Below are 144,179 nucleotides of genomic sequence, written 5' to 3'. Positions count from 1 at the left end.
TGCTCAGGACAGCTTGTCAACAGTTTGATGCAATTTCAATAGATCTTTCAGTACAGGTGTTTAAGGTAAGAATTGCGGAAACACTTGTACTCTCATGCAATCATCCCAGTAAAGGCACAAGTGCAGACCTGAGATATCAATGGATTACTGTGTTTTGGTGCCAGCAGTGAAATGTCATTGCATCAAGGGAACTTGAGGGGTGGGGTGGGGTGGGGTGGGGAGAGAATCAAGATCTGGAATGCATTTCTGTCTTTCAGATTCTATCCCTCTTATAAGAGGGATATCAGATTATCCAAAATTATGCCAGGTAAGAATTTATTCTCCAAAAAGTGACTATTCATACCTACAAAAGGGGGAAATTAAACAAGTTTTTAAAACAGAAGGATAGCTGATCCTAGCATTAGAGAGAAGTAAAACCTCTTCAGAATGCTACCTGTTTCTGGCTGCCTGCCAGTTTAAAACTTTCCAGTTACTCTTGAAAGAGAATTTAAGGCTAAAATTTGATTCTTACCGGTATATTATTTCAAAAGCTAAGATCAGTCCCAGAAGGTGGCTCAATAATTTCCACATTAAGTTTAGTTTAATGTTTTTAATTATCGTTTGCCTATGTACACAGTTTTCAACTGGTTAGAATGTTGTATGCTTACTTATTTTGACTGGATTCTTTATTGCATGTTAAAAAAGAAAATTAGTAGCAAGACTTAATTCAGGCCTTCAGATAAAAATATCATTTTGATTTTAAGCAAAATATTGTATGGCTAATAAAAGAAGTCAGAGATTCTTCAAAGCAATGAGGAGCCTGTGGCCTTCTTGTTGGACTTTAACTTCCATCAGACCCAGCCAACATGGCCAATAGTCAAGGAAGATGGGAGATAGTCCAGCAACACCTGGAGAGCAGGTCCTTCACATGCACAGCATCCACGACAAACTGCCCTCCATGATCAAAGGGAGCAAGCTAAGTCCCACAAAGGCAAAAGAGGTCTGGAAAAGAAGACGGAGCTCCTATCTAGCTGGCAGGTGTAGGAGCTGCTCCAGTTCCTCTTCACCATGCAGTGGCCACTTTTGAAAGAGCAGGGAGGCAGCAAAAGGATCCTATCACCAAACATATTCTTCTGGTAATGAAAATCCTTTGACATTTTGTGGTGGCAGATATTTTTAGCATAGGATGTGTGGAAATTGTTACAAGTCTAGATATCGGTCACAGTCCATATAATTTTATCTGGACTAAAATTAACAGGACAACATTAACTCCAATGGGTCTTAACCACAGTTAGATCCACAGAAAAACTCAATGGGTGTCCAAGTACCTTGCTGTGAAACTGTACTCTTTGCTAAATGATTAACTTACAGGAAGCAACTGTGTGGGGCATGTCTGATATGTGTGCAACCATACATGTGCACATCACGCAGAACCTGCAAGTGACCCAAAAACGTCACAAAAAGGCACGGGGGCAGAAGGGAGGGTGTTGTAGGCTTTTTCAATGGTGCTTCAAATATACACGATTTCACTTAAACACATAGTGCCTTGGAACATAACCCCCACATAAACTATATACAATTGATTTTTTCTTTAGTCAAAGAACATCCTGTTAGCTTTCAGGATTGAGATTACATTATACCCCCCCCCTTTCTTCTAGCTTGCTAGAGGATCACAAAGAACAACCACACAGCACTTTGTTACCTGTCTTCCCCTCTCCCTCCGATCATTGGGCCTTTGTGGGTAATTCATTGGTCCACCTGGGCGTTGGTACTGATTTTGTTGGTATGGTTGTCCTTGCGAATGAGGCATGCGGTTCCATGCAAGAAGAGGAGTGGCCCCTGAATTTCTGAAGAAAAAACATGTATATCATATGTACAAATTTTTCAGATACAAATGTATATCTGAAGAAGTGTGCATGCACACGAAAGCTCATACCAATGACAAACTTAGAACAATTTTGCTTCTTTCCTAGTAGTGGAACATTAAACAAAAACGAAACTAAAAACAAAACTTTCTGTTTGTCTTTTCACTCCCATATGCTCACTGGGAACAAACCTAAGGATTTAAAAACCTTTGTCAAATTCAGATTCAGGTTTAAAAGATGTCCTGAAAGAATATGGTCCATTTGGTATTGCTGCCTCCCCAACCTGCCTCTGTGCAGTGATTTGAAGTATAAAGAAAAAAAAATCACGTCAGCAAAATGTAACATTATCTCAAGAGTAAACAAGTGTCAGAGTGAGGCTTTATTTTCTGGACATCCAGGCTAATCTGGGAGTACATTCTTTCTAGTTAATTGCAGGTTGCAAATGAATTCTTACTGCAGAGTAGTTTGAATCCAGGGTAAGGACTTTAACCGTTATCTCCCCCCATCCATTATTCTACTCAATATGTCAGAAGGTCTGATCAGGAGGAAACCTTTTCAAGTTCTATTGATGCAGTTTTCAATTGACCACAGTGACCTAGCAACGTAAGCACTAATTGGCATGGACCAACCAACATTTGGCATACTGTTTATATGGGAACACAAATGCAATGTCTTATTATCACCAAGAATGCCATCCCAGATTACCAACAAGTACTGTTTTAACTGTAGCAGTATATAGCAAGAGGTCATATACACATTAATATATGCAGGAAAACGTAGTTTGTTTTAGTTATAGTTAAGACCAAAGCTCTATCACCCACAGGATTTCATCAGTCTTAACCAAAAATTCAAAATCCATTTGAAAACAGATACATTTGAGCAAAATGCTGTATCATTAGCAGGACCAAATAATATAAAGTAGCTAAAAGGTATAATCTGGCTAGTTACATGATCAATATCTTGGGGAAAGTACTGGAAATGCAAGTGTCTAGTGTTGTTGTATAAGCCAGAGTTAACATTTCTCAGGAGCTCCTAGTGGAACGCTACCTAAGCTACTAGGCTAGGATTCAAAGATGCCATGAAAAGCTTCAACTTCCAAAATTAACCTAGCAAGTAAATCAGAAGTTGAAAAGCTGAAATCCTATCTTACAGACAGATTTACTTTCATGTAAATCCATTCATGCAAATTAGATTGCCTGAAACAAAGAACCACCAATGTCTATTTATACCCCAACCTTTATTCCATCATGGAACTCAAGGCAGAATATATGAGATTCTCAGGCAGTCTCCCAGGCAGTTATTGGCCAGACTCAGACCTATTTAACTTCAGCAAGGTTGCTACAACATGTGCCTTCTGAACATGCTCTGGGTCACCTGATACCAACACAGAATTGTGTGAAATTGATAATACTAAGAAAAACCAAGCTTTTGCATTCTTAGTCTCAGACAGCATCTCAGCGGTGGGGGGCAGAAATGTATTTCATCATACAACCTCACAGGTAGTCAGGCCCTATAATAAAGTGAAATATCTGAAATGTGCCAGGCTGTTGTGACATTTGAGAATTATTTCCTCCTTCTAACAAGTGAAACAGTGGATGTATCTTCTACCCCATCTTGATTAAAATTTGATAGGTCTGCCACAGTGAGATAAAATTGTTTCAGGGAGCCAATCGAGTTCATGATATAGCAAGCAGGTGGTCCTTTGAGAATACCTCATTTACATAAATGGTTCTTAGAGGCAGGGGTGGAGGCTTCTCCAAAATGAATGATCTAGTCCTCCTTGACCTGCCATTGTGGTGAGCACATCTTAACTGAAAAGCAGACCAGAATACCGACATAGGTTGCAGACATTAACTGCCCACCGAGATTAACTGGGCAAGTGCCACGGGGTGGGAGAGAAGGCAGCACTCTAGCCTTTTTGTAAAATATTGCAGGAATCTTAAATGTGTAATCTCCTTTTAAAAAAATCTGACCTGCCTTCCCATTTAACTTGGAACAAGAATGACTACAACTAAGTAAACTGCTTGCTTTTGGCCTCAGTTAAATACAGGGGGGCTCAGAAAGGTTTATTTACTCTTGACAGGGGGGAGGGGTGTCATAATGAAAGCATAGCATGTTATGCTGCACTTATGATTTTAACTGATTTAATTTGATAGCAGGACAAAAATTGATGAAAGCACATTAATGAGTATCCTTCATTATAACAATAAAGAGACAAGTCACAATGTTCTTGAACTTTTTTTATAAAAAAATGGCCTACAAAAATAAGGAAAGTAAAGAACTTCAAGTTAAATGATTAATCAGAATTCCCCTCAAATCAGAATTCCCATATACTCTTGGAACTGTGATAGCAAAATTAGAAGGCGATTTACTCAATGTGGTAAAGATCAGAATCCATTACTGGAGAAATACAGTCCATTTTTTTGTTATTGGGTGTTCTCTTATAGCAAGGAACAATACATACAAAGAAAACATATGCTCAATTTGGCAACTGTTTTATCTGTATTATCTTATTTTGCTCTACAGATATAACAGAATTATTCACAGATACACTTTCCAAACCCCAGGATATCTGGTTTTAAGGGCATACAATCAGCTTCTCAATGAAGGGACACACATATAAAACATCCCTTATTATCAAACCATGTCACATTCTCTCTGTTCCATGGTACTTATTGGACTGCAGATTCCTTAATCCTCCTCAGAGTCCCTCCTGCATTTAATTCAGTTCAGTCTTAAGTAGTTAAAGAAACTGTTTTCAGTGGCAACTAATAACTACTGACCTACAGTGACACTGGCCTACAATAGACTTGTCAGGCCTGAAAAAGCTGTACCAAAGAAGCTGATTAGGACTTCAAGAGGTTTGTAGCAAGAATCAATAGCTGGTCTGTACTAATGCTGTGGTTCCTGCACAGTGATGATAAAAGTGGACCACCATTAGTTATGCCTCATTAAGCTCCACGACTCTCCTAAAAAGAAATTTGTTTAGCCTGTCCAAAACCTAATGCAGTTTTAAGCTGCCTGTGTTGAAATTCATAGTGCTTCAAAGAGAGAGAGGCCAAAGGACCAAGAATGCTACAGCAGAAGCATCAACAGCAAAGTTAATTTTGAAGTTTCTGATTATTAAAGGAAAGGTCTTACAGAAACCATCCAAAGATGGGTTTAGAGAGATATTTAGAGAGATAAATGAAGTTTCTTTATAACAAAAATAAGTTATAGAAATTCTAGGAGTTGGTTTCCATTATGATACTAACATATGTAATTAAAAGGAAATTTTTAACGAATACCTGTCAAATCTTTGTGGTGGGTGCTGAAAGAGAGGTGTAGGACCTTGCCATGAGTCTTGGGGACCAACATCTGTGAAATAAAAGCAAAATAAAATATAAACACAGTCGTAACATATTACAGTGAACCACAAATAGGTGTATTTTAAGACTTCTTTAACTCCAGTAATATTATTAAAACCTCAGGTGGCCTTCTGTGAAATGGAGAAATGTGAGATAACTTCCAACTGCAAAACAAAAACAGGCACTCATTCTTAGAAAGACCACTTTAATATATTATCTTTTTAAACCCCTCCCTCCCAAAGCCCAACAACTGCAGCCCCATCAATTAAAATTCGCCCCCATGAAAATAAACCAAATAATCAATTGATTGGCAATCTCATTCTTGTTTACTCAGAAGATACCAAGAAAGGCCAACTTCCAGGCATGTTTGTTACCCATCACCAAGCTTTCCAGATGAGGCGGCTATAAATCTGAAAAGCTAATACTTTTATTATAATCTGTATTAGAAAGCTACACACTAGATGAACTGTGGCTAAGGACACCAGGAATTGCAACCATCTGATGCTACTAAAAGACCACCCACTTACATATTTTCTTAGCTCAAAAGTACAACATACTACAAAGATGCACCAGCAACAACATCATTTAACAAGCCATGCAATTAAATGGCTTCTGTTCTTTTAAATAAATGGACCAGTATACAGAATGAAAGAAATATCTAATCAATAGATCCCTGGTGAGTTCAAAACACTTACATCATTTATCAATCAAAAGCTTCAGTTTCAGTGACATCTTTGATTATCCTCAATGATGTTTAAGTGCAACCTAATTATAACAGGTGGATTCAGAATTTGTCCAATGGATTTACTATGACAGGACAGTAATGTCCCTGTTAATGTGTTAATATGCAAGAACACCAGGGCTTAGCAATAATTTACTGGAATGCCTTTGTGAATGAGAGCGTTAAAAAGGGGATGGCTGGAAGGAAGCCTGAGCCCCTCTCTGTGCACATTCAGACTGGATGGCTTATACTTTAATGGTCTGACCTGAACAAAAACCTTTCATCGTAGCACTTGAATGAACTGTGTACAGTGCAGGCATATCGGATTGACACCAATGTAACTTTGCTGGTGGAGATCCAGCCTAATTTTCAACACTGGCAATTCCTGCTCTGGCTGCTATTTGAGCAGAGTAATTCATGCAGGCCAATGAACAAAGCTTTTTGCACTATGTTCCTAACTGGTCAGACTAAATTAGGGACATCCCTATAGCAACCTCAACATATAAATACATTTGTGGCCAGGATTTGAAGCCCTTAAGGTTTGAGGTTCCTTATGCACTAACTAGGTAAGATAGCACCATCATAAATTAATGAAACTAAGATAGTACAAATCTTGGATTTACTTTAGGAAGCAACTGCTATTGTAATGGTAGTTTAATCTTAAAAAATTCAAATATACAGTCCCTTCCCCATCCAAAAGCATTGTACGTATTAAATTCAAGTCCATGTCAAGACTTCTTAAATTATCTTAATACTGAACAGTCAGCCTGTTCTGAGAAACATACAACTTAAATGGTTTATAAAGGATCTGGCAACCTTTCCTATACAAAACTATTTCACATATCTTTATTACATTTCTGGAAAACTAGCAAAAAGCATACTACATGGGCAGGGGCCCAGCTCATTTCATCTCCTATTCCGATGGGCAGAGCTGGGATGATATTTTTGAAGGGTCAAGGGAGAAGCAGCATTCTAGCCCCTCTCCATTCCATTATCCTCCACTACTTCTGCCTCACCCACAAAATGAGGAAAAAACTCAGGATTTCAAAAAGAATAACATAGAAGTGAAGTGCTAAATGAGAGTAAATAATAATCTGGATGCATTCTGATATCTGCTTTCATAATTGTTAAGAGCAGTTAGCTCAAAATCTACTGGTTTGGACACGTTTCTAACAGTACTGGCTCTGTTATCCAAATATCTGTATAAACAGTAGAATTCCACACAAAGAGACAACATTGAAAATAGTTCTTCTGACGCAGCACACACCTAAATAACAGAAAGAGTTGCAATGCCAAGTTTCTACCTTTCGTCATGGCAATGTAAGAAAATAGGTAAGTGAGGAAACATAAAAACAAGAGATTGACATTTCAAAAAGGTACAGAAAATGAGAGGAGAAATGTCAGTTAATATTTCATTGGTCTTGAAAATGCAAGCAATTCCTAGAACCGATGCAACGATTTAAGCTGCTCTCTCCAGTAGCAACTGAAGTGATAACTTATGTAATCAGCATGGCAATCAAAGCCAAGACTTCATGTTTACTGATTGAAAAATGCTCCCCCTTTTTTTCTTTTTGATTAGTGGAAAGTCAGCTAATTGACAAGTTTATTGACTGAAATGAAAATAATAAAATCAGACACTCTGACAGCAAAATCCAAGCCTGTATTCGCATAGTGCTAGCAGACTCCACTTGACTCCTGCAAGCTATCAGCACACAATTATTCATCAGCTGAAAATTGGCACATCAATGTGAAATCAGGGAACACTACTAACCTCCACAGCTAGCTCTAAGAGAGCTTAGATTGGATTGACTGTATTACCCTGCTATACTCTAATTTTCATTTACAAAAAGATGTCCTGGAAAATAAAAAGCTTAGTATGCTAGGTTCACAAGTTAATGTTCTTAGAATATGGTGAGATTTAAGGAAACAAAAGTGAAGTGGATTTGAATAATTTTATCACACAGATGGAGTAAGATCTTGACGAATCAATATATTGACAAATATCTTCACCCTTATTTCTCAGACCAACACTCCTACCAAACGCAATGATACATGAACACATAAGGATACTTATACAATTGCTAACCAACCACATTGCTAGAAATCCTGAGTCCTGGCAGACCTACTAGTATGCAAAACTAGGGTTTCGTGGTGGTCAGGAGCAGGCCACAGAATTGAGTGATTTCTCCTCACCTCCCTTTAAGCAGGGCCTTTCTGAGGTATATCGGACTGTTGCTGACCATGGCTGTGGAAGGTCAGAAGCTCACATTCTGAAATCATCTTCAAAACTGGGCATAAATACAAGACCATAAGCACTGGACAAAATCTCCCCTTTCTTTTCCTCCACTACCAGTCAGATGGTTTTAGTCGTTTTCTATTTTTTACTGAGGTTTGATATCATTACAATATCATTCAAAAACATTTTTCCTGCAATGCAGAAGTGAATTTATATTTCTTAAATTTCCTACATAAATTAAGGGACCTGTCTTGATATTTTTAAAAACTACCTAAATAGAGCAACCAAACTCAAACCCCTAGACATTTTTTTGTATTATCCCAAGTTTTACATGAGTAAGAAAAGGCATTTATAATGCTTTAGACCAGGCATAGGCAACCTCGGCCCTCCAGATGTTTTGGAACTAGAATCATAGAGTTGGAAGAGACCACAAGGGCCATCCATTCCAACCCCCTGCCAAGCAGGAAACACCATCAAAGCATTCCTGACAGATGGCTGTCAAGCCTCTGCTTAAAGACCTCCAAAGAAGGAGACTCCACCACACTCCTTGGCAGCAAATTCCACTGTCAAACAGCTCTTACTGTCAGGAAGTCCTTCCTAATGTTTAGGTGGAATCTTCTTTCTTGTAGTTTGAATCCATTGCTCCGTGTCCGCTTCTCTGGAGCTGCAGAAAACAACCTTTCTCCCTCCTCTATATGGCATCCTTTAATATATTTGAACATGACTATCATATCACCCCTTAACCTTTTCTTCTCCAGGCTAAACATTCCCAGCTCCCTAAGCCGTTCCTCATAAGGCATCGTTTCCAGGCCTTTGACCATTTTGGTTGCCCTCTTCTGGACACGTTTCAGCTTGTCAGTATCCTTCTTGAACTGTGGTGCCCAGAACTGGACACAGTACACCAGGTGAGGTCTAATACAGTGGTACTATTACTTCCCTTGATCTAGATCAGGCATCCCCAAACTGCAGCCCTCCAGATGTTTTGGCCTACAACTCCCATGACAGGACTAGTGGTCAGGGATGGTGGGGATTGTAGTCCAAAACATCTGGAGGGCCGAAGTTTGGGGGTGCCTGATCTAGATGCTATACTCCTATTGATGCAGCCCAGAATTGCATTGGCTTTTTTAGCTGCTATATCACACTGTTGACTCATGTCAAGTTTGTGGTCTACCAAGACTCCTAGATCCTTTTCACATGTACTGCTCTCAAGCCAGGTGTCACCCATCCTGTATTTGTGCCTTTCATTTTTTTTTGCCCAAGTGTAGTACTTTACATTTCTCCCTGTTAAAATTCATCTTGTTTGCTTTGGCCCAGTTGTCTAATCTGTTAAGGCCATTTTGAAGTGTGATCCTGTCCTCTGGGGAATTAGCCACCCCTCCCAATTTGGTGTCATCTGCAAACTTGCTCAGGATGCCCTCAAGCCCATCATCCAAGTCATTGATAAAGATGTTGAATAAGACTGGGCCCAAGTCAGAACCCTGTGGCACCCCACTAGTCACTACTCTCCAGGATGAAGAGGAGCCATTGATGAGCACCCTTTGGGTTCGGTCAGTCAGCCAGTTACAAATCCACTGAATGGTAGCATTGTCTAGCCCACATTTTACCAGCTTCTTTACAAGAATATCATGGGGCACTACAACTCCCATCATCCCTAGCTAACAGGACCAGTGGTCAGGGATGATGGGAACTGTCGTCCCAAAACATCTGGAGGGTCGAGGTTGCCTATGCCTGCTTTAGACACCCTATAACAGCACTCTAAAGTAGGCTTGTATGGCTACCATCCTTGCTTTACAGAGGGGATGGCCTGAGTCAGGGAGAGAGAGTGGTTCCTAAGGCTGTAAGTGTGTTTGTTCTTCTTATAAAATCTGTACTGAGGAATTCCTGGATCATCCTCTTAGCCACTCACTACACCAGTTCTCAACTTGTACTGTGAGGACACATTCAAACAATGATAAAAAGATGTATGATTGTGAAGGCCCAGCAACAATCATGTAGGATTGTGAAGTTTCAGTAACAGAAAGGTTAACTTAAACATAAGTACTAGATGGCAATAGCAAACAAAGTATCATATGCTTCCAGTATCAACTGGTCAAATGATTAAATAGAACCTTGAGTTCCATGATGGAAGAAAGGTGGAAATAAATATACTAAAAAAAATAGAAAGGGGGAAAAAACTTACTTGAAAGCAATTTTGGAATCTGTTGTGGTCTTCCCAGCAGTGGTCTGTAAGTATTTCCCTGATTGTAAGCTCCTGGGGGAGCAATATTGCTGTAAACTCCACTTCCAGAATGTCCTCTGTTTCTTGACATTGCATGACTGTAATACGGAAGGGAAGAGGAATGAAGGTATCCATGGAAAGAAGTCATAGTTCAGTTACACACATGGCAACAGTGTTACATTTCACACCTGAACAAAGGTAAATTCCTTCAACTCTAGGCAAGGCGAGACATTAATAGGTTGGCAAATCTTCTATGATTGACGCTAGGCACATCCACCGCTGGAGAAAGCAAGAGTTGTGTGACCAGGGCATCTGTACATACACTGACTGATTTCTTCAATTTTTTCTTCTCCAGAAACAGTCGGAAAGAGCACTTAAGTTAGGTGCAGGTAAAAAAGGTAAAGGTAAAGGACCCCTGGACGGTTAAGTCCAGTCAAAGGTGACTATGGGGTGTGGCACTCATCTCACTTTCAGACCGAGGGAGCTGGCCTTTGTCCATAGACAGCTTTCTAGGTCATGTGGCCAGCAGGATTAAACCGCTTCTGGCGCAACAGGACACTGTGATGGAAGCCAGAGTGCATGGAAACGGCATTTACCTTCCTGCTGCACTTGCACTGGTGAGCTTTCCAACTGCTAGGTTGGCAGAAGCTGAGACAGAGCAATGGGAGCTCACCACTGTCAAGCAGAATGCACATAACAATAGCCCAGTAGCATTAACATCTGAAACAGTTCTCACTCTCTCTTCCGTTGGCCCAATTTATGGAAAAACAGAATTGTAACGTTTTAAAAAGTGGTGTCTCTTAGGTGATTTATTCAATTATGATCACAACTGGACAATTGAACCAGATTCCTCAGAAAGCTGGGGACTTTTCTCCCCTTGGCTTCTCATAACAGTGCAGATCAGGGATTGTTTTGGGCTGCTCAGACATCAGGCGCTGTGGTTCTAAAGTTTAGTAGGCATTAAAAAGTTCCCTAGTCACTTGACATGGAAGGACACAATTTGTTCCAAGCTAATACAAATATGAACAGTCTTTCAGAAGTTCACAGAACTTCCCCATCTGGAAACAAGACATTTAATTGCTGTTGTTAGCAATTCCCTTAATCTAATTAAAATAAGAAGAATGTTGCATTTAACCTTAATCTACTGAACACTTAATATATACCTGGTTCAGTTTATTATTGTTATTGTTTATGAAATTTGTATGTTGCCCTTCATCTGTAGATCTCAGAGCAGTTCACAACACAAAATACGAGGTAAAAAATACAAAATACATACAGGTAATAAAAACAAAAAGAACAAACCAATAACCCTCCCTTCCCTCCACCACAAACATGTTTAAAAGGGTATCAGATGTTAATCAGCCAAAGGCCTGATTGAAAAGGAATGTTTTCACCTGGTGTCTAAAAGTGTATAATGAAGGCGCCAGGCAAATTTCCCTGGGGAGAGCATTCTACAAAACAGGGAGCCCACTGCAGAAAAAGCTTGTTTCCACCCTCCAGGAGGAAGGCACAAAAAGAAGGGCCTCAGGTGATGATTTCAGAGTCTGGGTCACTTCATACGGAGAAAAGCGGTCCTTGAGGTACTGCGGTCCTGAGCTGTTTAAGGCTTTATAGGACAAAACTAGCACTTTGAATTGGGCCTGGAGACTGATTGATAACCAGTGCAGACAGGCCAGGGTCAGTGTAATATGCACAAAGCATCTTGCCCTGGTGAGCAGCTTGGCCACTAGCTGCACCATCTGAAGTTTCCAAACTGTCTTCAGAGGCAGCCCTACGTATAATGCCCTGCAGTAATCTAACTTAGAGGTTACCAGAGTACAGACAACAGTAGCTGGGCTATCCCTGTCCAGATAGGGGCGAAGCTGGGCCACCAGCCAAAGCTGATGGAAGGCATACTTCACCAGAGGCCACCTGAGCCTCAAGCAACAGCAAAGGATCCAGAGGAGTGTAACCCCATCAAGAGCAGGCCACCTGCCAGCCATCTGGTCTGAGGAACTGCCCACTCACAGGGCCTCAGTTGTATCTGCATTGAGCTTCAGTTTGTTGGCTCTCAGCCAGTTCACAACTGAAGCAAGACAGCAGTCTAGCTGTGTGTCATCAGCATAATGGTGAAAGCGTACTCCAAACCTCCAGATAACCCCACTCAGCAATTTCAAGTAATGTTAAATAGCATAGGGATAGTGATGTTAAATTCTCAAGAATCGTCTTTTGGAGAATATTCTCGATTAATGAAAATATTAGAGAATTTTCATTTAAAATAGGAGAATATTCATTTTAATGCATTGAAAATGATATAATTAGTTAATATACATGTTTATTCACAGGTAAACTTGTTCAGATGGCAACCAAAAACTGTACAGATACTTTTATTCAATGGGGTAATGCAGTGAATTCACATTCTTTGATTTGGTAAAGGGAACTGACAATCAGAGGACTGCAGAAAACCAGTTACTGGCACTAAATAAAAATACAGAAACGTCAACTGTTAAATCAAGGCCACCTCACATGCTGTTTCACATAATTGTATAGGCCTAGGTACTTTAAGTGTATAAAGCATTAAAGCTACTTTCTGGGGGGGGGAAATCACACTGTATGGCCAAGGGTATAGAATTGCTACGAATAAGGTCACACCAAAATAGAAAAAAAGGCTATTACATATAGTTTGAAACACATATGAATTCTAATGTTCATCAAATTAAATGAATAGCATTTTTAAAACAAAAAAAAATGTTTTCTGTAGTTCACATTTCAGAACTGCCAATGGTGAATGACACAATGCCCAGTAATGTAACTGGATTAAAAAAAAACATTATTCATTACAGTACTTAAACTGGCAATATCACAGCTTGCCTTATTATTTACTAGATTTTTTAAAATGTGGGTTGTAAAACTGGTTCTTACATTAGAATTTACAGTTTGTGGAGAATATTCTCCGGAGAATTTTCTAGAAGAGAATTTTCTCACCTCACATCACTAATAGGGGATAAAATTGAACCCTGCGGAACCCTACACTGAAGGCTTCAAGGGGCCAAAGAAACTACCATCCAAGTAGGATTGGAACCACACCAAAGTGGTGCCACCCACCCTTAACTCAGACAGCCACTCCAGAAGGATACCATGACCGATGGTACTGAAAGCTGTTGAGAGGTCGAGGAGAATTAACAGGGACACATTTCCCCTGTCTCTCATCTGACAGATGTCAGCATACAGAACAACCAAATCAGTTTCTGTGCCAAAACCAGGGAGGGTTTATTGGGTGGTTTCAGTTCCAGTTCCATGTCTCCCTTGCTTAAAATTGAGTGCATAAATCTATATGAACAAAGAACATTAGATGAACAATAGTTAAATCAGTTGCCTACCCCAAAGTTCTGAATGATGACTGGTCCAAGTGAACCTGCCTCCTGTCGCGGTTAAAGCCAAGCTGTGGCCTCCAAGGTCTGCCATCCTTGTTAGTTTTCTCCCAGTCACCTGGCTTCAGAACTGGTGGAGGCTTTCTAAATAATAAGACAAGGAAGTTTAATCTAATAGGCACTAGAGACACAGAATTGGAAGACTTGAAGGCCATCAAGTTCAATTCTCTGAAACGAAGACATAGGACCACCCACAAAATCGATCTCACCCATTCTACAGCGCTGCAAGTGGTTCAGAAGAACTGGTATGGGTAAACAGAAGAATTACTTACTTTGCTCCAGATAACACCTCTGCCTTAAAAATAAAGTCTTCTTGGAATTGTGGGTCTTTAAAGTTGATACTAAGAATGAAAATATTTGAAACAATTATGAAGAATTAACACATTGCATGTTATGTGACATCAAAGTTGGTAACTTATTTGCTCTCTTAAGAATACAGCAAGGATCAGTAGAGAGCAACTCAGGCCCAAGGATGAAAAGAGAGCTCACCAGGCCTCTTGATTTGATCTGTTTTGAAATGGCCACAGTCACTTGTCACTCACCTAGTATCACAGGATGTCATGGGCAGGGCAGGAAAAGCCACTTATGGGGCGCTCTGGATTGTTCCTTTGCAACCCAGAGTTGCATTCAGTCATTTACACCTGGCACTGAATACAAGATCCACAGCTTTAAGGCAGGATGGGTTCCACTTGAGAGCTCAGATTCTGCCCATCCGCTACATGACTTGCATTCAGTGCCAACTGTAAACTGGGGCTGTACAGGAGCAATTCTGTGTACACTCTAAGCCAGGCTCCCTGAACCTGGTACCCACCCCTCCTGATGCTTTGGATTACAATTCTCATCATCCCTGACCACTAGTCATACTGACTGGGGCTGATGAGAGTTGGAGTCCAACAACATTTGGTTGAGGAAGGCTTAAATTTGGTGCCAAATGCAACCAGCACATCTTGGGGGCAGGATCAGTTCCACATGACATCATAATGGCCTGTCAAATGTGGTCTGTGAAAAGCTGGTCACGGCGGTATTTGATAAGGCTAATCATGTGGTCCCCCAACACTTGTGTAGGCATAATTCTCTCTTTTTCATCCCTAATCAGGTGCATTTATTCATACACTGTGCGGATGACTCAGAAAAAGGAGTTTATTAAGACAGAGACCCTCACTATTGCTAAGATGACAGCTGGGAGGAGTCAGTAGATCCCTCTGCAATAAGGAAAGGGAAAACTGCAGTCATATTCATAATCTGAATACAGTTTAGAATAAAAAAATTGATCCATCATTCTAAGAAAGGGCTCGTATTTTCCAAGATTTAGCAGCTTAGTTGCCTTCAAGCCCATATAAGCAAGAGCCTAGGAAATGTCTAACTTCATTAGTTTAGTTTCCTCTCCCTTTCATATATTCCATTAGTCTCAAGAGGAACTGGTGAACACCTCAACTATTGAGGACTTCACACCATGACCTAGAAGAAGTCATTTGGGTAACTTCATCCATACGCATTTTACCTTATTGCAGAATTCTGTGTCAGGTCACGCAGCATGGGCACAGGAGAGTGCAATGTCCTAATGGATATGGAAAAATGGAACAACTATTCATTTAGAAGAAAAACTCTCTTGACTGTAGAGAAAAATGGAAAATGTATCTGATGTAAGCAGGCAATGGTCACTAAATGACTTTTAACTAACTGAAGGGATCATATTATTGACAAGAGAGCTGCACAAGTATTCTGGATGCTAAATATTTCTAAGACAAAAACCTCAAATAACAAGACTTGAAATGCAAGACTAAAAGAAGCTAAGGCAATTTGCTTTAATCCAGCTAATGGTAAAGAAATGGGAAGGGCAGCATATTAACATTTCAAAATGACCACACGTAATATGTCATCAAACAGTACAGAAAGCTGAATAATCAATACTGCACTAATAGAATACAATATAGCAGAATTTAATCAAAATTGATTGTCCATTTTCAAAACCAAACACATTTTAAGTTTTGCCATGCTTACATCAGATTTTGATCTTCATTGTGAAAGAGGTAAATAAACTACAAACTAATTTTATTCCGTCTGAAGAACAATGAACAAAGAAGGATTCTTAATCAGCAAATAAATCCTGCTGTAAGTTATACTTACTCATCAGGAAGAACTGGATTGTCATTCCTGGCTAATTCTCCTTGAATACCATGACACAGTTCAGGGGGCATGCCTACTGCCTATTGGGGAATAATAAAATCCTGATCAGATGAGCCAGACAAGAATGAATTAAATGTAATATCCATTAGAACAAATTTAACACACCTCTTTTTCACCACACTTGTACTGTTCGAGAATGAAGTCATGAAGTTGATGCTGTTTCCCAACAAAGAGAACATCACCACCAAGACTATTTCTTCTGACTGAAGAAAGAAGGGGGTGATAATTCTTCATTAAGAGCAACCTAATTAAAGAGTAATACTTACAAAACAGGCTCATGTTGCTTACTACCAGCACCACAAACTAAAAAAGTCCTCTCTAGATTTATCATTTATTTGACATTGCACAAGGATGTTTGTTTTGATGAGCATCCAAGTTTACTCTGAGGAATGGGGAAGAGGAGAGCATCCATTTGTCTTATACTAGTGCTTAATGTAACTGAACAACCTTCCATTGCTTTATCAGTGTACTAGTGTGGAACCACAATGAATGCAGGTTTTATATTAGGAAAAAGTAGCATTGCACAAAAGTACCACTGCCAAAAGCCTTGGTACTTAGAAAGATTATTTTATCCTGTAACTCTTACTTTCTTCAGGGGTGAGGTCAGGATACACCTCTGCTAGAGCAGCTCTCAGACGGCGTTCGTCAACAAAAGGCAGCAGTGCAACTCCTACAGAAAACAACTGATTAGCGTTCATATTTTCTTTTTAATAGTACAAATCGGAAGGGTACAAAATAGAACAAAAGGGTAGAAGAAACTTTGGCAAGATCAAGCCAAATTGTCCCAAATCATTAAAAAGGGGATTGAGGTTTTTTCTAACTTTTGAACTTCGTAGTTATTAAAATCTCTATCCACTCCCCTCACAAATAATAGAATATTTTCTATTAAGTGGACATTGTTGTAGTGTGACTAGAGAAGCACACATTTCCTTAACTAAGCATTTTCAGTTACGCAACCGGAAGCATACACTCTTGATCTACAAAGTTAACAATTATACTTAAAGTAATATTATAACTTGAAATATACTAGAACTATGGGATTATTTTTGAGTTTCAGTGCAAGTGTCTCTGTATATTTCCCTTTTAAAGTACATATTCCTTATGGGCACAGTCACATTTCCACTCTCTTTAGTCAACGGAAATAAAATTGCTGCAAAAGTATAAAGCACAACCTAGTCAATAAACACACTCTTTAAAATGAAGAATAGAAGATTTAAAATTGATTAACTTTGGTTAGACTGTACCAATGAACTGTGTCAAAGTATACATGAAAATATATAATTTTTCTTCAGTTCATCATGGTATTAGCTTTCAGTTTTTTGTTAGTTCAGAACAGTGAAGTTCTACATTCCAAGTTATAAAGGTTCTCAGAATCCTAATAAAATTACTGAAGAATGCAAGACCCCAAAATTTTCAAGTATTTCTATCTGGTTTTCTGTTATAAAAGTAACTCAACCCAGCTAAATAATTAAAATACCCCAAAACAAAACCTGCTACATGAATAATGAATGGTACTTTAGTTAATTTCAAGCCAAAATAATGTTATCTGATAACAGACACATAAATCATTTTGGCAAGTGGTTGCAAACATGACTAACAGAATAAATTATTTCTTGTTTTGTTCAAATGACTTCAAAGACATATTGATGAACAAGTATTAATTTCGTGATCTTAAATATTACCTTGCCAAGCATATTTCTTTCCATTCAAATCAATAGCAAAGTCTTCGGGGTAAAAATCAATTATACTCGATTCCTGTTTTAAACAAGATCATTACAGTGATTCAGAGATTTGTACAGTAACAGATGAAGAATCAGATTAATCTTGTACACTTGCTTAGAGATCCTATTTAGTTATTATTGCATTTACATTCCACCTTTTCTCCAAGGAGTGCAAGGTGCTACACACAGTCCATCCTTGTTTAATCCCAACAACCCTGTGAGATAAATTAGGTTGAGAGGCAGTTCTTAAACCAAAGCGTTCTTAAACCAAGGCACGCTTTCCCATAGAAAGTAATGGAAAATGGATTAACCCGTTCCAGACAATGAAAAGCAACCCCTAAAACAGCAATTTCACATGAATTTTATTATCTAACGAGGCCATTGATCCATAAAATGAAAGCAATAATCAATGTATTGTACTATAAAATAAATAAATAAAAATTCAAGCTCTGGTGCAATAACCACTTCTAAAGTTTGAAATTTCAAACTGCAAGTTCTGGACATTTTCTAAATGTTAACACTTCAGACAGTAACCTTAATCTCTTTTGCCAGTTGTAGTTCTCATTGCTTATCTTGGGTACATGCTCCACAATGTGGCTTGACCAGAATTGGGACCAGCTGGAGGGGCCATTTGAGATCATCCTATCTCCCAGCTGTTGTTGGACTACAACTCCCATCATCCCTAGCTGGCAGGACCAGTGGTTAGGGATGATGGGAGTTGTAGTACAACAGCTGGAGACCCCAGTTTGAGAAACACTGTCCTAGCTCTAACTGTTCCTCAGTTCATTACAGCTAGCAAAGAACAAATTGGGCTCCAACTGGAAGAGGTGTACCCTAACTTCAAGTCAGTATGGTTTTCCAAGTTTCTGTCTCCAGTAAACAGAGTTAAGCAGGCACATTATTCCAACAGATACTGAAGCTATTACCGTAACAGAATATCAAAACAAACATTTAAATTTTGAATAGATGAAAAGGTTAATAAACAAAAGCAAAATTCTTACTGGATCAGTCATAAGATTCCGCCAAGTTGGTGGGAGAAAGTTACCACTAGCTGCAGGAAAGACTCCCATAAGTTGTTCAAGAGGTCTGAACTGCCAAAACAGAAGTCAACAGCAATTACTACTTTGCTCACCCCATAACAATATTAGTGACTTCCAATTAATTATTATAAAGATGAACAGTAATCTTACCGGTTTGGTTCCTTTTTCAAAGTCTGAGGGCATATCTGCAATTCCTTCAAAATCTGAAGCAAATGGCGCATAATGGAATGGATAATACCATTTCCAGGAGGCACACCCCTAGTTTGCAAAATGTAAGAAGAAACCAAATCACAGCTAGAAGACCCAGTAACTCTTCTGTAGGGAGGCAGGCAAGACTGAAAGCCCTCTGGTGACTAATTCAGATTAATTTCTAAAGCAACATACATATTTGCCAACTTAAGATATGGGACCAATGGTATAAAAATTCAAAAAATGAAACAGTGACCCCAAATCTCTTTTCCAGTGGCAATGTTGTTTTACATTACTACTAACTCAGTTGCCATTGCTTCACATAGTGAAAACTTCTTCAATATACTGCAAAGATGGCATAGCAAACTTATTCACTGAAAAAGAAATCAAGTGATCGTAACATCTACAATACAATTCACCAACAGTCAGCAGCATTGGGCAGAACATTTTCCATAACAAAAACATTTCAGTTTCTATAAAAGCATTGCTTCTCAAAATTTGCTTTTAATAATGGGTACCATATCAATTAAACTCAACAGCTTCAAAATTCAAATTATCATTTTTCAGGAGTGTGTCAAGGAAGCACATGCCTATACAATTATGTCTACATGCCTAAAGCACAATTGTATCTTGTGTGGGGGTTATGTTCCAGAAATGACAAAACTACATATACCCAAAACACCCTTGTGCCAACACCCTTACCTTCCAAGCAATGCAGAGAGCCTTTATGTTCTCTGCCTTAGCCTCTGGAAAGCTCTCACAGGGCTGTCTGAGTTCCTGCAAGAGCCTCCCTGAGCCTGTAAGCAAGACAGAGAGCTTAAAAGCTATTTCTGCACCAGGAAAGCCTGTGCAAAAGCAGCTTTTAAACTCTTTGCTTTGTGTGCAATTAATTTGTGGGATTTCAACTAGCTTGCTTTCAACTGTGCATATGATGCAATCATTTTGTGTATGTACACACAGAGGTCTTTGCTGCCCAGTTGAGAAAACCAGATCCAGCATGTGGCCTGTCAAATGCCTTGGGCCAATGACATAGAATTGTAGAGTCTGAAGGGTCATGTAGTCCAACCGCCTGCAATGCAGGAATCTCAACTAAATTATCCATGATAGATGGTCACTCAACCTCTGCTTAAAAACCTTCAAGGAAGGAGAGTCCATCATCTCTCATGTGAGTCTGTTCCACTGTCAAACAGCTCTTACTATACAGGTTCTTCCTTATGTTTCGCCAGCCTCTCCTTTCTTGTAACATGAAGAAATTGATTTGAGTCCTAGCCTCTGAAGCAGGAGAAAACAAGTTTGTTTTCTGTAACAGCCCTCAATATATTTGAAGAAGGCTATTATATCTTCCCTCTATCTCTTTTCCAGGCTAAACATACCTAACTCCCCCAACCATTCCCCATAAGACTTGGTTTCTAGACTTCTGATCTTCTTGGTTGCCCTCCTCTGTGCACATTCTAGCTTGTCAATATCCTTCTTAACCTGTGGTGCCCAGAACTGGGCACAGTATTCCAGGTTTGGTCTGACCAGGGTTTAATTGAGCAGGACTCTGACTTCCTTTGATTGGGACACCAGACTTCTATTGATGAAGCCTAGATTAGCATTAGCTTTATTTGCTGCTGCATCACACTGCAGTCCAGGTTGTGGTTTTGAATAAGATCCTCCAGCTACAGGAATGGCATACAAAAGATGAACAAGTGAAATCTGTAATGATTGATTGGGTGAAAGATGTGGGACATAATATCATGATGGAGGATTGGGAAAGGTTGTGGAAGAAGAATATGAAGTTTACTGCATGTAATGTTTTAAGAGAAAATATGATGAAAATGTTGTATAGATGGTATCTAACACCAGTAAAACTAGCTAAGATATATCACAGACAAGATAATAAATGTTGGAAATGTAAGAAAGTAGAAGGAACCTTTTACCATATGTGGTGGACTTGCCCCCAAGGAAAGGACTTCTGGGATAAGATGTATAATGAAATGAAAAAAGTGTTGAAAAACACTTTTGTTAAAAAAAAACCAGAAGCCTTTTTACTTGTAGTAGTCAGAGGAAATTCCTAAAAAAGATACTACATTTTTTCTGTATGCCACAACAGCAGCAAGAATTTTATTAGCTAAAAATTGGAAGAGAGAAGATCTACCAACAGTGGATGAATGGCAAATGAAGATGATTGAATTTATGGAACTGGCCGAGCTGACCCGAGACTCCATGATCAGGGAGAAGAGTCGGTGGAAGAAGATTGGAAGAAATGTAAAGGTTATATAAGAAATAATTGCTATATTGGAAATGTTTAATATAGATTTGGAAGTATATAGAGGTTGTAGAGGAAAGATAGGTTAAGATATTATAGTATACTAGAATTTAGATATAAGTGTTAATTAAGAAATGAAATGATTGTTAATATAAAATAAGGCGATCGGAAATATATAGAAATTACTAAGGAGGAGATACAAGGAAACACAGTGGGGGGGGATATAAGGAAGTCAAAAGTGTTAAGACATAAGAATGATGAATATGAATTCTTTTTTTCTTTTTTTCCTTTTTCAATATTCTGTACCTTTGTGTGTTATGTTTTTGTATTATTTGTATTTTTGTGTTTTATGTTTTTGTAATGTTTATTTCTTCAGTTCTATAAAATGAATAATTTTTTTTTTAAAAAAAAAAGATCCTCCAGCTACAGTAAGGAGACTCTAGCAAAGATAGAAGAGGTAGAAGTCACCTAAAGAGCAAGAACAGCTGGATTATAGGTTCTAGATAAATCCAGGCTGAGTGCATTTCTGCTGAATCCTTCAGTCAGTAAACAGTTCAGACTTTTCAAGCTCACAGAATCCTGACTCATTGACTGTAGCACTTATAGCTGACAATAGTTTGCTTCCCAACAATCCTAATGCACTTTTGTTTTTTGCAGCTAGTTTGCCATAAGACTATTTTGTTGTCAGAGCCATTGTCGAGCAGAAGGCAAAAGCCAGACAGAAAACTAACAGAGGCAAAAAGGCTTTATTTATAGTGGAATAAAAAACACTACAGAAAGACAGCTGTGATAAGCCAAAAAAAGAAAAAGATGGGTAGGAACATTTTTTAAGAAGAGGAGATGCAGACCAAAAACAGAGGCCTGAGCTAAGAATGATGGGGAGAGGAACCCAACTTCTATGCTGGAAAGGGTAGAAATGAACTGAGGAGCCACCAGCAGGAGAAATGATAAAGAAAAAAAATCTAGACCACATCCTTGCTTTCTGGGTGGCTGGAAAAGGCACACCCACAGTGGATGCCTCCCACACCAAACAAGAGGCAAGGTTGTGCAGGGAAGCAGGAGCATATGAACCTCAGAAGAGGTTCAGCTCATTTATATTGTGTTAAACCATGGTTTAAAGGGATGTCCCCATGAAATCATAGAACACATTCATTTTATATTAAAGAAGTTTGAAGTTACAAAAAACAATGGCATCAGATGTGATTTGAGAAATCATACAGACAAAAGTAACACTAAGTGCTAATTCAAAGCAAACACCAAAAACGTCCAAATCACATGCCTGGATCTAAACCAAATCTACTACCCCAACATAACCCTATGGCAGAGAGAGAGAAGGCCATGGCGTGAGGGCATCTTATTTAAATGTGATTAATGTCTTTACAAGAACTACCCTTCGTTATCTATTGTTAAACATTTCTTCAGACTCCAATTGAATGAAACATTTCTGACCATTACACACACACAACAGCAGTGCATTATAATTGCCCCAAATCTCAATCTAAACTTTTCAATATGCTTCTGTAGAAAGATAACATAATTGCACTCCGGACTGATCACTCATAATATCAGGTTTTTACCAAAATAAAGTTGCTGTAAAACGTCATTGCAACATTACGATTTGCTTTATTAAGCTTTAAAGAGCTCAATATAACTAACAGAATTAAACATTATAATAGTTTTTTTAAAAAAACAACAACAGATGGCTACTAAAATCAATTTCATGAAGACAGCTTCAAGTAAGTAATGAAAATGTCACAGGTTCTCCTCTGTGTCTAAATATCCAGATTTACAATGAAAACCTACTCTGGTCTTTGCATACTCCTCTGTCAATTCTATACCTGCAATGCTATACCACAGGCTATTGTACCTCTTATTATGCCATTGCTGAGCCTTATTAAATTATTTGGGAGACAAGCAAACAAAGTTTTTTGAAATTTGTGGGAAAATATAAATTTTAATGAAGGATAATAAGTACCTGATAATAGTACCGGAGAACCCAGCAAAGCCCTTCTACATAAGACTGTACAACTTTCTGACGGAAATTTTTATCAGCGACATCAACATCAAATTTGTTCTTGTAGTAGCGCTGTTTCCAGCCAGCTTCCCATAACCTGTACAACAATTCAAGCTTTGTTTTTTGTTTTTTGTATAACACGACTTTAAATAATATACAATTCAATTTTAAAAATTGTTTTAATACAAGATTAAGTAGTATAACAGCATCACACACCTTTGTTGGCCTCAGAAAACTCTTTAAGAGGTAGGTAACATAGCTCCCTTTCTCATTCTTTCCTTCATTCCCTTCCTGTTAGCCAAACATATGAGTGCACATAGACTGGGATCTAAGGGCCTTCAAACAGAGGCTTTTCAGGCCCCTCTTCCTTCTGCAGCCCCCTTTACTAAGAAGCTTTTATAGAGGTTCACAGAGACCCTTCTGGCACATTGTAGAAGAAACAGATTCAGCTGGAAGGGAAACCCCTCCTTCCCCAGCGTGTGCCAAGAAGCTTCTTTGGATCTCACTCACCAGGCCTTGCTCCACCATGGCATTTGTGTGGCAGGTGGAGAGTTTGGGCAACTCATCATCTCTCAGCCTAAGCTACCACACAGTTTTGTTGTGAGCATGAAGTACAACTGTGTGCTATTTGAAGGAAACAGGAGCTCCAAATTTTGCTTGTGGAACTAATATCCTTTCTCTTGGAAGCAGCTAACCTAACAGTGAAGAATGTATATTAAAATACATTTTCTGAACCCAACCCCCTCACCCTGTGTACAAGCACAAAAGAGTACATCAGTCCTCCAAAAAAACTACAGGCTCCCCATTAAAAGCTATTATGGAGAATCCCCCAGCTTTTGGAAAGCATTTTAGAGGGGAGTTGCTGTAAGAGGTGCCCATATACCAGCAGTAGTGACTCTGTGCTACTTTGGATCCATGGCACAATTTCTGACATATTTAAGAGTACAGGGAAGAATATATGAACTCATGAGGCTGTCTTATACAGAATCAAACCACTGGTCAACAATAATTGGCTAATATTGTCTCCCCTGACAGTCAGAGGCTTCCAGCTTGAGGCTTTTTAAACTGGAGCTGCTAGGTTTTTAGACTGGAATTTTGAGCATAAAAAGTATATCCTTTAGCAATAATCCCATTCCCCAAAGGAGCTGAAGTAAAGCCTTAAGTAAAGAGATTTGGTTGTAGAACTTTAAGAGTTAAACAGTTTCATGTATGCTGTAAAACAATGACATTCTGCTCACAGTGGCTGAGCTGAATATTGAAACTCTAGCCAATCTGGTGCTGAGTCTCAAAGGGAGTAGTAGCTTTTTGGACGAAAACCTTCATGCATACTAATGGAGACACTTAAAATTTAACAGCTATAGCCTACACATCTCACTGGAATTTCTTGAGTATCCCAACCCTCCACATTAATTATTGGTGGATAAAAAGATCATGGAAAAGCATTAGAAGGTACTATAGATAAAGGGTAAACAGTAATAATGAGGCAACATCCCTTTTGACAATTCACTAACAAAGGACCAAATGTATCACCTGATATTATCTTCAGGCTCAGGTTCACTGTCACTGTCCTCTAGTTTCCGCTTAATTCCTCCTGCTGGAGATGGTGAACCATCAGAGGTGAAACTCGTATTAGGAGAAGCTGAAGGAGTCTGGGGGTGTAGTTGTCATGCAGACAGTTGGAAAAAGGTTTCATTACACTTACAAAATTAATGGCTTTGTCATAAAGAAATAAAAAGAGAACCATCTATTTTATTGAGGTGCAGAAGCTGGGATCCAAAAGAATCATGTACATTGTACAAGCTAGTTCCAGGCACCCAAGTGGCTTTGAGTAAGCAGCATTTCATTCCATGTAAAAAGCCATTGTGTGTGTGTGTGTTCAAAAGCAGATTGTGATATGGCAGGCAGGGAGAGTTGCTGTGTTTAAAAGGAGGAGGAAAACATGCCACTAGAGATCCTGCTCCCCCAACAAAACATAGCTGAAGACTGCTTTATTTGTTACAATTTTATTAGGCACATCTATCAGTTAAAACCATTAAAAGTGCATATATGTTGTTTTAACTTCAAGTAAACAGTGGAAATTTGTGCTGGAAGATACCAGTCTTGGCTCCACACATATGGAGCAAACTTCCTTGTACATGAAACTGGGGTGTGTATGTGTATGTCTCAAGAGTTCATTAATTTGACTGATTGACTGATTGATTAAATTTCTATCCAGTCCTTCCTCTCAAAGGAACCCAGGACAGCAAACATCAAAACAATTAAAAAAACAACGCATGTTAAACATTTTAAAACAAATGTTTGCATACAAACACATGCACAAACAGAGGCACATGGTAAGGAGACAAAGGCAATTCCTGGTCTCACCCTGGGTTTAACCTCTAGGAACAAGGGAGCAAAGGTAAAATTAGAAAATGGGGATTTTTGGATGAATGGTGGGAAAAGAGGAAATAAATGATATTTCATTGTGCCAAAAACAATAAATATTCACAGTAGAAAACTACAATAAACAGAAACCAAAAGTATTGTGTTCTCTTTGGAATTCTCAGGCACCTCACTTTCATACAATCATAAAATTGCAGTTGGAAGGGGCCACAAGGTTCATCTATTCTAACCCCCTGCAATCTCTTGAAAATGTTTTTGTGCTAACAGGCCTATTCAGCTGCTTACAATGTTCTGAGTAGTCAGCTATTTTAATAATTGTTCTGAGGTTTTGCAAGAGGGTTGAACATAAATATTTCAAATAAATAAATAGGGTGTGACAAGTATTGTGAAGTTCAAGAAGACAGTTGCTTACCTACAGTATAAGCAGCTATTTAAAAGAACTTTAAGTTCTACTTAAAAGAGATTCACTGCAGAAATGAAATTGAGCCACTAATAAGCCACAAGTCTATAAACTCACTTAGTCATTACTTCTATGCTTGTAACAAAATTCAGATCAATCACTTACAGTGCTCTGTCTGTCCTGCATTCTCATTTCAAAGGCTGCATGTCTTGGATTATTGATTGGTTGATGACTTCCTCTATTTCCCCTCCCCAAAGGTTGTGGGGTGAACTGGCCACCAGGCATAGAATGCTGTTCCCTCTAGATGAGCAGACACACATTAGCAGAAATGTTTATCATCATTTTCCAGGCATTATCTTGAATACTGAGACTCAGCAGAGGCTGCAATTCTGTACACAAAAACCTAGGGGTCCCACTGATAAAATAAGTACGTAGCAGTATACATTTTATCCAACGCTTCCACTTGTTTTAGTAGATTGGTTAAAGTGCTTCAGTTTTGTCACTATGTTATCTCCATTACTAGAACAGTTGTCGAGAACAGAACAAGTGTTACATCTATGAAATAAGCTTAGAACCAAAATCTAAAGATGTGCTAGCCATCTGTCACAGGGTGCATTTCCAAATCTAATCAGGAGAGTAACAGTACAATCCTAAGCATAAAAGGGCCTGCCCCCCCCTACTCACTTCCCTTGCCCATCTCGCCCACCTGCCACCCTCTTCCCAAGCTCCATTTACACTTCACCCCAACACCCCATTCCCCCCCAATAGGTTACCAACCTCCCTCAGACCTCCTTGCCACCGAGGGAAGCCTGAGGCTTCTTTCTCATGAGTGGCAGCAGTAGCGGGGTGGGAGGATGGGGGCAGATGAAGGGAGGAAACAGCAGGATGCAAGGGTGGAAACACACTCTCTCTCCTTCATTCTCTGCCTCCCTCCCGGCAGTGGCAAAAGTAGGGGAGTGGGAAATGAAGGGGCAAAAGACTTGGACTTTCCCTTTCACCAGTCCAGGGGCAAAGGAGATAGGCAGTCAGTAGTGTCACTGGAGTTTTGCCATGCCTTGGTTCATCATGCCACCTGTCAGCAGCCAACCAAACTTCAGCATGGCAACATTCTTATATTTTTATGTATATAAGAAGACATTTGAGTCATGAACATCAGTGTTTCTAGACAATTCTGACAAGCTTCACATCAAATATGAGACCTGGCCTTAGAATAAGCTGCTATTAATCCAAGTGGCATATTGTGAGGAAGGTGGTGGCGTTAAAGCAGGGATATGAGAGTGATGGGAAGACAAATCTACTGTAAAGACTACATGGTGTTTCGACTCTTATTTCCTAACTGAAAGTAGGTCCAGATGCAGTGTGTGAGATTTGCTACTAAGAGAAGAAAAGAAGTCAAAGATCTTAGGGGGGCAGATGAGTTCTTGGCCATGCACATAGTTGTTATTTGGAGTCTGGATCATTTGCTATTAGCTGAGATCTAAATAATTGTTCAGCTAGTTCCATGAGCCTAATGAAGCACTAGGCATGTTTCTCAAAGGCCCCCATGTTACGTGTCCAAGAAAAACTTCAAGAGTAGTTTGTGATTTGGGATAGAATGGGTATTGCAAAAAAAAAACTGCATTATTTATTTATTTTGAGCTTACATTTTAACTCAAAATGGTCAAGAAGTTGGCTTACATAAATAACTAACCATATTAGAGCTGTTTTTACCCTAACTGATATATTTGTCTTAAATCAGGATGTTGCACTGAAAAACAACAGGGCTAGAAACTCTATATTTACTTTCATCCTTTTTCTTTTTTCCTTCTGCCTTCTTCTGAAATTTTCCTAAAATGAAGAAATAAGATATTAGAACTGTGTGCCATACAAACTACATGGAAAAAACAACATCAAAAATATTTATTAGGGTTATTTATTGGAAAATAAAACGCTCAGACAATTATTCACACTTGCCATATGCAGAACTCCCTACTTCCTGCTACGAAAATGCTGCTGTTCTAAACAAAACAAAACTGGAATCCAACTAAAACACTCATAAAAATGTTTATGAGTACCCACTTGTTTATTTAAATCTACAGGTGCTTTCCTACCACATAACACACATAGACACTCCACACCCAACGTATCACCGTCAATCACAAAGCAACGTGCAAGCTTTCATATTTACTAGGTCTTTTACAGACTGGATGCTGAAGTTGAGGTCTGCTGTAAGACAGCTACCATTGCTTCTTTGTCCGAGAATGTCTTATTGCAGCACCCTGCCCAGCAACTATCTTTTTCTGTTTTTGCATTCCCCCCTCACATTCAAGTGAAACAAGTATTCTGTTCAACTCAAAGGTTTGCATACTTATTTATTATTTTTGTTGTTATTTTGCTGTCTCCCCCCCCCCCTCTCATATGGGCCAACATGGCTCCTGTTTCTTTTCCTTTCCTCACAGAACTGGTTTAAAAACATTAAACCCCAGATACAACACACATTCATCGACAGCTTACAGAGGCAAACTATCATCTAATGTTTCTGGTTAAAATATGATTTTTTACTAGAGTAACACCAAGGGACGCCACTGTGAGTTAAACCACAGAGCCTAGGGCTTGCCGATCAGAAGGTCGGTGGTTCGAATCCCTGCGATGGGGTGAGCTCCCGTTGCTCGGTCCCTGCTCCTGCCAATCTAGCAGTTCGAAAGCACGAAGTGCAAGTAGATAAATACAGCGGGAAGGTAAATGGCTCCCTTGGCCAATAACACAAGATAAGCGCCACAACCCCAGCGTCTGTCACGACTGGACCTAATGGTCAGGGGTCCCTTTACCTTAGAGTAACACCAACCGCACTCACTGTTTTCATTAATGTAATTAAATTAAATTAAACTATTCTCTATAAAACACAGATATACAATAAATATGTCACAGGAACTCTTTTACCTCATCATCTTTTCGCTTCTTAAAAATATTATCTTCAACTTCTCCAACAGATAACATGATCATTTGCACTCTTTGCAAGTTGACATAACCATTTTCTGTAAGGTATCCCTGTAAATATTAAAACAGAACTGTAACTATCTTTCCTTCTCCTAAAGTTCCACAAGATTAAATTGGGGCTGGGCTGGGTGAGATGGCTTACCCCAGTTTTGTGCACAACATTTTTATATATGTTCACTAGACGATCAATTGCTCCTTCCCTGTGAAACAAATATAAATGAATTCATTTAGACATTTTACAGGATGTTGTACACACACAGCCTGAACCAGCATTTAGTTACTAATCTGTGAACTAGTGCTGATCTCACAGAGTGCCTGCTGTCATTCCTTCCCATAATGAATATTACTGGTGACAAGGAAAACCCATGAATGATTTCCTTCAGTGACAGAGAGAATCCCACCCTTACTCTCCTGGGCAAGCAGCACAAGTTCACTAGAAAACAGGTTTTAATTGGGCAACAGCCTAACTCATTAGAGTTGTTATAATTATTTTATGGGAAACTAGAAAGGGCAGGGGTCTGGAAAACCCCTCTAAACTCAACTTTAGGAGAAAGCACTTCTGAATCACCTGTACTATAAAGGCAAAACACCAACAACCACCCGCACACGACAGGGCAAGCTTGCTACTGAACTGGGAGTGAATGAGCCCAGGCCCAGTTCATGGCACAGAGGAATCAGGCATTCAAGAAGGCTCAATGTAATGTGCAGGATAAATATAAACAATACAAAGTAATTACTTATATGAAGTTGTGCATTTTAAAAGCCTCACAAATCACACACACTTGATAACCAATTGTAGTTAATAAGTTTGGAACAGCTAAAGCCCTATTACAAAACCACAGAATTGTAAAGGTGGAAGTGACCCTCAGGGTCATCTAGTCCAACCCCCTGCAATGCAGGAATCTCAACTTTCCTGTGTCTAAAACCATTCTTGATCCGCTCCTATTGGCAGGGGATAACAACACCACCCTATGCAGCTTTTCTCAACCTCCAATCTCTAGACATTTCCAGACTACAACTCCCACCACCCTTGGCCAGCTGAGGGTGGTGGGAGTTGTAGTCCAACAACATCTGGGAACCCAAGGTTGAGAAGAGTTGTGTAAGGTTCCTAGAACAAGGCAACATTGTTACATGGCACATCTTGAAGACTTGGAATTGCTACATAACCACCAAGTTTTATTGTTACAAATCTTGGTATAACAGAGTATGGTCACATAGCATTGCCTGAGAAACTAGCATGCCAGGTGAGATCGGTAGAGGGCAAACACAATCCATATTCCTTTTATAATGTATGGCAAATGTTTATTGAATACATAAATTGTTAAGACTGGCAGGAATCTACCCACACTCACGGGAAAATGTGGCGTGAACTCTAGAGGAATCAAATGAAACTTTAACACATGGCATGATAAAAGTCTGTAATTTGTTGTTTACTGTTGTAACAATTGTTTCCTCAAAAAATTTCTTCTCTACCATGAAAATAAATAAAAACAGTTTTGTTTTGTTTTTAAGGAAAACAGAGACAGCACACACATTCAGCTTGTGGTAAGGGTTGCCTTAAATCTAAAAGCCAAATGTTGTACACCAAAGAGGGCTTTAGGCTTTTGCTTTTCAAATATCACCCCCACTCTATGCCACATAGCAAACAATTTTTGAAACTGAAGGAACTTTCAAAACAAGGTTATGGTATGCTATTGGTTCTGAAAAACAGGGGGGAATTGCACAGGAAGTGCCGAAAGTCTTTTGGACACCTAAACACGTTCTTATAACATTTTTTTGTACAACCTTTCACCACATCAAATAACTTTGCATATAATGTTGTTTTCCATACCTGATCTCTAAGGAGGGTAAATGAGGAAGAAAGTCATTTCCCACAAAGAAACACATGAAAACCCAGTCATCGATACTTCTTTCAACATCAAAAGTGAAAGGCAAACTGGCCATCGTTAGCTCTCTTTCCAAATACTAGAATTATTTAAGAGAGAGAGAGAGAGAAATGGAACACATTACTACAGATGCTCCTAGAAATAAAATGTTAGTGTGTAGTTATTTATACATAAAGTTATATACCACTAAATCGAGGGAATTCTCAAAGTGGGGCACATAAACTTGCCTGATAGGCCATCAAGTCCACAATAAAGCTACTGCTATGCTAAATGTCCCACTTCGTTCCAAATGCAGTTTACAGTATAAAAATACAAAATACAAACCATAATAACAGTCAAAACAATAACCCCCACCACCTCAAAGAATATGCAGAATGTAAGGAGAAAGGTGACCCTTCAGGCAGGCTGGTTCGAAATTGCTTAGGGCACCTTAAATGTGGCCCAGTAGCAAGTTCTTCAAAAGTGATGTCAAATGCTGTAAATAACCAGCATTCTGCAGCAGCTGCAGCTTCCAGACCAGCCTTAAGCTTGGACTCACAAAAAATGCCTTGCAGTAATAAAGCAAGACTGTATTGCCTAGACTACCATGGCTACCATATCAGAGCATATGGAAAATGCTTATCTCTTTCCATCCATTACAGATTCAGGTAAGTAGCCATTTCCATCAAGCAAGTGCAATCCGTCTCTCCCACAGAATTAAGGTGAGAATCTAGCATAGATACTCTTTCCCCACAAATTGGAATTCCTGAATAACTCTGAAATTAAATAATGTTCTCCCCCAACAATTTCACCCTCCAAAAACCCCAGGCCTGTTTTTTCCCCCCCAAATTCACCTCCAGAAGCTTGGCAAAATTAAAATTTTCTCCTTCCCTCTAACTTGTTTGTCATGGCTAAAAAGGCTAGGAACATGATCTTTCCATGCCACAAAAAAGTCTACTCCAGATTTTTGTTTTTCCTTTGCAGCAGCATACATTACAACCAGTTCATCTTTTTTTGTTTCTTTATCAGCCTCTGAAGAACAAAATGTGGGAGCCCTTGTAAAACTTCTGCATTTCCCCCTCCTTTCTGAGATGGAAAGTGGGGTGCGTGAAAGAGAGGTGCCAGCTGCGAAGAAGAGAGCAAAGGCTGGGAACTGAGAAAGACCTTGAAGACAAGACTCTCTGGAGAAGCAAGACACAAAACCCTTGTATGGTAGCTGAACAAAGCTGACTAATAGAAGTAATGTTTCAAAATGCCAGCTCAGTCAGGGGAACGAGAGAAGAGTAGGCAGGGCAGGATTAAATGTAAGACAATTCAGCAGCAGCATGTCCTGAAACCACCTTTTGCTGCTTAACAGGGAAAATGCTGGTAGCCAACAAAAAACAAAGGGCAAGACACATAGCTTCTCCTGGCCGATTGCCAGAATTAATTTTTTTGATTGTCATGGCAACTTGTGCACATTGGCTTGGAAGTTAGTCTCACTGTATTTAACACGTCCTAGAATCATAGAATCATAGAGTTGGAAGAGACCACAAGGGCCATCCAATCCAACCCCCTGCCAAGCAGGAAACACCATCAAAGCATTCCTGACAGATGGCTGTCAAGCCTCTGCTTAAAGACCTCCAAAGAAGGAGACTCCACCACACTCCTTGGCAGCAAATTCCACTGCCGAACAGCTCTTACTGTCAGGAAGTTCTTCCTAATGTTTAGGTGGAATTTTCTTTCTTGTAGTTTGAATCCGTTGCTCCGTGTCCGCTTCTCTGGAGCAGCAGAAAACAACCTTTCTCCCTCCTTTATATGACATCCTTTTATATATTTGAACATGGTTATCATATCACCCCTTAACCTTCTCTTCTCCAGGCTAAACATACCCAGCTCCCTAAGCCGTTCCTCAGAGACCCACTGCATAGGATTACAGCCTTAGTTCAAACATATCCTAATATTACTTACTTCTCTCAAAACACATAAGCGAATAAAGATAAATTCTTGTTCCGAACCAGGAGGACAATCCGCAAATTGATCGTGCTACAAAAGAGAAAAATTGTATGAATGTAAGCTTTACTTTAGAGTACCTTCTCCTACAGCACAGGCCTAAGCATGTTTATTCAGAACTAAGTCCTACTAAATTCACGAAGTCCTTTGCTCTAGAAAGGTGTGTTTCGGAATGCCACTGTCTCACTGTACTCAATTGAGTTTATTCTCAAGTAAGTATCTGGGACTGTTTCTGAAATCAAGGGGATAAAGTCTAAACTTGCAGCTCTGACTCTAATCTGTCATCCCATTCCCATTTTGCTGCACGATATTTAAATGCACTTTGGCATTTCTGCTGAATTGATTTGCCCCTCCCCACAAGTCCCATAATTTGTTAGACCACATTTATTTCAAGGAAATTAATCCTGCTTTGTGTTCCTTCCTTTACAAATAGTTGAGAATGGGTTTCAGTACGTCCTTGTTGCCAACCTGCAAGGTTAGTCTGAGAGACAGTGATTACTCAAAGCCACACAATGACTTCATGGCTAAGGAAGGATCTGAACAGGAGTCTCCTTCATTCAAACCTATCACTTCATTCTCTTGCATAACACACTGGCTCTTGAGAAAGTGAGTAAACTGTTCAACCTACCTCCCCTTGTTTTTCTTTTGGCAGACCCTGACAGTCCTTAACTTCATGTCCAAACTGGTTGCAAAGAGCACATGGCTTCGGTTTATTAGGCTTAAATTCTTCTCTAATTATAGTAAAGTTTGGTTCATGTGTAGCCAATCCCAACATAATTAGGTCAGCTATAAAAGAAATAAAGCAAAAATCAAATACTAAGTAACTACAATAATGGCCAATGCAGATGATCCTCCAAACAAAACCAAGTACAGTGGTACCTCGCAAGACGAATGCCCTGCAAGACGAATTTTTCGCAAGATGAATGAGTCTTGCGATCTGAAGGTGACTCGCAAGACGAATTCGTTTTGCGAAAAATCCGTCTTGCGAATCGTGGTTTCCCCTTAGGAATGCATTGAAATTTAATTAATGGGTTCCTATGGGCAAAAAAAAAATTCAATGCATTCCTATGGGAAACCGCGATTCACAAGACGAATTTTTCGCAAAACGAATTGACTCGCGGAACGAATTAAATTCGTCTTGCGAGGCACCACTGTATGTCAATTAGCAGTATAATATTATTATTTTTCATAACAGAATATGTATACAGTACTGCTTAACTGTAAATTCAGGCACCAGACCCATTGGCAAACCGTGTGTTTACAAAGATGCTTGCAAACATGCTATGAAGGCTGGCAGTATGAACCACACCATGTGAGAATCCGTTACAGATGACCGCAGTACCTGAAAAGAGTCAGGTCATGTATCTACACCAGTGTCCAGTATCTACACCAGTGTCCAGAGGAGAAATGATTGCTGAGAGCAGCGCAGAAAGAAGAATTGGTGCATCTGCAACAGCACAACTGGATGGTTTCTTCTGCCCCAGATGCAATAAAACATGTCTCTCCTGTATTGGTTTCTAGAGCCACAGCAGACACTGTTACCTTCCAACAGTTTGACTTCACACCCAAAGGTGTACTCCTCCACTGTCTTCCAAAACAGACAGATGCCAACCAACTAATTGTAAATAAAAGCTCTAAGCAATTACAAATAAGTTAATTATGTAGACATAAGATTTTTAACAACCTTAGTAACCTCCAAAATATAACTGTAGACCCCAAGATGGCATTACCACCTTTTACAAATGTGATTTACTCAGCATGCACAGTACCAACCCATACACATCATTCTCCACTTGACCTCTAGAATAATTACTAATGGGAGAAAACTAAGAAATGGACTTACCATCAGCACCACACAAACAGTGATGAGTGTTTGGATCATGATTCGGTTGAGCTAAAGCAAACAAGAAAGAAATGTTAAATACATTTTATTATTCTTAGGCAGAAGGACTCATTTTATTATTCTTAGACTGAAGACTCATTGGTGACCTCTAATGCTGAATGGAATTACATATGCTGCCCTTGGCTCTTTTGGTAGGAAGGGGTACAGTATAAATAAATAAAATAAATAAATAAATAAATAAATTGCAAAAGCACAATAGACAGTCAAGAGGTCAGAAAGGCAATACAGAATTAGAAAGTTGGTAAAACTGGCAGACCTAGTGGCCTTTTCACCAGAATACTATTTATTTAGATTTATATACAGTCGTACCTTGGATCTCAAATGCCTTAGTTCCCGAACAATCGAAACCTGGAAGTGACTGTTCTGGTTTTCAAATGATTTTTGGACGCTGAACATCTGGTGCAGCTTCTGATTGGCTGCAGGACACTCCTGCAGCCAATCGGAAGTCACACCTTGGTTTTCGAATGGTTCCAGGAGTTGAATTCTGTTAAAGAACCAAAGTACGACTGTACCGCCCTTCATCAAAAGATCTCAGGGTGATTCACAAGATAATATGAGTACCTGTAGTTGCCAATATATTTAATGATTGTTTGCCATTTAATCAGATTCCAAATTCATGATGATTAAGCCCAAAGCCCAACTGGAGCAGGCCCTGGAGCAGGTCTTTGCCAGTCTTCCCCACACTCTCCTTCCTTCCCACTTTAAAGGTCAATATTTCATTCCAAGTTGCTCTATGTTTTTAATTCTAATACTGTACTGTATCTAAGCGGACACGGAGCAATGGATTCAGACTACAAGATTCCACCTAAACATTAGGAAGAACTTCCTGACAGTAAGAGCTGTTTGACAGTGGAATTTGCTGCCAAGGAGTGTGGTGGAGTCTCCTTCCTTGGAGGTCTTTAAGCAGAGGCTTGACAGCCATCTGTCAGGAATGCTTTGATGGTGTTTCCTGCTTGGCAGGGGGTTGGACTGGATGGCCCTTGTGGTCTCTTCCAACTCTATGATTCTATGATTCTAATGTTCTAAAACCACTATAGTATTTATGATTCATCAAAAAAAACCTCTTTACACCTTTTTCACATCTGTTTTACTTATGCACTTTTGCATAAAAATATTCAGAAAAAGTAGATCTATTCACATTGAACAGCCCACTTTTACTAATACCAGTAGATACACCTTTTACTGTAGAAACTGCAAAAAATACCTCTTTGCCTTCGTATGTAATCCATGATTTTGTGTTCACCTTCACCAGGAGCACTAGCATCAGATAAAATAACCTACAAACAGCACCACAAAGAGGAAACATAAAAAGTAGAGTGAAACACTCAATACTTTGCAACACCATTAAAATTACTACTAATCTGTGTTATTTGGCACAGTGTTCCTGAAGACCGTCCTAGGGCATTTAAAAAAATTAATCAAAACTGGAAGTGCATTTCACTCATGCACAAAGTTACACATCACTCCTCAAAACAACCTTCACACATCCTCTTTACAACTATGAGATGCTCTGGATGATAATGCCTCCTGCTCCCCCATTTTCCTCAGGCAGAAAGGCTTTCCAGGTGATCCTGCCTTGCCTATCAGCTATACAGCAGGCTGTATGAGGGGACGGAGGCACCAGCACATGGAACCTTCCTGCTTCAAGGCAATAGAGGGCCTCTTCACATAGCACACAGTTCAACTATGGAGTTCGCTCCACAAGATGTAGTGAAGGTCACTAACTTGGATGGCTTTAAGAGGCTATTAGCCTTTTCCTCCATGAATTTGTCTACTAGCCATGAGGACTATACTCGACCTCCATGGTTGGAGACTAGATGCCTCTGAATAGCAGTAGCTGGGACTTGCAAGTGGGGAGAGTGCTGCTACCAGGTCCTCAGCTCAGCCACTGAGAGAACTAGACAGAGCTTTGGCCTGGTCCAGTCAGGCTCTTAAGTTACTAGTAGTGAACTAGTAACAACTAGTAGATCTAACATGGTGGTTAATTTTTCAAGGCACACCAGACCCTCCTACAGCACACAGGTATATTCTGGCACATGCCCCCCCCCCGGCATCTTGCCTTGCCACACCACACATGAAAAGCTGCTTTTTAAGCCAAATGTGTTTCAAAGTTGATATGGTACAGGTGGGGTCAAAATGCCACTGGGCTCACGCACTTCAAAAGTAACTATGGATCTTAGCCTATAACTGCTAAATAAGGAAGTGATCTAATGATAGGTTTTCAAAATTTCCACATCTGAGATAAAACAGCTAAACACCTTAACTCCTAAACCAGGGGTCCCCAGACTACGGCCCCCGGGCCGGATGCGGCCCAATTGGCCTCCCAATCCGGCCCGCGGCGACCCCCGCCGCCCGCTCTTACGGCGCGGCAGCGATCTTCAAAATCGGGAAAAAATCGCCGAAAATCCTTTGTGCGCATGCGTATGGGCCTCTCCCGACCCAGAAGAGGTCATTTCCGGTGCACTTCCAGGTCGGGGGAGGCCCATACGCACAAGCGATTTTCGGCGATTTTTTTCCGACCGTGTGCATGTGCGCATGCACACGGGCGCGCACTCCCCCGCCCTCCGGCCCGCTGCACGCACACTCCCCTGCCCTCCGGCCCGCCACGCGATCGGCGCGGCGGGCACCGGCCCGAAGCCCGGTAAGTCTGGGGACCCCTGTCCTAAACTATACCTGGATGTTAAACTGTTGGTTTATCTTCTTCAATTAAAACAACCATCTTCTGGAACTCATTTGCATCAGTCAAGAATAGTACAATAGTTCCACTTATTTAACAATATGGGTATGTAACTTACTGCCAAGTTTTTCCATCCTGGATCATTGTTTAAACGATCAGCAATATAATAGCGAAGGCATTTAGCAAGATTATCCATAAACTCAGTCCCCTAAAGAACAGGAAAATACAAAATTTAGATTGTGATGGGCAGATTGCAGGTGTGAGCCATCTTACAAAAAAAAAGAAAAGAAGAAGAAGCAGAGCACAAAAGTCCAATAATTGAAGGGGCAAGCAAATGAAAGCTTGGGGGCAGAGCCAGTTGCAACTAATTACTGCACTCCTTGAACCATATAGAGAGTGATATGCCTAAGCAAGTATAAATCCACAGCTGCATTAACACAGCTCAAGCCTTAAAATCAGGAGAGGCTAGTCAGTCTTCCAATTAGTACAGTGGTACCTTGGTTGTCAAATGGCTTGGCTCCCGAACAAATCGGCTCCCGGACGCCGCAAACCCGGAAGTGAGTGTTCCGGTTTGTGAACATTTTTTGGAAGCCAAACGTCTGATGCAGCTTCCAATTGAGCGCAGAAAGCTCCTACAGCCAATCGGAAGCTGCACCTTGGTTTTCAGATGGTTCCGGGAGTTTAATGGACTAGAAAGTTTCTGGCTAGAAATCCAAAAAAGCCTTAAGTCATGTTACAGCATCTAACTGAACGTAAGAGCTGTAGTGCAGAGTTCTGCATGACTAGCACAAAGGCTTGAAGAAGATTCTCAAGCACCTAGAAAAAACTATCTGGTAAAAGAAGGTTCCCACTTGCAGGAGGGTTTAAGTTTGTTCGGTTGAACACATTTAAAAAACCTCTTCAGATACCAAACCATTTGAAGGCAAATCTTGCATGCATGCCCATGCCTCCATCTCTACAGCTTGCTTGTTAGGCAAATGCCAAAACATGGTGCAGGCTCTCTCTTTGACCTGCGGTATTAACAACAGATTACCCTATAGAACTGCTGAAACTCCCTGTATGCCACAGCTCCCCAAACCTGTGACAGGGCAATGATGCACTGTGCTGACAGAGCAATTCCTAATACACCAACAAATTTAGATTTTTCACATGAAAAAACATGAATTTGAAAAAGCACCCCATCTTTGTTGCTACCTTTCAGTTTCTCCTCACTGTTCTTACTATGCAGCATTGTTTGGCAGCAGGAGATGCCAAAGCGAAGAATATTCTTCCCCTATGAATGCCATCACAGTATTTTTGCATATAGAAAAGCTGTTGGATCCTAGTCTATCCTTCCACAGCTATTCTGAAGAAAGGAGGAGGGAAGAAACCTACAGCCAGTCAGAAATTAGCCAAGAATCAAGCAACAATACCATGATCATTACTGTGACAACTCCCAAATTAAAATTATAAGAATACTTACTGGAGTAATGCAATTGCTATCAAATCTTTCTTTTATTTCTTCTGGAGGAAGATAGCCACCTTTAAAAGCAACATAATTTAACCAGTTTGAGACAGGTAACTGGAGGAGGGAGGGGGACAGACATACTCCCTCTGCTATTTTGAACATGTAATATCTCATTTCACTCAGTTATGGGAATCACAACTAGTTGTGATCAAAACCACAATTTTATACATATGTATAAACTCAGGCACAAGTCCCATGGCTCTTAGTGGAGCTTTCAGATAAGTTTGCATAGGGCTGCATTTGTATTGTTATAAGTATAAATTATGAGCAATCAATAACAAAATCATGCAAATTTGCTTGACTTTTTATTTTGCATACTGTACTTTATTAAGCTTCTTCTAGTTACAAGGTGATGAAAGGAGCTATGCAGTTCATTGTAACTCTATTCTCTAATAAAGTTAATTTTAATTCAGCAACTCTACAAATTTTACAATGCATTGCTAATACAATTTCAAGCACATCTGTACAACTATTGTAAACTGCCCACTGATCCTCAGATGAAGGGTGGTATATAAATTTAATAAATGGTAAAAATAAGGGTTAGAAATGTGGTTTTAAATATCCTTAGATTTTAGGAACCTGAATTCTGTGCTCAATACCATATTGTGCAGCTTTCCTACACTCCCAAGAAATCACAGAACACAAACAAATGCTAATGGAAAACTTAATACAAAACTAAGGAAGTGCATGTCAGTCTTTTCTCTAGGCCAGTCATGTGATATCTGTGACATGGAGCCTGTTGCAAGAGAAATACTTCTGCAGATGCAATTCTTCTTCAAGTTTCCTGTTACTGAACTAAACTGAATAGGTAACAAATCTCTATACCTTTCTCTAAAACTTCTTGTCTGATTCTCTGCTTCTCTTCTGCAGTTTCCACTCCTTCCTTTGATGCTCTAAATCTTCTAGATCTTTGCTGGTTCATTTTTGCACGGGGAGCCTAGAAGAACAGAATTACCATGACTGATCATTTCACCCTTTATACTTAATTTCTATACTTTATTAAATCTGAGAACCCTAGATTGATTCATGTAACAAGAGCTTACTTACTTTATGTATGCAATTGAGGAAGCTTTATCTGCTGGTAGCAATATTTTTTCCATTGATGTTTTAAACAGATATTCAAGAGCTTAAGTCAATGTTCAAAAGACAAACAACTGCAATTTCATTTATTATTTAATTTAAACATTGGACGATTTCCACTCCTCCATTATTACCCATGAGAAACTTTACAGCAATTAAATATGCTTCCAGTTCAGAAATACAGCTGTGCCTCTTTTTTTTTTTTGCTACATATACTGCAGCAGCTGCAATATTTCTTTGTCCTTACATTGGCTTCATTTTAGTCCAAGGTGAAAACCTTTTTGTGTACATGTGGAATGTAATCAACCTTCTTGCTGACAATTGCTACTTTATATATGTTGTTATGATGCAGTTAACACTGTTTTTTTACAGTTGTGTTATATACAGTTGACTGTTCTTTCTTACTGCACTGGAGTCTGGTGGCAGTGGTGGAGGGAGACAGCAACAGCAAAGGAAGCTTTGGGATAGGCAGGGACATTTTTGCCTTCTCCCTTTTGTCTACCAGCTGGAAAGACTGGTATGTGACAGAAACTAATCAATCATGTTTTAAAAAGCTGTAACTTGAAACACATTACTAAGTCCAGGATAGATGACTGGATCCAACTTTGGAAAATTCTTGCTTCATCATTCTCTAACTGATCTCAGAACAAGGAGGCTTCCTGACCAGTGACAGTTAATGGAAGTTAGCAAAAAACTTCACAAGCTATTGTCTACAGCTAAACTGATTAAACTGGTTGTTAAAACAATCTGGAATAGCCCCTGAGTAAATATACTTTTCATTCATTAATCTCTATCAGTTAAGGGATCCTCCTCTGAGATATCGCTAGTAAGTTGTGAACATGAAAATAGGTGTTTGGGGTTGTTTCAGTTTTGCAACTTAAAACAGAAGGCCTGTAATTTTACAAATTAATGTATTCTAGTTCAGATGTGTATATGCAATGCAAACTGATAGTGGGTATAACGCATTATCATTTTATGCAGAACAATCCCAACCCCTGATCTGCCACCATTTCTGGAGCACGTCTGAATGGGGCAGAAGTATCACCCTGCCAGTGGTGGAGTTCTGCTGACAAAGCGTGGTGCAAACAGGGGTGGAAGTTGCTGCTGGTTGCAGTCCCACCAGCAGTAGCCAAGGGAAACCCCAAAATGGAGGGGTAAGGCTTGGCCAGCACAGGATTGGCTAGAACCTGTGCAGACCCAGCTGTTATCATGTGACAGTGACAGGTCTGATCTATGACCCTTTGCAGGAGCAGCCTGAGACCTGGTGGAGTGCCAGTGCTATAGATATAGCTCTGGTTGTGTCATTCCATTGGGCCCTGTGGCTGTCACTCAGGGGTTAGGATTAAGGCCAAAATAAATACAATGACAAGATTAAGAAATAAAAAAGGGTTCTTCTTGAACAATAAGGTTATACATCATTCTAAAAGGACCTACCCTGAAGAATACCACTCTTGAGTTCAGACTGCACTCAGAGAGAAATTGAAGGGGAGTTGATAAACTCATCTTATCCTGCAATACCTTTCTAGACTGTGCATGTATGCCACAACACTAAGCACGGACAAGCACTGGGATGGGTTATAAGAAGATCAACAACTGAGATCACATACCAGTGGCTTCCTTAATGCACCTTAAATGAAGCCACTATTCACAATCTATCTTGGGTGGCATAAGTAATGTTCACACTCACAAAGTATTAAAAATAAAATCATCTCATATATAAATGTGGTTACTTTAATTTTGACTCTGTTCACCAACTGACAAAACAGATGCAGGAATGGAATTTAGTCATTGTGTCCAACAGTACTGTAAATAAAGTAGAAATTAAACTACAGCAGAAAATAGCACTTCAAACGTTTCAGACACAACTTTTATCAACCCTGATCCAAATACATCAGTGGTAACCACTTAAGTACTTACCACTCCATCTATTGCCATGTACAGAAGCCGCCTCGGTCTCACAATATTAAAAAGCCTGTCAATATACTCAAATATGGCCACCATCATTTCATCTTCATTTTTGGGTGCTGGTCTGCAATGTAAGACATTGTGTCAATATCCAAACAATGGTTAATATAAGCTACCTATTTAAAGTACAAATGTGACTCACTTGTCCTCAGGATGTGTACAAGGGTGGATGATGCCATTCATATCCAAATACAGATTATCAAATTCCACTTCATTGGGGTTCGGTTTGCTGGAGTCAATGGGAATTTTGATACCATTACATTCTTTAGGCTGCAAACAATGAATAACAAAAGATTTTTAGATGTATGCATCACATTCAAATCTAAAAGAAAACACAATCAAGGAAACATGGTGGAAATGGAAAGGAAATTCAAAAGGCAGACTATGATTTATGAAAACACTCACCACTTGCTTACTGGAATCTTTTCTCTCTTACTTAAGCACAAGTACTTTTAGCCAGCATTAGAAACTCAGATACATAAGCTAGGTGCCAAATGGCTCCTTAAACCAAGGTTAAAGGTAAAGGTAAAGGGTCCAGTCGTGACCGACTCTGAGGTTGCGACGCTCATCTCGCATTATTGGCCGAGGGAGCCGGCGTACAGCTTCCAGGTCATGTAGCCAGCATGACAAAGCTGCTTCTGGCGAACCAGAGCAGCACATGGAAACGCTGTTTACCTTCCCGCTGTAGCGGTCCCTATTTATCTACTTGCACTTTGACGTGCTTTCGAACTGCTAGGTTGGCAGGAGCAGGGACCGAGCAACAGGAGCTCACCCCGTCGCAGGGATTCGAACCGCCAACCTTCTGATCAGCAAGCCCTAGGCTCAGTGGTTTAGACCACAGCGCCACCCGCGTCCCCAAGTAACCAAGATTACAGTCACAGTCTAGTACCCAATTTTTTGAAAGATAGCTCTAAAGCACGGGTGTCAAACACAAGGCCCGCCGGCCAAATCCGGCCCGCCAGACCTCGTCATGTGGCCTGTGTAGCCGCCGCCGGCCACCAGCCTTCACCCCCGCTGCCGCCACTAGCAGCCTCCCGCCGCCTCCAGCGCTCTGCCCACGGTCGGATCGGGCCCCGCCACCTCTGCTAGCAGCCTCCCGCTGCCTCAAGCGCTCGGCCCATGGCCGGATCGGGCCCCGCTTCCAGCGCTAGCGGCCTCTCGCCGCCTCCAGCGCTCGGTCTATGGCCGGATCGGGCCCCGCCTCCAGCGCTAGCGGCCTCCCACCGCCTCCAGCGCTCGGCCCATGGCCGGATCGGGCCCCACCTCCAGTGCTAGCGGCCTCTCGCCACCTCCAGCGCTCTGCCTATGGCCGGATCGGGCCCCGCCTCCAGCGCTAGCGGCCTCCCGCCGCCTCCAGCGCTCAGCCCATGGCCGGATCGGGCCCCACCTCCAGCGCTAGCGGCCTCTTGCCGCCTCCAGCGCTCGGCCTATGGCCGGATTGGGCCCCGCCTCCAGCGCTAGCGTCCTTTCAAACAGTAAGAGCTGTTCAACAGTGGAAAAGACTCCCAAGAATGGTGGTGGACTCTCCTTCCTTGGAGGTTTTTAAGCAGAGTTTGGATAGCTCTCTACCATGTATGCCTTAGCTGAGATTCCTGCATTGCAGGGGGTGGACTTGATGACCCTCAGGGGTACCTTCCAACTCTACAATTCTATTATTTCTTTACATAAGCTGATGAAGATGATCTTGGATTTGGTGTTGAGAATCCCAGAACAGCAGCATTGGGGGATCTCAATATGCATGCCAAGCACACTTCAATTGGGGTGCTCAAGACATTATTATTATTATTATTATTATTATTTATTATTATTATACAACACTTCTAAAAACAACAATTCAAATCAAAACACTAATTCCTAAATATAAGTTTAAAAAATAGAAAATGAAAGAAAGATATAAGCAGAAAAGAAAAAAAGAAAGAAAACCCCCTCAAACATCCTCTTTTCAACATCATATTCATCTCACATATTCACAATAAACGAAAATAAAGACTTCCACCAACCACACAACACCTCTCTTCAATTTCATCTCTTCTAACTGCATTTCTTTATCTTCTCAAATCTAACCTTATATATTGTAAAAATCTCTGTTCATTCCCTTTTCTCTTCACAAAGTCATTCCAAACTCAGCCAGATATTCACCTTTGAACCTTGTCTTTTAAAATATTCATTCAGACATTACCATTCCTTTTTCACCAATTTTTTTGATTTATGTCTTACTATGTCCATTAATTTAGCTAACTCCAAATATTCACACAATTTACACAGCCATTCTTCCCTAGTAGGTATTTGTTTCCCTTTCCAATACCTCACTACCAATATTCTCGCTGCGGACGTTGCATATAAAAATATCTTTACTATGTCCTTTGGAAAGTCATTATTTAATATTCCTAAAAGGAATGCCTCTGGATTTTTACCATAATTTATTCTCAATATTTTCTTTATTTCTTCATGGATCATGCCCCAAAATCTCTCAATTTCTGGACATATATGGTAGAAGGTTCCTTTCTGTTTCAAACACTTATTTTGTTGGATTCTATTCATTTTCGCCAACCTTTCCAGCGTTAAATACCACCTATGATACATTTTCATGTAATCCTCTCTGATTAAATAACACGCCATAAAGTTTATAGTTTTTGTCCATAACTTTACCCACTCTTGATTTTCTATTGTATGACCTATATCCTGTTCCCATTTCTTTATGACACTTCCCTTTTCCTACTTCTCCGTTTGTTCCTTTTGCAACCGTTTGTATATTTTTGAGTTAGTCTTTTGGTTATTATATAATATTTCTTTTTCCCATTGCGAAGTTTCTTTTCCAAATCCCTTCAATTTTTTAAAATCTTTCTCAAATGTTGCCATTAATTGATGATATTCTAACCAATTCATCCCTCTCTGTTTTAGATCTTCATTTTTTTTATTTTTGGGCAATTACTCATCTCTTCTATAAGTTCCCTATATGTTAACCAGTTGTCTTTCATATTATTCCTATGGGTTGATGATGACTCTGTGGGCAATAACCACCATGCTGTTTTCCCCATTACTTTCCTTTCCCACACTACTACTTTTTTTAAAAAATAGATTTTATCAATTTCTTTCTTTAAAAACATAGACGTACAACATACATACATTTGATATTCTTCTCCTCTCTCATAACATTTTACAGAATGGAAATAGAAGAGGAAGGAATAAAAGTAAAAGAGAAAGAAAAGAGCAAGAAAAAATATTAATAAAGAAAAACACTCAAACAATCTATATACAAAAAGAAAGAAACCCCATTACATCTCTCTATATGTACAATCCACACCTTCTTTGTGGTAACTTCCAATTATTCTCTCTGTAATCTATATATTAACCTTATTTTATCGCACAATTCTGGATTTCTGTTTACATTCCCCCCCTTCAAATTCAAGTCAGGTTCAGCTTTAGTCTGCCGTTAGGATTCTGGGTATACCATTACTCTTTAAATACTCATCAAACACCCTCCATTCCTTCTGTGTTTTGTTTCATTTGTCCTCTTATTCTTCCAGTGGTTTTTGCTAACTGTAAATATTCTATCATTAAAGTTTGTCAATCCATTATGCTGGGTATGTTTTTGTTTTTCCAATTTCTCGTGACCAGGACTCTTGCCACTACAATACCATACATTAACAATATTCTTTTTGTAGTTTTAAAATCCTCTGGTATTTAGTAAAAAACATTTCCGGTCTTTTTCTAAGTGTACATTTTAACATCAGGACCAGAGGCAAGATGGTGGTGAAGAAGCAGGGTCGAGGAGCAAGGCAGAGGCGAAGGTCCACGGGGCACGAAGCAAGGCGAAGGCAAAGCAAGGGTCCAGGAACAAGAAGGAGAAGGTCCACGGGGCAAGAGCAAGGCGAAGCAAGGGTCCAAGGAGCAAGGCGAAGGATCCAGGAACAAGAAGCAAGGCAAAGGTCCACGGGGCAAGAGCAAGGCGAAGGTGAAGCAAGGGTCCAAGGAGCAAGGAGCAAGGCGAAGGATCCAGGAACAAGAAGCAAGGCAAAGGTCCACGGGGCAAGAATCAAGACATCGGCAAGGCAAGGGTCCACGGAGCAAGGATCAAGACGTCGGCAAGGCAAGGGTCCACGGAGCAAGGAGCAAGGTGAAGGCTCAAGGAACAAGAAGCAAGGCGAAGGTCCAAGGGTCGAGGAGCAAGGCGACGACAAGGCGAGGGTCCAAGGAGCAGGAGGCCAGATGCAACCAGGCAGGGATAGCGTTGCTGTGGCAAAGAGCTGAAGGGAAATGCTGGGCTTTTATCCCTCCCAGCTCTTGCCACCAGGTGCAGAGAGATCTCAAGTGGCCTCACCTGGGTGACTACTCCTTGCCTCTCCAGCACAAGCTGAGGACTTCACCTGTGTGGCCACGCCTTGCTTCTCCAGCACAAGCTGAGGCAGGCCCCAGTCCTGCAAAGCACTACAGGCCCCAGAGCCTGACTCCTGCCCATACTCCTGACACTTCATAGATGTGTCTTGTCCTGAGTTTCTTCTCCCTGGTTGATTGTAGACTGCACCTTGGTTAATTTTTTTGTTCTATGTCATATTTGTCTAGTCTTTTCCCCAGTTGCAGTTCCAACTCTGGCCACTGGCATCACTGTTCCACTCTCTTTTCTTCAGTTGTCTTGGCGCTCCTTCCCCCCTCAGTTTATATAATTCCCTTGCAGTTCCTATTTTGACCTCGGATGTCACTGTTCTCTATTCTTCTTTCTTTTGATTTTGTAGTCTCTCTTTAAGCGCTCTCCTCCCCCCCTTTCTTATTTCCTTTTTCTCTTAATAGTCCCAACTCTTCCTTGCTTCACGCTGCTCTATCTTTGTCTCAGGTAACATTATAGTCTCTTTTTACTTTAAAATACAGTTTCAGATGCAAAATGTCTCTGTTGTGGTATGCGAACTCCTCCTTCTAGCCTCCACTGTAGTTTCTTTATTTTAACGTTCCTTTCTGCTTTGGAGGCTTTTATTTCAGCCACTCTTTTCTTCCCCTTGGTTTACGAGTGGTATATAGTATTCTCCTTTGCAGCAATTCCTTTAATACTTCTTCTCTTATAGCTGAACTCTTTTTCGTTCCTTGTGCTGTCATTTTACAGAGCGGACAATTTCCTTCTCTCTTCCATTCCCCCCTGCCTGGTTTTTAGTCCATTTCACTTTACTTTGGCACCATGTATTTATCTTTTATCCTCTCTTTTTAGTCACTTTATTGGTCTATTGCAGGCCCCCCCAAACTTCGGCCCTCCAGATGTTTTGGACTAAATTCCCATCTTCCCCGACCACTGGTCCTGTTAGCTAGGGATCATGGGAGTTGTAGGCCAAAACATCTGGAGGGCCGCAGTTTGGGGATGCCTGGTCTATTGCATAGTATTCCTTTACTTTCAGCACCAAATGTATATTAATGGGTTAGATATTATTTGGAAGTTTTACCGCTCCAACCCAGGCTTCGGGGCTTCTTGCTGGGAGGCGCTTGCTTCCTTTGCGCCTGGGTCTCTCCGCTCTCTTGCTGTCAGCTGGAGAATGCCAAGAGTCCCGTCTAACGCTGCTGGAAACTTTCGGCTAAGGGTCACCCCCTCAGCCTTTCTTGGAGTCACGCAGCCCTTGTTACCCCCCAAAAGCCTCTCCAAACAATCGCTCCACCACGGAGCTCGCATGGAGCACTGCCATCGCGGAGGCGGTAAAAACCGGAAGTCCTCCTTTCCTACACTTCAAACAAAGCTTTTCTCACTATATGATTAGTAAATCATCTGTGCGCTTTTATTTAATCATATCCTAAATACCCGTGCCACCTGAAAACTTTGTCTCAGCCTTCCAAATCCAGCACCTCCGTATCTTTGAGAAGCATCCAATCTTTCAGCCAGACAATACATGTGGAATCGAAATATATTCTAAAATCTGGGAGCCCAAACCCTCCCTTTTCCCAAGGTTCCTTTATCAATTTAAATGTGACTCTTGGCTTTTTACCTTGCCATATGAAAATAGATAGATCTCTTTCCCAACCCTTAAAACATTTTGTGCCTATAATTATTGGGACTGTTTGGAAAAGGAAGAGCACTTTTGGGAGGATTGACATCCTTATCATAGATATTCTGCTCCATAAAGATTGGGGTGCTCAAGACTTCATGAACACCATGACAACCATAAGGCTGTCCCAAAATGTCACTGTCCCATGCATGTGGTAAGGTAAAGGTAAAGGGACCGACTCTGGGGTTGCGCGCTCATCTCGCATTATTGGCCGAGGGAGCCGGCGTATAGCTTCCAGGTCATGTGGCCAGCATGACAAAGCCGCTTCTGGCAAACCAGAGCAGCACATGGAAACGCCGTTTACCTTCCCGCTGTAGCGGTTCCTATTTATCTACTTGCATTTTGACGTGCTTTCGAACTGCTAGGTTGGCAGGAGCTGGGACCAAGCAACGGGAGCTCACCCCGTCACAGGGATTCGAACCGCCGACCTTCTGATCAGCAAGCCCTAGGCTCTGTGGTTTAACCACAGCGCCACCCAATTTAAGATCTCTCTACTGAGCAAAAGGATGGTGGTGTGATAGTGGGAACGGTGTTGTAGATAATAACTGGCAGTACCAGGATTTCGGACAAGAGTATTTCTCAACTCTGCTTGAAGATGCTAGAGCAAGGGTCGGCAACCTAAGGCCCATGGGCCACAAGCGGCCCACAGGGATAGTTTAACCGGCCCATGGGCTGCCCCCGAACCAAGCCGCCCACTCGATGAGTCCGTGTGCTGCGCTAAACCGGCACAGTGTGGTGCGGGGACTTGCTTCTGCGGCACCAGAAATTGTGTCTGTGCATGTGCAGATGCCGGAAATAATGTCTACGCAGGTGTCAGAAATCGCGTGCGCGCGCATGCAATCTGGCCCACGGAGGGATCTGCGCCGGAGTGAACCAGCCCAGGCGAGGTAAACCTTGCCGATCCTTGTGCTAGAGGCTGAATCTGGGATCTTTCATATGCATAGGAGACACTCTATCACTGGGGGGGGGGGGAGTCAACTATTCACTTGAAACCGTGGGATCAGATTCTTAAGGTGAAAACCCAGATCTACAGATGTATTATGCCTGCAGCCATCCAAGGCCCTGCAGCTCTTCTGGAGACACCTGGCAGAGAAGACAGAGGGTGTATCTGGTAGCTACTTAGCAATGCTAGAGAGCCAAGCTCTGGTTAAGGTAATGCCTCTTTAAGTTCTTCTTCTAACTCTCAGCTATGCAATGCCTATTTAGGTGTTCAGACCTTTGTTCTTCTCTCCTAGGGATTCACACTGGGAGCTGTTCCCATTCTTCTGCATCTGACTCAGCCTTAGCAACCTGGATATCTGCTACTTATTACTTAGCAACTTGAATACTTATTGCTTAAGGCTGCCACCACAAATCAGTTTCCACCAGACCTCGTTCAGATCCCACATGCTCACATTTTCCCCAAAGGAGCTTATGTGCATCTTAGAATCATAGAGTTGGAAGAGACCACAAGGGCCATCCAGTCCAACCCCCTGCCAAGCAGGAAACACCATCAAAGCATAAATTATTACATCTGCAATAAGCAACAAACAGAATGTGCAGGAACTAAACCAGCGGTCCCCAAACTACGGCCCGGGGGCCGGATGCGGCCCAATTGGCCTCCCAATCCGGCCCGCGAAAGGTCTGGGGATCGGCATGGCCATTATGCACTTTTAAAAAAAAAATCCCAGTGAGAGCCATTTTACCCCCCTGCGTCACCTCTTCCTCGCCGCCAGGAGCCTGCGCTTGTCCTGAGCGCAGCAGCAGCGCCACGGAAGGGAAGCATGGCACAGGCTCCTCCTGGGCGCCGCCTGTGGCCGCTCCTCCTCACGCTGCTCCTCCACGCAGGCCCATCTAGGCTAGTGGCATCACGTCTCTCTCCTCCTCCGAGGACTCAGCGCCGCACCTCCTTCTCCTTTCCCCTGCGCTGGGTTCCGCTCAGTCGAGCTTCACCCACCAGTGCATGCACAGCTCTTGCTGGTCCTGCGGTGCGTGCGCTGGTGGCGAAGCTTGACTGAGCGGAACCCAGGGCTGGGGAAAGGAGGAGGCGCAGCGCTGAGTCCTCGAAGAAGAAGAGAGACGCAGCGCAGCCTCTCAGCCCGGAGGAGAAACCTTCCCTCCTCCACAGCTCGCTTTAAAGCAGCGAAGCTGGGCAGGAGCCGGGCTGCTCGTTCCTCCCCGCCCCTTTGCTGCCTCCCCCAACTGCGGCTCCTGTGCCTGCACTTGTGAGAGCCAGCAGCGGGACAGGAGCCTTTTCGAGCTTTCAAGAGCAGGCAGAGGAGCCCAGGGAGTGCCCAGGAAGGCGGTGGGAAAAAGCGGCGCTGCGCCTTTAAGGGACTCTGAACGGAGCTCCTGGCTCGCCCCGCCTGCCTCCACTCAGCTTCTTCCGCTGGGCTGCTTCAGCTGCCTCGGCTCCTCAGCCCCAGAGCCCAGAGCCCAGTCCAAAAGGCAGCTCCGCTGACTTTTCTCCTCCTGGCTCCACAGCCCTGGGCAGCAACAAAGGAGACCTGCCTAATCTGCCCTAGGACCCCAAAATATCAATCTCCCGCTGTGTGTGTGTGTGTGTGTGTGTGTGTGTGTGTGCGTGTGTGTTCATCCTGGTGTTTACCTCATTCATCTCTTAAGGCAGCTGGGTCTCCCCCACTCTCTCAGTGCCAGGCTAAGAGCTCACTTACTTTGCAGTAAGTTCAACGGGAATCAGGTAGGGCTCCCCATGAAACATGGCTAAAGCCATTTGTCTCTTCCAATGTTTTTTATGATGATCAAATTCAGTTTTAAACTTTCAGATACAAAGTTCCCCCTTCCCCTCTCCAGACGCCAAAGACCAGTACTGTACAGTTATAGTTTTTTGCCATCTGTTTTTAGAGCAATACTGTATTATAAAGAATTAATGGTGTCACTTTGGACTGCCTTGAATGAATGTGGCAGCATCTCCCTCCTTGAACCCACACCCCCAGTCTTCCCTCCGTGAAGGCAGCATCTCCCTCCTTGAACCCACACCCCCAGTCTTCCCCCCTTGAAGGCAGCATCTCCCTCCTTGAACCCACACCCCCAGTCTTCCCTCCTTGAAGGCAGCATCTCCCTCCTTGAACCCACACCCCCAGTCTTCCCTCCTTGAAGGCAGCATCTCCCTCCTTGAACCCACACCCCCAGTCTTCCCTCCTTGAAGGCAGCATCTCCCTCCTTGAACCCACACCCCCAGTCTTCCCTCCGTGAAGGCAGCATCTCCCTCCTTGAACCCACACCCCCAGTCTTCCCTCCTTGAAGGCAGCATCTCCCTCCTTGAACCCACACCCCCAGTCTTCCCTCCGTGAAGGCAGCATCTCCCTCCTTGAACCCACACCCCCAGTCTTCCCTCCTTGAAGGCAGCATCTCCCTCCTTGAACCCACACCCCCAGTCTTCCCTCCTTGAAGGCAGCATCTCCCTCCTTGAACCCACACCCCCAGTCTTCCCTCCTTGAAGGCAGCATCTCCCTCCTTGAACCCACACCCCCAGTCTTCCCTCCTTGAAGGCAGCATCTCCCTCCTTGAACCCACACCCCCAGTCTTCCCTCCGTGAAGGCAGCATCTCCCTCCTTGAACCCACACCCCCAGTCTTCCCCCCTTGAAGGCAGCATCTCCCTCCTTGAACCCACACCCCCAGTCTTCCCTCCTTGAAGGCAGCATCTCCCTCCTTGAACCCACACCCCCAGTCTTCCCTCCGTGAAGGCAGCATCTCCCTCCTTGAACCCACACCCCCAGTCTTCCCTCCTTGAAGGCAGCATCTCCCTCCTTGAACCCACACCCCCAGTCTTCCCTCCATGAAGGCAGCATCTCCCTCCTTGAACCCACACCCCCAGTCTTCCCCCCTTGAAGGCAGCATCTCCCTCCTTGAACCCACACCCCCAGTCTTCCCTCCTTGAAGGCAGCATCTCCCTCCTTGAACCCACACCCCCAGTCTTCCCACCTTGAAGGCAGCATCTCCCTCCTTGAACCCACACCCCCAGTCTTCCCTCCATGAAGGCAGCATCTCCCTCCTTGAACCCACACCCCCAGTCTTCCCTCCTTGAAGGCAGCATCTCCCTCCTTGAACCCACACCCCCAGTCTTCCCTCCATGAAGGCAGCATCTCCCTCCTTGAACCCACACCCCCAGTCTTCCCTCCTTGAAGGCAGCATCTCCCTCCTTGAACCCACACCCCCAGTCTTCCCTCCTTGAAGGCAGCATCTCCCTCCTTGAACCCACACCCCCAGTCTTCCCTCCTTGAAGGCAGCATCTCCCTCCTTGAACCCACACCCCCAGTCTTCCCTCCTTGAAGGCAGCATCTCCCTCCTTGAACCCACACCCCCAGTCTTCCCTCCTTGAAGGCAGCATCTCCCTCCTTGAACCCACACCCCCAGTCTTCCCTCCATGAAGGCAGCATCTCCCTCCTTGAACCAACACCCCCAGTCTTCCCTCCATGACCCCACACCCGAGGGAGAGGTGCACCCGTGGGGGGCTGAGCCGCCTCTCAACAACTCTGGAAAATGGAAAATGGAGTCTCTGTCCCTCCGGACTCTCTATCTCTGCTGCGCACCCAGAGAGAAACATGGGGTGGGGTGGGGCACGGCAGGCGTCCTTGTGCCACCCCAAAAAATAAAAAATAGTCCGGCCCAGCACAGGGTCTGAGGGGCGGTGGACCGGCCCCCGGCTGAAAAAGTTTGGGGACCCCTGAACTAAACACTTGATCAAGAACAGGGCCACCTTAAAAGTTAGCTAGCAAATAAAATTATACCAGATATTAAACTCTGGCCATTTTCTTGAACATTTGCAAGTCCTTGTAGAAAAACTGTCAAATCATGCAACTGGAAACTTTTCACAAGCAAGAGGAATTGTTCTTAAAATTAAAACACTTTGCAGGCGGCAGAGGCAATAATATATAGCTAGGAAGAAAAACAACAATATAGTTTATGTTTGCAGAACGTCCCCCAATTTTATGAAGCGGATAAGCAACTACCTGCCATTTTGTAAGTCTTTCATCTCTCAAGGACTGCAATCCCATATGCACTTATTGGAAGAAATGCAAAAAGAAAACACTAAGACCTATTCCAATGTATGTAGTAGGATTGGTCCACTCATTTGTGTCACTCACAAAGGAATTAAGAGGCACATTTTGCAACTGGGGATGGTTTACTTGCGACCAATTTGAGTTGTCTTGTTGCAGGAAATGCAACTGACATCTCCACCGTCTAGGTGCGTGCCACAGTGCGAGTCAGCTGGCTGGCGCTGCTGCACAACTTGAGAGTAAAATTGCCACTGCCTGTGCCAGCTGGCTGGCAAGTACAACATCCACCCTCAGAAGACCCTGCCACAATAGCCTGTTAGTGGCCAAAGACCGGGAGGGGGGGGGGGAGGGAAGCATTTGCCTGCCAGCAAAAGGAAGATTCTCTCTCTCTAATGTGCCTGTGGAGGTGGTGGGACCAAGAGAAAGGCCTCCCCAAAAGACGTCAAAGTCTTAGCAGGCTCATATAGGAAGATATCATCCTTTAGATAGCCTGAACCCAAACCATAGGGCTTTGTGGGTCATAACCAGCACTTTTGAGTTCTGCGCAGAAATAGATAGCAAGCCAGTAAGCTGGTTTATCAAGGAATTTCCATTCTCCCTGTAACACTGCCTGGCTGTGAGTCATGGAGGCCACTCCCTGCAAGGCCCTTTCCACCTGGCCTAGGGGACGGGACCCAGACTCACCCAGCTCTACTAAAGAGGATCCTAGTGAGACCGGAGGGACATCGCTATGCCTGACAACAAATCCTAATTATTGGATTCTTTTGCCCCATCTTTTTGTGGGATGCAAAGTGTTAAGTGCAGTCAAGTCACAACAATCCCTAGATAGTCCACTTGGAGGACTGAGGAGGAACACATGACTAAGCCTAGTTTCCTGTTCCTCCACATGCTAATTAGATGGGAAAGGTGGTAGATAAATTCTGAAGGAAGCCACCATATCCCTCTCTTACTCTCTTGGACTTCTTCACTTCAAGGACTCAACATCTAATGAGGATTCTGTCTCTAGGCTTCCAGCCAACAGAGAGAGATGAGATGGAGTCTCACTTCTTATAAGTGAACTTCACAATGTATATATTACTTTTTACCTAAGCAAGTCTACCTCTTGAGTATGCTGTATCTCAGGAAGATTGTAAGTAAACATCTTTTATACTTTTAAGAGCATTGTGTCATGTCTTTTCTTTTAAGAGGGATAAAGGGGAAAATACCAGGAAAATACACTTTATTTTAGTGGCTTAAATCAAGCCTGCGCAAACGCTTTTCTGCTGTGCATTTTGCAAAGGGGGAATGTTTTTACTCTGCTAAAGTTTGGTGCTTGCTAGCGCAAGCGGGGATAGGACATATTAAACAATATCTCCTCATCCACATTCCTGAACATTCCCACACTTTTTGTGCCTGCCAAACAGCCATGTCATGCTTATTATATTTTATTCTCTTGTCAATTATGCTGTTTTAAATGTGCATTTTATAATTGACTTCACTTAGCAACTTTTTAAATGTTTCAGATGGTTTGTTTGTTTGTGTTAACTTTGTGTTAAATATGTATTCTGTAATTGGCCTCCTTTGTAGTGTTTTATTTTGAAATCTCTGAGATGGTATTTTGATTTCCTGTTTATTATGTTGCTTTGAGTGTGTACTTTATATATTACTTTCTTAAGAAATGTTTGATTCTGGATTGTTTTATTGATATTTAATATGCTGTAAACCACTTTGAGATTTTTCTTACAAATATAAAGCTGTATAGAAATTTATAAATTAAATTAAATTAAATAATTAATTAACTGGATCCAGTCAGCAATCTGGCCAGAGATGGATGCAGCTGACACACTAGTTTTAAATGTGCAAATGCACTCCTGGCTACTGCTAGAACCTGGGACCCTAAGCTCAGTACTATTGTTGTTGTTAAATTTGTATACCAACCTTTATACAAAGATCATAGGGCAGTTAACAACATAAAAATATAAAATGAGAACACAAAATACATTTATAAACCCAATAACCCCCCTTCCACAAGCATTTAAAGGACCACAGAATACTCAAAGGCCTGACTAAATGAAACGTTTTCACCTGTCAGCTTGTCCATGTCCTCAAGTCTTACCAACTGAAACTCATCCAACACAATAGGACTAGAGACAATGCTCTATACCAGTGTTAGAAATTCAGGTATATAAGCTAGTCAGTCAGTCAGTCAGTCAGGGTATATAAGCTAGGTGACAAATGCCTCCTTAAACCAAGGTTACAATCACCAAAATGGAATATCTAGTTGCCATTTTTGGGCAAAACAACTCTAAAGTATTTTTTTTCAAATGATGAACTGACTGTGATTGATTATCAGTTAAACATCTGGCTGGTTCAGATGACAACTTTGAGCTAGGTTAAGAACTTTGAGAACTTAAAGAAGAAAAGTCATTTGATTCAGGGATAGTTCACATATATATTGGCCTACTAGCTGGCCCGGCCACGCATTGCTGTGGGTAATCCCTGTGATTCCCCCCACCCTGTCCTGATCCATGACGTATCCTGCCCCTCCTCCCTCCAACCCCCTCATCCCTGTGTTTCGGTAGGATACCCTTCCCTCTGTTTTCCCCGGGGAGTGTTGTCCCCTTCCCCCTTGTATCTCCATACATTTTTATATATTTAGATTATTATTATTTTTGAAATAAGAAGATGAGAAGCAGAAGTTATTGTTTAATTTTATTTTTGGGGGTTGTCATTTATTTTGGTGGGTATTGTATGATTTGGGCGTTGTGTGTTTTGGGGTTTTTTTGTGTGTTTTTTTGTTATTTGGATTTTCTAATTTTGGAGTAGGTGACCCAGAGAACTACTTGAATAATCCCGACCGGGGCGGGGCGGCGGAATCAAATAGCGAAGACCCAGAGCTGCCTAGCAACAGAAGGCGAGTTCCGAAGCTCCCGGAGCTGTTCGGTTCCATAAAAATCCCAGGAAGTGGCATGGGGAACGTAGGAGATTGTAAATCAAAGGGGGGGGGCGGCCACTGCAACTATCCGAGTACTTAAACTGGGGAGTGAAAGTGCATGGTTGACTTTTTTTTAAAGACGCAGAGGCTTGCAATCAGTCAAAGTATAAAGCAGCCATCCCCAAACTTCGGCCCTCCAGATGTTTGGAACTACAATTCCCATCTTCCCCGACCACTGGTCCTGTTAGCTAGGGATCATGGGAGTTGTAGGCCAAAACATCTGGAGGGCTGCAGTTTGGGGGTGCCTGGTATAAATCCTAGGTTAAAAGGGGCATGACTGCCCTTACTTAAAATGGCCGACATAGCCTCGCATATGACACAACACCCGCTAAATTTTAAAGTAAAAACCCCTTGCCGTGCCCCCAAGTGCGTTGCTGTGGGTTATCCCCCCCCCCGGGCCTAGTGGGGGCCTGGCGGCCTGGCAGGGGCCTGCAATCTGGGCACTCGCCCTCTCCCTCCTGAGCCTAGCAGCCTGGCAGGGGCCTAGGGGTCTGGTAATGGCTGCCTTGGTGGTTTCAGTTGCTTGGTTGATGATGTCATTATTTGGCGCCGTCCTTCAGAGCTTTTGCTGGTGACCCGGTGCAATCTGCCTTTCTATTGGATGCTGCTGGAGTCTTCAGAGCTTTTGCTGGTGATGTCTAATTTGTGCGCCACTTTTTTCTGTGTTTAGTCACTAAGGTATGAAAGCTGTGCTTTTTTGGAAGAAAATTTATGTCAGATCCCTCACTGATGGGCAAGGTACGCTTTGTCCTAATTTGATGCAATTTGGTTCAGCGGTTACAGAGAAAGGCTGTGACCTCTGCACGCGCAATGCCTACATTTATATATATAGAGAGAGATACCTACCTCTTTTTCTTAATGGTGACACGGACCATTTATAACATACTTCCTAACTGTGAACAGGGCAGTGGGGTGGGGTAAGTGCAGACAAGCTACAACAATTAAGTATAATGTGATTCAGTGCTCCTGCTCAGGCTGCACAGAAAAAGCATTCTGGTTCCTCGAATTCATTCTAATAGTGCAGATAAAATATAACCAAGAGAATTCTATAGAATGTGGTATTAGTGTGTGAAAACAGTCAAGATCTAAGGATCCCCAGGCACACACCTCCAGATGGAGATGATGTCAGGCGCCATCTTCACTTGTTCGCAAGTGGCAGATAGTTAGGTGCAAAATGTGCCTGGTACCTGGCTAATTTCAAACACTGCTCTGGGCACCAATTGTGCTTCATCTTCTGTAATAGCCGAGTCAAGATGCTGGTAAATGCAAGTGATTTTTTTCCCCCTCAAAGCATTCCGCAAACAAGTCTCAGTGAGATACCACTTCTTTTAGGCCAGACTGTGAAAGGCCCCAAACTACCAGAAAAACTCTGCCAGATGACACAATGAGGATGTAATGGAGGCAGCAAAGTACGCCTTTTTTGCTGCCTTCAGTGCCACTAGATATGCTTGATGATGAGTCTTCAAAGTTTTCGATTGCATTTGACCGGAGTTTTCCTCCACTCCCATTCAAGCAACCTCCCAGCTTGTTTCCTTGCCCTAAGTTCAAGTGGGCTCCACAAAGTGGGAGAGGGTGCGCAGGGGTTAACATGTATAGTACAAAAACCATAAATTACAACCAAAAAACCTTAAGCATTCAGTGGATGAGGAACATTAAAAGCAACATATGCTCAAACCATCTTGCCCCAGTGAGCAAGCCGGCTGCTGAATTCTGCAGCAGCTGAAGTTTCCAAACCGTCTTCAGAGGCAGTCCCACATGGAACTAACCTAACCTAGAGGTTACCAGAGCACAGATGACAGACGTTAGGTATCCATGTCCAGATAGGGGTGAAGGTGGGCCACCAGCAGAAGCTGATGGAAGGTAGTCTGCGTCATGGAGGCTACCTGAGCCTCAAGCAACAGCCAAGGATCCAGAAATACTCACAAGCTACGTACCCGCTACTTCAGAGGGAGTGTAACCCCATCAAGGCCACCTCCCATCCATCTGTTCTAGGGAACCGTGGGTGCTAAGGTCAAAGCAGGCATCCCCAAACTGCGGCCCTCCAGATGTTTTGGCCTACAACTCCCATGATCCCTAGCTAACAGGACCAGAGGTCGGGGATGATGGGAATTGTAGTCCAAAACATCTGGACGGCCGAAGTTTGGGGGTGCCTGGGTCAAAGGGCAACGTCTTACACTACGCATCTTCAGGACTCAAAAGCGCTGTATCGCCACCAAGCCTTATTGTCGCTTAAGGAAAATTGGTTCGGGAGTGAAGGCTCAAAAGCGCGCTCAAGTCTGCGGAAGAGGCTGCTTTGAGGCTAAAAGTTTCTGAGCATCTGCGCTGCGGACAATGAGAAGCGCGCGCGCCGCAGCAGCGAGTCTGTTTTCGCGCCCCAGCAGCCGCGCGCGACGAGGCGCCAGGCAGAGCGGAAGAGAGGCAGCCCGAGGGGGGTGGGAAGGGGGAGGCGCGGCCTCGCCAGATGCTCCACGGCCCCCTCCCGCCCGGGCCCTTCCCGCCTTCCTCAGCCTGGGCCTTGGGTTTAACAAGGCCACAGAGCCAGGGCCGACCGCGCCGCGTTACGTAGCCCCTCACCGCCCGCCTCACCTTCTCCTCAATGCAGGACACGATGATGGACGGGTACTTGCGGCTCAGCCAGCGGAAAAAAGCCGGAACCCCCATCGGACGGCTCTCGCACTGTGTACAGCCCGGCGGGACCCGCGAGGTATCGAGAGGCAGGAAACCGCGAAGGCTACGGAGCGCTTCCGGGTTACCAGGTCAGGGCTGCCATGATGTTTGGCGGGGGGGGCGGGGCGGTGGCGAAGGCGGTAAGGAACAAGGCCGCGGCGGAAGGATGGGCGCCTTTGAAACTTCTGCTCACGTGACCGGCGACCTAGCTTTACGCCTCCATCTTGGAACCTGGTGGGAACATGCGCACAAAGAGAAAGCGAAGGTGATGAAAGCGCGGCAGTGGGAGCATGCGCACTTCGAAGGGCTCGTGCGTCTGAATGCTTTGCGTGCGAGTGTTCCAGGGAGAAAGAGAGTGAGAAAGACTATCGAGGGAAAGTGAAGGGCGAGGAGCTGGAATTCATATTTCATGAAATTTATGGGAAGAAAGAGGGGGAAAAGATTCCTATTTATTTGTATTTATTTGTATAATAATATCAGGATAGTTGTAGTCAATAGATGTAAAAAAATCAATTTATAATTTTAACATTATATATTTTATCAAAGGCTTTTTCAGCATCTAAACGGTATATAGTGGTTGCATAGAAGAAGAAGAAGAAGAAGAAGAAGAAGAAGAAGAAGAAGAAGAAGAAGAAGAAGAAGAAGAAGAAGAAGAAGAAGAAGAAGAAGAAGAAGAGGAGTTTGGGTTTGATATGGAGGAGCTGAGACACCTACTGCTCTTAACTACTACACCACACTGGCTTCACCCTTGCTTTTTAATATTTGCTTGGATTGGAACCCTTTAGCTTGTGCTATTGGACAACACAGGGAGATCTATGGAGCAATCTATAATTCAGCTGACTATATATTGGTTTTATTTGCAGGTGATATTCTTTTGTTTATTTCTAAGCATCATATTACTATCTGAAGAAGTGTGCATGCACACGAAAGCTCATACCAAAATAAAAACTCAGTTGGTCTTTAAGGTGCTACTGAAGGAATTTTTTTATTTTGCTTCAACTCAGACCAACATGGCTACCTACCTGTAACCGTCATATTACTGTTCCCTGTGGCTAGCTCTCTTGATTAGAGTGTGGTGCTGATAACACCAAGGTTTGACCCCCATACCTTCATGGCAGGGGGTTGGACTAGATGACCCTCAGAATCCCTTCCAACTCTACAGTTCTATTATTCTATTAGCCAATAGGTGAAAATTTGCTTACCCATACATTTAAGGAATATCAATTCCACATTTGTTCCAAATCTAAATATTTAAATATTTAGGTATGTAAATATTTAAATATTTAGGTATGTAAATACCAAGAGATATAACTCAGTTAATAACATATCTATTTAGTTTATGAAGTTTTTAAAATTAAAAACAACGCTCAAATAGATTCAGATATATTATGTGAAATGGCTGTCAGTGCCTCATATGACAAAACTTAGTTGGTCTCTAAGGTGCTACTGGAAGGAATTTTTTTGTTTCGACCAAGTCAGACCAACTCTGCTACCTACCTGTAACTAGTGCCTCATATGTGTTCATGATCAGTTTTTATACCAAGAAGTAAATTATTGCTTCCTTCATACTTCCAAATTTGACATATTTTGTATTTGATACTAAAATGTGAGGTGTTATCTAGTCAGGAACAAGGGCCTGGTAAAATAACATTACACATAGTTGGCTGCCTGTATTTAAGATCTGGTCCTTCTGCACAAGAAAACCAAGGCTACAATCCAGTACACACTAACTTGGGAGTAAGCCCCATTGACACACGAAGACTTCTGAGTATACATGTAGGCCATTGCATGGTAAGCTAACAATACAAGGAATTTTTTTAATGACTGCCTGGGTGTCAGCTACTTATTGTGTATTTTCAGCATTTGCAGAAAATAACATTGAGGTTGGAGGAAGGAAAAGCCAAAGCAGAAATCTAGCAGGTCTTCAGAGCTATGGTTGTTCCAAGAACTAGAAGCAGGGGAAAAAATGTGCACTATAAAACAGCACCTCCTCAGCACCCCAGTCCAAAGAATTCACTCGTCATTCACAGTTCTAACCTCATTCATTTGCTAAAAATATTGAACTTTGGGAGCAGCCAGGCTGACTTATGGTACTTCAAGGAAATTATTTAGTGGGGTGCCTGCACATTTTACTTTATATAGTCATACCTCATGTTACGTCCACTTCAGGATGCGTATTTTCGGGATACGGACGCGCTGAACCCGGAAGTCCTGGAATGGGTTACTTCCGGGTTCGGCGCGCGCACATGCGCAGCTTTGAATTACGTCATATGCCTGCGCAGACACGGCGCCTCAGGATGCGGCCTTTTCAGGTTGCGAACAGGCCTCTGGAATGGATCCTGTTCACAAGAAGAGGTACCACTGTAAATTTCCATTTGCACCTTTATAAATCTGTTGATACCTATGGGGTGGCGGAACACTACAGCTGGAGAAGCCATCTGCCATTATCTCTGCTTCCCTCCCTTGCACGTCTGTTCCTTCCTATGGAACAGTTTTATAATCTTTTTAACCATCTACTCCTTGGCACACTTGGCCCATTTCCCAAGTGGGAAAGGACTACCTCTAGCAGAGCAGATGCAACTGGGGGAAAGCTGGAAGGAGCAGGGAGGGAAACACCAGCAGAAAGCAGCATGAGCTGTCATCCCAGCCAGGAACTACTGGTATTCTGCATGCCTGATTGAGGGGCACAGGGCCATGGGGCTCACCAGAGGATGCCGCTGGGATGCTGGGGCTGTTCAGAGAGGGCTGCATCACAGCCCAAATAACTCCATGCAAATCTTCCCATGCAGAGGTCACCCGCATCCCATCCTTGGTGCCAGGGGCCTTTGCCCAGCGTGACATTAATGGCAGCTGCCACACCAACTCGGCTCAGGACAGCACCACATTAGCAGTGCAGCAGAACCACAATGGTGCCAAGTACAGGTGTTGAGTGGCATGCTGCAAGGCTCTGTAGAAGAGAATCTGCACTGGGTGTGCTCTTGGCCCCACTCCCAGGCTGGCTGCCTGCTGCTGCTGCCACTGCCGCCAACTCAGTGAAGTACCAGCCTGGGCCAGTGTTTAACCTTCAGCATGTTGGACAGTTCCCTGCCTTGACAAGGTGCCATGGGAGCTGTCCAGCGTTTGAGAATCAAGGCTGCTGGATGCTGTTGATGTCTGTAGCGATCTTCATTCCTCTCCCCCCCCCCAAAAAAGCCTTTTATTCTTGCTTTACAGCCTAGACCTACTATGAGGGAAATGTGCTGGCTGTTTGAGAGGATTCATTGTTCAGCTTGGCTGGCTGGCAGTGAGAAGCAGCATTCCTTACTACCCCATACCGGTTGTGGTGAGACAGTGTGGCCTTGCACTCAAGGTATCGCTTGTTTGCTAAGACCTGCAGGTGAAAGGCATGGGACAGGGGACTGGGCATATTCCTTCCAAAGCGGGGGAGGGGTGTCAGAAGTGTGATGGGTTGGACTCTGTACGAAGCTTTCTACAGTGGTACCTCGATTTCCGAACAGCTTAGTTCTTGAACTACTTGGAACCCAAACACTTCAAACCCGGAAATGAGTGTTCTGGTTTTTGAACTTTTTTTGGATGTGCTCCGATTTGAGTGCACACTTCCGTTTTGAGTGAGCGACTTGGCCCCAGCAGTGACTGACACCGCTTCCTTCCCTTCCCTTTCCTCTGCTGGGAAGCGCCTCTTTCCTCGGTACAAAGTGGAGTGGGGCGCTTCCCCGGAATGTAAGTTTTTATAATCTTTTTAACCATCTACTCCTTGGCACACTTGGCCCATTTCCCAAGTGGGAAAGGACTACCTCTAGCAGAGCAGATGCAACTAGGGGGAAAGCTGGAAGGAGCGGGGAGGGAAACACCAGCAGAAAGTAGCATGAGCTGTCATCCCAGCCAGGAACTACTGATATTCTGCATGCCTGATTGAGGGGCACAGGGCCATGGGGCTCACCAGAGGATGCCTGGTGCAGAAGGCTGCATCGGAGTAGGGAGACTTGGAAGTTGGTGACTCTTCCCCCAGCACGCAGAGAAAGTGGTTGGGGTGGGAACTATGCTGGGCAGGTTGACATTCATGCCCCCCTGCCTTCCCTCCTCCCGTCCCAAGCCCGACCCCAAGCGAGGTCCAGGCGAGGCAGTGTGGGTGCCGCATTCCCGAGAAGGGGATTGGGATGCTTGCACTGTGTGCAGGCTCCAACCCACCCGGCTCAGCGTCCAGCGGCTAGGAGTGAGCCAAGAGCAGCTGCCGCTGCCGCCTCTCCACGCTCCGGTGCTGCTGTCGCGTCTCGGTACCGCCATGCCAGGGACACACAGGCAGCGCCGTCCCGACCAGCCTGCAGCTACCGCTTTGTCATGCTGCCCAAAGGGGAGACAGAAGCCCTGGGACTTGCCGGGGTGAATGTTGAGCGTGGGCAGATGCCGGGAAACATGCAGGGTGTGTGTGGCTTGGGTGTGGGGAGAGAACTTTTGCCTCCCTTTCCATCCCCCCCTTAAACTTCCCCCTCCCGCATCCAGTTGACCACCTCCTTCCCCACACGCTCGTCCCCCCACTTAAACTCCTCCCTCCCCCCTCCAATGGCAATGGGTAGATCACTGCCAGTTTTTGATACTGGGTAGTAGATTGCAGCCTGATTAATGCTTTCATTTTATGGTCTCATTAGATAGTAAAATTCATGTTAAATTGCTGTTTTAGGGGATGTTTTTAATTGTCTTGAACAGGTTAATCCATTTTGCATTACTTTCCATGGGAAAGCACGCCTTGGTTTGGAACGCTTAGGTTTTGGAACAGACTTCCGGAAAGGATTAAGTTTGAGAACCAAAGTTGCACTGTAATTAATGTCCACAGGAAGTCCTCGGACCCATCCTGACTGCCACAGCTGCTGCCTCTCCTGATCCATATAATGTAAGTGGAGTAAGCCACAAGTGACCGAAGAACACTACTAACTAGCTGCTAAGAATCCTGGGGAGATGATTTGCATTCATTGCAGGGGAGCTGTTGAGGAGCAGCATCAGAAGTGGTTTGTTGATCACCTTACCCAAGAAGAAAATATTAGTGACTGGGCAACAGTTGTTGAACATTTCTGGATCCAATTATATATTCTTGAGGAGGTGTGACATCATCTTGTTCAGGGCAGTTGCAAGCAGCCCAATATTCCATTGAACAATACTTAACTATAGTCTTTATAGATTTCAGTATGTGAAACAAAAATCACACAGGTTAATACTTTAAACACACAACAGTAATAAGAGTTTCTTTAAGTACATTGTCAAGAGTGCATTTTATTAGAGTAAGACAAAGTAAATACAAAAGAAAACATTCTGTGGCTGAGTCACACATCTGAAACTTTGATTTCTGAAATAATATGGTTTATTCCTACATCCCAATGGAAAAGAGCAAAAATGTAGGGGGGGCATTAGGACAGAAACGAATAGAAATCTGGATCAGTACTGCAGGAGGGCATGGTTTCGGTCTGGATCACACACACCCTCCCATGACTGCTAATCACTTAAACATCACACAATTAGTAATTTTGTGAATAACAACAGATCTGTTTCCCCCTAAATTTGGTCCAACTGCACATTATAGGTAAGTGCATATAATTGTAGTCTGTTACCGGTAAAACTTTTTTGAAGAAAACACCCACCTGCTTTTAGTGGAAGAATCAGCAATAAAGAGGGAAGGAAAACAGTTCCCTACCCTGTTTTCCTGTTTCAAATTGATTTGTGTGCCCCCTGCCCCTTTTGTGAATTTCAAACAAGGAAAAGCATTAACTTCACCTTGGTTCTAAATCACCCCCTAGGAAAAAATTCCTTTGAGCTTTTTAGCACATGTATGTGTGGGAAATGTTGGTCCTCAATCATAGAAGTCATCAAATTCATCTTTTTGTGAGGAATGGACTTGAGGACGCAGTGCTTCTTCAATCTCAGAGTTACTGTCGTCAGAATCACCCCAGAAGGCTGCATTAGGAAAACAAAATATAGCATATAACAAATAAAAATTGCAATACAGTATCCGGTTTCTAATATGCAACTGTCATGACACAGAGGGATGATGAGAAGAACCACCTGGGGAACCTCCAAGGGAAGAAGGCAGTGGTGGGACAATGATGAGCGGTCAGAGCGAGAAGAGTAGGAAAATGTGGTGTTGGAAGCTGAGGAGGTAACAGGGTTGAGTGAATTGGGAGAGTCTGTGGCAGAGAGAAGTCCAGAATCAGGCTGAAGCTGAAGCAGGAGAGTGAGATGAGGGAGGCCAAGAGGCAGAGATGAGTCAGACGGGTGTCTCCCCCTCCTGTTGCATCGAGCTCCCTGCTGGTCTCCCAGAACGAGGAGAAGCATGAAAAGTGCAGAGGAGAGGTTGGCTTCACACAGGCACAGTCTCAGATTTTTTGGGGGGAACCCTGTTAATAATATCTGGTCCTATGAAACTGATTTTTGGTGCAGAAACTGTGGGATGGGGGGGGGCTGCTTATAATCAATTGAAGAATAAATTACTTAATTTTCATTAACATTTTCCAGTTGGGATCTGCTAGTATGGATGGCTTACACTCACAAAACTCTACCCTAACTCTAAATTCTTACTCCTACACAGTCTATTAAGGACTTTAAGATATCTGTTAGCTTCTCAACATAGCTGTTCTTGGGTGACCCACAAAAATGCCATGCATACTTCCCGCCTTTCCAGCATGTTATGACTATTGGGGCAAAGAATATCCTACTATTCAGGTGCTGGTGTATATATGGTATAGAACAAGAATGATCCTGGGCTTATGGGAAAGGGATATTGCTGTCATAGTGGAAATTTCTTCTGATGCCTGGTCAAATATTACAGTAAACTAGCCTTTCCCCAACCTGCTGTCCTCCAGATGTTTTCAACTACAGCTCTCATATCCTATAGAATTAACTGCCACAAGTGGTGATTGCCACTGGCTGCATTCAAAAGTGGGGGGTTTATATGCAGCTATTATCTATGATTTCTGTATACCAACCACTCTGGGCAAACAAATGTTGGAGGGCTGTTGCCTTCAGGTCCTGCTTACAAACTTCTCAGATCACTGGCTGACCACTGCTAGAAACAAGATGCTGGATGGACTATATCAGGCACCCCCAAACTTCGGCCCTCCAGATGTTTTGGCCTACAACTCCCATGATCCCTAGCTAACAGGACCAGTGGTCAGGGAATTTGCTACCAAGGAGTGTGGTGGAGTCTCCTTCTTCGGAGGTCTTTAAGCAGAGGCTTGACAGCCATCTGTCAGGAATGCTTTGATGGCATTTCCTGCTTGGCAGGGGGTTGGACTGGATGGCCCTTGTGGTCTCTTCCAACTCTATGATTCTATGATAATGGGGATTGTAGTACAAAACATCTGGAGGGCTGAAGTTTGGGGATGCCTGGACTATATGAACCATTTCTTAATCCATCTTGAATCTTCCCATGTTTTTACAAATCTTGCCAGCGTGGAAGGAAACCCCAATTGTTTATATTATTACAAACTCTAATACTTGCCTTTGGATTTTATTGTTGATACCATTCCCCTTTGGTTTTCATCCCTGTAAAAGATATTTTAAATGGGTTAGGAAATACATTGACATCAGTGCTTCTGTGACTATACCCAAACATACTTGGACACAGTTGTGAAACTGAGCACGCACAGAGCAAGAACACATGGATCCTTTTAAGAGGAGTGGCCACCTTGAAAACATCTTCATGTTCTGTACATATTTACCGGTACCTTTTTCTATACAAGCATTAGCTCTGAAAAACTATTTCTGCAAGTTTTCAGCATGGTTCACTTTCAATGAAGGACAGAAACCATGAAGGATGTTTATTGGCTGCAGCTTGTAACATTAGCAACACATCTTCTTTTTTCAAACCCAGAGTAGTTTTGCAATTCGTTTGTGATTTAATTATATATAGATATCTAAACATATATTTGCCATAAATATATATAAAACAATAAAATACAAACACACCATGTGACACAAGCTGATAAATGCTAAGGCAAATTGAGAAGCCAGCTTCAAAGCCCAGAAACAGGACTCACTGGGGGCAATATTAAAATGTTATGCATCTTCACTCTAATATCCATGGGAAGCCCAAACCTGTAAATAAGTTTTAAAACATATATTACACAGAAACTGCCTTCATTTTGTAGGAAACAGATTTTCTCTGAAGGCTAGTTCCACTGTAAGTATAAAAGGGCTTTAAAAATTATTCACAGTTGCCAATTTATTATCCTGAATGTCCTTGGCTAAAGACACCTGAGCTTTTAAAAAGTCAACAATCTGGATTCTAAAAGGTATTAGAATAAAATTTAATTTATCCACTATATTCCTATTCTCCAGCTTGAATATGTATTGCTAGGACTCAACAGTTGGGTTCCCATAGTCTCACCCCGTTCCTATGTAAATATTGTAGGCTTTCAGCTGCTTTTGATCTACCTTGATGCAAATACAGTCACCATTCTGTTCTGCTAAATGAATGCTCTCGTATCTTGAGCATCACAGACCCTTTTGAATCTGCCAAACAAGCTGGAATCATTTTGATCTTTTGTGTGTTGCATGCATATTGTGCTGCTGTTGCTGTGAAATAATCTCATAAGGGGCAATGATATTAGAGAATTAACTATTCTATTAAGAGTCTTGTGTTAAAGGACAAAAAAAAATGGACCTCCAATCTATTTTACTGTGGGAGATCTAATAGAGGAAAGATGGCATTTTCTGACAAAAGCTACTTACACTGGGAATACAAACATTATACATTTTTCACTGCAGTCTAGTCACCAAACCTGCATCAAAAAATTATTAATCTGTAAATTTCAAGTTTCAGATTCAAATTGCTTTGAATTGGAGGACATACAGATTTGATCTCTCTCAGTAGCACTTCTTCACAGCATGTTCTAATAAATTTTGTTTTAAAAGCTGAACTGGATAATTCTTCTGACCTTCATGCATGACTCTCTCAAGCTGCTTCCCCTGCTCTGTGGTGATTCACCCTTGCTACTGCAGCCCCTAGTCAGTGCAACACACTAGGCCTTCTCTAAGGAAAAGCTTTAATTAATAGTGGAAGAGAGAGATTGCAAGGAAGGGAGAGGTGAGAATTAACAAAATTAAAATTGGGAGTTCTGTAAAGCCATATACATTGATCTGACAAAGGCCCACCACCACTACCCAGGGGGGTCAGCACAATGTAAAACCCCTGAATCTATGACTGGCAATCCACGCACAGACTCCTGGAACTATAACATTGTCATCTCCAACACCACCAGTTGGGGGAATCTAATTCCAGCTGCTTTCCTTCCACAAGGGATCAGTGCTGTGTTGACATTTCCAGGACTACTCATCCTTTTGGTAGAGAGAGATCTCCCAGGCATAGCTGTGTGTACTGAGCCTGTGGCTGAGGATGTCTGCATAGGGAGGGGCATATAGGTTTTTCCAAAATGTACAAGTGCATTAAAAGTAGTTGAAGGAGAAAACAGGTGAGAAGCCTGCTAACAGCTAATGCTTACATTTAGAAACTAGCAAATACAATCAGGAACATCACAATCTGACACTGTGCTTGTTTCATAATTAAAGACAAGTAATTTATCCACAGAAAGAAGATGGAAAAAGGCAAATTAAAATTGAGAGAATAATATTGCAGAACTATTTCTTCTAGGTGAGTTTACTCTAAATTTAATGCAAAGCATATTTGTGAAGCACAATTCAAAGATTTTCCCCCCCACATGTCTATCTTCCAGAAAGCTCAACTTTGATGAACCTAAGTCCAATTCCTTAGGGCCAAGTTGTTGCATAAGTCTTCTCCCTGCCCCCCATCCCCCCAAAGACACTTCCAGAAAATTGGAATCTTGAAGGGAAAAGTGAAAGGGGGAACGGCTGCTCCACAAATAACCAATAGGGAAAGAGTTAGGCAACTATTCTTATAGGTCCTCTGATCATACTTCTAGTTTCCTGTGTGTTCTCTTTTTGTGGCGGGGTGGAGAGAACCCAGTGAGGAAAAGAAGCATGGAACTGCACTTAATGAGTACTTTATGTTCCACCCTCCCCAATCTGCCTCTCAAGCTGCGAATTGTATCCCAGCTTTTTCAAAGCAGTGTCTGAAGTAGTACACCCATTTTGTGTAGCTTACACATAATTTCCTGCTCCCATGAACATGTCTATTGTGAGGATGATTAAGTAGGGCAACATTTCTGCATTTTTGTCACCCTTTATTGACACTCTGCCTCCCCATCAACAAAACTCCTTTTTCTTTCCAGCTTCTGTCAGATACTGGAAGTAATCCACACTGGTAAGAAGTGCCTGAGGCAAGGAACTTCAGCAATATAAGGCAGGCATCCCCAAACTGCGGCCCTCCAGATGTTTTGGCCTACAACTACCATGATCCTTACCTAACAGGACCAGTGGTCGGGGAAGATGGGAATTGTAGTCCAAAACATCTGGAGGGCCAAAGTTTGGGGGTGCCTGATATAAGGCAATGAAGGTTCCTTCAGTACCCCTCAGCTGCACATCCCTTTTGAAGTTAAAGTTAGACAATCCCTCCTTCTCCTTGCTGCCATCATATTTTATTTGGTCCTCAGTATTCCAAGCAAGCCCTCCACATACAGTGTTAGGAACATACTATCACAGATACTACAACAAAAATCAAGTGGAAGAGGTGCAGTCTTGAAATATGTGTGTGGAATCAGGAAGGCATACAGCATGGATGACTTCAACTGCCTTCAAAGGAGCATTTCCTTCCCTGATTTTGTTCTATGTTTTCTTCAATTGACCATGATCGGGGGGGGGGGGAATAAATTACAGCTGCATATAGGACTTCCCAATTTATATTCTCTCTTTTTGTACAATACCGTTTACAGAAGAATCAGTGGAGGGCTGAGGGAGAGAGCCACAGAGAGGTGTGGGAGAAAGGGACTCGATTAGGGATGGGAATCTGTGTTTCTCCAATGTTGCTGGAATACAGCTCCCATAAACCCTGCCTACTGACCATGCCAGCTGAGGTTGATGAGAATTGTAGTCCAACAGTTTCCCTATCCTTGGACAAGACAGATGAAGGAACTTCGAGAGATATGGTCAAAGAGCTGAAACAGGAATATGCCCAAAGGAATTATTTGCATTAGTTAGCCAATAAAACAACAAACTTGGGGGGTAGGGGTGGAACCTCAGGCATAACGCCTATTGACTTCCAGGGGAGGATCATGGCAAATTAAGCATCTTTTGTCGGCAAGCTGCTGATGGAGAGGATTACATCTGATTTATGATAGCCAGACATAAGTCTTGGCTATCAAATTCACTTTAGAGAAAAGAGTTAGCACGGAAATAACTTCTGATGCTCTGGAAAGGCAGTTTTCTGTGTCAAGAGACCAAGAAACTGTCAGCTCCTGGAAACAGAGTTAAGCAACTTGTGAGCTGAGGAATCAACATCTCACCCAAAACCCATGAGATGGGCATGGGATCTGCAAAAGGTTTCCTTTCTTAATTATTTCTGAGAGAGTTATAATTTATAACTGATAGAGATGTATCTGTCTGCCAATGGAAATTTAAATTTGGGGCATGAGCTGCTTTCTGACTTCAATAAGAAGGGAAGTCAATTGTAAAAGGGCTGAAAGCAGAAAAAGGGCCTGCTTTAATGGTTTGAGTCAAAGTTTTAAATGAACAGAAGAGTTCTGTATGCTGTGATTTTTTTTCTTGATGAAAATGTTGCTTAGAAATCAAAAGTATCTCTGCCACTTGATAATTCCTCCATAGGAAAGGAATGTGTTTATTCTAATAAGAGATAAGACTGTTAAAATCTTAAGGTGGAGACAGGTGATGTAATGAGACTGAATTATTAATAAGATCAAAAACAATCAGTATGGCAAATATACCTTTGGACATTCTGCTGACTGTTAGCATCCTTTAGCAAATGTTTGATGAGCAAATAAAATTGATTAGAGCTAAGAATGATTAAATGGAAAATGGAATGAGGAATGAAAGTAAACCAGAGATGAATGAAATGGAAAGCAAAATCACACAGACACAGAGACTTTGGAGAAGAGTATGGATAAAAGATTGGCAGATCAGGAGGGTGAAATAGTCATGTTGGAGGAAACAGATGGTGAAATGGAAAAGTCCTTCACACAGGTGTTTGGAGGAATGAAACAGCCAAATGGTGGGGTTGTGATTCTGGAGGAGTAGAATGAGCCCTGGATGGAGAGATGAAGATGTGGAGAGACATCTTGATTTGGCATTGATACCGGTAGAGCTGAGTACGATTTGGAGTGAACTCAGAGGGGGAAAGAATGAAAAAAGAATGGAAGAAACATAAATGGAAGAGATAATTTTTTAGATAAGGATGGAAAACCATGGTAAACACAACAGGAAATGGGAATGGAAGATACAGAACTGGGTGCAAATTAATGGATACATAACGAGAAAAAAACTATGGAATATTATTTTAATATATGAGCACAGTGAGACTCTTACATGGACGAAATAAGAAAGATTATTGTTTAGTATGGAGGAATGGTTGTTGAAGTTATTGTAGGCAAAGTTGATATGTTGGATTAGAGAGAAACCATTGCTGACATTTGTTATACTAATAATAATTAGAGAACCACTTTTGTGTGAAAAGGAAAATGAACAAATTTGAGACATCTGGGCCTGGAGACGGAAATTATTGCTTAACAGACAGCAGAATAGTTGGATGTTATCCCAGAGTGAATGTTTTGAATAATTTATTTTATGTAGCTAACAGACAGAATACATCCTTTTATTTATCTTTCTTCTTTTCTTTTCTTTTTTAGTCTCCTCCCTTGGGGACCAAGGATTATACTCATATGAAGATGATGGTTAGTTCGTGGAAGGACCCTGAGTGAGAGGCAAGGAAGAGAAGATATCAGGTGAGAGCTGGGAGGGTCCACTACTTTCTGTGAGTGACAAGGGTTAAGAGCTACCTTTGGGGGTAGGTTCTGTGTTTTCTTCTCTCTTTCCTTCTCTGTTTCTGTTTTTTATTTAGATGAGTTTATTTTATCGTATTGTATTACGAAAAAGCTATCATAAAATCGTATTTAAAAAATCGTATTTAAATGCCTAATGGGCATCATATATAAAATTAAACACAATATTTCAATAGGCACACTCCTAAGTTTTGTGATATATCCATGCACAAAATACTCCTTCCCCTATCCAAACAATTACAATAGGGAAGAATGAAATAAAGTGCTACCATGATTGTACTGAACAATTTACATCTGGTTTAAAAAGAGACTAAGAATTAAAGCTGTTGAAATTTAGCAAAGAAAGAGTGACCCCCAATGGCCATTATGGTTGTCTGCAAAGAATGAGCCAAGGCACTTATTAGAGGCACATTCATTGCATAGATGTCTTAAACATTACAATTTGAAGTCATTAACACAAACAACCATCACTGATAACCAGTGATTTAGTCAAGTGAAAAACGTTTTTTAAATTAGCTTCTGTTTAAGGAGTAAATTTGAAATCCAACTTAATGGCTTACTTCTGGAATCCAACTTAAAGTCAACAGTGGACATTATTTTACAAGTGGAATATATCAGCATTTGGGTCCCTAATTTAGCTTTAACCATCAAATGTTGCAAAGCAAAGTAGCCAAAAGAAAAAGGCATTGCATCTAGCCTAAAACTGCAACAATAGAATGCTACTGACCTCCACTAGCTGACTATATTGCTACAGAATTACAAAATGCCACACACATTGCACGGCAGCCATGGGTTTAGAGATTAAAACGCTAATAATACCCATTCTGCAAAAGAATTATTTTGATTCCTTTGAGAATATATAATCCGTCAATTAACAAATTCTCACCTCAGTTTAAATGTATTTGTATCAAGCTGCAGAAATCTTGTGAGAAAGTGATTTTAAGCTAGGATACAAGGGGTAATATTTGCTGGAGAAGAGGAAGCCGTGGCAGTGGCATGCACCTCCAAACAAAAGGGAACAAGTGGCCTTCAGTCGGAGAGCAGCTTCCTATTAAGACTCACTCCTTCGTACATTATGCCTTTCATCCCCACTCAACCACAAAATGATTTTGCTGTAGGACACACAATGGTGGAAAAAGATTTACATTGAAAGAATCTTTAATAATAAACTGTTGCAGGCCTGCCTACTTCCCCCATGATTTATAATACAATAAACATTGGATTCTATTAAGTCTCATGCACCGAAGTTGCACTGAAAAAAGAAAAGCGAATATGAAAGCACTCAATTCTTCCCATCTCCAGTGCCATAATAGTGAGATGAGCATGGATAAATGTGCTAAGAGTATCTCTTTGCATCTTTTATAGCTTGTGTGTATTAATCTGTAAAGCTTATTAAGAAAGTCATTGCTATGCAAAGCAGCACCCAATCTCTTTCTCCTGCTTTTCAACAGAGTGCAGTGTTTAGCCAATAGGGCTCGCCCGCTGCCCCTCATTCTGCATTCATAACATGCAACATTTGCACAATGTATCTCTCAAAGACTACTGAATAGAAAGCCTTAATACTCATGTAAACAACTGCAAACCAATTACTTAATGAATCAGGCCCACGCATAATGAGGTGCCAGACAAAGAGCTATAAATGCATTTTTGCGCCCAAGCCTCTGCTTTAAAGTAAAATCCCTCAGCTGTAGTTTGGGCTTAACTAGCACATCACAATTATTGTCTGTAGGACATCAGAGGAAACCTTTTTTATTATTATTTAGGTCCATCAGGGTATTTTTCGAGGCCACTCATCAGCTCAGTGACTAAAAACTGCGAAAGGGGTGGGGGTGGGGAAGTACCACAGTGGTACTAGACTGTTATGTTTATTTTCAAGTACTGAGTTTCGAGACCACTTGTAAAAGCAATAAAGCGCAAGAAGTGAGTACAATAAGTGGAATCCTTAGACATCAGCCTCTAAGAAATTTCATTGTGTCCCAACTGCAAATAAGCACCTGAGCAATTTCCCATTCTTTTACACTTTATTCCTACATTGTGTTTGTAAACATATTTCTAAGACAGATGTCAAGTGTGAAGCTATAAGTGTTACTAACTGATTGGGTTTTGAAAAGTATTTTATGGCCAAGTTATTGAGGAGGCTAAAATGCACACTATTCTTAAAAAACAAACAAAAAACCTAATAATTCATACTGTACTAGAAATAGTATTTTCTCCTGAGATCAAAGATATAAAATCATATGATGCCATAAATGCTTCCCAAAAATCTTTCTGCCATGCACACAAATTTACAGAAATAACATTGATACTCCGGAATCTGCATTGTATGGGCAGCATTTCAGAAATGCTAGAAACTGCTGACACATATTATAATGCAAAACATCCCTTCTTGAAAACGTTCCTGTTGTTTACACATTTGCTTTTTCTTTCTACACAAGAAATAACAATTGAAAACTATTTTAATTTTCTGGGCAACAAATATTACTTTTGCAGAATATCATTACCTCAAATAACAATTACTTTAGGAAAAGAAAATGTTAACAAATATACCTCAACAAATATATTTTAAAGATACTACTTTCCAACCCCCAACTCCTGAAAATCAGACATAAAATACATTTTCTATTACATTTTGTAATGTATTATAATGCTATTTATACATTATACTGGCCAGTTACTTTTGCTCCAAGGCCAGTTCTTCTCAATGAGAAATTCTAAGAACCTTAAAAGATAAAACAAAATATATCTTCAAGAATATTTTAAAGCAGTGAAAAGCATTCTCCCCCTGTGTGTGCAAACATACACATATATATCAGGTATTGTAAAGGGGTGTTTCCAAGAAGGGAGAAACAAAGAGAACCAAGCAATGGAAGTGTTTTAACAAATAATTATGTAACAATCTAAAGCCAATGTAAAATTCCACAATTGTTTACCATGCTTCATTTGCTCTTATTGCTTGATTGCTAGTCATTTGATTCATGCTAACAGAAAAAGTAACAAAACATTACTTAAAGCATAGCTGTCAAGTTTTCCCTTTTCTCGCGAGGAAGCCTATTCAGCATAAGGGAATTTCCCTTAAAAAAGGGAGAACTTGACAGCTATGTTAAAGAATAGAAAAAAACAAGGACATTAATTTAAATGTTCTCAATTTGGAAATACAAAAGAAGAAAGTAACAAATAATCTAGTATCAAATACTTCTTTTACAAAGATGCAAAAATATGTATTGAACTGAAGCTCATTTACATCTCAACTACACCCAGAAGATGACACACCACTTTATTTCTTCAAGACTTTGTTTTACGTCTGCCCTTTTCCTGACAACTTCCATTGTTTGGTCTCTAAGTAGTCCTACTGAGAGCAGCTGTACACGCTAATTTGTGGTTCACTGAGATGTCAATTGAGTCTTAAAATGAGAAAACAACAGCTGCAAAACAATACCTGGCTTTAATGCAAATATTTTGTAAGGTATACAATTTTTTAAGTTGTTGTAGTGAAACACAAATCTGAACCATAGGCCATCCATCAAAATATTATTGCCAGTGCTTCATTAACTTTCTAGAGGCATTTTATCACTAGGCTGAAACTATTCAGGAAGGAAAGCTTTTAATGACTTTACCTTGACAAAGGGCTTCTTCTTTCCAGAGATGAAACACTGGGTTCTGAACTGGTTCCATTGCTTTTCTGTTCCTTTAAACTACTGCTGTCAATATTCAAAGCTATAAGGGAGATAGATACCAAAAACCTTTAATTAGTTGCTAGCTAAATTAAATTAAGAGTAGCCGCACACAGTAACTTCTGACCTGCAGAAGCTAGTGGAAACAGATACTATATAGGCAACAGAAGGAAATGTATTTTGCGTTATATATTTTGCAAAATATGGTAAGTAATAATCTTCCATGAACAACAAAAACATCTCTTTCATCAACTCATATCTTGAAACACCTTATAGGACATTTTTGGCTTTAGTTCCATCAAATTATTGGAACAAAACTACTGTATCACAGTTTCAAACATCTGACAAGTTATACTGCCCTTGTATTTTATGCTTCCTGTCCTGTTCAGTGTGGTTTGCTCTATCCATACTGTTTGTAGTTCACAATTGTCTCCACCTCCTGGTCTTAATATGAACTTTTTTTAAAAAAAACAATTCTGTGAATTTCTCAAGCTCACAGTCACTCTCTTTAAAATAACTTTCAGGTGACAAGGCTAGGCACAAATATGCTACTAATCTGGGCTGTTAGTGTGGCATGTGAAAATGCAGTCATTTGCTGAACTACAACTCCCATCACTGACCATTGAGTCCAACAACATCTGGAAGGCCAAAGGTTTCTCATTCCTATCTGGATCAGCACACAGGCAACAAGTGTTTTGGCCATCCTGAACCTGTTTCTGGATATAATTTTCCTTTTGGGAATAATAATAGCATTTATATGGAATTTTTCATACAGCAGACAGATAATTAGGGGCCATCATGATGTTGTCGTTCCAACTATTGTAATATTAAACACTATCAAGCATCCATTGAGAAGACACCTGAAGATCATAAACCTAGGCAAATATCCCAGGAAGCAAGTCCCACTCTACTCACTATGGAACAAACATTCAGAGAATCAGTTTACAGTAAACAAAATTTACCAAAAAAATCAAAAAAACCACACACACACACACAAATCAAAATACAAATTAATGGAACAATGGGTTGGATCCAGAGTTGCAGTGAGTGGGAGTCCATGAACTCCATGGGTGGAAGCAGGTTTTCCAGATTCATCTTCTCCCTCACCCTGCAGTCTCTACAAACCTCCTCTGGGGGTTGGGGTTGGGAGACCCTTCAAAACAGAGTGGGAAGTGGTGTTGCAGTGTTAAATGTCAAGAATGGGAGCCTCCAAAGGATCAAACTCATTTCCATTCATAGAAGGACTCTTCCATTCATGAACTGGCAAGTCTAGATCCAACCCAATGGACAGAATATATTTAAAATACTTCTTTTTCCACCCTTTTATTGTCTTGGTCCAATGCAAACATCTATGCTCACATGAAAGTCTAGCTTTGCTTGTTCCATACAACACAGCACAGCACATGCACACACACACGCGCACACACACAGTATACATAAAATCATGTATGGAATGAATTCATTTGTCATTGTCTGCTTGAGACCTTGAGATCCATTTCCAGGTTGATAAATACTGATCTAGATGAACCAGCTGGACTGATTCAGTATAGGGCAGCTTCACAGGTTTATCTCAATTTCTTCCCCACCTTTTTCCAAGGGCTCAAACAGTTAAGAAGAGTTTAAGGCTGCAATCCTAAATACAATTGTTAAGGTGACAACTGTGTGGAACTTACTTCTGATTCAACAAGCATAGGATTGAGCTTCATAAAAAAAACCTACAAGACCAAAAGTACAGCCAAATAACGGTATATATAATGGATGATACCCTACATTAGTGAGCAAACCCACTGCCATCCATTGTAGAAAGGTGGGGCCTGCCTTCATGGGCGTAGCCAGGATTTATTGGGGGGGCAGGCCCAAGTTATCTGTGACGCAATTGATCAGTTAGTTAAGTATTTCTATTGTTTTACTTGATGGGGGGACAGCGGCCTCCCCTGCCCCGCCCTGGCTACGCCCATGCCTGCCTTGAACAAATTCTCATCCTCTTCCGAAGGCTGGTCTCAAGGAAGCTATCAGAAGTAGGTCAGCAATAACTCACAAGGTGTCACTGAAGTTAACTCTTTATTCAAAGAAGCAAAACAGCTCAGGTCCAGTGAGCACAGCAACTTGTTCAGTAGATCTTGCCTCAATGAGGCTAAAGGTCCCCACCTTCCCACCACTCTCTAAGGCTCCTCCTCCCTTGGTTCCTTCCCAGGCAACCATAGGCGCCTTCATCTTGCCTGTCTTTCCTCTGCCCTCTTCATACCTCTTTGGGTTCTGGGAGACCGGGAGCTGGCTGCAGCAGGACAGAAAGGCTTCTTCAGCAGCCTGCCTCATTGCTGCCTCTTGCCCCCTCCTCTCCAGTCTCTGCTTCTGCCTGTGATTCTTGACTGCTCATTGCCAGAAATTCTTCCTGCTCACTAATTCCTGTTACCTCTTCAGCTTCCAACACCTCCTCCTCCCAGTCTGCTCCCTCTTCTCCCTCTGATCACTCACCATCATCCCACCACCTCTCCCCTGGCTCTGAGCCTTCTTCCCCTGGGGGTTTCCTAGCTGATGCCTCCCACCACTCCTCTGCATCCAGCCAGTCCATAACAGCTGGGCTTGCTTATACATATTCTGGGCTCAGCCAGGCAGAATTAGAAGCATAAGCTCTGGTGCAAGTGTCCTTGGTTTGGCCTGGTTTACATGCCACGTTAAACCACAGTTTAAAATGCACAAGCGCTTTTGCTTCCCCCTGCTCCTGACTGTGCCACATGGAGGAAGGCATAAGGCAGCAACAAGCCAGACCAGGGGTCAGCAAACTTTTTCACTGTCCCTCAGACCTGGGGGGGGGGGGGGAGACTATATTTTGAAGGGGGGGGAATGAATGAATTCCTATGCCCCACAAATAACCCAGAGATGCATTTTAAATAAAATGACACGTTCTACTCATGTAAAAACACACTGATTCCCGGACCATCCGTGGGCCGGATTTAGAAGGCAATTGGGCCAGATCCAGCCCTCGGGCCTTAGTTTGCCTACGCATAAGCCAGACCTTGTCACTACGTGGGAAACCACAAGCCATAACCAATGTTCCTTATGGCTTTCTGCTCCTGGTTTGGCTGGAAAGAAACAAATCGGGTCCTGTATGACCCTGGGTTCGCACATAACAATAAATCAGATTCAGGCTTGTTCCTAACTTTATTCTCCTGTGCTACACAACCAGAGACAGAGAAGGAGCAGGGCACTCATGCTTCAAATGTGGTTTAATATTACTTGTGAACCAACTAAATAACTGAATAAGAGGTCTAGAGAATGGAATTTGGTCTTGCAAATAAAAAACTGCAACTGTTAGCCATCAGAACACCTCTAAACCTAGTCTCAGAAGCCCAAGGCTCTCCTGTTGCTCTAACTTGATAAGCAGGGAGGCAGCCCCAAATATGTTTCTTCTTTCATACTGAAATGTGTCCCTCATGCCTTCAGATGCCTCTCATCCTTGGCATGGATCAGTTATTGAGCTGCCAATACCGGTATATATAATGGCATGGTGAGGACTGGGGTGCTTAATGTGGAACTCAGGCAATGACTGGTTTTAGTTGTTTAACGCTGCAGTTTCATTAGTACTAGAATTTGCAGTTGAACAAGATTAATGTTCAGGGGTGGTGCATCTCATTTCGCTGCTTGAGAGTAAACAGGAAGTGCAACCTTGCCCTCCCACCACCACCTACCTGTTCCTGCAACCAATGCCTGCCTTGCCAAATCTGCTGCTGGCAGAGACGCCACCAACAGTGCCTATTTCAGGCATGTTCATGCCAATTTTGGGCGAGAGCTTGCTCAAATTTGTGTGAGATCCTGTACGCTGCACAAGATCTCACACAATTTCAGGTGAGATCTTGACCCAAATGGATGTGATCTTGCTAAAAAATTGGCACCGCAGGCAGAAGTGGCAAGGCACCCATGGGTGTGCCATCTGCAGGGCTTCTGTCACCTGAGGCAGCAGCCTCACCCTGCCTAATGACTGGGCCAGCTCTGCTAACGTCATAGCAATGAGACGATTCAGCTTATAATATCATAGTCATATGGATGGAAGAGATTTCATAAGAGGGGGTTTCGTGGAGATCTGATGAGGGTGGAAGGAGGAGCTCCATGTATCGCTCTGATTCACTCCCTCAGCAAAGGAGGTTTGGGTTGTTCTGCCACTATGATGTCTTACTGCTTATTTTAGTATGCTGCTCTAGGAACCTTTTGGCTAAAAAGGGGGTTAAAGTGCTTCAAATCAATGCAAGAACATAAGCCCAAGTGCCATAAAGTGTTTGAGTAGAAACTTTAGGACTACAATTTAGTCAAAGCTAAAGCCCCATTGATTTCAGTGGTGACAGCTACGGTAACTACATGCTTAGCTCCACTGGAATTGGGGGATCTAAAAATGCTGAACTTAGGCTAAATTCTGCCCCAGTTCAACAATATATTCTGAAGATAAGAAAAATAATTCTCAAAGAGTTACCTCATTCATCCAAGGGCAAATAATGTCTCTAGAACATATAGTACAGCGTCCAAAATAACCCTATGGTACTAAGGGCTACATCTGAACATAGATTTTATTTCACTGAACCTAACATCTGAACCACTGTTACCTATCTGAACAGACTCAAATGTGTGTTTGTTTGCATATGGTCAGTTTAACTATCCCAGTGTCTGTAATGTTTTCACTATTTTAAATTCATTTTTATGCCAGTTTTCTAAAAGAAAGGCAACAAAGGAACTGCAAAAATGTTAATGCAACAGGTGTGCCCCTGAGTCAGCCAGACCTAGGACTCACTTTCAGCTCAACAAAGCACACTTTAAAAAGCTTATCTTTACAATCATCTAGATCTCCATCCCAGTTACTGCCTTGAGCAAATATTTCCCCAAACCCACTATGATCACTGATTTGACATATCTCATACAAGAAAGCATTTTATATCGTCCTAAACATTAATCATTGGGTTATGTGTTGCTTCACTAATGAATAGGAAAGTAAAGTTATATGTTACTTTTCTGGGCGAAATCATGCGATTATTCTTTGTACCATGCAGAGACAGCCAACCTCCAATCATTATTTGTATAGGCATTTGATGTTAAGCAATGCAAGCCTAGGTTCTACTGCTACAAATTAGTATTTCAATCATTTGAATGCTCATGATCAAGAAGTCTCCTTTAAAACAGAGTTAATCAGCCTGAGCTCCCATAGAGCTCTAAAGTCTAAACTTTGGAGTAAACAGTTTGAGAGCAAACTGCATAGTGAACCTTAAAATAGGCAGACTATAAAAGTGGAGAAACCATGCGTTTTGCACAAAGTTCCTCAAAGCCATCCATGCAGGATTTTAATGCTACTTATTAAAGATTCCTACAGTTGTTGTTTAGTCGTTTAGTCGTGTCCGACTCTTCATGACCCCATGGACCATAGCACGCCAGGCACTCCTGTCTTGCACTGCCTCCCGTAGTTTGGTCAAACTCATGTTGGTAGCTTCGAGAACACTGTCCAACCATCTCATCCTCTGTCGTCCCCTTCTCCTTGTGCCCTCCATCTTTCCCAACATCAGGGTCCTTTCTCTTCTCATGAGGTGGCCAAAGTATTGGAGCCTCAGCTTCACGATCTGTCCTTCCAGCGAGCACTCGGGGCTGATTTCCTTCAGAATGGATAGGTTTGATCTTCTTGCAGTCCATGGGACTCTCAAGAGTCTCCTCCAGCACCATAATTCAAAAGCATCAATTCTTCGGCGATCAGCCTTCTTTATGGTCCAGCTCTCACTTCCATACATCGCTACTGGGAAAACCATAGCTTTAACTATACGGACCTTTGTCAGCAAGGTGATGTCTCTGCTTTTTAAGATGTTACCTAGGTTTGTCATTGCTTTTCTCCCAAGAAGCAGGCGTCTTTTAGTTTTGTGACTGCTGTCACCATTCCTACAGTAGTTCTCTTTTTTAAAGGACATTTCTCTATCCAGAAGGTTGAAGTGTTTAGGAACCAGGGACATCTTGCCCATAGAGGCAAGTGGCACAGGGAACCAGGGTGCCAAGTTCGCGCCTAGTTCTGGAGGGCGCCTGGGAAGAGGCAGAGGCTGGGCAAGGCACCCTCAGCTGCCGCGCTGAAGAAGTGCCGCGCCCGGAGCCTCCGACTCTTCTGCGAAGGACGAGGAAGGAGGGGGCAAGCGGGAGCTATAGGGCAGCACCAGCCACCTCTGCAGGAAGAGAAGCACCGCAGACACCAGAGCCAGTCCTGCATTCACCTGGCGCTCTGCGCAAGGTGCAGTTGCTTGAACAAAGCGCGCGTGTTGTGCGTGCGTCCCCCAAGCAGCACATGGCTCTGGCTTTCAGGCTGGGGGGGGGCGCCGGAGGGATCTCTGAACCACGGCGCTGGATAGTCTTAAGATGGCCCTGTTAGGAACAGTTGGCTGCATTGGTTTTCTTTTTTAAAAAAATAATTTTTATTAAAGATTTCTTAGTTCTCTACAGATCAGTTTTGTTCGTTGCAAGACATTAGTGTTGCATGCATTATAAAGCTGGAAAGAAAAAAGGGGGAGGGGGACTGGTGAGTGGGGTGGCAATGCTGCTATTCTTCTACTTAGTGTATGTGTGGGGTTTTGTGTCAGCATCACTTGTGTGGGTTCTCTTTCTGTTCGCTTGTTATATTTCCTTGGTGGTGAGAGAGGTTGGGTGTGGCCTAGCATTTGGTTGGTTGTCTTGGGTTGGCTGTAGTAAGATGTGTATGTGTGTGTGAGAGAGAGAGAGAGAGAGAGTGGGTGGATTTTTGGACCGGGCTGCATTGGTTTTCTGACCCAGTATTTCTGAATATTGCACTTTGTGGCATGTATGACAGATGAGCTTACTAATGTTTTATTATTCTGTCTCTTTTATAAGACAGAAACCAATATTTGTATATTATTTGATTGGTCATGATATGTATTTTAGTAGACGTTTTTATACCACCATCTTACAGCCCGATGTTCATCCAGCTGTACTTGGTAGTTTAGAATGTAAGCTAGTAAACACACTAATGCACAAGGAACAAATTCCAATCCTAGACACATACTTACCTGGCAGTAAGCCCAAGTTAATTAGGTGGGGCTTACTTCTAAGCAGACACAGGATTTGTGCCACATGAACTGCAGCAGTGTGTCATTTTCCTTTTTTAAACTCAGGATTATGACTTAAGATGTCAGCATTTATGTAAGACTATTAGAAGAAAAGAAAGAGGGAAATAGTGAAGCAGTAGATAGAAGGGATGGGCAAAGGTCGAGGGAAAGAGGGCAAATACCCCCAAGTAGTCATATGGAATTCCATTGGAATAATTAAGATGTTTAAATATTGTCAACTCAAAATGTATTCAGATCCTTAACAGACATATTCATATCTGTGCTCTGACCCATGTTTTATTAAGACTTCTTCATTAAGCATTAGTTGGGGCTGAAAGCTGTTCATTTAATTCACCCATTAGTGAACCAGGGGTGGGTGCAGTCTTATACTTCTAGTTATGTATAAGTTTCAGAATGAACTGGATCACCTTTACATATGCTCATTTCATAGAATTGTGGAGGGATTCTGAGAGTCCTGCCCCCTGCAATGCCGAAATCTCAACTAGATCATCCCTGACAGATGACCACCCAACTTCTGCTTTAAAACCTCCGAGGAAGGAGAGTCCACCTTCTCTCATGGGAGTCTTTTCCACTGTTGAACAGCTCTTAATATCTTCATAAATGTTTTGCAATGAATGGCTTGGGTCCAGGAAATTTAAAAGACTGCCTTCTCTCAATAAGACCATCACTAGAAGAAAGCTGGGCCAGGAAGCCTTAACATCATTACCACTCCCCAAGATTTCCCCTTGACTGCTACCAATGCCTCCTCCTCGGAGATTAGGGAGGCAGCTATGAATAATCTAGCCTGGTATATGAAGTTGCCTTATAGAGTCACAGCATTGACTGGCAGGAGCTCTCCAGGGTTTCAGACAGGAGAGTTTCTGAAATATATTTGGAGCTTTTGGATGCAAAGCATGTACTCGGTCACTAAGCTATAGGGACCTTCCTCTATATAAATTTAGGCTGTTGTGGTGTCTTGGTGCAGGGAGACCAGGAATAGCTGTGTGGGTTGGGTTAGGTTAATGCTGTTTTTGCATTTCATATGATTTTATTGTGAAACTGAATTTATGCTACAATTTGTTTATTGAAAACTTTTTTGTTTCTGTTATGTTGTGGGACAAATTGGTTTTTCATATAAGATGTTGCATTTTAGCTTTACTGTGAGTCACTCTGGGCATGGGCAACTGTGGGAAAGTTAGCTGCATGTTCATTTAAATATTTATAAACTGCTTCCCATAAAATGTTTCCAAAGCAGTATACAACAGGAATATATAAAAAAAAAATGTACATGCAGGTGATTCTTAACTTACACTAGGGTTATGTTCTGGGAATAGTGCCAAAGCCAAGATTGCATATAGTCCAGGGGTCCCCAGACTTACCGAGCGGCGGGCCGGTGCCCGCCGCGCCGCCCGCGCGGTGGGCCGGACGGCAGGGGAGTGCGCGCGCAGCGGGCCGGAGGGCGGGGGAGTGCGCGCCCGTGCGCATGCGCACACGCGCACGGGCGGAAAAAAATAGCCGAAAATCGCTTGTGCGCATGCGTATGGGCCTCCCCCGACCCGGAAGTGCACCAGAAATGACCTCTTCCGGGTCGGGAGAGGCCTGTACGCATGCGCACAAAGGATTTTCGGCGATTTTTTGCCGATTTTTTTGATTGTCGCTGCGCCGCGCGCCGTGAGAGCGGGCGGCGGCAGCGGGCGGCGGGGGTCGTCGCGGGCCGGATTGGAAGGCCGATTGGGCCGCATCCGGCCCGGGGGCCGTAGTTTGGGGACCCTGATATAGTCAATACACATTGGGTTCAATGGCAGGTGGGATTGTCAAAGTCTTTTTCCTTAGACGCACACCTCCTTTCTATTTTTCAATTTTTAGGCAAGTGCATAAACCTGAATGTGTAAGCTAAATGCACATCTGCTCTGAGTTGCCAGTCCACAACTATCTAAAAAATAGATCTTAAAAACATCAAATTATGCAGATTCCGTATAGTATGTAATATAAAATGGTTGAGTTAGTCTTGAAGGAAAAGTACTCAACAGCCACTAAATAACAAAAATGCTAGGCACTTGTCTAAATTCAATCTAGAGCTGATTCCACAAAGCTGCATCCATAACACTAAAAGCTGTCAAGCATAAAAAAATAAACTAACTCCAATACCAGCCTGCTCACTATGTAAGATCTGTTGCAAAGGCTCTTCTTTAGCTCCCAACAATCTCCCAGGCAAGATTAGATAGTGTGTATAAGAGAACTTTATATCTAGATAAAGAATTTCCTACCTCGGGAAATACATTTGGGTCCTTCTTTTTCTGTCTTCCATCATGACCAAGATTTTTATTATTCAGGAAGGCCATCCTGATTGTTTTAGCAGTTGTAGTCCTTGTTTTTATAATGCTTTTGTTGTTATTTCTGTACTGCTTTAGGATTCTGGTTTTTATATTTTTGTAAGCCACCTCATGAGAAGAGAAGACTCCCTGGAAAAGACCCTGATGTTGGGAAAGATGGAGGGCACAAGGAGAAGGGGACGACAGAGGATGAGATGGTTGGACAGTGTTCTCGAAGCTGCGAACATGAGTCTGACCAAACTGCGGGAGGCAGTGGAAGACAGGAGTGCCTGGCATGCTCTGGTCCATGGGGTCACAAAGACTAAACGACTCAACAACAACAACAAGGCCACCTCAAGCACTGTGCCCAGAGTGAAAGGATGGGATATTAATAATCTAATTTAAAATAATACAAAAATTAACATTTCATAATATAGATGCAACACCAAGCAAACTGGGATAGAACAACCAAAACAACACACATATTTAAATAAGCATAATGCAGAACAGGGAAGGGAAGGGAAAATCAGGCCCAGGGACCAAATGTGGCTCTTCAGGCCTCTCTGTCTGACCTATGGGACCTCCCCCAAGCTGCACCCACTCCTCACCCTCTTTCTCCAGACCACACCCTTCCCTGGGACTTACCCATACACCCCCTCAGTGTTTTTGCCTGGCTGGAATATATCCCTGAATTCTGATGACGACTCTGGCTTGAGAGGGTAGAGGATAGAGAGGGGTGTGCAAATATGTTTATAATTTAGCCTACTGTACAAAGGGCAAAACTTACATTCAGTGCTCTGCCCAATAGCTCCATCCACCACTGGCATGTGGCCCCATCCCACGGGATTGCCCATAAGAAAATATAACCCTTGGGCTGAAAAAATGTCCCCCCAGGAATCAAAAAGTAAAACAAAATATTATGCAGAAGAAAGCTATACATAGAATTAAAAAGATGAGAAATGGTTTATTCTGTACTAGTCACTGACATCAAAATTCTTCGCTTTCCAAAGTCTAGGTCTCTTCTAGCTACAGACCAGCCAAAGAATGTGCTAGGCTCTGCTATCATCTTCTGAAGGTTGATTTGTGAACACCATCTCTGCAAGAATCTGCAAGCCAAACATGCACCAAACCAAAGCAGGGACATATTAGCTAGCAGTGAATCTCATTTTCTTACCCCATGGTTCCCCTACTCCAGAGCTTTCCAAACTTTTCATGTTAGTGATACATTGTTTAGACATGCATCATTTCATGACACAGTAATTCAGTTTTACTAGCAAACCACAAGTTAAACTAACCCCTTTCCAGCCTCAGGAGGAGTGTGGGGAGCGTTTGTGTGACACACTGTGTGGAAAGCTCTGCCCTATGCCGATTCCATCAAAATCTAGTTACAGTACACACATTTCATTCCAAAACAGTAAAGCACAGTTATTGGACACTAGGTGGTGCTGCAGTTGAAGTGGATGCAAGCTTCTTGGCTTCCTAAAACAATCTAAAGGAAATCCCTACTCATCACCCCCTTAAAAGCTACACTCAACTACCAGAAGCCCAGCATCCTATTCTTGTTAACATCTAAAATGCTCAAATACCATAAGGTCTCCATTAACACTATAGCCCCCCCCCCCAAGATAATGACAAGCAACCTACGTTTCCAGCAAATTCTTGTGCTAGAAGACGAACAGAGTCAAACCTAAAGCTCTATCCACACGGCAATAAGCTATGTAGCCTGCACATTTGGACACATACAGACAAATAATGCCTTGTGATCCACGTTAACCCTCTCCAGCCTCTGAAGTTTAAAATCACTAGCACAGATCAGAATTGGAGCTTTACCAATAATAAGCATGCACGGAAAAGAATTAAACCACTTCTTAACCACACTGATTTCAAGTACTATGTTGCCTGGGAGGAGATGAAGAGAAGGGTATCATTAAGGGGCAACTGGTCTGCATTAAGTGATTGCTCCCTTAAATGGCAGGAGAAATATCAAGCCATCAGATCTTTCAAATACTTTACATTGCAAAAGACAACTTAAGCCACCTTGCTGAATAATAATCAAATGGTACACAGAGATGAAAAATCCTACTTTCCCTACGTGGAAAATAATTTGAAAACATGCACTTAATGATGTCAGTGCACATTCAAGAGTGGCAGACTCTCACTTCCCTAAAAAGCCTCCTTGAAGGTCAGGAGCCTTCCACCCTATGACACAAGAGAGGGGGACACTGGAAAGTAAAGTCAATCTTGGTCTCGGTCTTTGTTTCACTCTCTCTCTCTCTCTCTCACACACACACACACACGTACCTACACGCATATGTAGATATGTACACACAGAAGCACTTTGCACACATGAACCTCCCTGGATCCTAGTCTATGTTGGGAATATGGTATGAAAGGTAAAGGGGCCCCTGACCATCAGGTCCAGTCGTGTCTGACTGGGGTTGCGGCGCTCATCTTGCTCTATAGGCCGAGGGAGCCGGGAGATGGCCAGCATGACAAAGCTGCTTCTGGCGAACCAGAGCAGTGCACGGAAACGCCGTTTACCTTCCCGCCAGAGGGGTACCTATTTATCTACTTGCATTTTGATGTGCTTTCGAGCTGCTAGGTGGGCAGGAGCTGGGACCGAGCAACGGGAGCTCACCCCGTCGTAGGGATTCGAACCGCCGACCTTCTGATCAGCAAGCCCTAGACTCTGTGGGTTAACCCACAGCGCCACCTGGGTCCCACATGGTATGAAAACAAAGCTTTTAATATCCCAAATTTTTATTTCAACATGCAAGTTTTTCTATTGTTGCACGTAAGTTTAGATTCCCTAATTTAAAATCTTATCATCATTATGAAATCAAGATTATGAAAAATGAGAACTCTATTGTGTGGTTAACTGAAAATTGCCCTTTCATCCTTTTTCAATATTGCTGTAAGATCTAATCTCAAAAAAGAGGAATGACAATATATCAAACTTAAGCACACCATTCTCTTCTCAGTTCCTGTTATCTCAAATCTCCTAAACTCCAAGTATTCATTCAAATAGCTGTTTCCACAAGACACTTAAATCAGTTTTTGCATGCCCAGCACCTATAATTCAGAAGAAATGTAGTCTACACCACAATATAGAAGTGGCTTGCCAGGTGACCATCTTCCTGGCAGGTGAGTCACTGTTGCTTACCAAGAGGACGAAGATGAGAGGAAGCAATGGAAACATATTAACAGGAGCACTGGATTGGCTCTGCTGGTACATCTGCATTAGATTGACCTCCCCACCCACCCCTCCCTCTCTTGGTAGTAAAAGTGACCCACCTGCCTGGAAGCTAAGGTAACCGCTCTGTCATTACCGTAGACAGAGAAACACAATTGCAGAATTCTCCTGTCCATGATGAACTGGCAAAGCAGCATTGAATACTGATGCACCTGGCAGGAGAGAAGGTAACAAGGTGACATGGTTGATGATGCCCTTCCTTTCTATATTGCTTGTCCTGGATTTCCTGCCTCATCTACCACTTCTCCCCCTTTACCCCCAGACCAGAAAAGTGAAAATGATAGCAGACCCAGGGGGGAGACCAGTTGGCACAAGAGTAGACATTTGTCTGCCAGGAAGCTTTTCTGTCAACTGTCTCCTAAGGAGGGTCTCTCAGGAGAAGAGCAAGCCAGCAGATGGAAAGGAAGGGCCTGGCAGTGAGAATATAAGCCTCTCAGATTCTTCTGGGCTCTTGTTGGGACAATAGCTCCCTACTGAACTCCAAGTCCAGTTCCAGCTGCTTCGAGCTCAGCTGCTGCTCCAGCCCTGGGTGCTGGTCACAGATAGGCATAAAAGTGCAAGTAGATAAATAGGAAACGGCGTTTCCGTGTGCTGCTCTGGTTCGCCAGAAGCAGCTTTGTCATGCTGGCCACATGACCTGGAAGCTGGACGCCGCCTCCCTTGGCCAATAATGAGAGATGAGCGCCACAAACCGAGTCGGTCATGACTGAACCTAAAGGTCAGGGGTCCCTTTATCTTTACCTTTAAGCACTTTCACATTAAAAATCCAAAAGAGCTATTTAAAATAGCATGCTTCTTTTATATTGTATGCACACATGCATGCACGCACACACACACACACACACACACACACGCACACACACACCAGTATCTATATTTTCAATTAAGGTGTTTATTCTTTGTATAAGAGAGGAAGTTCTACATTTAATTACAAGAAATGGATATCTGTCGGGGATGCTACTGTGCACACTATCCTCAAACCAAAACTGCCATACATAATTAGCTGCCAGAAAAAGAGATCTTAACAGGTCCTGATGAGACCTTATTGCAAAATATTTTTAAATTATCAGTATGCCTTTGTAACTGAGGCACAAACCCAGCTTTTCGTCTGGCACAATTTTTCCTCCCTTCTCTTATTCTAATGATACACATTCAATTACTACAGAAAAGAAAAGAGTCAAATCAGAAACATCTGTAGTTTGCCATCTAATTACTGATTCTTCCCCATGGAGACTGACCTTTGTAACACCGATACCAAGACCTGAAAGGCTAAAATAACAGGATAGTCACAAGGTTTAAAACGTATAACATGATTACAAGGAATTAAAATAGGCACTGTTATTTTCCATCTTGGTTTATGTTAACATAAGCGTAGACTTTATGATCTTGCGTTTAATCTCTGTGCTCAGTATGTAGTAGCTGAATTTACTCACTATTAGGGGAATTCACAAGCTGCTGAAATGCAATGTTTTGATTATATAATAAAGTCAAACCCTGCATTTGAGGCTATTATGCAGCCATTACTTTTACCTGTAATAGGAATCTTTTCCACCAGGCTTTCTTCCTTGCTCTCATCTTCACACCAGCTTGTGACTTCTGTATGTGAACACACACAATAATGAAGCACATTTCAAAGTCACAGTGATCAGACCAGTTTGTTTTCTTTTTAAGCCCTATTCCCTTTCTTTTAAGCCCCACTTTTGTTATCTCTTGTTTATTGATCTAAAATGTCTATTACAGTTCTTTACAAAAGGACCCTACTGTGAACTTTAGCCAAATATGCTGTTACTGTATCTCTGTGCAACTGCCAAAGAAAACAGTAAACTGGCCAAAAACCTTGAATAGTTTAGGTCCTGAGACTTTTTTCCTTTTTAATTGTGATTACTTCATCATTTTGGCTATTAATCCATTCTCAATATTTGATATACATAAAACAACTCTACCCATAAAATTCATTTAAATCATAGCCCCTCTCTTTTATCAATAAAAATATAGGAAGGCAACCTAAACAGCATTGCTTATGTTTGCCCTGGAAAGGCATCTGGGTCCTAATTGCTCATCTTTTTGGGGCTTTGATGCAAGGACACACGGAGCAAGTCACAATCTCCTGCTCCTAAATCAAATTACTTCCTTTAGCAAAACAAATCCCTCTAACATTCATTTAATTATTATTTTTTAAAGCCAATACATGTTTTTCTCAGTATGACGCTTCTTCTAAAAGGGGGGGGGGAGAGATCTGCCTATGCTTCCTCTGCACTAATAAGCATGTTCCTAATACTGTATATATGTTCTTCAATGTTTTGTAGAGAAATGCATTTTTCAATCTACAGGTGTTTCCTTTTCATAACATGTTTTAATGAGTTTATACATGATTCCATTTCTAATTTACACCAGAAACAGAACACATGATTTTCCGAAACACAGAAATTACTACTGTATAGATAAGGCACAAACAAAAATACCTTCTTCAAAGATAAGTTCAAATCTACTTCTCTATTCACTTCATATTGCCAGGACTCAATTGCACACATGGAGCTTCAGAGGAACTGGGGCTGCCCTGTTGTAGCTTCATACACCTAATCCTGCATTTATGAGCCGGGTAGCACACGAGGACTCTTATACCTCCACAGTGGGGAGTGGGGGAAATATATCCTGCAGTTTTCACTACTGCATATCCTGAGGTATTATATTACGTTATAATGTGTTATATTACGTTAGACTAAGAATGAGCCTTAAAAAATTACCCTTTTCCCTTTCAACATTATTACCAAGCCGTTGTTCATATCTTCCTTGCTTTATTGTGCTATTGTTTGTTTGCAAATCACAAGATGTTTTATCGCTACAAGCAAGTGAGCTGTCTTCATATTCTACTGAAAAGCTTTCTTTCAATAATGATGTAGCCTACAGAAACAGAAATAAAACTGTATGATTATACCAGTAACAATAAGTACATTACTATTCCTTTTTGTAACCCGTTAAGACAGGAAAATGTTTAAAAACTGCAGTTGTCACAATATATAGCAGCATTTTAACAGTAAATAGAACAATAAATAACATGTTTAAAAGAAAAAGAACAGCTTCATCTCATTCAGGTTTTGCCTTAATATATACACTAGTCAATGTGTCTCATACACAATTTATTGTATTGTTGCTTCATAGGCATTCTGGGAAACCAAACTTCTACTGTCACCAATCTGTTTCTTCAAGGTATCTTTGGGAAAGAACAAAAGCAAATGAAAAAAGCACTGACCAGGTCACATTGCTTGTGGCTCTCCAAAGTCAATATGGTACTAAGCATGTCTTTCACTTCTTGTTCGAATAAAACATTGTACTTCTTCAATAATAAAATATGTTCACTTAAACGTTTCCATGTCTTAGCAAAATAAGATGTCAATTCAGACCTAGAGAAAGATAAAAGCAAGTATGGTAGACAAAATAGCACATACCAATAAAGATGTAAGACTGTCCATATTCACTGTTAGCCAAATAATGAAATACAGTGGTACCTCTACTTACGAATAACTCTACTTACGAATGTTTCTACTTACGAATGGAGCTCCGTCCGCCATCTTGGATGCGGTTTAGATAGGATTTTTTCAACTTACGAATTTTTAGATAGGGTTGCTTCGACTTACGAATTTTTTCTCCCAATGCATTCCTATGGTATTCGACTTACAAAATTTTTTGACTTACGAATATGCGTTCGGAACGCATTAAATTCGTAAGTAGAGGTACCACTGTACAAATTTGTTTATTTATTTAAGAAAAACACCATTAGCTTATTTTCTGAAATTCATATTTGCTCAAATAGAGACCAAAAGAAGAATTGAAATTACATGTATTTTAACTCATCCCAAGCAAAACTTAAAATTAAGGTCTGTATAATTAGTATCTAAATATTGGTGGTCAGTATAGCATAGGTGGTAGCAGGGATTGTAGAGTTGGACCAAGGAGACTAGAGTCCATATTCATATGTCCATGTAGCTCACAACCTAAGCTATCTCACCCATATGCTCAAATGTGGGTGAGATAGCTTAGGTTGTGTGAACTGTGGGGGCAGGACCAGTGATTCAGCCCCCCTGCCCTGCTCTGCAACTTATATGAGGGGAAATGCCTGAACATGGCTCGCACATCATTGTTTAAGACTCAAGATTATGAGTGTTTGAGTAACTGTTTCTACATCCCTATCTCAGAGTTACAGCCCTGTCATCTACAAGCATTGGTGAAAAGCAGACCTCTGCAACTTGAATAAAATTAAAAGATAAAAAGCAAGAATAACATGGAACTGCAAACAAGACTCTTAAACAAGCAAGCAATGCAAGAGGAGTCCTGCTCTCCCATCCCTCTGCAGCACTCCTCTGAGGATCCAGAGCTATTCACCCCTCTGGGCCTGGCACATAGCATCAGTTTGCTTCATGAACCCTATGTGATTATAAACAAGGCATAAGCTTTACAAATAAAACACAAAACAATTGTTCAGTGTGTCCTTCAAAGCTGCAACCTTACACACAACTTACCTGGATGTAAGTTCTACTGAACACAAGAGCATAGCTGCCAAGTCTCCCGTTTTCCCCGGGAAACCCCCGTTTTTCCAGCTGTCCCCAGCCGAAAAAACAGATTTTTTTGTTTTTCCCCGGTTTATTCTGGTGCAGCGGCCATTTTGGAACTGGACGGAGCATGCTCAGAAGTGACTTTTGATGCTGCTCTGCCCAGTTCCAAAATGGCTACAGCGCGACTTCTGGTGCGGCGGCCATTTTTTGGAACTGGGCACAGCAGCATCAAAAGTCACTTCTGAGCATGCTCCGCCCAGTTCCAAAATGGCCACTGTGCTACTTCCGGTATGCTAATTTCGGTCCGGTCCCTTATTTTTCAGAGTGGAACTTGGCAGGTATGCACAAGAGTAGACACGCTTCAGATTATGCTGCAAAACAGGGGCGGCTAACCTGTGGACCTCTGTGTCTTGTCACCTGATCTACAGTAGGGCTAACTTGTGGCCTCTTAGATGCTGTTGAACTCCAACTCTCTTTAGCCCGTCACCACAGCTGATAGGCAGGAATGATGGGAGCTGAAGTCGAGGAATATCTGGAGAGCCACAGGTTAGCCATCTCAGCTGTAAAATCTTTAAACAGTACATTTTGAATAGTTAAATCATACACATGATATTTCAGGTATATGAAGTTCCTCTCTATAAATTATCTGATTACAATAACATGACCAAAAATAAAGTGAATTATGTAAGTCTTAAGAATGATCATACCTATCATGCTTTTCATCCAGCATCCCACTTTTGTATTGAAGCGTTTTCTCTGGTAGAAGGCATCTATCAATTGTAAATTTCAATAATCTCTCAAGATGATGAAGGACAAGTGCTTCACATACCTCAAGGCCTTCTGGTTTTAAGCTGCCAATTTCATTACAGATGCTATAAAACAATAACAGGTGCTTAATGAAGTATTTGCTTAAACCCATTAATTATAAGCACCATTCTTATCCATGGAATCTCTAATAGTTCCCACAGCAAATGGCTTCAATATAGACTGTAAATAGCAAAGTTAGAAGATATTGAATATCACCTAGAACAGGCATCCCCAAACTTCGGCCCTCCAGGTGTTTTGGCCTACAACTCTCATGATCCCTAGCTAACAGGACCAGTGGTCGGGGAAGATGGGAATTGCAGTCCAAAACATCTGGAGGGCCGAAGTTTGGGGATGCCTGACCTAGAACAACCTCTTCAGTTGTGATACTTTCATTACCCTAAAAGTTATTTCCCTGAAAGTTAGTGTTCTCCCCTTCTGATGCCAAAAGAATAACCACAACTAAAGTCATGATACTCAGTTCCGTTCCCTCACTGCGAGAAGTGAGGTTACAGGGAACGAGGCAGAGGGCCTTCTCGGTAGTGGCACCCGCCCCGTGGAACACCCTCCCTCAGATGTCAAGGAAATAAACAACTATCTGACTTTTACAAGACATCTGAAGGCAGTCCTATTTAGGGAAGTTTTAAATGTTTGACCATTTATTGTGTTTTTAATATCCTGTTGGAAGCCCCATAGAGTGGCTGGGGAGGCCTGACAAGATGGGTGGGGTATAAGTAATAAATGATGATGATGATTCAGTAGAGTAACTCTCCCAGTGAAGTTTCCTTTGAGGAAATATATGGTGGGACATTTGGAAAGGATGATTCTTTTATTTCAGGGCTTGAACTTACAGAGGGTCTTTGTCAGGGTTTGTTGTGACTACTCTTGAGTAACGACCGCTCGCATGCTTGTCTTTCAGACGTTTTATTGGTGCACATTATTTACAGTGTACAGTAATACCTCGGGTTACGAACGCGATCCGTTCCGGATCGCAGTTCGTAACCCGAATAGTTTGTAAACCGAACGCGATCCGAAGCGCCATTTTGTGCATGTGCAAAGCGTGATTTTCACGCTTTGCGCATGTGCAGACCGCGCACGCCGCTTCTGCGCACGCACACACGGCGAAAACACTTCCGGGTTTGCGCAGTTCGTAACCCAAACTGTTCGCAAACCAAGGTGTTCGTAACCCGAGGAACGACTGTCATTTCATGTCTACCCGCTCGAGTCAGATTCCTGCACTACCCCCTCCCGCGTTCGGGACCAGCATAAAAGCCTCGGAACTGAGAAGCACATCCCTTTCCTCCTCTTTCTCAATTCCAGCATCAGAGGGACGGGTCTTCTGTCTGACCTATTCCTGTCCACTCTTTCTGCCTCCCTCTCTTCCTGCCTATGGAGCAGGGGCTCTTTAGTGTTGCCAGAGCCCTGGCACTCCCTCTCCGTTTCCTGACTCACCCCTTCAGACCCCTCGCTCTCATGACTGCTTGGAGATGGGCTGCTTCTGATGAAGGGGGGGGGTTCTCTATAATCCCTCCCCCTTACAGTCTTGAACTGGAGTTCAAGGGAAATTAGGAGACTAGTCAGTCATTTCCAACAGTATACTCCTTTCAAGAGGAAAACACATATACTGTTATCTCACTTATTTTGACATGAAATGGAGAAACACAGCCTGCAGGGGCCTGAACTCGTCTGCCCAATGAGACAGTGTCCAGGTATGACCATCATATCGCTAACCTGAACCAGAGTCATGAATGTTTAGTTTTACTGTACATTTCAACTAATTCTGAACATTCATGAGGAATCCATCTCTGAAGCAACCAAATTATCTGTGCCACACATGGATTCTCTCAAGCAGACTGCTCATGATCACTAACACTTCTTTGTAGTGATTTGTAAGCCACTCTAGGAACCTTTTTTAGCTGAAGAGTGGGATAAACAAACAAACAAACAAACAAACTCACTGTTCCTAAAGGCAAGCAGAAGTCGAGCACAAACTACACCTTAAAAGTACCGTATATGTAACAGGATATAATGGGCCCTGAAGTATAGGGGAAACTTTCTAAAGGGCAGGAGAAGCTGCAAAATCAGAATACAGAAACATACACACTTCCTGTTCTGAATCATCACCGACCGCCTTGATAGCTTATTCACAAGCAAGATTTAAAATGTGATGAAACGTTCATTAGAAAGCCCAGGCAGTGGGAAAGCTACTTGGGAAGATTTGCAACATGGAAATGGCAGGTTAGAAAAAGATCTAAAACCTCCTCCTATTCTCTATTCCTAATTCCCACAGGAAAAGAAGAAGAGGAGTTTGGATTTGATATCCCACTTTATCACTACCCGAAGGAGTCTCAAAGTGGCTAACATTCTCCTTTCCAAAATAAAAAAATTCCTTCAGTAGCACCTTAAAGACCAACTAAGTTTATATTTTGGTATGAGCTTTCGTGTGCATGCACACTTCTTCAGATACACAGATGGACTTCCATTTCATGCGGCTCAATGTGGTGCCTTCCATAGTTCTAGTGACAGGTAGGTAGCCGTGTTGGTCTGAGTCGAAGCAAAATAAAAAAATTCCTTCAGTAGCACCTTAAAGACCAACTAAGAAGTGTGCATGCACACGAAAGCTCATACCAAAATATAAACTTAGTTGGTCTTTAAGGTGCTACTGAAGGAATTTTTTTATCTTGCTTCGACTCAGACCAACACGGCTACCTACCTGTAACTATTCTCCTTTCCCTTCCCCCTTTTAGTTCTCTCTTTAGGCTAGAAGACACATCAATCAGGGACTACATTTAGCCTTCCTTAAGTATTTTATTGAGCCAAGAGTGTTTGCAAAAGGTAGTTTCAGCTTCTAGTAATATCAGAGAATAATTTTCCTATGAGTGTCTGGGTTGTTCCTCCCACTTACTCCAGAAGGCAGAACCTATACAAATCAGACAACTGTTATCCCTGTTTGGAACACAGCATCCATCTCCCTGTTTCTGTCCGGCCTCACTCATCAACAGACTCAGGCAATGTTGTTCTATAGTTGATTTTCTCAATTTGTTCACTTCTCCCTCATCTTATGTCCTTTCTCCTTATAGCTCTGCCCTTTTACTGTTCTCCAATCAATACATAAACAAAGCCTGAGACTTATGGGAAGAGTCTAGTTATGAGGGTATGTCTTTGGACCTCACACAGGGGATAGCCAGTTCTCTTTCAAGACTGCTCTGAGGACCATTCAGAGAGGCATTGCTAGGGCTTAGAACTATTAGTGCCACAAACCTGGGGGGCAGAGAAGTATACTCAGAGTGGCAGGACTGCTCCCCACCTGAGGGCGTATTGCAGACTGTGAGCGAGCTAAACTCAAAGTCATCCAAGCCAAGGGAGACCGTTTCAATGAAATCCTACATGCTGCCTAAGAAAACCATTAAGAAAGTCCTCATGGATGCTCCTGTGGCAGTAGTAGTGTCTGGGGCAGTAGTATCCAGTAGTGGAAATGAGGTTTTAAAACACCATAGAAGTGATACATTTTGCTTAAGTCCTATGAGGCATTTGCTCCAGCTGTCAGGACTGCAGCTTTGATTTTAATATTTGTCAGGCCTTCTCTCCTTTAGATGAAGAAACTACACAGAAAGGTCCCAAAACCAATCTTAAGATCAAACAGGATATTAAGAAGCTGACTGAGACTGATGCCTTTATAGTGGGTGTTGGTTTAAGACTCTTTGCAGTTTACTCCCAGGTTCCTGGCTAGATTAATCCAAGATTAATCTGCCGACCACTCCATTTAAAAGGGGGCAAGCTATTTGGCAAGGCTCTTGAGAAGGATAAAAATAAGGTGGTCCAGAGAAGAAAAAAGCAGATTGGGAATAGTTTCTCTCATCTCTTTAGGCAATGGTTTTAGGGCCAAGAAGGCAGAGAATCAGAGCAGGCCCAGATCCCAGCCCAGCAAGCAGTGGTCCTAACATCAGTGTGAAGCTGTATTAAATCCTGAACCTGTGGGACAGACACTCTCTCCCACACAGGGCACAACAGGTATATGTCCTGGCTTCTGGAGTGATCAGGAGGAATAACTCAGGTGAGTCCAATGTTCCTTCTTGCTACTGACTAAGCCAGGGATTATCAACCTGGTCCCTACTGCCCACTAGTGGGCGTTTCAGGATTCTAGGTGGGCGGTAGGGGGTTCTATGGCACAAGCTGAATCCTCCTTCCATCGAGCACTGGTGGGCAGTAAGGACATGCATTAGTGGGCGGTGGGTATAAAAAGGTTGACTACCCCTGGACTAAGTCATGCATGTGGGAAAAACACAGTCCACTTTGCTGGCTACCAGGCAGAGGGAAAATAAGGGTTAGAGCTGGGTGTGTCCCCTCTGCAAAAACAGCCCTGTAAATTCCTTTTTCAGATTCAGAAGCATTAATGCTTGCTTTGTTTATCAGCTCACACCCCTCAGGGAGCAAGCTCCAAAAGAACTCTGCATGGACTGTGACACTGCCAGTAGCCAAAGAATCAGGGGAGAGAGGAAGAGAACAACATTTAGTTGTATTGCCCATTTTAAATAGTAGGTATGCTCCAGGCTCCACAACTGAGGGGCAGGGTGGGGGTGCCACGCACAGTACCCATCCCCCCATTCTGCTCCAGCTTAAAAACAACAACAAAGACTCTTACCCACCCCCAAACAACAAACAAAAAGAAAACCAAACAAAGCCACTTTGCATACAGTGGTACCTCGGGTTACAGACACTTCAGCTTACAAACGCTTCAGGTTACAGACTCTGCTAACCAAGAAATAGTACTTCGGGTTAAGAACTTTGCTTCGGGTGAGAACAGAAATCGTGTGACGATGGCGCGGTGGCCGCAGGAGGCCCCGTTAGCTCAAGTGGTACCTCAGGTTAAGAACAGTTTCAGGTTAAGAATGGACCTCCAGAATGAATTAAGTTCTTAACCCGAGGTACCACTGTACTCTGAAACAGCTGTGTATAAAGTTCCAAGCACTTAACTCTGTGAGGTGAGTGAGGCTGGGAGACATCAGAGAAGTGTGATGAGCCCAAGGTCACCCAGCAGCTGCAGTGGAGGAGCAGGGAATCAAACCCAGTTGACCAGATTACGAGTCCACTGCTCTTAGCCACTACACCACACTGGCTCTCACCACACTAGAACTTGTACAATCCAAATTTCTAAGGTCAGTCCTTCAAGACCCAAAATGTGTCTCTAATGTCACTTTGGGAGTAGAGACAGGCTTCATAAAAGTGGAGGCTAGAGTGTGGGTGACCAATGACCATACTCAACTATTGGCTCAGACTATCTCTATTCCCCCTTGGCCTTGCCCCACTAACTATGAGTGATGATTTTCAATCCACATAGAAACAGGCAGCGGCAACTAAAATCTCATCCCTGGGCTTCTCTCCAGGTCTTCTACTCAGCACAGGATATGATCAGGCCAAAGCACTCATTAAACAGTGTGTAGCAGACACACAGCCAATTGGATCTAGCCAGTACCCCAACTTTTATTGCCAAGGAATCCATCAGGTACTCTGCCTCCCCCATGGCATATCTAACTAAAGTCCCTAAGCATCGGAGGGCCTTTACCCTGGCACAATGTCACACCCTCCCCTTGGCTGTCATTGAAGGTCGATATAGGAAGATTGCTTACTCAGAGAGGCAATGCCCCTTGATTCTGGACAAATAGAAACAACAGAGCATGTGCTTCTCCAGTGCCTATATTATAGAGACATTCGGACTAGCCTCATCTCCCCACGACTCCATAGGTACCCAGGGCGCACAGGACAATTCTATACCTCCCTGCTGCTTTCAGATACCAACCCTGCTGCAACATACAATGTTGCCAGGTTCTGACCTGTGCCACAAACTCGATTTAATGAACACTCATATTGGAATGCTTTGTAAATTGATAGCCATAGCCTTTTATATACTAACCTTTTATGCTCTTCCACATCCGTTTAATGCTCCCAACCCTTTTTTAAGCTTATTTTAGCTTCTTATAGGTTTTTTTATATATACCTTCTGTTTTAATAATTTTAGCTTTCCAAAACATTTTACAGATTTTAAATGATTGTACCCCACCCTACATATGCTGGTCTATGACCGTAATAAACACTATTACTGTCTCCCAGTTAAAAGAAAATAATATTTGAACCTTATAAGTGTCTCCAGCTCTACTGTATTCACAGCTTTCCTCTGGTATAACATCAGGTGTTCCTGATCTGCTGTGGCCACAAACTGCTCTATGAATGTCAGGACATGATCAAATCCTTCAAATGTCAAAGATTTTCTGCAGAAATAAACAAATGTTATTACAACCTATTAAAATATTCACATACAAAACCAAAATGAGCACACAACTGTAAATGGGGAGGGAGTCATATTTGCTTATTCATGTGTATGACATATTTGTATATAAAGAAGGAGGTGGGATCTTCCACTTAAAATCAGGTGAATCTTCCTCCTCCTCCTTTGGTATAATAAAACAGGCCAGTCTCCCTATTCCACTTTATACATGAATGGGGTGTACACAAATCTGTCATATCTAATTTTCCACATAAATAAAAAGATTTTGAAAACTTCATGAAACAATATAAACACACTTTAAAAATACTGTAATAACTACAATATGCACTGCGTGTTCGTGGTAATGAATGTGTTGTATGAAATGACAATTGGATAACTTATTCTATCTTCCATATATTCATATTTTTGAATGGTAGCTAGCACTTTTGATAAAGAGCAGGAAAGTTGGAAAGGGTCACTTCATTTCTAGCATACACACCCCAATCTTCTACAGTCCCTTTAGATTCATCAGGTGTGCATGGGAACTGGCCCTGCTCTTGTTTCTGAACCACAGGGCATTATCCTGTTGTGAGCTTCCAGCCCATGAAGCAGAGCACAGATGTCACCATTCACACTAGGTATCCCCACCTAAGAACATAAGGCAGCCATACTGGATCAGACCAAAAGCTGATCTAGGGCAGGAACCTGTTTTAATAATAGGCAACCAAATGCCTGTGGGAAGCCCACAAACAGGACCTAGACATTAAAGCAGTCTTCCTGAACCTTGAGATGATTTAGACTACAATTCCCATCAGCCCTCAGGTTTCTGTATCTGACAGCAAACACTGTCCTGATTTTATTATTAGAAATTGTGACCCTTTTAGAATATTAGAAGTGTGGAGTTGGAAGTACCCCAAGGGTCATCTAGCCCAACCCCCTGCAATGCAGGAATCTCAGCTAAAGCATCCATAACAGATGGCCATCCAATCTCTGCTTAAAAACCTCCAAGGAAGGAGAGCTCTCAATCTCCCAAGGGAAAGGGTTACACTGTCAAACAGTTCTTACTGTCAGAAAGTTTTTCCTGAGGTTTAAGTCAGAATCTCCTTTCTTGTAACTTGAAGCCATTGATTCGAGTCCTACCCTCCAGAGCTATAATACATTAGTGTTTTGCTTTCTCTTCTTTAAAAATAGAAATCTTACTTCATGATCAGAGCAGGCACTGAATACATCTCAAGTGTAAGTTTTAACAATGAGGCAGTGAGTTGCAAATGATAGCTCAAACAACTTAGCATTTAGCCCTTTCTAATTTAACAGTACCCAAGCATGATTGTATTTTAAAAAACCTGTTTCCCTACAGGTATAAAATATAACTGGAGAGACTGGAGTAAGTGATACCTCTATAATGATGCAAATTGAAGTTTAAGCTTTTTAACAATGGAGAATTGCTAATCCTTTTACAGAGGTGTAAATAGCTATTCAGACTGTCTGTTTTGTTTCCACATTCAACAGCAGAACCCCACAAAGCAAAACACACAGCTAGCCTATAAACTGTTCAACAACAGCAGCAGCAACATTCATTATCTTTATCAAGGTTTTTGAAAAATCTACAACTTTAATATATATTGTGAATCACACATGAAATTGTAAAACATTCTCCCAAATTGCTAAACTCGATTACAATGCAATTCCACAACAGTGACTAAGAACAGTGGAAAATGAAGATGGTGCGGGAGTGACGTTTTAAAGTTTAGACTTAACACACATTGAGGCAGTGAGAACACACAGGCAGTTCAACAGGGCTTTTCATGGCACTGAAGTCTTACAAAATCTCTATTTCAGCTAGCTCGATCCCTATTGTGCTCCTCCCTCTGGGTGGTCTTTCCAGGGTGCCACTTGAAGGGAATACATTAATAAAAAGGAGGGGAAGGAAGGGACACATAAATAAAGAAAAGCAAAATGGATGACATGATGCAGCAGGCTATGGATCAGGGGTCAGCAAACAAGGGGTCTTTCTCTTTTACAGGTTGTTTCCTGGAAACAGTCTGATTAAGCTGACAGCTTGAATTATGTGTTACATTTTGTAATGCACAATCCATCTGTGCTAAGTCCTCTTGAATGCAGCTGAAGCAGCACAAGCAAAAGGTCTCTGCCTTGTTCCTTCTTAAACATGAGCTTGAAATACTCATTATCTTCCTAAGTGCTAAATCCGAGAGGCTGGAGTTTTTAAGGCTCTGAATGAAGCACAGGTTAGTTATGGGAACTGGCAAAGTGCTGGACGAGACTTTCAGTTAAGAGTTTGACAACACTGACATGTAGCAAATTTCACAACACCCTGAACTGTCAAATACCTAGCTAATTTCTTATTGAGGGTGGTGGAGGCTTGAAGTATCAATAATAGAAACAGATAGATAACTGCCAGGTGGCACTATTTTAGACATCTTGTAGGAAGCTCAGAGCACAAAACTTCAATCTGTGATTGGGGGAGGTGGGAAATCTGGATGTACTGTTATGTACTAAAACAAATGGTGAAACTGAAAAGAAATGTGCTGTGAATAAAGCTTAAAATCATTTTATTTATTTTTTGGGGAAGGGGAGCTAGTCTAGGTCTAAAATACATAGAGTGCATCCATTATACCACTTGACCTGAACACAGAATCTTCACTTACAATAAAGGCTGATTATGTCGTTTTCTTCACAAAGAGGTTATTTTCAAATAAGGTACCAAATTATGCTATGTGTAAAGATGTCTAATTACATTTACCGTATTTTTCCGTGTATTGGACGCCCCCATGTTAAGAAAATGGGGGGAAATTGCCCTGACTTGTTGAAATTGGGGGGGGGGATTGCCCAGAGGCTAACAGCCCCACGCGTCTAACAGGCCGCCTATCAGCTGTTCCCTCATCGGCAATTACTGAGCTGGGGAGGGGCAGAATTGAGCTTTTGGGGGGGGGAAGAGTGGTGAAGCTTTTTTCCAATTACTTTTAGCACTTTTTGCCTTTCCCACGGAGCCTCCGTACAGTATTCTGTTTGCCTCCTCCCACTCTGCCTGCCCTACAGCAGTCCGTTTTTGCCGTGCGGTGTCTTCGCGTGGCTCCATTTGTGCGCGGGTGGCGCAACGTTACCCAGGAGGAGTGCAGCGATTGAAGTAATACCCCTCTGTGCCTTTAACATCAGCGAAACATTGCGCCTTGCATTCCTCCTGTGTAATGTTGCGCCACCCACACACAAATGGAGCCACGCGAAGATGCTGCGCAGAAAAAACAGGTCGCACACAGCCTCCCCCCCCACACACACAGTCTCTGCCTGTAGGGCGGGCAGAGTGGGAGCGGGCAAGCAGACTGAGAATGCCCCACGGGGAAGTCGTGGAGGGGAGAGATATTGTCAATCGCCACGGCCAACTGGAGAGGCATATTCATCTGAACTGTAACAAAAAGACATTTAATAGAGAACAAAATGAGGTGAAATGCTTTTTCTATGATCACATAGAAGTGCACAGCTAATGGTCCAGCTTATCACATACAACATGAAAATAAATAAATAAATAAATGGGGTGGGGCAGAAGAACAGGGACAGCCATGTAGCTCGCAAAGAATTGTGGTACCTGTCACCACTATGATGTGTCACAAATACCATTGGAAATTCCTCAGTTTTAGCACTTGTCAAAAAATGAGCATTTCTGGTTGCTTAAGAAGAAACAAGACAGAGTTCAGACAGTTACGTTGTGGTAACACTTGCAGGGGGACTAGGTAGGACTGAGAAGGCATGCAGAGTGATCAAGAATAAGCAAGAAAGCTTGCAGCTACTTGGAGACCCAAACCGAAAGGAGAGAATCTATCTGTTGCCCAGAAAAGGGTTTCAGCCACATCTCTGCAACCTTGAATGACTTGCCACAAGGGGCAGTGAAACAACAGTTCACTTTCTCTCAATAGTACCATGTTTGCTGGAAAGAATCAGGGCAGCTGCCAACAGAAATATTAAAATACAATAATTTATTAAACATTAAAAGCTTCCCTAAACAGGGCTGCCTTCAGATGTCCTCTAAAAGTCTGGTAGTTGTTTTTCTCTTTGACATCTGGTGGGAGGGCGTTCCACAAGGCGGGTGCCACTACCGAGAAGGCCCTCTGCCTGGTTCCCTGTAATTTGGCTTCTCGCAACGAGGGAAGCGCCAGAAGGCCCTCGGGGCTGGATCTCAGTGTCTGGGCAGAACAATGGAGGTGGAGACGCTCGTCCAGGTATACTGGACAGAGGACGTTTAGGGCTTTAAAGGTCAGCACCAACACTTTGAATTATGCTCGGAAACGTACTGGGAGCCAATGCAGGTCTTTCAAGACCGGTGTTATGTGGTCTCGGCGGCTGCTCCCAGTCACCAGTCTAGCTGCCGCATTCTGGATTAGTTGTAGTTTCCGGGTCACCTTCAAAGGAAGCCCCGCATAGAGCGCATTGCAGTAGTCCAAGCAAGAGATAACTAGAGCATGTAGAGGTAGGGTCTCAGCCTGCGTACCAGATGGAGCTGATAAACAGCTGCCCTGGACACAGAATTGACCTGCGCCTCCATGGACAGCTGTGAGCCCAAAATGACTCCCAGGCTGCACACCTGGTCCTTCAGGGGCACAGTTACCCCATTCAGAACCAGGGAATCCTCCACACCTGCCCGCCTCCTGTCCCCCACGAACAGTACTTCTGTCTTGTGAGGATTCAACCTCAATCTGTTAGCCACCATCCATCCTCTAACCGCCTCCAGGCACTCACACAGGACCTTCACTGCCTTCACTGGTTCTGATTTGAAAGAGAGGTAGAGCTGGGTATCATCCACATACTGATGAACACCCAGCCCAAACCCTCTGATTATCTCTCCCAGCGGCTGCATATAGATGTTAAAAAGCATGGGGGAGAGGCTCAATCACCTTGCCCAAGAATGGAAAATTTGAGACTGGGCGATAGTTGGCCATATTGGCCGCATCTAAAGATGGTTTTTTAAAGAAGCGGTTTAATAACCGCCTCTTTCAGTGGGTCTGGGAAGGCTCCCTCACAGAGAGAAGCATTCATCACCCCACAAAGCCCAGCGCCCAGCCCTTCCCGGCTAGCTTTTATAAGCCAGGATGGGCAAGGATCAAGGAGACAGGTGGTAGGTTTCACTCATCCAAGCAGCCTGTCCACATCCTCGGAGGTAACAGATTGGAATTGATCCCATGCAATTTGACTAGACAGGACTCTAGCACTCCCTCGCCCCGGCCCTGCTCCCACGGTGGAGTCTACCTCTTCCCGAATCTGAGCGACTTTATCTGCAAAAAACATTGCAAAATCATTGCAGGAGATCATGTGGCCCGTACTGGGCCCCGATGGAGCAGGTGGTTCCGCTAAATTGTAAACCACATGAAAGAGTCTCCTGCTGCTGTTTTCTGCAGATGCAATAGAGGCGGTGAAGAAAGTCTTCTTCGCCGTCGCTACTGCCACTTGGTAGGCTCAACACTGAGCTCTAACCCGTGTCCGGTCAGCTTCAGAATGAGTTATCCGCCACCAGCACTCTAGCCGTCTCAGCGATTGTTTCAATGCCCTCAGATCCATGGAAAACCACGGGGCTGTCCAGGCTCCATGCAATCGGAGAGGGCGCTTTGGAGGCAGACAGTCAATAGCCCTGGTTAACATTCCAGCGGGCCACTTGTGTAAACCTGTGACATCAAGCACACTGTTTTATTGCTGGAAGTGAACAAGGTTTAGGGGGAGGTTAAACAGCTTGAGCATCAGTGAGAAAGAAGGCAAAGTTGCAAAACCTGCCAATGATGTTGTGCACACCTGCGCTAAAAAATCATTTGAAAAAATGTTCCAAATGGTATTTCAACTGAAAGGAATAAAGAAATCAATGGCTTGGTTTTACCTTATTGTGAGACTAGCAGATGTGCCACCACTTGAGCTATAATGACATAATGCTTGTGAACATGGATGTTCTTCCTCATTATATGGTGTGCTGCAGCCTAAATCCTGTAGTTTTAATGGTTTCCCTTCTTCATCCTCTTCACTGAAAGAAACAGTAAGGTCACTACTTCCACCTGAACTTTCACATTCTTTCTCCTGTGCATTTTTGTCCAGCATCAGACTATCCTCAGGAACTGTAACAGAAACTTAACATTAAAAATAATTACAGATAAAAATAAATTACAAGGAAAATATTAATTCAAATTTGATAATAGTTCTATATATTACAGTTAAAAATACATCCCCAAAGGTCATAACTGGCTTCTTTAAAAATGTTAAATTCTGTGTTTTTAAAAAAGAAAAGGTTGAAAGCAATATATAGTAATATACATAAATATACTGTAATGTCAAGGCCATTCAAAATCTTCATCACCAAGTTCAAAAGTAAAAGATAAAAGTAAAAGATAAAAACAAAGCTAGATATCTCTACCACAGAAACTAATGAAGAAGAAACTACAATCAAGAACCTTCTGTATTTTAATGTTTTGTTGGAAGCCGCCCAGAGTGGCTGGGGGAACCCAGCCAGATGGGCGGGGTATAAATAATAAATTATTATATTATTATTATAACCTACAGAGAGAGAGAAATCAGTTATACCACTGACAAGTTCAATGAAAATCCAATTTAAAAATCATGGAATAAGCAGACAGAGAAAAACAAGGACATAGGTCTCTTGCATGGACTCTCACTATAGTAGCTCAGGCAGTAAACAAAACTTAATGCAAGCGATAGGTTAAGGGACCCCTGACCATTAGGTCCAGTCGCGAACGACTCTAGGGCTGCAGCACTCATCTCGCTTTATTGGCCGAGGGAGCCGGCGTACAGCTTCCAGGTCATGTGGCCAGCATGACTAAGCTACTTCTGGCGAACCAGAGCAGCACACGGAAACGCCATTTACCTTCCCGCCGGAGTGGTACCTATTTATCTACTTGCACTTTGACTTGCTTTCAAACTGCTAGGTTGGCAGGAGCTGGGACTGAGCAATGGGAGCTCACCCCGTCGCGGGGATTCAAACCGCCGACCTTCTGATCGGCAAGCCCTAGGCTCTGTGGTTTAACCCCCAGCGCCACCCGGGTCCCTATAGATAGCCCTCAATGCGTTACTGCCATTGTTAGTATATAAACATGCACTTCCTTTGCATCTGCAGATAATGCAGTGATGGATACCATTGTAAAAATCCAACTAGACAGGAGGAGAGCTATTTCCATTACACACATCATCACTATACCTGGGAATCTTGCTCTCGAGTGCTCATTTCCAGAAACAAGCTGCTCAGGGCGACACACCAATAAGATCGGCCGTTTAGATCCTTGTTCATTTTGTACAGAGTACTCATGTGTCAGTATTTCTTCCAACGATTTGCAGGAACTGTCACTTTTTAAATCGGTGGTTCTGTTCTCTGGACTTAATCTTCCATGTAACAGGGAGTTAAGTCCAGGAGACATTTTGCTTTCCACAAAATTACTACTGCAATTATTTGTCTTGCTTTCTACTGTTAAACAGCGAGTTCTTTCCTTCTCATATGATACACTGGATGTGACTGGCATTTCCTTGCCCATCAACAGATATGTCTTTCCATCTATTTTGTCAGACTTATTTGAGCGCTGTAGATCACTATTAGTTCGTACTACACAGCTGTCTGTCACATAACTGCTCTGTGATGGTTGTCTATGTGAATGTGGGTCAGAAATTGAAAAGCTCTTTGTGAGCTCAGAAGATTTCGGCGGCACACTGAAATCTTCAACGCTTGAGACAGCTGACATTTGGCGTCCCATAAAGATTGTTGCTGTATGATACAGTCCTCTTGACATGGCTGTCCTGCTGTTAATTCCTGTCTGTCTTACTTCTGGCACCATCTGAAAAACACAGTTTGAAACTGGGTTTAGAAGAACAAGATGTTATCCATTTAAAATATATGCGCACACCTGCAAGGCTCTCTTATAGGCACAATCAAACCGGATGGTCTCTTATGTAAACCCCAGTGAAATGAGTTGGAGAGCACAAGAAAACATCCCAGTGAATTGTATCCCACTTTTTTCTAAATGCAAGTACTGTGTACAGTTCTACACATTGCCAAGTATTTTGCAAAGCAGCTGCTCTACCATTTGGCTGACAGAGAGTTTTGACCATATTTTCAACTATGTCCCAAATAGTTTATTGGTCATACTAAAGTAAGAAGGAACAGTGGGAGAAGGTGACAGAATACCAGAAAACTTGCATTTGTATATGCAGGTTTCTCTCCCCCCCCAAAACAACAACAACACACACATGTAAGCTGGCAATCACCTGCCCACCAAGAACAAGCATTAACTACCGGTATTTCCAAGAGAGAACCAGATAGACAAAGTCAAGTATGTAAGTGTGGTGGTTATGGGCAGAGAAAACTAGAACCAACTGCAGGCATGGCTCTCTGAATTATTTTGAATCAAAGTTGTTCTGTCTTTCAGCACATGACAAGGGTGGGAAGGATCTGGGGTCAGATTCTGAAGTTCAGTGGAACCTCTACTTACGAATAACTCTACTTACGAATATTTCTACTTACGAATGGAGCTCCGTCCGCCATCTTGGATGCGGTTTAGATAGGATTTTTTCTACTTACGAATTTTTAGATAGGGTTGCTTTGACTTATGATTTTTTTCTCCCAATGCATTCCTATGGGATTCGACTTACAAATTTTTTCGACTTACGAATGTGTGTTCGGAACGCATTAAATTCGTAAGTAGAGGTTCCACTGTAGAGGCTTTGAGGTCAGGACAAAGGACTTATGGGCACAACTAGTTAATTCAACTGAAATAAACAGAATCTATACAGTTCTATTCATTTCAATGGGACTTATGCAGAACTTCCAGTGAATTATATCCACCATCTACCACTATACATATAACTACTGGCAGATATCTATCTGTTCCCTGGTTCTCAGTCACAAAGGCATTCAAGTAATACATGACCTTCTGCAACATTCTGAAACCAAGGTTCTGCTTTCAGGTTTACTACTGGGAGGATGGCCATGTACAATTTAATTTATATGAAACCCTTCAGGTAAGCAGTCCATCAAAAGGATAAGCAAAGATAGTATGATTTCCAACCCACTGGCTAGAGGACTGTCAGCTGTAGAGGGTTGACATCACCCTCGCAGCACATGCACCATGTGAACTGTCAGTTGTTCTCTGGGTTGCTCTGGCTACTTTGAGATTGTGGAATTAATAGGGAAAATGCTAATGTTTTTACTTTCCCGCATATTTTAAAAAGTTACATTATTTGCAAGAATTTTCCAGTTAACTTGCAACCTCTTGCACCCTTAGAAAAGTTGTTCCTGGGTATCGGGGATTCTCCAGAATAGCCTGTTCTATATATAATCATCACTGTTGTTCCTTGTCATTTTTGTGCTGCTGGAATTTGTTAAATGGATTTGATACTCTTAACTCATTAAACTGAGTGTATATTGGGCCTTCTTAGGGGTTATGTTTGTTTTCTGTTTTCATTACTATTTAGTAGCTGCCTTTAGTCCCTTTGGAGAAATAGGTGGGACAGAATTTTTAAAAATAAAATAAATGAACTCCTTACGACTGCAGTACTATAGTGCCCCAAATTATAAACTGTTGTTATAGTTGCCTGTTTATTTTTTAATTTACTTCCAGGATTGCAATAATTTATGATATGGGGTACTAAAGTACCATGGTATTATAAGGGTTCTAGTAGTTCTGATTTACAGATATTTGTGTAAATAGGGCTGCAAGGAAATGTAGGTTTATTTAAGATCAAAAACTTCAAGGACAAATATTTTAAAAACAACATAGGAAAATTAGCATTTCAGAACTCTATCACTATCGCTTCCTAAATATCTGAACATTGTAGAAGGCATACTTATATAGGTCAAGGCTGGTGAGGCTCATTGCTCCATGCATATTTTAAGAAGGGCCTAAATTCAAGGTTTTTCCACGTTTTTAATCTACTGTGAAGGAAAAACATCTATAAACTCAGATTAACGTCTGCTAACGCAATGAAGAAAGAAAAATGAAAACCTTCCTGATACTATTAAACACACACACACAAAAACACAAAATAGTGTTGCCTCTGTTTCTTTCCTGATAAGAGTCTTAAATACCAAACAGTTAAATGCATAATAACATTTACTGGCAGCAAGACAGCCTGCTTAGCTGATACATAAAGCAGGTAAAAGGAGAAAAAGTTAATTTCTTGGCTGAATGATTCCATCGGTAGCTATAGGGCAAACTAGAAAGTCTTTTAGCAAAGTAGCAGTTGATTCTTCTATCAATCTGCAGCACACATACTCTTCCAAGGAATGCATTAAATATGAAAATCATATCCTGTTATCATCTGTTTCCAGCTTTCAGCCCAGTAAGCTTTCCTTAATGAATGCTGTAGCCTAAGGGACAAGCATGCTGTTGGCTTTTCTGAATAATGGAGTGATGCTACCCATTTTGGCTTATTACAATATCGACTAGCTGAGGGGGTTTCACACATAGTCACAAGTGACTACTCTTGCCAGCATGCTCCAAGTTATTACAAGATGTTTTTAGACATTTCATCTAAAAGAGCTTTCCTGCTTTTAGGGAAGAAAAACAGCTCTGGTCTTGAACTGTATCATTTATATGGAGATAGGAGGAGGGATTAGAAGGCTGCACTACTGCAGATATATAGCAGAATATATTTGAGTATTTCTCGTCAGGCTTTGTCTGTGATTGTTGTTGTTGGTTTTCTTCTTCTTTGGCGTATTTTGGAAGGGGAAAGTCAAAATGTACAAAATTATAAATGCTAATTTTGGGGGGCTTAAATTTAAATATTTGGCATACATGGTGTGTGTGTGTGTCATAGTATTTTTAAATTTCACAATGAACATTTGTTTCTTTTCCAGCACTATGGCAAGATTTAAACTGCATGGCAGAAGTAATTACACAAGAGGTTTGCAAAATATTTTTTTCACCTAAATAAAATAAAAGCCTCTAAAAGCTCCCCAATTAATAAAGACTACAGATATGATCCAGCCAGAGCTGCGTCCCAGTCCCATTGATTTCAGTGGGAGACTTAAACATGCCTTTTTAACTCCGTCATCGAAATGAATTTAGAGCACAACCCAGCTCCACTGATGGATCGTGGGGGCAGTATTTGGTTGGTGCCTAGTTGCCTCTCTGCCAATGTTTGTGGAAAGGAGTGCCACCAGCTGGGTGGCTCTGCTGCAACAGAGGCCTCAGCATCACCCAGTTGGTAGCTTCCCAAATAGCTGTGAAACAGGATTGGGTACTGGTAGCTTTGGACTTGCTGGAGTCAAAGCACAGAAAATGCATTCAGCAAAAAAGTAAAAATAAAATAAAATTCTTTTAAATGGCTCCCCTTGACTTTTGCTCTGGCCGCCCAAGGAGGCAGGGCTTGGGAGGCAGTGATGGGTCCATTGCTCTGCTCCTTCCCACTTGTCCCCAGTCCCAGTTTGGATTGCTTTGCCCAAAGTGTTTAGTTCTGGTTAGATAGATCTTTAAAAATATTTTTACTTACCTGGTGTTTCATAACATCACTCTTATTGCTTTTTGAAATATTTTTTCTCTCAGGAATCTGCTCTCTCTTAAATCCTCCTTCATACTCTGCCTAATATATAAAAAGGCATCATAAATTAAGATTAAATAGTCTGTATATTGATTCAGGCTGTGATCCAGCCAAACATAAGTATGCTCTACTGATTTCATTGAGGAAAGGTAAAACATAGTTTACCACTGCATTCAGATTGTAATAAATATACAGTAGGCAGTGAAACAAATATTAAACATATATATTAAGCATTCTGAACAGCATTCTCAAAACATTATTTACCCTAACAGTTTGCCTGATTAAAGTTTTAATGTAGTTGAAACATTTAATCTACTTACTGTTATATCTGTCTGATGATAAACGGTACCAATATGAAATCTGAACTGGATAAAAGGCATGTTTAAAAATTTAAAACCTTTACGTATGACACTTCATCCAATTCAAAATACAAATGAACTGACAATGCCTTTGGATACATTGCAATATTACTGTATTATTTTATAATTCCTTTTGTAACATTTGTTGCAGAGCTCTTTATACTATCATTGTAGTCTACCATGGATACACAACTCAAATGTCACAAGAGTTCTGTGTTCCAGATGGCATATTTGGAAAAAGCTAGTATTGTACAGATTGTATGGCAACAAGAAAATAATGGTAACCCTGACATCAAAATAAATCCCAACAAAAGGTGAGTGCTGATGGAGTAGAAACCAAAACGGAAAGGTAATGTGGTTAACTCTAAAACAGCACAGTTGAATCTGTCAAACAAGCTTCTCATACAACATCCACAAAGAAAAATAAAGAACACAACTATTCTAGAATGCTTCAATAGCCAGTAAAAATAAAAATCACATACTACTCAAGAAAAGGCAATATCATAATAAAATGCTGGCAGGTGTTTCCTCTTTCTTTTGGATCCAGTTACATGGGTCAAGGAACCAAAACACCATATATTTAGCCAATAGGAACATGAGCCTAGAGCCTCAAGAGTATAGAGAGAGTATTCCAGGTTCTCTGTGCCCGCAACCCTCCCTCATTTCCAAAGCTATAAGGCCACTTTGCTTCACCGCTTTACTTATACAGCAGGTCTGCATTTTTCACGCAGCAAGCAATTTATTCCAGAAAAGGTTTTAGGGCTGATTTATATCAAAGTGTGGGTACACTCAATTTGTTTTCATCAAAACCATTAATCGTTATTAAAGTGCAGTATATAATACCTTCAGCCTCTGAAGGCACTGAGATCTTGAAGCAAACTTCTGAATTTGAGTTTCAATGCAATCAAATTCCTTCAACAAGTCTTGGTTCCGGAGCAAAGACTTTTTCTGACGCTCACATATTTCTTCTAGGTATTTTTTTAGCTTCCTGTATTTCATTTTAGTTCTACACAAGGAGTGGGAAACAAAAAGAGAAACAGTTCCATATCGTGTATATGAGCTTATTCTTGGAAGAGAAATATTTACCTAGGATTCTCACAGGAACCCTGCCAAAAGCCATCATTCATAGAAAAATCCATGAGGGAAGAATTCCAATATGATGTTTACATTTTGCTCCTTTTCATTTTAAACACTCATATCAATTTCCTCAACAAAATGTCCAAAGCTACAATTATGAAATTAAAGTTCCTATTTTAAAAGTAAAGGGCTCAGTACAACCTTTTCCATTCCATTCCCCTTCCCTTCCACATACTCATGTGCATGGGAAGTGCAAGCTGCCATTACAGGGACTGAGAGATCCATGTACGCCTTCCATAGCCCCATGTAGTCCTTCATCTCTCTGCCATTCAAATTTTGCTGCTCCAGGAAACAAGTACAGTGGTACCTTGGTTTACGAACTTAATCCGTTCTGGAACCCGTACTTAAACCAAAGCGTTCTTAAACCAAGGCGTGCTTTCCCATTGAAAGTAATGGAAAACAGATTAATCTGTTGCAGACGATGAAAAGCAACCCCTAAAACAGCAATTAGACATGAATTTTACTATCTAACAAGGCCACTGATTCATAAAATGAAAGCAATAGACCAGGCTGCAATCTACTACCCAGTATAAAAACCCTTACTGCAGCGGAGGTGCCAGCATCCTGCCCACACCGTCCTGTGCCCTGTGAGGGAATGGCGTGGCAGTCACTTTTGGGGCTGAGCTGTTTTGCGTTGTTCTGGGCCTGGAGCGGCGACTGCGTGGGCAACACCCAGTACCGGGGGAGGGGGAGGTTGCTGCAGCAGCACATCCTTCGATGCTGCTGTGATGGCGGCAGCAGAGGGACCCAGCACCGGGGAAGACGAGAGAGAGAGAGAGAGAGAGAGAGAGAGAGAGAGAGAGAGAGAGAGAGAGAAGAAACGCCAGCTGCCATGCGCCAAAGGGCACTTTGGAGAAACCCCCATCGGGACTTGGAGAGAGATGTGCCGCGGCGATGGTGATTATCCAGGCGAGGCGGGGGGGGGGATCACTTGTCCTTAGGAACCCACGGCAGATAGAGATGGGAGGGTGCAGGGAAGGGAGTCCATGGCGGCGAGCCTGATCCGGGTTGAGTTTCCTTTCGCTTTGCATGCGCCTCCCTCCCTGAGGAGTGGAGATTATTGGTGTGCCTTGGGCCTCCTTCTCCCCCAAGGTGTGCTGCGTTTAGGGACCTCCTCGAGAGTCAGCCTGGCAGCTCCACTGAGTGCACTGTTGCTGACGCGGACCGGCAGTGGCTCCCCGGGGTTTCGGGCAAGGAATGGGCTCCCTCTCCCCCCCCCAGCCCTTCCTGGAGCTGCCATCCTTCAGAACAAGATGTCGTCCCCCTTCTGCGCTTCATTGCTGGTGAGCGGCAGCAACATGCCTGCTCAGCATGGCAACGCAACGTTCCCCTTCTCTGCTTCCACCCTTAGCCCAGATCCTTGAGAACTGGCATCTTGTTCTGGAAGATTACAGATTACAGAGGGCTAGAGCTACAACACAAAAACTCTGGTTTCTGGTACAAACTAAATGCACGTCTGGTGCATGTGGTACTCTCAGCAGAGCCCCATCTGAAGAGTGCAGTTGCCAGGATATATGGGGAAAGGCAGGTAACCTGGTCCCAAGCCGGTTTTAAATGCTAAAAGCACAATCTTGAATGGGCCTGGCAGTATACTGGCAGCTTCCTCAGCAGTGGCATGATATGGTGTCAATACTATGTAGTCACAGATCCATTAAAATAAATTATTAATAAAAAATAAAACAATGCAAAATCTGCTTAAGCAGACTTACGTGCGGGTATCACATGTGGTGTATTCAAGCATTTTTCTTTCCAACTCCAACCTCTTTGTTTCACTAAAAGTACAGAGTGATGAAGTTATTGTACAAATGGTACACTACAAATCACTTTGCAGTAAAGAAAAGGAAGACATTTTACAGGTTTCAGAAGAGTTAGACACCCAAGGAACATTTTTTTCACTGTGAATTCCAAGCCATCAAGAATCATCATTATTAATCAAACTGCTTTGATCCTAATCTATCTGAGGCGGCAGCTATCACCAGAACAACTTGCCTCTTGTGGTGGTAGATACAGGATGACTAACTCTTGGAAAGCACTCCTTGAAATAATGTAGGAAATGAGTCATTTGTAAAATCTGGCCACATGGTAGCAGGAATAACATCATCTACTGCTTACAAAAATGCAGAAACAGACATATGGTTAAAGTACTCCCTACTACATGGCTAAGACAACTGGCTGTCCATGCATGTGCCACACATAGGATTCTAACAGAGCCTCCATCCTATTCTCCTCCTCTTACAAAATATATTTAATACACTGAGAGTAGGTACTGGCTGTGGCTCACTAACAATGTGGCATAGTGGTAAAAGTGCTTGACTAGAACCTGGGAGACCAAGGTTCAAATCCCCACCTAGCCACAAAGGCTCACTTTGGGCCAGTCACCATCTCTCAGCCTAGCTTCCCTGACAGGGTTGTTGTGAGGATGAAATTAAGAGGGGAGAGAAGTGTGTAAACCACCTTAACCTCCTTGGATATAAATAAATGTTACAACAACAACGGTACACTTGGTGGTAAATCTGCGGTCGTTCATGCCAATGCTGTTTTTAATTGTAATCTCCTTTGAGCTTCAGAAAAGCAGAGTGTAAATATGACAATGAGTACATTAGAAATGCTAAGAAATAAATTGCAAAGATGTTGAGGGTGTCTCCCCATCTGCTGTCATGGTTAATAGCAGTAAATATACACTGATCAAATAAAACCCACCTCAACACTTATCTTAGGACAAATACTTTTAAGCAAGTATTTCACTGCTCTTAGATGTGAAGATTGGCACTAGTAGATTTCTGACAACCTTGTAGAACACTGCTTTCTATAAGCCTGAAAAATCTACCTCCCTTGAAGGTTTCTGTGAAGCAATTGGTTCAATTGCTTCTTTGATCTTTTATATGGATACATTTTCTTCGATAAATTCATCCAGTGGTGCTGTCAGCATATTTAAAGGTGACCCTTCCCCAAACATCTCAAATAAATCACAATCTATTAGAGCAATTCTGCCCATAAATTATATCCAATATGTAAAAACAGCATCACTCAAAAAACAAAAACAAAAAGCCCACCCCGCACTGGCATACTACAATGTTATGTTAGTGGAAAAATACTAAACCCATCTAGTAATACCCTTGCCCCAATGAGAAGCCACTGGTAAGATAATTTTTATATCATCAAGACAGCCAGCAAAAGAGGGAAACTGGGGAGAGTTTGGATCATAATTAGGGATAAACAGGCCATTGCTAGAATCCTAGTTCAATCAGGAATCCTGCTGTCCCCTCCCAACACAGGTGCAATGTTATACCTGCAAAAGAGATGACATAAGTTTAAGTATTCTCATTAGAGTAAATGGAGAGTCCTGAATTACCTCCCACCCTTCCTCTTTGCCACCATATCTACAAAAGGTAGGATTTCAACTACTGGTAACCCTGCAGCCAATCACAGCACACCACAAGGTTATAAAACCACCCACAGAACATAAATGCAATACAAAGGCACACAACATAGAGCTACAAATCTCTGCTCCCATATCTAGTGTGCTATGAGCACATAGTGAGGGCTCTGATAATGGGAACTTCAGTGATGTGGCTTTTTGCAAGCTCAACAGCTAGGGAGAACAAAAAGAAAGGATGGGAAGATTAATTTTAAAAAAACCTACCACCCAGTTTCATATCTCCCTTTCTTAGGTATCTGGGATCATGCAGTCATGTTGCCATGGCAGCTGGGATGCAAACCCATCTTCTCTCATGAGAAGCCAAGAAACTCTCATGAGATTGTACTGGTTGCAGCATTATATATGGCAAGTGTGGGCAGGATGCTAAGGAGGCAGCTTAGGTCTTTGCTCCAATGCTGGGAGATAAGACTGAGCAGGAGGAAGAAATGACATGTTAATATTCTCTCCTCCATTTCTGAGGCCAAGGGAAGAAAACTCCCAGAGGACAGTTACTATTTAAGTCACTTATCTATACGTAATAGGGTATGTTGAGATGCGGGTGGCGCTGTGGTCTAAACCAGTGTTTCCCAACCTTGTGCCTCCAGCTGTTTTCAGACTACAATTCCCATCATTCCTGACCACTGGTCTTGCTAGCTAGGGATGATGGGAGTTGTAGTCCAAAAACAGCTGGAGGCACAAGGTTGGGAAACACTGGTCTAAACCATAGAGCCTAGGGCTTGCTGATCAGAAGGTCAGCAGTTTGAAACCCCGTGACGGGGTGAGCTCCCGTTGTTCTGCCCCTGCTCCTGCCCACCTTGCAGTTTGAAAGCGTGAAGTGCAAGTAGATAAATAGGTACTGCCCCGGCAGGAAGGTAAACGGCGTTTCCGTGTGCTGCTCTGGTTTGACCCGGAAGCTGTATGCCGGCTCCCTCAGCCAGTAAAGCGAGATGAGCGCACGACCCCAGACTCGTCCGCGACTGGACCTAATGGTCAGGGGTCCCTTTACCTTTAATTGGGTATGTTAAACATGACAATTCCATAACTTTATAACCATTCCTCAGGCATGATTATATAATGTACATGAACATACTTAGAGAGACAGTATTTATAAATTCTTAAATAAATCCAAACCAAAAGTCAACTTATTCCTCACTGACTGTGCAGGTCAAACAAAAACCAAAGCTAAAATTCTTATTTAGTCTCAGCCTGCAAGTGAAAGCACAAATGAAACTAAAATGGTGATCAGTTTTTATTTCACTTGCAGCAAACAAAAGGACTTTGGAATAGTGTCTCATTTCTTTTCTGATCAGGGAAGGTGGAAGTGTTTATATATTATTTTATATCTATATATACTGGTATATATAGAAATGAAGGCATTGCGTGTGCAGAGGTCACAGCCTTTCTCCGTAACCGCTGAACTGTAATGGAACAAATTTGGCCACAACATTCCATGCCCATCAGTGAGGGATCTGGCATTTAAAAAAATTCAAAAAAGCACAGTTTTCACACCTAAAATAGTGAATAAATGAAAAAAAAGTGGCGCCCAAATTAGACGTCACCAGCAAAAGCTCTGAAGACTCCAGCAGCATCCAATAGAAAGGCAGATTGCACGCTGTCACCAGCAAAAGCTCTGAAGCGTGGCGCCAAATAATGACATCATCAACCAAGGAACTGAAACCACCAAGGCGGCCATTACCAGACCCCTAGGCCCCTGCCAGGCCGCTAGGCTCCCACTAGGCCCGGGGGGAGGGGGGAGCGCCCGGATCGCAGGCCGCAGCACAGCCTTTGTTTTATGTAGGCCCCTGACAGGCCGCTAGGCTCCCACTAGGCCCAGGGGGGAGGTGGTGGTGGGGAGGGACAAAACAATTTAAAAAAACCAATCCACAAACAAAAACATACAAAATACACAACAACAATACCAAAATCTCTAAAACCCACACACCACACCAACTACCCACACTACAAATACACACAACACACAAACACACCACACCCACATCTTAAACACTACCCACTTCTGACCCACAAACAAAAAACACCCTACAAAACTAAACAAAATAACACCTTAATAAATAAACCTCTAAAAAAAACCACCATAAAAAACCCATTAAGCCACATCTATCTATCTATATACAGTGGTACCTCGGTTTGCGACTGCAATCTGTTCCACGGAGGCATTCACTTGCTGAAGGCACAGCCTTGCTCTGTAACCGCTGAACCAAATTGCATCAAATTAGGACAAAGTGTACCTTGCCCATCAGGGAGGGATCTGGCATAATTTTTTTCCCCAAAAAACCTCACCTTTCACACCTAAAATAATGATTAAACACAAAAAGTGGCGCCCAAATTAGACATCACCAGCAGAAGGTCTGAATACTCCAGCAGCATCCAATAGAACGACAGATCGCATGCTGCTGCCTCCAAAGCCGCGCCACCAGATGAAATCACAAAATTCCACAGCAACCAACTCAAAACAGGCCCAACATTGCCCAGCAGACTGAATAGGCCGCAGCAGACTAGGCCACTTTTCAGACTAGGCCAAGTGGAAGTAGAGGCCTGCCTGGGGGGAATGGGGGGCGAATAGGGGGCAGGGATAAGTAATGGGTCAGAACAGGGTGAGGGGAGACACAGGGATGAAACCTGCCCTCTCCACAGTATCTCGCCTCGGCTTTGAAGACTAGGCCACTTTCCATACTAGGCCAAGTGGACGTAGGGGCCTGCCTGGGTGGGGGATGGGGGGCAAATAGGTCATAGGCTGGGACAGGGTGGGCCCAATCACAGAGATGAACCAGTGGATGGGGGGAGGACACAGGGATGCACCTACTGTATATAAACATAACACATGAAAAACAGGGGGACTCTGAGGCTCCATTTAACAAACTGAGCCACCACAACGCGTGGCAGGGCCAAGTAGTGTGTGTATATATATATATATATATATATATATATATATATATATATATATATATATAATTTAGGGTGCAATCCTAACCCCAGATCTGATGGGATAAACGTTAGGATGTGGCAGGTCTCCAGCTCAGATGGGGTATGCAGATGCAAATCCCCAACCTGGCTCAGCTAGGGTTCAGCTGGCTGAGCCAAGACCAGGGAACTTACATCAACATAAGCTCTGAAAAGTGGGCATTCTGCAGCAGTGGCAATGGGCAGAGTAGAATTATGCTAGATCCTAATCCTGAGGAACAGTTGCTTGCTCTGTAACAGAGCCATTTGGCTTTGCTTGTAGAGACAATGTAACCATGGAATTGAGGGAGGTGTGTGAATGTTACTTGAGTTCCTGCTGTGAAATAAGAAGCATTGACAATTTTAAGTTGGCACAGACTTAGGCTTCCCATGCTTAGGATTGTTCCCTTAGTTACTTATCCAAGTCACAATCATGCCTCATTGGTGGGTGGTGGGGTGGGGAAGAAACCAATAACTAGTGCTTGACTGCATTATAACGAAGCCACTGAAGGCAGGAAGAAAGCTGGTAGATGTAAATGCTAGGGCTGGGTGATACCTAGTTTTCAACATCGTGATATACCAGCAGCTAAATGCCGTGGATATGCTGATATATCACGATACCTGGACTGTATCTCAGCTGCTTCTGCTGAAGAAAAAATATTGTTGACATTTATCAATAATAATTGGAGAACCCCTTTTCTACTTTTTGTGTGGAAGGGGAAATGAATGAATTTGAGACATTTGGGTCTGAAAATTGGGAAAATATCGCTTAGCAGGAGGAAATTGGGTGTCATCCTGGAGGAAAAACTGAATAATCTTTTTATAATATAGCTGACAGATGGAGAATCCTAGGTCCTTTTTATTTCTCTTTCTTTTCCTCTTTCGTTCTTTTTATCTTCCCTATTCTCCTTCTTTTTTCCTTTCTTTCCTATTTTTATTGGGGGGTGTCCTCTACTCTGGGTCAACGTGAAGATGATGGCTGGCTGAAGTACCCTGCATGAAAGGCACAGAAAGGAAGCTTCCAAGGTGAGAGACTGGAGAAGAAAAGGACGTTCCTAGGTGAGAGCTGGCAGGGTCTATCTCCTCCTGTGTGAGACAAGGGTTAAGATCTACCTTTGAGAGGGGACTTTTCATTTTCTTCTCTATTTCTTTCTTTTCATTTAGTTTGTGTCTTGTATTGTATTATGAAAATGCTTAAATATTTTTTGTATGAGTAAATATTACAGACAGAATGTAGAAATATTTAATGGCACGTCAAAAGTTTCCTGGGACACAAAATAAACATTTAGTATTTTTTTTAAAAAAACCAGCAAAATAAACATGCTAAATCAGATCAATCTCCAGGCTTCAGAAAATGTTCCAATGGAAACGGAAAGTTTTTCATTGCAAATTAGCCTAATTTGTACAGGAACTTTTGAAGCTTCTGAAGATACTTCAAAAGGTAGCTCCACATATAGAACTCTTTGTTCACTAAGATTAGGCTGGCACCATCTGTAATGGGTTTTAGGCACCAGCAAGCCTTCTCTTGAAGCTGGCCCATATATTACTCCTCTGGATTTATGCAAACATAAATGTAGTATGTTTTCTGTATTTATTTATTTATTTGTTTTATTTTATGTTAGTTTCACATTTTCTACACCAGATACGTTTATACAGTTATGCAGCATAAAAAATGAATGAATAAAGAAATAAAGCATATTACTGTAATCCAATCTTGTAACTAAAGCCACGTGTTACCATAGCCAGGTCTGATTTCCTCAGGAATTAGCCCAGCTAATCTAAACTGGACAAAGCCACCCCATCATTCAAATGTAAAGCTCCTAAACTACAAACCTGAATGAAATTCCATTCAAAACAGGCTGGATCTCAATTCCAGAGATCCCCTCCCACCTGAGGAAGAACATCTCTCTCACATGTGGATTCAGCTTCCCAGCCTACTATCACCCCCAGACACTGGTTCAGAACCCCAAAAGTTTCCTAAGTATTAGAGCAGCTTGTCATATTGATCACAGCATACTTCAAACTTTGACTGACCTCTCCATGTTTATGTTTACATTTACGTTTATGTTTAGTAACATGGGGAGAGACTCAATCCAAACAACACCATACACCAACAGATTACTCTCCTCCTTTTCCAGTAGCTTATTCTCTTCTTATTCCACCCCAACTAATCAACTCAGCATTAGGATGCATAAATTGGAAGCAGTGAGAAGACGAAGATACAAGACATTTTAACTGGCGTCTTAACAGATAAAGTACTGGTAATCAACAAATGAAGAGGGTTGTGTGGGTGGCTGGGTAGCTGGGCTGAAAGGGGCAAGGCAAGATGAAACATACCCTGTGGCATGAATAGCTTGAACAGTTATATAAGCTTATTTATCATATTGGTCAAGGTGCCAGTCAGACTGACTAGCAGCCAGTCTGCAGTATTTCAGATACATGGCCATGAGTGTATTGCCACCTCCATACCATATATCCATACCATACCATACCGTTCACCCTTAAAGCACATAGTTCCTTTGCACAGAATCATGGGAAATGTAAGTTGTTAATAATGCTGGGAATTGTAGCTCAGGGTTTTTTTTGGGGGGGGGGGAGCTATGTGCTTTAAACGTATAGTGTCAATATGACCTAAGTTGTATTGCCACTGAGCACAAACAGGAAAAAGAGACACTGTCCCTAACAGCAACTAATAAACAAAAAAGTAAGTCAAGGCTATATTATTTGTTACCCATATAACTCTATTTTAAAACATTACTGTAATAACATATTTTAAAATCACCAAACCAATAAAAGCAAGTTGTACAAAGACTCTCTGTTCAGGAGCTAAAATTTCAAAGCCAATACTGTAGTTTTCTAAGCCTACTGCTGTTAAACTCACAGCAAAGCCCCCAACATTGGCATCACTATAGACTAAATTCCAAATTGCCAAAAGCATTTTGACCTCATGGCATTCTCCAGTGGCCTGGATGCAAATTATAGCAATCTGATTCCTCCAGCATTCTCAAAGGGTTCAGGTTTGCAGTCATTCACATTGGCACTTAAGATAAGAAGCTTTATAAAGGGTAAATGTGAAACTTTATACCACAGATCTTTTTATCCTTGAACTCTCTATCTCTAGATACACATGGATCTGGACACCCCTATTCAGGTAATCTAAATTTGTGTCCACATGTTGAACAGGAAGGTCTGGGACTGAGTGGGGCAGGGGGCAGGGTAAGCAAGTTGGGCTGAACACAATTGCAATGCTCCCCACAATCAGGAACCCTGCAATTGCCTCTCTGCCCTTGCAAAAATTTAAGAATACATGAATAGGACTACAATTTATGTGATTAAGTGTACAGTACACCTTTGTATGCTTTCTTGTTAACTGTAAAATGATCTGTTAGTAAATATTACTGTCAAAAGTTTAATTATTCATTTTAAAACTTTACCTTTCAAATGGAGTCTACTGTTTTGCTATTTAGAAGTATCATTTGATTTAAATAAATGTATATATGTATGCATGTATATTGTATCATAATGTTGTAATCCAGGTGTATTTTTCACATCTGCTGCTGGGCATGTATAAGCTCTCAATGACATTCCACAAACATTAGCCCTGACTTCCACAGCAGGACTGTAAGATCAGTCTGTCAATCACAAAGTGAAGAATACAGAGACCCATAATTTTTAACCTGATTGTTGATCTCTCCTGCTTCAAGAGTGGAATTTCCATCTCCCAGTAATAGGCAAGAAATTACATTATTATATTGCTCAATGAAAGCATTTTAATTTTCCTTATGAGTAACCTACCTGCTTTATCTCCCCATTCATTGTGCCTGTTTGACCCTGTTAAGAATAAATTCAGTCACAGTTGATATGCATTTGCTATATTCCCATTTCCTGCAATGACAGAATGAAGTGAATCTCTTCTAACTCCCCCCCCCCGACTTATTTTCTAATTAATTTTTAAACATACTGTACTCTTATATGAAATAAGTTTCATATGCAGTAATGTATATGTTCAAGTGCTCATCCTCCGTGCACTTAACTGCTAGTCACCTTGAGGTAGACCTAGCTAAGTTTGGACACGTGCCCATAGATTCTGTGTGAATGGGTCAATCTGAGCTTAGCCCCAAAGACAGGGAAGGATGTGGGTGGTTCAAGTCTCACTAATGTCTTCCTGGGAAAGGAAGGGACATGGAAGTAGGAACAATGCAACCAATTGAGTAAGACTTGAACATGCCCAGGATGGATGGTATAAAACAGGGGTCCCTAGACTACGGCCCGGGGGCCGGATGCGGCCCAATTGGCCTGCCAATCCGGCCCCGTGATGACCCCCGCCGCCCGCCGCCCGCTCTTCCGGCGCGCAGCATGGCAGCGCTCTTCCGGGTCGGGAAAAAAGCGCCGAAAATCCTTTGTGCGCATGGGTATGGGCCTCTCCTGACCCGGAAGAGGTCATTTCTGGTGCACTTCCGGGTCAGGGGAGGCCCATACGCATGCGCACAACGGATTTTCGGCGCTTTTTCCACCCTGGAAGCGTGCCGCTGCGCGCGCTCCCCCATCCTCCAGCCCGCCGCGCAATCGGCGCGGTGGGAACCGGCCCAAACGCCGGTAAGTCTGGGGACCCCTGGTATAAAATATATAGTTGGATGGTATAAAATAGTACAAGATTACCCAGGTACACTGGGGATTATCCTGGTGGGTATGGTATCTCCTGGATGTTGCTGATGGAAATTTGGAATATGTTCACCGGGAGATTTACAGCACCAGAAGAAACCTTTTGCCTACTCAAAAGAAAGCTCCAGGTAAACTGGCAACAAAGTCTAGATGCAAGTTTAAAACCATCCCTTTAACAGAATTTTCTTGCACTGTTTTTACTGCTAGACAGTGGCAGTGACTTCAATACAAGAGCATTATTTAAGAATAGGGTATTAAGAACCTCAATATCGCGTAACTGTATCCATCCACTTAGCTATTAATAGTCAACATTCTTTGAAATGAATCTCAGACGAGCTATGTCAATGAAGAGGCATCATCAAAATGGTTATGTAAAAATTGTATTACTGTATATTCCTGCATATAAGACTACTTTTTAACCCAAGAAAATCTTCTCAAAAGTTGGGGGTCGTCTTATACGCCGGGTCGTATTTCTTATACGGCGAGTATATCCTAAATTCTATATTTTAACTGGAAAAGTTGGGGGTCGTCTTATATGCCCAGTCGTCTTATACGCCGGAATATACGGTACTATATTTTTAAACAAGTGTGCCAATATCATGCCAGTTCAATAATTATACTTCAGCCAGCTACACTATCGTAGTGAGGGGGTCAGACCGCCCCGGCAGCATTTGGGGGGGGCACAGGATGACCCGGACTCGAAGCTTCCTCACGCAGCACCAACCAGCCGACCTCCAGTCTTTTCATCTGAGGAGAGTTGCTACTCCCCCTCCGCCAGAGCGACTGAAGCCACTCAGGTAGTGGCGGCAGCAGTGCACTCCTTTTTTGCCCAGCCTGCCCGACTCTGCCATCTGCATCACAGCACCCGCTCACCTTGCTGCAGAAAGTAATGGTCCTTGGCTTGGAAAAGCTCCATTCTGGGGCAAGAAGGAAAGCATGCTGAGGGAGGGAGATGGCACAGGTGACTATGGGGAGGGCTGCGAGGGGCAGGGGCTGCCGCCTTGCCTCAGCCTGCTGCCAGGTTTACGGGGCACGGCAAAAGGATCTGCCTCGCTTTCCATGCCATGGCCACAAACGTTGAACGAGCCCTTCAGGTGGCGGCTAAGTTCCAAGCAGAGTGATGGAAGCGCAGGCACATCCGGTGCAACACATCCGCCACCTCAGGCAGTGCCTGCCTCCTTCGGCTGTTGCCACCCCTGTCAGGGCTCCACAAAAGCTGGGCAGGTTCCGGCAAGCAAGAGGGAGAGGGAGAGCACCACTGGGTGCGTGACTCCAGTCACCAAGCCCTGCTTTGAAGTTGTTTTATCCTGGAGATAAGCTGCAACCTGAGAGGCTGCGGCAACAGAGACAAACATCCAGGCTCATCCAGAAAAATAAACAAAAGGAAGGGGGGGAGACACTAGCAATATGCTATAGAATGTTGTCCGTTATATTTTATCTGCACATTTAGAATGAATTTCAGGAACCAAAAAGTTTTATAGAAAAATACAACTTTCGAGTTGTCTGGCCCCAAAATGGCAACTAGGTATTCCATTTTTGTGACTACAACCCTGGTTTAAGGAGCCATTTAGTGCCTAGCTCAGGCATCCCCAGACTTCAGCCCTCCAGATGTTTTGGACTACAATTCCCATCTCCCCCGACCACAGGTCCTGTTAGCTAGGGATCATGGGAGTTGTAGGCCAAAACATCTGGAGGGCCACAGTTTGGGGATGCCTGGCCTAGCTCATATACCTGAGATTCTAACACTGGTAGGAAACTTTTTCACATGGTGCCACATTCAATAATAATAATAATAATAATAATAATTTTATACCCCGCCCATCTGGCTGAGTCTCCCCAGCCACTCTGGGCGGCTTCCAATTGAATATTAAAACAATACAGCATTAAATATTAAAAGCTTCCCTAAACAGGGCTGCCTTCAGATGTCTTTTAAATTAGGATAGCTACTTATTTCCTTGACATCTGATGGAAGGGCATTCCACAGGGCGGGTGCCACTACCGAGAAGGCCCTCTGTTTGGTTCCCTGTAACCTCACTTCTCGCAATGAGGAAACTGCCAGAAGGCCCTCGGCGCTGGATCTCAGTGTCCGGACTGAACGATGGGGGTGAAGACGCTGCTTCAGGTATACAGGACCAAGGCTGTTTAGGGCTTTAAAGGTCAACACCAACACTTTGAATTGTGCTCGGAAACGTACTGGGAGCCAGTGTAGATCTCTCAGGACCGGTGTTATGTGGTCCCGGCGGCCGCTCCCAGTCACCAGTCTAGCTGCCGCATTCTGGATTAGTTGCAGTTTCCAGGTCACCTTCAAAGGTAGCCCCAGGTAGAGCGCATTGCAGTAATCCAAGCGGGAAATAACCAGAGCATGCACCACTCTGGCAAGACAGTCCGCTGGCAGGTAGGGTCTCAGCCTGCGTACCAGATGGAGCTGATAAACAGCTGCCCTGGACACAGAATTAACCTGCGCCTCCATGGACAGCTGTGAGTCCAAAATGACTCCCAGGCTGCGCACCTGGTCCTTCAGAGGCACAATTACCCCATTCAGGACCAGGGAGTCCTCCACACCAGCCTGCCCCCTGCCCCCCACAAACAGTACTTCTGTCTTGTCAGGATTCAACCTCAATCCGTTAACCGCCATCCATCCTCCAACCGCCTCCAGACACTCACACAGGACCTTCACCGCCTTCACTGGTTCTGATTTGAAAGAGAGGTAGAGCTGGGTATCATCTGCATACTGATGAACACCCAGCCCAAACCACCTGATGATCTCTCCCAGCGGCTGCATGTAGGGAGAGGACAGAACCCTGAGGCACCCCACAAGTGAGAGCCCGAAAATATGACTCTCACACAGTCCAGAATTCTATCACTTTATTCCATCTCATTCAGCATAATGTATAGAACACCTCAAAGACCTAGCCACCATAACACAGGTAAGCGCATGCACACACACCCCAGAATGAGATGGCAGAATCCTTAAGTGTAAGGAGCATACAGTAAGTGGTGAGCTTCTGCTTTTGAGCACTCCAGAATACACACAAAAATACCTACACATTAAAAAAAATCTCCCCTGCACACCAGACTATAAGACAGCCACATATATATGTGCACATTTTCTGCTTCCAGGGAGATTTTGTTTGGGCAGCAGGAGCAGGACATTAAAATGCATATGCACACACCCAGGGTCACTATCATTAGGCCTACCTGGCTGCTGCCTACAGCAGAGACCTCAGAGGGCCACAGTTTCATACAATTAGGTTTTGCTGTATCTTATGCATTTCTGATAATATTTTACTTTTATTTTATATTTTGAAAGCAGTTTCTTGAAGCTCAAGCTTATTAAAACTTACAATGTTGCAGGCTTGGCAACTATGTCAATTGCCCAAGCATTAGCACTTGACCTGAAGGAAAACTTGTAAAGAGAAAATGAGATGTTGATGTGCCAGGAAATGAAACTTCTGAGAGACTTAAACTTTAACATTGCAATTTGCAAGCTTATTCAAAATGATTTGTGGATGCAAAACATTTTCTTTTGGATTTGAGAAAGGCGATACAATACAGTTGCATTACTTAGTTTTGCCATTTAAAAGAAACTGAGCTGTTTAAAGTTTTGCAGCTTTTTGTTTTTCCTACAAAGCATGTGTTTTTGAAAGCTGAAGCTAGCAATTTTATTTTGGGTGTGGGTGCGTGCGTGCATGCAAGTAGTTAGCTTTGCCTATGGCACACCCAGGCACCAGCGCTTTTGTAGCCTCTGTACACTCTGTCCTGCTGCGCATGTGGGCCAAGCAAGCCTGCACCTCTTGTGGCAGCTGCCACAGACTGCCGTCCCGGTGACATTGCACAGGAAAATATATATTTGAATAGTTGATATTTAAATAAAGCATTGGCATGGTCAGAGGGGCAGCTACCCGCCCATCAATAAATAAAAATACTTAACTAAATGTAGAAACTGTAGAACGATTTAGACACAATGTATTTTTCTGAGCACTTGCGGTGAAAAGAAAGTAATTTAAAACAACTGTTGCTGAGACATTTCATTCCGAAGCTGCTAGACAGAGCCACACAGAGGGGGATGACAGGTGGGCGTCCTGCTCCACACTAAAATAAAGCCTGGCTAAAAAGCAGAGACATCACCTTGCCGACAAAGGTCCTTATAGTTATAGCTATGGTTTTCCCAGTACAGTAGTGATGTATGGAAGTGAAATAAAGTATTTAAATAAAAAGGTAACGAGCGATTCTATAGGGAGCTCCGCGCAAACTCCGCACCTTCGGCCTGAACATCCCCGACAGAAGCCGGCCAGTCGCCTCCTTGGAGCAGCTCCGCTTAGCCCCGGGATCCCCTCGCGTCACCCACCCACACTTTCCGCGCCAAACAGCATTCTGCGGTATGCTCTCATTGGCCCTTGCCTGCCCTAGCGCTTAGCAACGGGGAAGGCAGACTCCGCCCCTCCTCCCACCCCACCTCCGCGCAGGAGGATACGAGGAGTTCTGGACTGTACCAACTGGGTACAAAGGGAGGGGGTGGAGGAAGACGAGGAAAGAAAGCCGTTAAAGCAGGACCTACAGTTTTCCCACGAGGGAGGGTTGGACAGCACGGGCGACCTCACCTGTCCCAGAGATTCTCCCGAAGGCGGCGTACCTGCCCACCGTAACCGTTGTCGCCGCAAGCGGCCGCGGGAGGGCTTGGTGCCCCACGGACGCTGCTGGCCATCGGACAAGCGAGGGAAACGGGGCCTGTCGCCCGCGTTTGTTTTTTGGGGCGTTTCCTATGATACGAGGCCGTGCTCCCGAGGTGCACCGCGGCTAACCCCGCCTCCTCCCCACAGCCAGCCAGTCGCAGGCCAGGCGGAGAACGGAGGCCCCGCCCCTTCTCTTCTTTCGGATTGCGGGGGTGGAGGTGCGTTCCGGCTCGTCTTTACTCGCAAGGAAGCCCTGCAAGGTCCCCCACGGGGCGCCAGCCCAGGTGAGTGTGCCTGGGGTTGGGGCCATGGGCCGAGCCAGGATTTTTTTTGGGGGGGTGGCAGAACCGAATTAATTGCGAGGCGATTGGTCAGTTAGTTATTTGTATTTACTTTTGGGGGGGCAACTGCCCCCCTTGGCCCCGCCCATGGTTGAGGCCTGCCTGCTTCTGTGCGCAGTTACTCAGAAGTAAGCCCTGCCGAATCCAGTTCGGCTTCCTCCGTAGTAAGTGCAGAGCAGAGCTCCTGCGTAAGTTTCCTACCGGAAAAAAATGAACTGGATTTCTTCTTGTTGTTTTTTAAGTGCTTCAATTGGATTGTTTAACCTTGAATTTGCAAGCGTGCTGCCGGATCACGTGCCTTGTTTCCCGCGAGTAAGTCGCATCGAAAGGGGTTTGGTCCCAGGTACCGGTAAGTGTGTGTCAGAGACTAGGGCTTGCCGATCAGAAGGTCGGCGGTTCGAATCCCTGCGACAGGGTGAGCTCCCATTGCTCAGTCCCAGCTCCTGCCAACCTAACAGTTCAAAAGCACGCCAAAAAGTGCAAGTAGATAAATAGGTACCACTCCAGCGGGAAAGGAAACTGCTCTGTGTGCTGCTCTGGTTCGCCAGAAGCAGCTTTGTCATGCTGGCCACATGACCCGGAAGCTGTACACCAGCTCCCTCGGCCAGTAAAGTGAGATGAGCGCCACAACCCCAGAGTCGGTCACGACTGGACCTGATGGTCAGGGGTCCCTTTACCTTTTTAAGTGTTTGTCAAGTGACATTCCTTCCTATTTGGTGTGAACAGTTTGTGCCATGGAATCTTTGCTTGCTGTATTTCAGAGCTGTTGTGTTAGCCCACAGTGCCTCCAAAATAAAATCGTGTCTGGAGAGGAACCAAATGGAGGTCAAACTCAGTGTCCAAACACGTTGGACTAGATGCCCCTCAGGGGCCCTTCCAACTCTGCAGTTCTAATTCTGTGAAGTGGCTGGGCTTGAACTAATTTATTATCACTGCAAACCTGCATTGCGTAGCAGGATTCTACAGTCAGTACATTTCTGCAGTTCTTTTTTATTACTGTGTTCTTAGGGTTTTTTCCAATGTTAGTTCTACTCAAAGTAGGCCCACTGGAATTTATAGACATGACTAAATTTGGTTCATTCATTTTGGTGGGTCTGTTCTGAGAAAACAGTTGGATATAACCTTTACAATAAAGTAGTACAATCAAATGGCTTGTTGAACAATGTCCTCAATCCATCTATCTCTCAAAACTATAGACCCTTCTTGTGTGAAATCGCATTCGACTTCACCAAATCCTGTTGCACAATACAGTACAAGGCAACAGCTACTGCAGAGAGCTATCTACATAAAGGCTGAGCAAATGCACATGAGATCATATACCAAGGAGCAATAATAAAAAAACCACAATGTATAAGAGTACTTAGGCATATTGACAATCCTTTGGATTTATCCTTGGTCAGCTATTGAGTGAAGATAACCTAGGCAGATAGGTGCAGAAGCCAACTACTGCCTGTTTGAACTACTATACCTTGATAATGTGGTATAATTGAGATCTAAAAATAAATTGGGATCTGTATGATTAATACTTGTGTTTGTTTTCTTTTTGGGATAAGAATGGAGATATGGAGGGAAACAGAAGTAGAACAAAATATGTTTAAGACAACTTTATTTTGGGATAAGGGAAGTAACAGCATCATGAGAATGTTAGTAAGTATAATGCATTTAACATTTTACTGGATACTTTTATTTACTTAATCCACACTCAGAATCAATGCTTAGATTTTGTGCCCTGTGGACACAGACATGGGTTTACCATAAAGCCACAGGACAGGAAGAAAGCTGGGAAACCAGCAAGATAATGGAGTGAATTCCCCACATTTTCCACATGTCTAGCCTATTAGCATCTTAAAAAGCAGAGACATCCCCTTGCCAACAAAGGTCCGTATAGTTAAAGCTATGGTTTTCCCAGTAGTGATGTATGGAAGTGAGAGCTGGACCATAAAGAAGGCTGATCGCCGAAGAATTGATGCTTTTGAATTATGGTGCTGGAGGAGACTCTTGAGAGTCCCATGGACTGCAAGAAGATCAAACCTACCCATTCTTAAGGAAATCAGCCCTGAGTGCTCACTGGAAGGACAGATCCTGAAGCTGAGGCTCCAGTACTTTGGCCACCTCATGAGAAGAGAAGACTCCCTGGAAAAGACCTTGATGTTGGGAAAGATGGAGGGCACAAGGAGAAGGGGATGACAGAGGACGAGATGGTTGGACAGTGTTCTCGAAGCCACCAACATGAGTCTGACCAAACTGTGGGAGGCAGTGGAAGACAGGAGTGCCTGGCGTGCTCTGGTCCATGGGGTCACAAAGAGTCGGACACAACTAAACAACAACAACTTTAGCCTATTAAATTCAGCACCAAGTTTAGTCTAGTAGGAAAGGAGAAAAAATCTGGCGCTCTCTGCTTCTGCATGGGAAAATCATAACTGTCTATTGGAGGTCCTTCTGCTTTTCCTTTGGAAAGGGCCACTTGTTGTAATCCCTCTGTCTTGAGAGACAGGAATGAAGTGAAACTACTGGAGAATCACAGTGACTGCAAGGACTGGTAGCTCATAACTGCTGCCTGCTGCATTGTTTTTTCTGCATTAGCAGCAGCAAGGTTACCTCTCCAGGTGACAAGAACCCCCCCCCCCCCTCGGTGCTCTGCTGGTGTTGTCCAAAGGAAAGCAGAGCAATACTTTGGGCACCAGCTTAGCTACAGGACTTGCCCAAAGGAGGCGTACAAGGCACCATCCAACCGTTTTAGGGACGCCACTCTGGATTTGTGTAGGGTTTACTCCTTAGCCTTTTCTTTTCCCAGTGGTGCCCCATAAGGCAGTGGGTGCAGATTTTTGCTCAGGGTTTACACCTGAAGCCTTTCTCATGAATGAGTATAGCCGCAAGGCAGCGGGGAATTAGGATCAGTGTTTTCCTTCTCTTAGATGGGCTCCCTTCCCAGATTGATGAGCCCCATCTGCCCCTCATTTCCCTATACAGCACATGCAGAAACTGCTGTCTTGCCCCATTGGACCCACTATTGATCTTGTACAGTCCCTAATTCATTGGGGTTTTGAGACCCATCGGCTGGCCAGTCGAAGCTGTTTCCCAGGGTATGGTTGCTGTCACATGCTGACAGCCTAGGAGCCACAGGTGAGAGCTGAGTGTAGGGTGGGAACTGAAGATGGACAAACTAATCCAGAAGGAGCACGGCATGTCCCACACCAGAGGTACTACCCAACCCCATATCCCCTGCTTGTATTCAGAGAGAAAAGGCCTGCTTCTGCCTTGATTTCCACAGCAACAAAATCCATTGCTCCTATGCAGAAGTTTCTTCTTGGAGCCTACCAAACTACAGAATACAGACTTTGCTATTCCTTGATAACAACTTACATATGTTCTGATTGATACACTGCTTACAAAATTCCCCACAACAAGCTCTCTGTTGTTTTTTATGCTTGTCTGTTTTTTCACATTGCTTGCCCGTTTTGTCCTGGCATATAATTTATTGCATCTTCTAATTGCTTTACAATGAAAATATAAGGTTCAGGTCTAAGCAAGGAGTACAGAGTAGATAACCACACAGTTTAATATCATTACCTTTATTCCAAAGTCCAGACCGGACTTTAAGAATCAATGCTGATATTCAGTAACTATGATATGCTGTTTATCCATGCTGCTGAAGCAAATTGTGAAAGTGCATTTCAGTCTAGTTTCTCAAGGAGAAGTATTAACCTGCTTATCAATACCCAATACTACTCTCAAGAACAATATTGGTGTGGAAAGCCTGCTTTGCCTTGAATTATCAATTTGATATGTCTTTGTGAGAGAGAGGAATGTTATGTTCATTTGTTATTTCTGCCACCATTATGCCAAAGCACTCACAGTAGTTTACATTTTATAAGAAGAGTTTATATAATCTTAAGAGACATAATTTTAAAAAGGAATCGAGATGAAACAGGAAGATCAGCAAATCCAAGTGCCAACTCTTTCTTACCTAACACAACACAGTACTGTTACATAAGGACCAGGTGGAAGCTTGTTGTGGGGATTATGCTAGGAGGGGAGGAGCTAAATGACAGTTTTTCCGAGCCAAGAACAGTGTCTCACTTCTCTTGTAAGGCTCAGCCAGCTTCCCCAGCGGAACTTGCTGATGGATTAACAGATTCAGTTTCTCAAGTCTGTTTGCCTGCTACTCTCCTGCTGTCTGCTGCCTTGGAAATAAACCTCTTGAGGCAACCACCTCTCCTTGCCTTACTTGGGGTTGCATCAATGCAAAATAAAATTTTAAAGTAGGAGCAGTAAAACAACAGACTATATGCAAGTGGCGGGGAAGGGGGGGGGAATCTGAAAATGGTGTTCTCTGTTGTATCAAGACTCCTTTGCTTTTGGTAAATTGCACCAATTCTGTTACTCTGCAGTTTTGCGGATCATTGATTTGCATAAATTCAACTGTGATCTATATATTTTAAAATGAAATTGTGTTTCTTTGTTTGATTTAACTGTGCGGTCTTATGCACCATTTGGCATACATATAACTACATTTTATTTACCATCCCCCTTTAAATTGGTAGCACTTGTCCTGATGTAAAACACATACAGCAAATTTACATAATGCCCTTATGAGACTTTTCTTAATGAAAAGCCTTAAATTAAAGAGTGCTATAAATATATTAGCAATCAAAGAGCAAATAATAGCAGTGAACGTATCTCTGCAGAGCAGTTGTTGAGATCCATTTCTTACTGTCAGTGTCAGTGCATGGCACACAGTCCTAATTAACATGCTGAATTTAATGTTTAAATTTTAATAAATTTATATGCAATGAAACGCTTTCATTCAGACCTACAGTTCCTTGAAATGAATAATTGCTTTTCTCTGATGTACAAATATATTGTTTTGTTGAAAAAAAAATAGGCATTTTGCATACTGCAGTATCAGTCAAATGAGCTCTGCCAAGTCTTAGTTCAGAAGAAGCTTGTGCTAAAAAGTGTTAAAACTTGAATAACAAGACTATATTGGTTTTAGTCCTCTTCAGCTGTTTTGTAAGAATCTTAGGGACTGGGCAAAGGAATCTCTCAATGAAGAGATCTTCATCCATTTTAGAATAAGTTTGCACATGCTGCTTAGGAACCAAAGATGGTTCATGTTCAGGAGCACTTACTGAAGTGTGTAGAACCTAGAATCAAGCTACAAACAGCTGTTCAAATAATTATCTTTTCAGAGTCATTTCTTCATTGCACATGGAGGCCTGGATCCTTCATGTTGCTAGAATAATTCTATCTATTGTAGTTGTACCTTGCTCTTCCTCCAAGGAGATTAGGAACATAAAGTCATCACATTTTATCCTCAGAACCACCTTGTTTTTGAGGGACAGTGACTTGCCTAAGATCTCCTGATTGGCTAGGAATTTGAATCCAGGTTGCACACTATCTGAAGAAGTGTGCATGCACACAAAAGTTCATACCAATGACAAACTTAGTTGGTCTCTAAGGTGCCACTGGAAGGAAGTTTTTCCAAGTTGCCTACGTCAACAGAAGGAAATTTCATGCAATGGAGGAGATGACTGAGAACCAGATTTGATAGAGTGGGTATTTTAGATTGTATCAAGAGAGGAAAACCTGGTGGGGCTGAAGCCTTAAAGTTGTGGGAGGAACAAGATAAATTATCAGTGTCTATTATCTTGGAAAATCTCACAGATGCCCAAATGATTCACACAAAGGAAAGAGAAACAGCTGCTCAGATGCTTCAGAACTTGGAAAGGCATTTGGATTTAAAAGCAAGCACTCATAAGAAGGACTGTAGAAATCATGTAACACAGTTCCTAACCATTATTGAAAAGATATAAATCTATATAAATAAAAATGTAAGTGTCTGTTTGTAAGTGACCAGTAATCTCCGAAACTACTTGACCAATTGACGTGAAATTTTGACACAATGTTGCGTGCGAATACGGGTGTGTTTCTATATATTGTACGTAGATTGGACAGATGTCACACCTATGGCAGGTAAAACCCTGTTTTGCGGAAAAATTGCGCTATCTGCTAGACGTAAAAGTAACACGCTATAGTAAACATTCCAAGCAGAACTAACGGCAACAGCAGCAGCTCCCTCGCACATTGGAAGCCCTAACCATCTCCATGTTTGACGCTATTTTCAAGGTGGGCCTTATACCTTATGGCGCCATGGGTCAAGGATCCCTCTGCTGCCTCCCACCCCCACGTTTCCCTCCGGGCGGGCAGCACCTGCAGGTCAGCTCCTCTGGAGCAACGGATACTCCATTTTCAGGAGTTGTTGAGAGCCGCCTCAGACCCCCGTGGGCACACCTCTCCCTCTGTGCCCCACCTCCTACAGGCTACCCCCACACCCATCAAGATCCGCTGGGGGAACCAGCCAAAACCTCCCCCAAAATGAAAATACGGTATGTGAGGGGGGAAAGGAGAGGGGTCGGGGTGGAGGCTGACGTGGTGTGGGGGGCAACAGAGAGAGGGGTGTCGTTACGTCATCCACCTCTCCTGAGAAACGGGGGCCCTGACTGAACCACAGCCCTCACCCATTGGGATCTGCTGGGGGGACTGCCCAGAACCTCCCCAAAATGTAAATACGGTACAGTATGTGAGGGGGGAAAGGAGAGGGGTCGGGGTGGAGGTTGACGTGGTGTGGGGGGGAAGATAACATCACACCCCGGGGGCAACAGTGAGAGGAGTGTCCTTACATCATCCACCTCTCCTGGGAAACGGGGGCCCTGACTGAGCCACAGCAACGTGTGGCCGGCATAGCTGCCAAGTTTTCCCTTTTCTCGCGAGGAAGCCTATTCAACATAATGGAAAATCCCTTTAAAAAAGGGATAACTTGGCAGCTATGGTGGCCGGGTACAGCTAGTTTCCTAATAGAAAATGGATGAGGAATGCAAAATTAGTTATTTCCTGGGGTCACTAGGACACAAATTCGCTATGTTTATAGCTCACATGGCTATAACTTTCCAAACTTGCCACTTGGTGATGCAATTGGACACCTGAGAGAGGAAAATGTGAAGAGGAGCAAACACTCTTGAATCAGGAATGGAAATGACACAATTTATGTCTTCCAATCCCAGAAGAGAGTCAAGGCCATATCCAGAAAAGTTGTTTGCTACAGTTTCTACAAAGAGGGATACCTAGCCAAATTTTATAAAGCACTAAAGTCACAGTAATTCCCTGAAAACAAGCAACCAAGACAAAATAAGGGGAACAACAGATAAATCTAACTGCAAATGGTAACGATGAGAAATGAAACAAATGGTTGCTTGATTCTGGGTGTCCTTCACACATGAGTTATGATAAAAAAAAATATTTGGAGTATCTACCATCAGTAGATGGTATTATCCAAATTGCAGAGCACAAAACCATAAAAGTATGTGGCACAGGTCCATGAACCTTAAATTGCAAGCTAAGCAATGAACTGAGAGAGAATCCTGTGTAGCGGGACCTGTATGTCCCACAATTGAAATATGACATGCTTAGTGTGTCTGCTTTGGTAGGCTGTTTAAAAATGGGAAGTGCCAAGTGACCAGAGATGGGGGCACACTTAACTAATGGTGTATATGAGACCAATCTTTCAGGACCCCAGTCTGCAAATGTGGCACACTAATGCCAGAAGGTTAAAGCTGAACCAGAACTTTGGCACAGAACGTCCCCTTTCCATCAATGCTGAGGCAGCCAGCTGTCTCCTGAGCAGGCCTAAGGAAGGCAGGGCCCCTCTACATGGCTGGACGGGGAGGTGAAGGCTCACCTCTCTCAGCTACTTTTGCTGCCGCCCTGCAGCTCCTGTGTGTGCAACTGACTCGGCCCAGTCCAGTCTCCTGAGCAGGGGAGGGGGGAGATTACCCTGACGGAGGGAGGGAGAATAGGAGGAGGAGAAGGTGGAGGCAGCAGGAGCACTCCTGCTGGTGTCTTGTGTGGCAATAGGGTCGTAGGGGTGTTTGGAGCTGCGGGGTGATATGAAGGAAATTAAATCCAAAGTGAACAAAGTGCAGAAGCTGTGGGAGCTGCTGAAGAAGCTGGAAAAACAGAACGAGCAGCTCCACATTTGCAACGCTGGTGGGGCTTCGGGCGGCAGCCCCAAACAGCTCTTTGGCAGCATCCAGAGCAGTGAGGGGTTGGTCACCTGCATGCATCCAGCTATGCCTCTTGCCACAGCCGTTGACAGCCCACTGTTACCTTTGTCACTGTCCCCTGCCACTGCCAGGAAAAGCCCTCTGCTCCTGGAACTCAAGAGTCCCTGCCTCAGCCCCAATGAAGCTGGGCCCAGGTGGCCTCCACCTAGCGAGAATATGGGAGGATTACAGAAATTCAGTAGAACCAAAGAGCCCATGGTGGGCATCACCAGTAGAAATGATGGCTTTGAATAGCCAAATTTTGAATGGGAAATGGCCAGCATATCAAGAATTGATAGTGAGGGGAAAGGATCAAATTAGGCTAAAATCCCCCTCTCGTTTTACCCTTCAGCAGCAAATTTAAGGTCCCCCCATCGTAATTAAAGCCTTCCGTTTCTGATTGCAGTGTTCAGAGATGATATTTGGTGCTTTTGTTTTTGCTTTTTTGTGTTTTTGTTTGTTTGGCTTTTTATTTTTGTGTCTGTGGCTTGTTTTTCATTTTATGATTGATTGATTGTGTGACTGTGGAAATGGATAAAAGCCCCCCCCCTCCAAGCTGACTATCAGTGCAGGTAAGAAAAAAAATATTTTAATTTTTATCATCTACAATACTGTCTTATTTATTTTATAGTGCAGAACATTGATTATTGCTTTCATTTTGTGGATCAATGGTCTCGTTAGTAAAATTCATGTTAAATTGCTGTTTTAGGGGTTGATTTTAAAAGTCTGGAATAGATTAATCCATTTTGCATTACTTTCTATGGGAAAGTGCACCTTGGTTTTGGAACACTTCGGTTTTGGAACAGACTTTCAGAACGGATTGAGAACCTAGGTACCACTGTACTTGACCACAACAAGTAGAGCAGACATTGCAAAAAACGCAGTGGAAATCCTGAGCAGATAATTAGGTAAGCTATCAAAAGAGTTGTGCAGATATCTGATGGGAACTAAGAACTGCAAACTGGTAGGTTACTTGGACACTGATGGACTGGGGACACTAAAGACTAAGTAAATACAGTAGGTGGTTATGTCTTTTTGTTTGGAAATGGTTCCATTTCTTGGGACAGTTGTAAACAAAATTGTGTAGCTTTATCTTCTACAGAATCTGAGTATGTAGCTGCTACTGAGGCATGCAAAGAGCTAGCCTAGCTCAACCAACTGTTGAAGGACTTTAGGCTGGTGTAGGAGAATCCCATTCAGCTGATGGGGGATAAGCAGAGCTGTTTGAAGCTAACACAGATTGAGAAGTTTCATACAAGAACCAAACATATTGGAGTGAAGTACCACTTTGTGTGTGAGGTGATGCAAGATGGACTTGTCGAGTTGACCTATTTGCCATACCAAGGCGATGGCAGATGATATTCTCACCAAACCTCTACATAGATATAGCTTTGAGTACCTTCGAGTCAAGATACCATAGGACTCTGGGTGACTTAATAAAAATTGTACATGCAATTTTTCTATTTGTATGAGAAAGGGTTTGTGGGAGATTTGCATCCAAAACTAACAGTGCATAATTTTGGTGATAACTGCATCTAGGGTCTAACAACCACAGACCTACAAATTTAACAACAACAACAAATTTTATTTATACCCCAGCCGAGACCAGGCTCAGGGCGGCTAACACCAAATATATAATACATTAAAAAAACTTAAAAAATGATTAATTCAAAATACAATTCGAGTCACATTTAAAATCAAAATAAAATTAAGTGGGAACCCACGAATCAGAACCGAAGGGTAAGGAATTAAAAGTTCAAGTTTCTAGACAATTGGATTCAGATCATAGAATGTAATTGGTAGAAAGGGGTCTGTGTGATGTTTTTTCACATGGTGGGAAGGATTAAAGGTATATTAGCCTCCCTCCTCATTCTTCCCAGGATGTGAGATAGGCCAGACATATGTCTGTGCCCATCTGAACCTGGACTCCATTTTAGAAGCTAATTTTGTATTTTGTAACTTAGAAGTAGTTTTTACTGCCTTATTTTGGTTGCTGCTACAGCTCAAATCAACTGAAGTACTTTATGTAAGTACCATATTTTTTGCTCCATAAGACGCACTTTTTTCCTCCTAAAAAGTAAGAGGAAGTGTCTGTGCGTCTTATGGAGCAAATGCATGGTCTTTGGAGCCAGATTGCCCAGGGGCGAAAAGCAGATTGTGCTTTTTTTTTTTTAGGAAGAGCTAAAGAGGGGAAAGAGGGAGTTAAAGGAACCTGCTCAGCTGATTGCAAAAGATTGGGGAGGGAGATAAGGGAAGCTAGCTCCCTTCCAGGCCCTGCCCCCTTGCCCAGGCCTCCATTGTTGAATGTTCTGCAGAGGGAGGCTGCAGCAACATGTGACTGGCTGATTAGATTATCTGTCTGGAAACTAGAAATGGTTCCCTTTCCTTTCCTAAAGAAAATGCAGAATTGTGAGTTGAACCCCATAAAAACAGGATTTTTTCACTTTGCAAGGTAAGCTCAGCAACTTTGAGCTGATCCTCAAAAATGGAGCTTTCCTCCTTTGCAAAAAAGCTGCAGAACTGTGAGCTGATCCCAAAAAAAACTGGGATTTTCCCATTTGCAAAAGAAGCTGCACAACTTTGAGCTGATCCCAAAACAACAGGGCTTTCCCCCTTTCCTCCTCTAAAAATTAGGTACGTCTTTTGGTCAGGTGCATCTTATGGAGCAAAAAATATGGTAAATACTTTTTATGTTTATTCTACAGTCTGTTGCCTGATTGTTTTATTAAAGGGGTAAGAAGGCTAAACAGCCTACCTCCCAGAGTTTCCACTTAATGCTGCAAAGGATGGTGATCTAAACTCTGCTTAGCAAATGTTTTAATTCTAAACACTAAGCCAATCACTTTGAATGCTTCACTGACAGACATGAGTAACAGGAAGGATTGTTGCATTGGCATCCGTCTGTCTTGCGAGACAACGGAGTGCGACTCCGGAGGTGAAGTCAAACCACTGTGTTAGCAGTACCAAAGTGACCTCCTCACCATAGTACAAGCCTGAGCAGTGTGTATGGAGGTCCTGGGCTGACCAGATAAGACTTCCCCCCTTTTTGGCCTTGCTGATATGGCCCAAAGGTAAGCAGAGCAATAAGTTTGGCACCAGCTACAGGAGTTGCTAGAAGGAGGTATAGAAGATGCCACCCAACTCCCCTCCAGATTTGCATAGGGGTCAGCAACCTTTTTCAGACGTGGGCCAATCCATTGTCCCTCAGACCATGTGGTGGGCCGGACTATATTGGGGGGGGGGGGGAAATGAACGAATTCCTGACCCACAAATAACCCAGAGATGAATTTTAAATAAAAGCACACATTCTACTCATGTAAAAACATGCTGATTCCCGGACTGTCCGTGGGCCAGATTGAGAAGGCGATTGGGCCAGATACGGCTCCCAGGCCGTAGGTTGCCTACCCCTGCCTTAGCCTTTTCTTTTCCAGAAGATACCTGCAAGGCAGTGGAGGATTAGGATCAGAGATTTCTTCTAGATGGGCTACCTTTCCCTCTGCAGCATGGGCAGAAACCACCTTCTTAACTGTTGGACCCACTACATGAAACTATAGCTCAATGGAACCTGACTGGCTCAGCATACAAGAAATGACAGGTTTGATATTGACTACTGGTTCCTAAGGGAAAGGGTTGGGAAGGAGCTACACACATCCTTACCAGTCATAGAACATGGAAAGGCTGGCAAATGGACTAATGACCTCACTCCAGTAATTTCCTGCTTTATTCAGGTCAATTCTTCCTCCATCAAAAAACCTGTATTTTCTTTCACCTTAAAAATCAGCAACACCTAACCAATGTTTTTTATTCCAGCAACACCTCACTGGTGAATCTGTTGTCATGCCTTGAGCATCATTGTATCATTGCATAGCAACATTATTGCTTGGTTGATCGTTCCCTCCCTCCTTTAAAATAAAAATAAAAATCCTGCTTGCTTGCTTTCTCGCATAGTTAATTCAATTTTTTTTCTGCAATCATTCTTTTCACCTTTTGAGAGTTTCAGTTCAGATTTATCATGCCAGCAGTTACCATGAGGACTGTGAGCTCTATGGGCCTAACCAATCGCCTTTTCCAGTGTTCATGGCTTGCAATAGGCAAAAAGAAATTCAGTCCTTCCTCCCTAAGGCTTTGGTAGTGTCATGGTAGACTGCCCATTGCCTGCTGCTCACATTTTGTGCGTCCAATGTGTTGGTCACATCTGAGTTGAGATAGAAGATGGACAGCCTGTCTGCTAAGTTGACAGGAACAGAGAAGAAATGGAAACAGAGCTTTTATTGAATATCATTGGTTGTAGAGTGAATTGTGGCAGCATCACGTAAGTTTAGGGTTAACAATCCTGCATCTTTTGAAAGCTACTTGATTGACAGAGGAGATACAGCTTCTGCTGTCACTGTTAGCATAAATCCTCTGCATGGCACAGATGCTGTATGTGGATGAATGTTTACTTTATGTGATTGCTGTAACTTTCCCACACACAGGAGACTGTGTAACTTGATCTCCTGTCATGTGATGTTCTTTGTTCTGTTTCTACTTTCACTTTCTTCTGAACTGGAGAGTGATGGCTGAACACACACTCTCTGAATAAACGTAGATTAGCACCTACGATTGTTTGCTGTCTTCTTTACCGAAGCCAGTGGCAGTAGTAAGAATATTGGTGATTTACACCCCAATATTCCAACAGTGGTAGCAGAGTTCTGGCAGAGCTCTGGTTCCGATCTTCGGACCTCTGAAAAGCGTAAACTGGCAAGGAGGCCTCAATCTGCAGCAGCTGATCCTGAGGAATTTCGCCTGCTTGGGAGTCACCGGTTCCTGCGTTCCAGGGGAGGAAGTGCACGGATAGTCTGCGTTCCTTATCACCGGAGCAGTGAGTAACCGGGACGGATTTATAGCGGCAATAAAACCTCTAAAGCAGCAGCTTAATTGCAGATGCCTGCCGAAAGCCTAATTTGCAGCTTCTTTGTACTTTGAAGTCAGAAGCTAGCAGCACGCTTACAGAAGCAAGATGGCTAAAGCCGGGGATTCAGATCAAACACCCAAGAGTTTGTGTCCTTTGTTAAATGACTCAAATTATGCAACGTGGAGTGTTAAAATGGAATGTGTTCTTATCCGGCAAGGACTTATTGAGTTGATTCAGAACGCACCGCCCGTTTTGCCAGGCCACAGGTGGTTGAATCGCAACGCACAGGCAAGGGCAACAATAGTTCTGCATTTGGACCCATCACAGCTGGTTCATATTCGGAACTTAGATAATGCTTATGATGTTTGGACTCATCTTCGGGACGAGCACCTTAGGTTGCGCGCCGGATCAACAACATTATTCTTTCAGAGATTAATTAATTTGCGTCTGAAGGAGGGAGGAGACTTGAGAGCCCATTTGCATCAGATGCGTCAACTACGCCAGGAGCTAGCTGACAGAAACGTCAATTTGGATGACGACATTTATTGCTTTACAGTGCTAAATAGCCTTCCCAAGTCCTATAATGCTATTGCAGCCCAGCTGGGGGCTCAAGACCCTCAGCAAATGACTGCAGCAGGAATTTATGCTTCATTGCTTAATGAGGAGGACAGGACCCGCGCACAGGTGGAGGCCAACGGGGAGCGCTACTCACCCTCACCTGGTGCATCTGCAGAGACTGCACAAGCCCTTAAAACTGTGGTCAGATGCCAGTTATGCAATATTCCTGGGCACACAGCCAAGACATGCAGACGACCCCAGAAGGACTCAGGAAGTCAACAACAGGCTTCTGGGCCTAAGGGGCGAGGCAGCGGCGGTAGTGGCAGCAGCAGCGGCGGCGGCAGCAGCAAGGGCCCTACAGCACGCAAAATGCTTGTAATGCTCACTCAGCTTGATGACCAAGAAGACGACGGGTCTTATCTGATCATAGATTCGGGATCTTCGCACCATCTGGTCAACGACAAGAGACTGTTCCAGACTTTTGAGAAGCTGGACTCCATCGTGTCACAGGCAGATGGCAATTCCTTGAAATCCATTGGAAAAGGAACTATTTTTCTGAAATCTCTAAATTTGAGTATCAGTAATGTGTATCTTGTTCCAGAGCTGAAGCAAAACCTTTTCAGTGTTTCTCAAATAGATGAGAAGGGGTTTGAGCTGTGTTTTCACAGGGGCACCTGTGTGATTTCTAAAGATGGAGAAGTTCTTTTAAAGGGACACAGAGACAAAGATAACCTTTTCAGATTATCTTATGATAAAAGTGATGCATGCTTTAATGTTGTTGATGATTGTTTGACAGGTCCAGAGGAGCCTAAGCAGGCAAAGAAGCAACCAAGCAAGAAAGGTCTAACACGTTGTTTCCAGATCGTTTCTGCTGGTGTTTTTGGTCCTATGCCGAAGTCCCTTGGCAAGGCCAAATATTATCTTCTGATAACTGACCACTTCTCTAAGTATACGTGGTTTTATCCTCTGCAAAAGCCTCAGCAGGCTATTGTGAAATTTTCTGAATTTCATGCTAAGGTTGAACTGAAACATGGTTGTAAAATTGAATGTTTATTGACCAATGACATTCCTCTTTTTACTTCACAGGAGTTTCAAGCTTTTTTTGATGACAAAGGCATTCACCACAAGTTTGCCAAAACCCAGGCAGCTTGGGACAAAAGCTTATGTGTTAAGGTTAACACTGAGTTAGAAGCAGGCATGCAAGCGCAACTGCTGAGTTCAGGATTGTCTGAACAACTGTGGGCTGAAAGCATCTCATTTTTCCTTTACCAGTGGCTCAGACAGGTTCCTAAAGGACAGAAGCGTTCTCCTTATGAGATTCTGTTCCAACAAAAGCCTGATGTGAGCAACACTAAGGTTTTTGGAACCAAAATGTGGGTGGCTTCGCTTGAGGGCAAGCCAGTCCAAGGCATTCTATTGGGTTTTGAGGAAGGTCAATGCAGAGTTATGTTGCATTCTTCCAATGAGGTGATTCTTACTCAAGAGGTAGAACACTCTCCTACGCCACAAGAAACATATGTTCTTGATGAATTTCCCATAGGTGCCAATGATTTTGATGATTCCTACACTGACACAAGTTGTAGTGATAATGATTCCTTTGCTGAAGGCTCTACCCCGAGTAGCTCTGACACAGGGGAGACAGTCATACACAAAGGAACTCATGCTGTTTTTAACAGACCTTCATCGGATGATGAAAAAGTGCTAGAAGCACTTGACCCACTGTTTACCATTGGTATGAGTTCTCCCAAAAGTCCTGAGGGGGAGAATCTCAGTAAACAGGATTTGCACCTCTCACGCAGGTCTGAGAGGATTAGAAGAGGACCCAAGAGGTATTCTCAGGAGTTTGCCAACACAGCAATTGCAAATTTAGCTGTGCTTAGAACTCCAAAACAGGCAGCAGTCACACAGGCTAAGCCACAACAACAGGTTGTCAAACGCAACACTGTTTCTGTCAACAGAGCAACTGCTCTGGTCCCCTGGAAGCCAAAGCTGGTCAATCCAGTCTCAGAGAGTTCCACAGCAGGAAAGTCCTACTTTGTTTATGACAACTGTCTGTTCACTTCTCTTAATGATGCTCTCACATTTGCATCTTTTTCCATTTCAGGATTCAGGG

At 42.6% G+C, this 144,179-nt stretch overlaps 2 protein-coding genes and 1 long non-coding RNA gene across 6 annotated transcripts in view; 1 reads left to right on the top strand and 2 right to left on the bottom strand.

Annotated features, from left to right (window-relative positions):
- The window catches only part of XRN2 (5'-3' exoribonuclease 2), a 61,122-nt gene extending 2,435 nt beyond the window's left edge, over nt 1-58,687 (bottom strand). The window contains exons 1-29 of the mRNA XM_035101263.2: nt 58,507-58,687; nt 42,068-42,195; nt 41,878-41,989; nt 39,706-39,817; nt 38,836-38,894; nt 37,492-37,581; nt 35,901-35,973; nt 34,637-34,687; nt 33,422-33,579; nt 32,752-32,826; nt 30,768-30,901; nt 29,079-29,136; nt 28,880-28,987; nt 27,743-27,787; nt 26,126-26,260; nt 24,709-24,827; nt 23,140-23,275; nt 18,875-18,982; nt 18,686-18,775; nt 17,646-17,718; nt 16,550-16,633; nt 16,069-16,166; nt 15,904-15,983; nt 15,278-15,334; nt 14,049-14,117; nt 13,726-13,860; nt 10,328-10,464; nt 5,132-5,201; nt 1,682-1,826 (exon numbers count right to left, since the gene is read on the bottom strand). Of these exons, the coding sequence (XP_034957154.1) occupies nt 1,682-1,826; nt 5,132-5,201; nt 10,328-10,464; nt 13,726-13,860; nt 14,049-14,117; nt 15,278-15,334; nt 15,904-15,983; nt 16,069-16,166; nt 16,550-16,633; nt 17,646-17,718; nt 18,686-18,775; nt 18,875-18,982; nt 23,140-23,275; nt 24,709-24,827; nt 26,126-26,260; nt 27,743-27,787; nt 28,880-28,987; nt 29,079-29,136; nt 30,768-30,901; nt 32,752-32,826; nt 33,422-33,579; nt 34,637-34,687; nt 35,901-35,973; nt 37,492-37,581; nt 38,836-38,894; nt 39,706-39,817; nt 41,878-41,989; nt 42,068-42,195; nt 58,507-58,581 (2,814 nt within the window). The 5' untranslated portion in view covers nt 58,582-58,687. The remainder of the gene's footprint in view (nt 1-1,681; nt 1,827-5,131; nt 5,202-10,327; nt 10,465-13,725; nt 13,861-14,048; nt 14,118-15,277; nt 15,335-15,903; nt 15,984-16,068; nt 16,167-16,549; nt 16,634-17,645; nt 17,719-18,685; nt 18,776-18,874; nt 18,983-23,139; nt 23,276-24,708; nt 24,828-26,125; nt 26,261-27,742; nt 27,788-28,879; nt 28,988-29,078; nt 29,137-30,767; nt 30,902-32,751; nt 32,827-33,421; nt 33,580-34,636; nt 34,688-35,900; nt 35,974-37,491; nt 37,582-38,835; nt 38,895-39,705; nt 39,818-41,877; nt 41,990-42,067; nt 42,196-58,506) is intronic.
- A 5,145-nt stretch (nt 58,688-63,832) lies between these two features.
- On the bottom strand, nt 63,833-128,250 carry KIZ (kizuna centrosomal protein). 4 transcript variants are annotated; one of them, XM_035101284.2, is made up of 15 exons: nt 128,100-128,250; nt 114,167-114,229; nt 112,164-112,326; nt 111,282-111,326; nt 110,914-111,003; nt 106,631-107,258; nt 105,305-105,548; nt 99,299-99,433; nt 93,071-93,235; nt 91,064-91,214; nt 90,582-90,714; nt 89,344-89,409; nt 75,116-75,215; nt 66,074-66,117; nt 63,833-64,530 (listed from the first exon to the last, which is right to left on the bottom strand). In XM_035101284.2, the coding sequence occupies exons 1-15, from the start codon at nt 128,201-128,203 to the stop codon at nt 64,427-64,429; spliced, it is 2,235 nt and encodes a 744-aa protein (XP_034957175.1). In that variant the 5' UTR covers nt 128,204-128,250; the 3' UTR covers nt 63,833-64,426. The 4 variants fall into 4 exon arrangements, with proteins under 4 accessions (XP_034957175.1, XP_034957173.1, XP_034957174.1 ...); XM_035101282.2 differs by having other exon boundaries at nt 90,558-90,714; nt 128,100-128,249; XM_035101283.2 differs by having other exon boundaries at nt 90,558-90,714; nt 105,305-105,536; nt 128,100-128,249.
- Nucleotides 128,251-128,298: 48 nt separating this feature from the next.
- LOC132592574 (uncharacterized) lies at nt 128,299-133,310 on the top strand. Its single transcript, XR_009558081.1, has 2 exons — nt 128,299-128,455; nt 129,274-133,310. It is a non-coding gene; the product is annotated as an uncharacterized LOC132592574 (long non-coding RNA).
- Nucleotides 133,311-144,179: the final 10,869 nt, after the last annotated feature.

The sequence above is a fragment of the Zootoca vivipara genome, chromosome 8, assembly GCF_963506605.1.
Source record: "Zootoca vivipara chromosome 8, rZooViv1.1, whole genome shotgun sequence".
Taxonomy (NCBI): domain Eukaryota; kingdom Metazoa; phylum Chordata; class Lepidosauria; order Squamata; family Lacertidae; genus Zootoca; species Zootoca vivipara.
Note: the sequence above shows the minus strand (reverse complement) of the source record. Positions and strands in the feature narration are given on the sequence as shown.

Excerpts from the sequence above, each read along its gene's own strand:
- KIZ (XM_035101282.2), bottom strand. The coding sequence starts at position 128,203 with ATGGCCAGCAGCGTCCGTGGGGCACCAAGCCCTCCCGCGGCCGCTTGC. Across the intron at positions 66,118-75,115 it reads AGAAGAAGCCCTTTGTCAAG|GGATGAAAACCAAAGGGGAA; the intron begins GTAAAGTCATTA and ends TATCTTTTACAG. Across the intron at positions 64,531-66,073 it reads ATCAACAATAAAATCCAAAG|CCTTCTGGGGTGATTCTGAC; the intron begins GCAAGTATTAGA and ends TTCCTAATGCAG.